Source organism: Xenopus tropicalis, chromosome 8, assembly GCF_000004195.4.
Source record: "Xenopus tropicalis strain Nigerian chromosome 8, UCB_Xtro_10.0, whole genome shotgun sequence".
NCBI classification, from domain to species: domain Eukaryota; kingdom Metazoa; phylum Chordata; class Amphibia; order Anura; family Pipidae; genus Xenopus; species Xenopus tropicalis.
This window is the reverse complement of record NC_030684.2, coordinates 126,278,678-126,411,579: the sequence shown is the minus strand read 5'-3', so window position 1 is coordinate 126,411,579 and position 132,902 is coordinate 126,278,678. Positions and strand designations below refer to the sequence as shown.

The following is a 132,902-nucleotide window of genomic DNA, read 5'->3' as shown; positions in this document are numbered from 1 at the left end:
TGAAAATGTTATCATTTCCCTATATGCCGAGCTGCTACTGGAAATTATATTTCTGCAATATTTATGGGATTGAGTGCTGCCAATCAACCCTTCATTTGATTGCATTCATTGGGGGCAGCACATAGATGTGCACCAAATATTAATTCTAATGCAAGGATCATGGCCTCTATCAACTTTTCAAATGGGTGGAAAGACTCTATGCATGAGTCCTAATGCAATTTTGCACCTCTTTTCAAACTATCAATTGTGCCCCTGGCAATGGTCAGTGTTATATCCATAGTAAATTCTGTTCATCCCAACTTGTGTTCATGATAACAAACTTAGCACTGCCATTCATTCTCTAGGAGGTATAAAGATGATCAATACATTGGTGTATAATTGTGATCTGCTAAAAGCTCCAAGTTGAATCAGTGGCATCCATTTGAAAGTCCTCTTCAGAATGTTAATTAATTACTCAGTAATTAAACCAGTTAAAGAAGATATTCTTAACCAAACCCCTTCCTTTGGCACAAAGTCAGTATCAGTCCTTTTGGTATATCATGATATGCACTTCCCATTGTGCTTTAAGGGGCCCCTTAAGGGGACACTGTGTGAATTTCATAAGTATCCCCCTGCCGAATGTGTCCATCCACTCTGTCACACCCAGACTTTGGGGTTTTTGTATAAATTCCTGTTTGCTTACATACACATAATTATCAGTGATAAAAGTCCCATCTATTAACCATTACATCATCCTGCATAATATAATAATAAAATAACCCAACCCTTGGAGACAATGGAAATTAGAGATCATATTAGTTATGAAATTCAATCAAACCTGTTGTTTCCTACCTCATATTAGGTGGAACTCAAAGAGAATGAGGTATAATGCCAAGGTGCACAAATATTTAGTTTCTAAGTGTGCCATAGCTCTTCAGAGCAGATGGGGAATTACAGAGCATATTACTGATCCTTTCATTTTAATAGAATTATGCATGTATGAAATGCATATTAAATTGGTTTAAAGCACCAAGTGCCAACACATTACAAGTTTAAAGAATTTTTTCCTTCCCAGCCAATGGCACTTATCAGAATTAGTACTGCAGGTAACATTTGTTGTTTATGTAGAACCTTGGAATTGAGGGGACAGAAAATAGTATACCATATGCAAGCAGAAAAAGTTCTGCAACTGTTGTGCTTACTTTCATAGCAGTTGTGAGGTCTCCTTTTACTCCCTTACCCTCTTCAAAAGCTTCTTCAGTAACTGGGGATACAGGCAAAGCAGTAGAGCAAGGCAAGGGTACCACCTAAAATGTGCAGCCTGAGATATGCAAACACTGTACAAGGAATGATGAAAGGGGGCCCTACTGGAAAGCGCACTATAATGCAGAAGTGCTTGGCATGGCAAGTTCTCTCTTTACTCAGAGCGGAGTGCACTTTAGTCAACTGCCATAAAGTGGAGCTGTTGTGTAAAAGACTGGCATTGGTTCTACTCAAATGCCATAGTGGTCAGGTTCTGCCATTGTAAACCATTTGTTTTGTGTAATTTAAGGGCTGCATAGTGTAGCATCAGCAGGCCCGGATTTGTGGAGAGGCCACAAAGGCCCGGGCCTAGGGAGGCAGAAGTTTAGGGGCGGCATGCCGCCCCGCCGCAAGAACATTTTTTAATTTTGCTCCCATACGGAGCAGTCGGGACCTCTCCCCACTGCTCCGTATGGGAGTTAAAAAGCGCTTTGCGCATGCGCAGTGGGGGCGTGTTCGCGCATGCGCACCGGGGTGCGCGTTCGCGCATGCGCATGGGGGACTCCCACAGGGGGCGGCCTCGGGGCGCACCGGAGAGAAATCCGGCCCTGAGCATCAGGCTAATTGCTTTGCAGGCTATCTTAAAAATGGTAATGAGGATTACAGATGAGTCAACACTGCTGTCCTTCATTCCTTGGAACTGTTAAACCAAGAGAACCAATCCACAGGTAACAGTCATAAACATTTTACCACTGACTTGATTTAGTGTAATTTCGGCATCAGGACCATTTAAAGGCTCAGTGCCGTCCTGAGGCGGCGAGGTCCATGCCGCATGGGAGAGCCACGTCACTAGTAAATAAAGTTCAATAAAGCTTTATCAAGACCCACAGCAAGGGTGATAGCACACAGGAATAGTAAGCACCCACAATAAATCTGCTATACCGTGGGCAACTAATCTCCCCTTTTAGTAAACTGGTGACAATACACAATTTTCACAAAGAATTACCCTTTTGGTAAATAAGCCCTATAGTATCAAGGCAAACCCAGCATTCATTGTAAAAGAGTTGCTCTGGGACACATATCAGGGGCATGGGGAGCATGCTCAGTATGGGCTAAAGCTTCTGCTGCTAGGTGTATCAACTAATGTATCCTTTTCTATTTCCTATACAGCTCTATTTAAACAATTAATGCCGCATTTGTAGCTGTAAAAACAATCCTAATATGTTTATTATATTCTAATTGTTTTAAGTGGTCTTAAGGCATTGAATTGCAGACTTTTCCATATCATGACCCCTTTTAACATCCACAAACCAATCATGATTCTCCTTAGCTCATTACTACATTCAAATATATCTGTATCAGCCAACCTTAGTTGACTTTCAAGCTGGTCTTCCAGGAGTATCTACCCCCTCCCTAAATTTCCTCTTATATTAAAACATGCAGTATCTATATCAGCCATTTAGCCATATCTCCCAGAAAATCTAGGACTAAAATGAGTTCTCACCCCAAATCTTGCCCTAAGTGACCTTGATACTAAGCTTCCAGGAGTGTCTTGGAGAACAGACAATCTTTCTCCTTAAATATCAACTAAATTGTTCTTTATACTGGGTCTCCCTGTAATTGCTTATATTATTCCAAGTATTAGTGATAATAGTTCTGGTCATACAAATACAGCCTTGGGTCCATAAGGATGTGTTGGAATACCAGATCTGTACCATAAGCACCCAGCTTGATGTAAGGTATGACTAGGTATGACTAGGAAGGTGGACTGCTATGATCTCATGGGGAACATGAATATGTTTTGTACAATAAAGTACAAAGTTAAGCTGCAAAAGTTATTTGTTTATTTCTGTGCTTATAGTTGGTGGGGAGACATATTGCATTTGTTTTATTCAGGTCACCATTATCTAATTGAAACATATATGGAAAATAAGTTGCTGTCGATGAACTGATTCTGTCACAGCCTCTAATTTGCTATCCCTGTGACATCATGGAGGTAGCGGTATAATAGCCAAAAGGGTGACAGAAAGGGTAGCAATGAGGTAGCTGTAACAGTCACACAGAGAGGGTTAAAGTGATGGGGGAGTGTAGGTTTCCTTGCACTCACATCTTGTATCTACTCAGCATGTTATTGTTACAATGAAAAACTTGCTGCCCCCAAGCGCTGAAAGAAAAATGCTTACTTTTATTCCTGTCCAGCTGTGAAAACTGTTACATCATATCAATAATTTGTATCATCCCTATATTTCTTCTTCCCCATCGTCACACAGCTGAATGGCACGGGGCAACTAGAACCCCAAAGAGCAAAAATTGTTTAGAGAAATGTAATCCCATTCTTATGTTGCTTTTATACATAGTTCTAATTGCGAACAAGTAAAATGGGCAGTTAAAAATTTACTTAAAGGCAGGCCAAGTTGGCTGTGTGCCCTAGGCAACATGGCCAGCCACCTCGCCCCTGCCCCCCGTGTATGTGTAAAATAGTGTGCAGACTATTGGGAGGCAGAAGAGGTACCTGCTCATCAACCCCCCCTTCTGTCTTTAGTTCCTGCCCTGGATTTACTACAAGAGCATTAGTGGGCACGGATGTGGCATGGCTTGCAGGTGTCATCCAATTCATCTCACAGGGATTCCGTTGGGTTAAGTTTAGGGCTACAGTATGTGCAGGCCATTTAAATTCTTTCTGTCTCAGAAACCCATTCTATATTAAGCTTGCTTTTGCATATGACATTATTGTTCTGAAATAGGAAAGAAAGGGAAACTGTTGACACAAAGTAAGAAGGATGGAATTGTCAAGAATGTTTTGTAGCCTGTAGTTTTGCTTTCAATGAGCCCAAGCCCAAACCATGGAAAACAGCCCTGAACTAGTATTGCTCCTCCACCAAACATTACTGTTGGCATGACACATTCAGACAGGTAGGTTTCTACTGGCATCTACAAAACCAGACTGCCGGATGGTGAAATGCCATTTATCACTCCAGAGAACACATTTCTACTGCTTCAGTGTCTAATGGCAGTGACCTTTACACCATTCCAGCTGATACTTGGCATTGCTCATAGTGATGTCACGGTTTTTTGCCTCTCCATAAAAAACTGAAGCGCCTAAAAATAGTTTTTGTGCTAAGGACACACTTTTGGCTAAAAATATTTTTAGGATACTTTTGCTATACATTGTGTATTTTAGTGGTATATGAGGCTGTGAGCAGCGAGGTGGAGTTCAGTCATGGTCTCTGATATCTGATATTGCACATAAAACAATTTCGGTATCTGGTGCAGAGGTTGCATCTACCTTCTGTCAGCTTCCATTAAATATGCCTTATGTCTACAGGGATATACTTACCAAGTGGATGCATCCATGCACTAAGCAAAAGAAAAGAACCTTTATTTACCATATCTGAGCTATAACCATAGCAAGCAATAGGATGTTTGCTTTTAAAAAGGTGACCAGGAAATGTGCTGTTTGGCTGCTATGGGTTATTGCTCCTGGGCAAACGTAAGACCTTTTGTTACATAACCCCCTAAAACTCCAGACATATGTAAGCCCTTTTTGGCTGTAATACAAAAGAGTTCAGCTAGGATGGATTAGGATGGCACATTCAGGGTCAGACTGGGCCTCTGGGACACCGGGAAAAATCCTGGTGGGCCCCTTGCCGGCGCTCCCCCTGCCCCCCGACTTTTCCTCCCCTGATGCGTTAAATTTACGTGCTCAGGGGAGAAAGTCGAGTGGGGGGCCCTGCGAGGGGGGTTAGGGGGGCCCCTGCGGGGGGGGGGGGATGTGGGCACCTGCAGGGGACCTACTGTCAGCTTCCATTAAACATGCCTTATGTCTACAGGGATATACTTAGCTATAGAACCATTATTTACCATATCTGAGCTATAACCATAGCAAGCAATAGAATGTTTGCTTTTAAAAAGGTGACCAGGAAATGCTATGTGCTGTTTGGCTGCTATGGGTTATTCCTCCTGGGCAAACGTAAGACCTTTTGTTACATAACCCCCTAAAAAAGTCCAGCTAGGATGGATTAGAGCATAGGGCACATTCGACTCTCATTCTTAGGATGGGCCTTGGCAGAGTATTATGGAGGGTGTTGTTAAACTACACCTCCCACTACCAGATGTAATAAAGTAAAAGTAAAATACGGACACAAGACACTCTTTGCAATGAAACCGAAAAACAATTTAATTTGTCCAAGACAAATGATCCGCAGGGATAGATATAGCAATACTCACACATACAGATGTAAAGCAAAAGATGGTTCAAATGATGGTAAAGGCAAAGCAGTGATGCACCACTGTGGAGAGTTTGATGGGGAGTAAAGGAAGCCCTTAGGGTTTCTACCTCTACTGGTCGGGATCCCATACAACAGACGTGGATCAGGAAGAGTCAAATCTAAGCCTAATACCCCTGTCATTACTGCAGCCCCTTTACTAACGCAGCAGAGCCTTTTAGCAGAAAACTCCCAGCTATCTCTCCTAGTGTGAGCAAAGAAGCTGCTCTTGCTAACGACTTCTGATCTCACTCACTTCCCTAGAAAGTGCTATAATAAGAACTGACCTGCTCTAAATAAATCCTCATTCATGGGGTCTCTGCTCTCTGACTTCTCTAGAGATGAATAGCTTCTCTAGAGTAAAGGCTTTACTGGAGACTTGTTGATCCCAGGCTCAGTGGAACATCCATCTGGTTCAACAGATGCAGGCCAAAGAGAAAGTGGAATGGAAATTAGATACATGGACATCTGCCTAGTAACTAGAAACAAGGAAGTATAAGGTTTAAAGCCATAGGGGCAAATTAACCCTATGGATACCTACACATATGTGCCCATTCCAGCATTCATCAAAATACTTGAACACAAGGTGCTTTTCAACTACTAACCGAGAAAAGTACACTGTACTGTGTTAGCATGCAGTTACTTAGTATCAACACTGTACATTCTAAGCTCCATGGCACAGAATGGTTTAAAGATTCCCTACCCTTTCATTTGTTTATCTTCCATTTGTATTTATCTAACGAATATAGGCAGGAAGAGTGGCTTGTCATCACTGGGGCAGAGCTGTGACAAGGAGAACTCTATATGGGCAAAGACACATGGAGCTACTTAGTAGCAGCTACTTGTCACAGCTACTGAATGTCAGAAAATACCCTGCCATAGACAATACTGAGAATTTGCCTCTTCTAAAACACACAGAGACATTTTTCAGTAAATGATCAGCATTATCTATTTTTGTAGCCACGACAGGCTGGCCATAAATGAGACAACACTGGCTGCTAACCTTGTCACTGCTGACTAGGTTGGAAGCTTATTGGCTCATTTATAAGGCCACATTAATGGCTTTTCTGACCAATCAGGACTTAAATATTTATTGGGATGTTTTGAAAATTCCATCAGACAAGGGCCTCTGTTTTCCTGTCAGCTCTGTATGAGGCCTCTATGTGATCTGATTGTTAGCTTTTGGCCACAATATTAATCTGCCTGATTTGACCCACCCCCATTGGGCAAAGAGCCACTTGTTTGTGGAAACAATAGCTTAAAAAGCCGATGTATATATGTATTTTTGGTTATTTGTTCAGGAATTTCTCCCATCATTATAAAACCTACTCATAAGGTTAAAAAGAGTGTTCCAGGCAAGTTCAACTCTGTTTTTACTAAGCGTTTGTCTCCATTTGATGTATTTTCCCTAGAAGCCCTTTGAAATGGAAGAGCAGACTGTCAGCCAAGAGTACCTTACTAGTGCAAACATTCTAGAACATTTACAAGGTCCATGAGGATCTAAATGATGTTGCTAATTAATTTCCTATTTCCTCTGGCTACTCACATGCTTGTGGCGCATTCCAAGGGCCGCGTGTTCATTAGCTCAGGTAGTACATTACTGCTTCTTGCCAAGAGCTGAGATCATACTTTGGTTTATTCTCCTTTTCTTTTTTTATACTTCAAAAAAGTCAAAATAAACAAACAAGAAGAATGTTAAATACACAGCAGGCACATATTTAAAAGCAGAAAAAAAAATCTGTTGCCATGACAGAACAAAACCTAACAAAACATTTGCATGGAATAAAACATGGCATGTGATGGTGCATCAAAGAGGTAAAATGGAGATTAGGAGGAGTGCATTAATTTGTGGAAAGGTGATATGCCTGATGATTCAACCAGTTTCCCATTAAATGGTATATTCTGTACAACTGGAATTTTTTTGGTCCTTGGGGCAAAGTAGTTTTACAGGTCAGAATAACAGTAGATTGTAAATTCTCATACTGTTGGACTTTCCCTGCTGATGTGTTACACTTAGGGACACATTCATCAAAGTACGAGTTCGAATCCCAAAAAGGGAACAATTCGGATTGGGTACGATCATTTCTGATGATCACAAATATCACGAAAATGCTTACAAAAAATATTGTATTAGTCACAATAATATCGTATTGGTCCGATCCGAAAGTCACAAAATTTTCATATCCAAACGATCGTAAACGCCGGGAAAACCTTTCTGACTTTGATCCTTCTGTGTATGATTTTGGAAGCCTCCCATAGGACTCAATGGCACTCTGCAGCTCTAACCCGGCCCAAGGAAAGTCTCCCATAGGGCTCAATGGCACTCTGCAGCTCCAACCCGGCCCAAGGAAAGTCTCCCATAGGGCTCAATGGCACTCTGCAGCTCCAACCCGTCCCAAGGAAAGTCTCCCATAGGGCTCAATGGCACTCTGCAGCTCCAACCCGGCCCAAGGAAAGTCTCCCATAGGGCTCAATGGCACTCTGCAGCTCCAACCCGGCCCAAGGAAAGTCTCCCATAGGCCTCAATGGCACTCTGCAGCTCCAACCCGGCCCAAGGAAAGTCTCCCATAGGGCTCAATGGCACTCTGCAGCTCCAACCCGGCCCAAGGAAAGTCTCCCATAGGGCTCAATGGCACTCTGCAGCTCCAACCCGGCCCAAGGAAAGTCTCCCATAGGGCTCAATGGCACTCTGCAGCTCCAACCCGGCCCAAGGAAAGTCTCCCATAGGGCTCAATGGCACTCTGCAGCTCCAACCCGGCCCAAGGAAAGTCTCCCATAGGGCTCAATGGCACTCTGCAGCTCCAACCCGGCCCAAGGAAAGTCTCCCATAGGGCTCAATGGCACTCTGCAGCTCCAACCCGGCCCAAGGAAAGTCTCCCATAGGGCTCAATGGCACTCTGCAGCTCCAACCTGGCCCAAGGAAAGTCTCCCATAGGCTCAATGGCACTCTGCAGCTCCAACCCGGCCCAAGGAAAGTCTCCCATAGGACTCAATGGCACTCTGCAGCTCCAACCCGGCCCAAGGAAAGTCTCCCATAGGGCTCAATGGCACTCTGCAGCTCCAACCCGGCCCAAGGAAAGTCTCCCATAGGGCTCAATGGCACTCTGCAGCTCCAACCCGGCCCAAGGAAAGTCTCCCATAGGGCTCAATGGCACTCTGCAGCTCCAACCCGGCCCAAGGAAAGTCTCCCATAGGGCTCAATGGCACTCTGCAGCTCCAACCCGGCCCAAGGAAAGTCTCCCATAGGGCTCAATGGCACTCTGCAGCTCCAACCCGGCCCAAGGAAAGTCTCCCATAGGGCTCAATGGCACTCTGCAGCTCTCCCATAGGACTCAATGGCACTCTGCAGCTCCAACCCGGCCCAAGGAAAGTCTCCCATAGGGCTCAATGGCACTCTGCAGCTCCAACCCGGCCCAAGGAAAGTCTCCCATAGGGCTCAATGGCACTCTGCAGCTCCAACCCGGCCCAAGGAAAGTCTCCCATAGGGCTCAATGGCACTCTGCAGCTCCAACCCGGCCCAAGGAAAGTCTCCCATAGGGCTCAATGGCACTCTGCAGCTCCAACCCGGCCCAAGGAAAGTCTCCCATAGGGCTCAATGGCACTCTGCAGCTCCAACCCGGCCCAAGGAAAGTCTCCCATAGGGCTCAATGGCACTCTGCAGCTCCAACCCGGCCCAAGGAAAGTCTCCCATAGGGCTCAATGGCACTCTGCAGCTCCAACCCGGCCCAAGGAAAGTCTCCCATAGGGCTCAATGGCACTCTGCAGCTCCAACCCGGCCCAAGGAAAGTCTCCCATAGGGCTCAATGGCACTCTGCAGCTCCAACCCGGCCCAAGGAAAGTCTCCCATAGGGCTCAATGGCACTCTGCAGCTCCAACCCGGCCCAAGGAAAGTCTCCCATAGGGCTCAATGGCACTCTGCAGCTCCAACCCGGCCCAAGGAAAGTCTCCCATAGGGCTCAATGGCAATCTGCAGCTCCAACCCGGCCCAAGGAAAGTCTCCCATAGGGCTCAATGGCACTCTGCAGCTCTAACCCGGCCCAAGGAAAGTCTCCCATAGGGCTCAATGGCACTCTGCAGCTCCAACCCGGCCCAAGGAAAGTCTCCCATAGGGCTCAATGGCACTCTGCAGCTCTAACCCGGCCCAAGCAAAGTCTCCCATAGGGCTCAATGGCACTCTGCAGCTCCAACCCGGCCCACGGAAAGTCTCCCATAGGGCTCAATGGCACTCTGCAGCTCCAACCCGGCCCAAGGAAAGTCTCCCATAGGGCTCAATGGCACTCTGCAGCTCCAACCCGGCCCAAGGAAAGTCTCCCATAGGGCTCAATGGCACTCTGCAGCTCCAACCCGGCCCAAGGAAAGTCTCCCATAGGGCTCAATGGCACTCTGCAGCTCCAACCCGGCCCAAGGAAAGTCTCCCATAGGGCTCAATGGCACTCTGCAGCTCCAACCTGGCCCAAGGAAAGTCTCCCATAGGGCTCAATGGCACTCTGCAGCTCCAACCCGGCCCAAGGAAAGTCTCCCATAGGGCTCAATGGCACTCTGCAGCTCCAACCCGGCCCAAGGAAAGTCTCCCATAGGGCTCAATGGCACTCTGCAGCTCCAACCCGGCCCAAGGAAAGTCTCCCATAGGGCTCAATGGCACTCTGCAGCTCCAACCCGGCCCAAGCAAAGTCTCCCATAGGGCTCAATGGCACTCTGCAGCTCCAACCCGGCCCAAGGAAAGTCTCCCATAGGGCTCAATGGCACTCTGCAGCTCTAACCCGGCCCAAGGAAAGTCTCCCATAGGGCTCAATGGCACTCTGCAGCTCCAACCCGGCCCAAGGAAAGTCTCCCATAGGGCTCAATGGCACTCTGCAGCTCTAACCCGGCCCAAGCAAAGTCTCCCATAGGGCTCAATGGCACTCTGCAGCTCCAACCCGGCCCACGGAAAGTCTCCCATAGGGCTCAATGGCACTCTGCAGCTCCAACCCGGCCCAAGGAAAGTCTCCCATAGGGCTCAATGGCACTCTGCAGCTCCAACCTGGCCCAAGGAAAGTCTCCCATAGGGCTCAATGGCACTCTGCAGCTCCAACCCGGCCCAAGGAAAGTCTCCCATAGGGCTCAATGGCACTCTGCAGCTCCAACCCGGCCCAAGGAAAGTCTCCCATAGGGCTCAATGGCACTCTGCAGCTCCAACCTGGCCCAAGGAAAGTCACGATACCGAAGCTTGAATGAATCCGAAAGTTTGGTTTCGGCGCAACAATACGATTTTGCCGCACAAATTTTGTACGAATGTACGAAAAATACGCACAGTCCCAACAAATACAAATTTTTTGTATTTCCTACCTGTTGTACTTCAATAAATAGGCCCCATAGATTTTTCAGAATTTTATACAATGAAAATAAAGTACAATCTTATTCTTAGAAATTGTTAAACCGCCTCAGAGGTTTATAACACAACCCCTGTTTTTCATTGAATTGGCAAAATACTTTTTCAAAAAATATTTTGAAAGCAAAAGTATCCCCAGTTTCCAAGTTTATATTCACATTTTGCCAGTGTTGGGGAGGCAGGGCCCATTGAAACGCCTGATCAAAGGTCCCACCACTAAGGCCTCATCCTGCCCCCCCCCCCCCAGCTTAGGGCCCACAGTCAAGTTTTGCAAAATGTATTCCAGCCCCATAGTGCCTCATGGGGCTGCCTGCAAGTGTGCTCAGGCTGGTGGGGCCAAAAGGTCTGGGACCCATCAGGGTTTCCCCTGGTACACCAGTGGGCCAGTCCAGCACTGCATTATCTATATATTTCAGAAAAACCCATTGTTAAAGGTTGTTCTTATTTATCTGCATATTATTGCTTAATCAGGAGTGGAACTTGCTATTCTCTTCCCAGCAACTAAAGGGTGCATAAATCATCCAAAAAACAACTATAGAGGTTGTTTTCGATGCACTAGAAGGTTAAATTGTAGCTTGTGATTGGCGAAATGTTTCACCAGGCATGGATTCGCAGATTTTTTTGCAAAAAAAATAATTGTCGCGTGTGTCAAAAAATATTACCAACTACGTAAAAAAACATGACACGTGTGACGTGCGACAAATTTTTTTTTGAAGTGCAACATTTTCATTATTTCGGTAATTTTTCGTTGTTTCACAAATCTTATAAAAAACTTTTTCAGCAAACTGAAACGAGACAGATTCAGTCATCACTAATAAAGTGATAAAAGTATAAAAGGAAGAAGCATGTGTGTCCGGGGTCTTACTGCGCTCTTCGTCTTATACTGGATTATGACACAGAAGTTAGGAACCAATAGCATGCAGAAGGTGGGACTCCTGTGAGCCTGGCCCACCACTTTTGAAGTGCGGCTACAGGCCCTAAGGGTGGGGTAGGGTTGGCCAGTGTGAAAAACATGGCAGCTTGATCCTGGATTTTGCACCTTGCCCCCTGCCTCATTGCTCTTAAATGAGACCTTGTATATCTTAGAATTAATTTATAGTACTATATTAATTAACTATATATATATATATAAAGCAAAGCCATCTGAGGTTTTAGTAGATTTAATGAGATCTACCATATTCTGATTGCATGTAAATATGTTGTCCTCTTGAGGAGATAAATTCTGTTTGGATTCTGGCACCCTAGGTACGGATCCTTAAGAATCTATATGGTGAATACGGTCCTGCTCGCCCATACTGTAAAATATCTCTTATGGAGGCACAATATGTAATGCGAAACTTGGAATTTATTGTTAATCAAAACTTATTTTAATATGATACAATAAAATACATTTCATTAGATTTAACCATTTATAAAACTAAAACCTCTGGTGAAAAAAAAATCTATATGTATATTTAGACCCAAGCACAAGAGTGATCCCCTTTCAATCCTGGGTGGATTCGTTTGGTTGTGCCACATGGCTCATTACACTGCTGTACTACAACCATTAATATGGGTATGGTCATGTGATAACATGGGTGTGGTTTCAAGTGAGTGCGGTTTCAAAAAGGGGAGTGGTCAAAACTGGCTTCCATTATCGGCCCTCCACCACGTAGGTCGGAAAAATTCCGGCCCTCGGTACAACAGAAGTTGGACAGCACTGTTCTAGAATGTTTGCACTAGTAAGGTACTCTTGGCTGACACTCTGCTCTTCCATTTCAAAGGGCTTCTAGGGAAAATACATCAAATGGAGACAAACGCTTAGTAAAAACAGAGTTGAACTTGCCTGGAACACTCTTTTTAACCTTATGAGTAGGTTTTATAATGATGGGGGGGGGGGGAAATGCTTGAACAAATAACCAAATGTACATATATACATTGGCTTTTTAAGCTATTGTTTCCACAAACAAGTGGCTCTTTGCCCAATGGGGGTGGGTCAAATCAGGCAGATTAATATTGTGGCCAAAAACTAATAATCAGATCACATAGAGGCCTCATACAGAGCTGATGGGAAAACGGGAAAGAGCTGAGGCCCTTGTCTGATGGAATTTTCAAAACATCCCAATAAATATTTAAGTCCTGATTGGTCAAAAAGGCCATTAATGTTGCCTTATAAATGAGCCAATAAGCTTCCAACCTAGTCAGCAGTGACAAGGTTAGCAGCCAGTGTTGTCTCATTTATGGCCAGCATTATAGAGTTCTCCTTGTCACAGCTCTGCCCCAGTGATGACAAGCCACTCTTCCTGCCTACATTCGTTAGATAAATACAAATGGAAGATAAACAAATTAGATTTTTAACCTTATGAGCAGGTTTTATAATGATGGGGGGGAATCTTTAAACCATTCTGTGCCATGGAGCTTAGAATGTACAGTGTTGATACTAAATACCAGCATGCTAGCACAGTACAGTCTACTTTTCTCGGTTACTAGTTGAAATATAAGCACCTTGCGTTCAAGTATTTTGATGAATGCTGGAATGGGCACATATGTGTAGGTATCCATAGGGTTAATTTGCCCCTATGGCTTAAACCCTATATTTCCTTGTTTCTAGTTACTAGGCAGATGTCCATGTATCTATTTTCCATTCCACTTTCTCTTTGGCCTGCGTCTGTTGAACCAGATGGATGTTCCACTGAGCCTGGGATCAACAAGTCTCCAGTAAAGCCTTTACTCTAGAGAAGCTATGAATATCTCTAGAGAAGTCAGAGAGCAGAGACCCCATGAATGAGGATTTATTTAGAGCAGGTCAGTTCTTATTATAGCACTTTCTAGGGAAGTGAGTGAGATCAGAAGTCGTTAGCAAGAGCAGCTTCTTTGCTCACACTAGGAGAGATAGCTGGGAGTTTTCTGCTAAAAGGCTCTGCTGCGTTAGTAAAGGGGCTGCAGTAATGACAGGGGTATTAGGCTTAGATTTGACTCTCCCTGATCCACGTCTGTTGTATGGGATCCCGACCAGTAGAGATAGAAACCCTAAGGGCTTCCTTTACTCCCCGTGCTACTCTCCACAGTGGTGCATCACTGATTTGCCTTTACCATCATTTGAACCATCTTTTGCTTTACATCTGTATGTGTGAGTATTGCTATATCTATCCCTGCGGATCATTTGTCTTGGACAAATTAAATTGTTTTTCAGATTCATTGCAAAGAGCGTCTGGCATCCTTATTTTACTTTTACATTTACTTTATTACATCTGGCAGTGGGAGGTGTAGTTCAACAACACCCTCCATAATACTCTTCCACATAGCCAAGGCCCATCCTTGAAAGAGAGTCGAATATGCCCAGGGTCGGACTGGGGGGTGAAGGTGCCCACATCCCCCCCCCCCGCAGGGGCCCCCCTAACCCCCATCGCAGGGCCCCCCACTCGACGTCCTCCCCTGAGCACGTAAATTTAACGCATCAGGGGAGGAACAGTCGGGCAGGGGGAGCACCGGCAAGGGGCCCACCAGGATTTTTCCCGGTGTCCCAGCGGCCCAGTCCGACCCTGAATGTGCCCATGCTCTAATCCATCCTAGCTGAACTCTTTTGTATTACAGCCAAAAAAAGCTTACATATGTCTGGAGTTTTAGGGGGTTATGTAACAAAAGGTCTTACGTTTGCCCAGGAGCAATAACCCATAGCAGCCAAACAGCACATTTCCTGGTCACCTTTTTAAAAGCAAACATCCTATTGCTTGCTATGGTTATAGCTCAGATATGGTAAATAATGGTTCTTTTCTTTTGCTTAGTGCGTGGATGCATCCACTTGCTAAGTATATCCCTGTAGACATAAGGCATATTTAATGGAAGCTGACAGAAGGTAGATGCAACCTCTGCACCAGATACCGAAATTGTTTTATGTGCAATATCAGATATCAGAGACCATGACTGAACTCCACCTCGCTGCTCACAGCCTCATATACCACTAAAATACACAATGTATAGCAAAAGTATCCTAAAAATATTTTTAGCCAAAAGTGTGTCCTTAGCACAAAAACTATTTTTAGGCGCTTCAGTTTTTTATGGAGAGGCAAAAAACCGTGACATCACTATGAGCAATGCCAAGTATCAGCTGGAATGGTGTAAAGGTCACTGCCATTAGACACTGAAGCAGTAGAAATGTGTTCTCTGGAGTGATAAATGGCATTTCACCATCCGGCAGTCTGGTTTTGTAGATGCCAGTAGAAACCTACCTGTCTGAATGTGTCATGCCAACAGTAATGTTTGGTGGAGGAGCAATACTAGTTCAGGGCTGTTTTCCATGGTTTGGGCTTGGGCTCATTGAAAGCAAAACTACAGGCTACAAAACATTCTTGACAATTCCATCCTTCTTACTTTGTGTCAACAGTTTCCCTTTCTTTCCTATTTCAGAACAATAATGTCATATGCAAAAAGCAAGCTTAATATAGAATGGGTTTCTGAGACAGAAAGAATTTAAATGGCCTGCACATACTGTAGCCCTAAACTTAACCCAACGGAATCCCTGTGAGATGAATTGGATGACACCTGCAAGCCATGCCACATCCGTGCCCACTAATGCTCTTGTAGTAAATCCAGGGCAGGAACTAAAGACAGAAGGGGGGGTTGATGAGCAGGTACCTCTTCTGCCTCCCAATAGTCTGCACACTATTTCACACATACACGGGGGGCAGGGGCGAGGTGGCTGGCCATGTTGCCTAGGGCACACAGCCAACTTGGCCTGCCTTTAAGTAAATTTTTAACTGCCCATTTTACTTGTTCGCAATTAGAACTATGTATAAAAGCAACATAAGAATGGGATTACATTTCTCTAAACAATTTTTGCTCTTTGGGGTTCTAGTTGCCCCGTGCCATCCAGCTGTGTGACGATGGGGAAGAAGAAATATAGGGATGATACAAATTATTGATATGATGTAACAGTTTTCACAGCTGGACAGGAATAAAAGTAAGCATTTTTCTTTCAGCGCTTGGGGGCAGCAAGTTTTTCATTGTAACAATAACATGCTGAGTAGATACAAGATGTGAGTGCAAGGAAACCTACACTCCCCCATCACTTTAACCCTCTCTGTGTGACTGTTACAGCTACCTCATTGCTACCCTTTCTGTCACCCTTTTGGCTATTATACCGCTACCTCCATGATGTCACAGGGATAGCAAATTAGAGGCTGTGACAGAATCAGTTCATCGACAGCAACTTATTTTCCATATATGTTTCAATTAGATAATGGTGACCTGAATAAAACAAATGCAATATGTCTCCCCACCAACTATAAGCACAGAAATAAACAAATAACTTTTGCAGCTTAACTTTGTACTTTATTGTACAAAACATATTCATGTTCCCCATGAGATCATAGCAGTCCACCTTCCTAGTCATACCTAGTCATACCTTACATCAAGCTGGGTGCTTATGGTACAGATCTGGTATTCCAACACATCCTTATGGACCCAAGGCTGTATTTGTATGACCAGAACTATTATCACTAATACTTGGAATAATATAAGCAATTACAGGGAGACCCAGTATAAAGAACAATTTAGTTGATATTTAAGGAGAAAGATTGTCTGTTCTCCAAGACACTCCTGGAAGCTTAGTATCAAGGTCACTTAGGGCAAGATTTGGGGTGAGAACTCATTTTAGTCCTAGATTTTCTGGGAGATATGGCTAAATGGCTGATATAGATACTGCATGTTTTAATATAAGAGGAAATTTAGGGAGGGGGTAGATACTCCTGGAAGACCAGCTTGAAAGTCAACTAAGGTTGGCTGATACAGATATATTTGAATGTAGTAATGAGCTAAGGAGAATCATGATTGGTTTGTGGATGTTAAAAGGGGTCATGATATGGAAAAGTCTGCAATTCAATGCCTTAAGACCACTTAAAACAATTAGAATATAATAAACATATTAGGATTGTTTTTACAGCTACAAATGCGGCATTAATTGTTTAAATAGAGCTGTATAGGAAATAGAAAAGGATACATTAGTTGATACACCTAGCAGCAGAAGCTTTAGCCCATACTGAGCATGCTCCCCATGCCCCTGATATGTGTCCCAGAGCAACTCTTTTACAATGAATGCTGGGTTTGCCTTGATACTATAGGGCTTATTTACCAAAAGGGTAATTCTTTGTGAAAATTGTGTATTGTCACCAGTTTACTAAAAGGGGAGATTAGTTGCCCACGGTATAGCAGATTTATTGTGGGTGCTTACTATTCCTGTGTGCTATCACCCTTGCTGTGGGTCTTGATAAAGCTCTATTGAACTTTATTAACTAGTGACGTGGCTCTCCCATGCGGCATGGACCTCGCCGCCTCAGGACGGCACTGAGCCTTTAAATGGTCCTGATGCCGAAATTACACTAAATCACTTGATTTCGGTGGTAAAATGTTTATGACTGTTACCTGTGGATTGGTTCTCTTGGTTTAACAGTTCCAAGGAATGAAGGACAGCAGTGTTGACTCATCTGTAATCCTCATTACCATTTTTAAGATAGCCTGCAAAGCAATTAGCCTGATGCTACACTATGCAGCCCTTAAATTACACAAAACAAATGGTTTACAATGGCAGAACCTGACCACTATGGCATTTGAGTAGAACCAATGCCAGTCTTTTACACAACAGCTTCACTTTATGGCAGTTGACTAAAGTGCACTCCGCTCTGAGTAAAGAGAGAACTTGCCATGCCAAGCACTTCTGCATTATAGTGCGCTTTCCAGTAGGGCCCCCTTTCATCATTCCTTGTACAGTGTTTGCATATCTCAGGCTGCACATTTTAGGTGGTACCCTTGCCTTGCTCTACTGCTTTGCCTGTATCCCCAGTTACTGAAGAAGCTTTTGAAGAGGGTAAGGGAGTAAAAGGAGACCTCACAACTGCTATGAAAGTAAGCACAACAGTTGCAGAACTTTTTCTGCTTGCATATGGTATACTATTTTCTGTCCCCTCAATTCCAAGGTTCTACATAAACAACAAATGTTACCTGCAGTACTAATTCTGATAAGTGCCATTGGCTGGGAAGGAAAAAATTCTTTAAACTTGTAATGTGTTGGCACTTGGTGCTTTAAACCAATTTAATATGCATTTCATACATGCATAATTCTATTAAAATGAAAGGATCAGTAATATGCTCTGTAATTCCCCATCTGCTCTGAAGAGCTATGGCACACTTAGAAACTAAATATTTGTGCACCTTGGCATTATACCTCATTCTCTTTGAGTTCCACCTAATATGAGGTAGGAAACAACAGGTTTGATTGAATTTCATAACTAATATGATCTCTAATTTCCATTGTCTACACGGTTTGGGTTATTTAATTAGTATATTATGCAGGATGATGTAATGGTTAATAGATGGGACTTTTATCACTGATAATTATGTGTATGTAAGCAAACAGGAATTTATACAAAAACCCCAAAGTCTGGGTGTGACAGAGTGGATGGACACATTCGGCAGGGGGATACTTATGAAATTCACACAGTGTCCCCTTAAGGGGCCCCTTAAAGCACAATGGGAAGTGCATATCATGATATACCAAAAGGACTGATACTGACTTTGTGCCAAAGGAAGGGGTTTGGTTAAGAATATCTTCTTTAACTGGTTTAATTACTGAGTAATTAATTAACATTCTGAAGAGGACTTTCAAATGGATGCCACTGATTCAACTTGGAGCTTTTAGCAGATCACAATTATACACCAATGTATTGATCATCTTTATACCTCCTAGAGAATGAATGGCAGTGCTAAGTTTGTTATCATGAACACAAGTTGGGATGAACAGAATTTACTATGGATATAACACTGACCATTGCCAGGGGCACAATTGATAGTTTGAAAAGAGGTGCAAAATTGCATTAGGACTCATGCATAGAGTCTTTCCACCCATTTGAAAAGTTGATAGAGGCCATGATCCTTGCATTAGAATTAATATTTGGTGCACATCTATGTGCTGCCCCCAATGAATGCAATCAAATGAAGGGTTGATTGGCAGCACTCAATCCCATAAATATTGCAGAAATATAATTTCCAGTAGCAGCTCGGCATATAGGGAAATGATAACATTTTCAAAGGTTTCAATCCCTGAACTTTTTAAATTCTTCTATAACTTTATTAAATTTGTCCCTAGTCAAAAACTCCCTGACCTGTAATGAGCCACACCACTCCCACCCCTCTGTAGTTCTCTCTTATTAGGCATTTGTGCTCCCCCAGGTTCATCCTGGGAACTCTTTGCCTAGAAACAGAATTTTGAAAGTCAACATTGCAGCCCACAAAGCCACACCACATGTAGCACGTGCTCCCAGCCTCCTATGTAGATCCCTCAATAGTCTCAATAGTCTGGAGTTAGACTTGCTCGTTTTTTGGCACTCATTTTCTTTTATACATTCCGGTGGGTCTCCCACTCATAAGAATAAATACTCTAATGAAAAAAAAGTTGTTTTGCTGATCAGAACCTTGAAATACTTCAACCTTGGAATTTTAGAGAAAAGTAATTGCTGTGTTTTTGTTGTTGCTGCCATGCCATGCTTAGTTGGAAATATGGTTGATGAGATCCACCATATTGCCTGATATTTTATTCTGATAGATGAAAGTCTTTATAAAAATTAGACTAGGAAGCCACTCTGTTGTTTATCTAAATTAATTTGCTCTCCTTGGACAGACACAGAACATTCAGTCTGTAAATGATAGGTAGTGGTGCATTTATGGAGTATTCATCAACTGATACAACCTGACCCCTTCCAGGTATAAGGTCCTGTTAGGGGAGGAGTCAGAATATCAGCGCAGAAGGCCATCATAATCTGACTGCTGGTACTATCGGCAATGTTCTCCATCTTAATTTCTTGATCAGTGCTCAAAAGCAATTGGAAAATGCCATAGAAGATGTGCAACAACATATGCTAACATTCCTGAAACAAAATTTGAGAAGCTTTTGGCCATTCTTCCTGTGTGTCTTCAACCCATGACATAGCCTCATAGGTCATGCCCAAACTCATCTATAACCCGCCTACATAGTAGTAAACCTTTAGCCCTTTTGAATTCTACAGTCTGGCCTTCCACTGGGATAGCTGGCGGGTATGTAAATAAGCAACGAGGTATTAGCAACCATAGATCTTCCTGGACTGTCACAATATCCCATGATCCTCATTGTGACACTAAACCCTAAAGCCTCAGCTCATGCATTCATACTAGAATGCTGATATCTGCTCTCTTTTTAACAAGGACCTAACCTTTTGCCCTTAACTATTAGAAAATGTATTTCTTGTTTTAAAACTTTATCTCAGCTGAATTTCTATGCTTTTAACCTCAAAATAAAATTTCACTACAAAAAAAGGACATAACTTTACCAGAAACCAGTGTTGGACTTGGGGTACCTGGGGCCCACCAGAGAATCTCACCACAGGGACCCCACCAAACACATAAGCCCACCAGCTGCTGCAGCTGTCGCCAACACCCATTATAGCTCTTACTGCCTCCCCCTGCCCAAATGAAAAGCTATGGTCCATATGGTGTCATTTCAGTTGTACAATCCTTTATATAGAAAACCACCATGGCTTTACCTTTATTGCTGGTTAAGCTGTGATATAGCAAAAAGTGAGAATTTGTGCTCACCGCTAAATTATATACCATTAGGCAGAGGTGCTATGAGACTTTGACCACAAAATTTATACTGACAAGAGGTCCTCTCTACTCACCCATTATCAATATCTATAGGGCATTTCGTGCATTAAGCTACTAAAAAATGCCCTTCCCTTTAAACAGTGTTTGTCCATATATTGCAATGGCCCAACATGTACTAACTGAAGTGACACATTAATTAGTCTGTACCTCTTTGGCTTTCAGCCATTTCTCCTACCTTCTCCTACCCCTGCCCCTTGATTCCACCGTCTCTTTTCAGTTACCCTTTTCCCTTGCACAACAGGAGTATCTGCCATCTCCAATACTCTCTGGCAGTACTATGGGACTATAAAAAGGCAAGAACACCAAAAACATAAGTTTTAAAAGATTTATTTAAAAAATAGGTATTATTTTTATTTATTCTGGATTTATGTGTAAGCTTTAGTCTACATGAAACCTAATTACTTGTTGGTCCAGAGGAAGGCAAAAACCCCATCTAAGGCCGTAGCCAATTTGCCTAAGGGGGAAAAATTCCTTCCTGACTCCCAAATGGGCAATCGGACAAGTCCCTGGATCAACTTGTACTAAGGGTTTATGAGAGCGTGCATGTAATGGGTTTAGAGAGGAGATGTCATTGGCTGTTCAAGATTTGAAGTGTGTGAGGGGGAACTGAAGGAGATGACTTCAACAGTATCGAGTAGAGTGTGTGTGTGTTTGTGTGTGTATGTGTGTATGTTTGTGTGTGTGTGTGTATGTTTGTGTTTGTGTGTTTGTGTGTGTATGTTTGTGTGTATGTGAGTGTGTGTATGTTTGTGTGTGTGTATGTTTATGTGTGTGTATGTTTGTGTGTGTGTTTGTGTGTGAGTGTGTATGTTTGTGTGTATGTGTGTGTGTGTGTATTTTTGTGTGTGTGTGTGTGTATGTTTGTGTATGTGTGTGTATGTGTGTGTGTGTGTGTTTGTGTGTGTGTGTATGTTTGTGTGTTTGTATGTGTGTGTGTGTGTGTGTTTGTGTGTGTGTGTGTATGTTTGTGTGTATGTATGTGTGTGTGTGTGTGTTTGTGTGTGTATGTTTGTGTGTGTATGTGTGTGTGTTTGTGTGTGTATGTGTGTGTGTGTTTGTGTGTGTATGTTTGTGTGTGTGTGTATGTTTGTGTGTATGTGAGTGTGTGTATGTTTGTGTGTGTGTATGTTTATGTGTGTGTATGTTTGTGTGTGTGTTTGTGTGTGAGTGTGTATGTTTGTGTGTATGTGTGTGTGTGTGTATTTTTGTGTGTGTGTGTGTGTATGTTTGTGTATGTGTGTGTATGTGTGTGTGTGTGTGTTTGTGTGTGTGTGTATGTTTGTGTGTTTGTATGTGTGTGTGTGTGTGTGTTTGTGTGTGTGTGTGTATGTTTGTGTGTATGTATGTGTGTGTGTGTGTGTTTGTGTGTGTATGTTTGTGTGTGTATGTGTGTGTGTTTGTGTGTGTATGTGTGTGTGTGTTTGTGTGTGTATGTTTGTGTGTGTGTATGTGTGTGTGTGTATGCGTATGTTTGTGTGTGTGTGTTTGTGTGTGTGTGTGTATGTATGTTTGTGTGTGTGTATGTGTGTGTGTGTATGTGTATGTTTGTGTGTGTGTATGTTTGTGTGTGTGAGTGTGTATGTTTGTGTATGTTTGTTTGTGTGTGTGTGTTTGTGTGTTTGTGTGTGTATGTTTGTGTGTGTTTGTGTGTATGTTTTTGCGTGTGTGTGTGTATGTTTGTGTGTGTGTTTGTGTGTGTGTATGTTTGTGTGGGTGTGTGTATATTTGTGTGGGTGTTTTTGTGTGTGTGTTTGTGTGTGAATGTTTGTGTGTGTGTGTGTGTGTTTGTGTGTGTATGTTTGTGTGGGTGTGTGTTTGTGTGTGTGTATGTTTGTCTGGGTGTGTTTGTGTGTGTGGGTGTTTGTGTGTGTGTTTGTGTGTGTGAATGTTTGTGTATGTTTGTGTGGGTGTGTGGGTGTTTGTGTGTGTGAATGTTTGTGTGTGTTTGTGTGTGTGTGTATGTTTGTGTGGGTGTGTTTGTGTGTGTGTGGGTGTGTTTGTGTGTGTGTGTGTGTGTGTGTGGGTGTGTGTGTGTGTGTGTGTGTGCAGAATGTGGTCTCAAGGCAAGAAGATATTGTAAAAGAAAACACAGAAGGTATGTGGTGCATTGTGGGTGTTGGGTGTGATTTGAAAATTCATGTGAGTGCATGGAGGGCTTAGAACATGAGAAGATAAATAGAAGAGAAGTGGCACGGTATCAGTGAGTTAAAATGAATGAAGATAAGAAAGCACCACTGAGGAAGTGGTGGATAGTTTAAGGGCTCTGGTACACGGGGAGATTAGTCGCCCGCGGCAAAACTCCCTGCTCGCGGGCGAGCAGGGAGTCAACATTTTCTCTGCCGGTGCACAAATGCCAATTTGTTTAGCTACCACCCAAAGGCAGATGGTGGCATTGCGCCACTTTCTTTTTCATGACCAGTGCATTCTATTTATAACAAGAGCACCAGCCTGGGGAAATAGTCCCCTAACATGTATGCACCACCAGTGAATAAGGCTTTGTCATGATTCTTACATATACAATGATATGTTACATATTGATTTTATTTTGTTTCCCAAACAGAACCAGTGGTAAGTACAGCTCCACCCAAGGTCTCTACTCTAAGGGCTCTGGCACACGGGGGAGATTAGTCGCCCGCGATTTAACTCCCTGTTCGCGGGCGACTAATCTCCCCGAGTTGCCTACCCCTGCCATCCCATCGGCGAACATGTAAGTCGCCAGCGGGATGGCAGAAGCGGCGGCGCGATTTCGCGCAAATCGCCGAAAAAGACTCGGGAGTCTTTTTCGGCGATTCCCTGAAATTGCCCCGCCGTGTCTGCCATCCCGCCGGCGACTTACATGTTCGCCGGTGGGATGGCAGGGGTAGGCAACTCGGGGAGATTAGTCGCCCGCGAACAGGGAGTTAATCGCGGGCGACTAATCTCCCCCGTGTGCCAGAGCCCTTAGAGTAGAGACCTTGGGTGGAGCTGTACTTACCACTGGTTCTGTTTGGGAAACAAAATAAAATCAATATGTAACATATCATTGTATATGTAAGAATCATGACAAAGCCTTATTCACTGGTGGTGCATACATGTTAGGGGGCTATTTCCCCAGGCTGGTGCTCTTGTTATAAATAGAATGCACTGGTCATGAAAAAGAAAGTGGCGCAATGCCACCATCTGCTTTTGGGTGGTAGCTAAACAAATTGGCATTTGTGCACCGGCAGAGAAAATGTTGACCTCAGGCTCTGTAAGACCAGTGCATAGGGGTATGTAATGGAGGTGGTACCTTTCCTTACAGATGTTCCTTTCCTGTTGGATCTTATTTAGGACACTCATCCTGGGCGTTTGATGTTATTTGCCACAGGATCAAAAGCAGGGAAAACCCCCCAGGGCCATTTGTTGAGCCACTTTCTGTTCTTGTGATATCTCATGAGCGCAGATGTCACAGACGCGCAGTAGATGTTTCATGGCCCTGTGAGTTGCTGCCTTCAATTGCTTCATGGCCCTGTGAGCTGCTTCCTTCAATCCTGTATAGATAAACAAAATCACAGTAAGAAAACAACTGAAAATGAATCCCAGGGACAGCCTTTAATCCAACAAGTCTAAGATACTGACCCCATTTCTATAAATATAATGGATTCTCTCACCTTTCTTGGGCCGCCAGTTGTGCAGAGCCCAGAGATATTCTGTGATTTCAGCCCTGATGGTCCTTGTAGGGGGCAGTTTAGTAATGAAGGGGTGCTGCAGGAGTTTGTCAGCACTCCATCTTTCTGAAGGTTCCTTCTTGAGACACAACTCCAGAAAGGATACAAACTTTTGTGACCTGGAAAACGTAAGATATTTTAGCAAAAAATACTGATGTATCTATTTGATAATATAGGGATGAAGAATCATCAGCAATGAATGGATTGACTTTAATATGTGGTGTTTACCTACAAATGTGGTATTGCTTTGTTTGGTGAACCCTGTTTAATTTAATTTAGCCATGAGCTTTGTAGCCAGTTGGTACCCAAAGTTTGGGGATCCCAGGAGAATAGGGGGCCCAGTGGGTTTCCATGAGAAACAAATCATTGTCCCAAAGGTTTGGATTGATGGGGAGCCAAGATATATAGGGGACCCAGTGGGATTCCTGTTGTACAGTTTATAGGTGGGAAGCGGATCATTATTACCAGGGAGGTGTCACCAAGTAACTCCTAGCTACAGCTTAGAATCTACATATATCATATCTATCTATCTATCTATCTATCTATCTATCTATCTATCTATCTATCTATCTATCTTTTTACACAGAACTGCAGTATTAGCATAGCTCAGTGACATGAGCTGGGAAGGACTCACCAGGTGTTTGATTTAAGCTGCGGAGAGTTGTTGTTAATAATCAGGTCCGACACGTAATTTTGATTGGCATATGCTAAAAGTTAAAAACATATACATCAGACTTTTGGGAAGAAAAAATGCCTTGGTTGCAATGTACAGAGACCAAAAATTATTTTGATTCACTTACGTGTTGCTCCCTCGGCCATCTCAATCGCAGTAATCCCTAGTGACCAGATGTCACACTGTAAAAAAGACACCAACCGACACCATTAGAAGAAGAGATTTGGGTTAGTGGGTGATTCAGTTACTTGTTACCTGGGTGCTTCTTCCATCAGTGCTTGCACACAATCATTGGAAAACACAGAAACAATTAGAACTCAGGCACTTAGTACTGATGGAATAAAGGGCCCTGATGGCTTCATGTTTCACCCTCCTGTAACCTAAAATTGCCTTTACTGTCCCATTAACATTGCACACAATCAATGGAAAACATTGAAAGGTAAATACTCCTTGTTGTTTCAAATATTACAATAGTACAACATACTTTGGCGTCATATTCCACCTTCCTGCCCTTCCACCTTATGGCCTCGGGTGCCATCCAGTGTGCGGTCCCTTCACCCTCCTTGCACTTTCCTGTCTTGGGGTCCAGGTCCCAGCAGAGTCCGAAATCGACTGAAATGACAGATTATACATATAAATGGAAAATTAATTTCAATAAGGTAAAAACCTGTATTATTAAACCCTCTGACTCCATATTAATAGAAGCTTCCTGATATCCATGCGTCTTACAACTGTAAGTTTTACTTACTGAGCTTCACTTTCCCTTCTTTGGTAAGCATGATGTTGGGGCTTTTGATGTCCCTGTGTACAGCCCGGTGCCGGTGAATGTTGCTGAGAGCCTGGGGAGATTGAGATGATTTTTATAATATAACAGATATAAGGCTAAATATTCCCAACTAAGAGGAAGTAACCATTTTAGCATTATGATAATCTACAAACACATCAATAAATATATATATATATATATAAATATCTGTAAAGCAAAATAATAGAAGAGTCCTTAAGGGGTTAATCTCGGTTTACCTGTAATACCTCCCTGCAGACATAGCCAATCCAGGTCTCTTTGAGGGACTGGCCTTTGGTGTTCTTAATTAAGTTATACAGGGTGCCTCCCCTGCAGTACTCAAGGACAATCTGCAATAGAAGAAAATGATTTCAGGCCATGTATTATATCAATTCCATTGATATCCAATCTCTTAGGCACGAGGGATGAATGTGATAAAAAAAATGTCTTACTTCCAGCTTCTCTGAGGTAGTATCTGATAGAGGAGCCTGATAATAGGCTCCATAAAAAGAGGCGACGTTTTTGTGGCCGCTAAATCGTCTGAGAAAGTTTACTTCCCTGCAGACAGATTCTTCATCCTGGATGGGAATAATAGAAAACCTCAGCTCACATTGGCAACCACACAAATAGGAATGATATAGAGAATGGAACTAGAAAGATACCGTACCAGACTGATGTTGCCAATCTTCACTGCAACCTTACCTAGCCGATGGTGACGACCCTGTAGCACAGACAGAAAGGTTTAACTCACGTTCACTATTAGCTGAAAATAACAAGACTCATTCTGGGAACAAACTGACAGAACTACTGGGTTATTATGGAATGTAACCATGTGCATAGCAGGGATAGTGGTAGCACTGTCAGCTTTCTCTCTAGGAATTTAATTGGTACCTTACCATATACACATCTCCGGTGCCTCCCTCTCCAAGAAGCTTCTCCATGGTCAGCCGACCATCAGGAGGCTGGGAAATAAAATAGAATAAAATTTTATTTACAACATAATGTTCAGTGTATTACCTACAGGAGGGGCAGATAGGAAGTAGAGGAACTTTTAGGGGAGAAATGGCATGAAAAGCACATGAAAGACAGAGGCAATTGGCAGGTGGGATGTGCAAATAACTGGGTGGGGCATAACCAAACCAACCCCAGATTCCATACTTTAGCGGCCCCTAAAGGGGCTGTGGGTTATTTTCTTTACCGTCTTTTTTACTCACATTATAAATTTCGGAGAGGGATCCGCATTCGGCTGCTCGCTAAGGAAAAAGAGAAAGATTCAACTACTTTAAAGAGACATTATAAGGTCCAAAACTTGCTCATGTGAAACATGCCCTTCCCACAAAGTTTCTACTCAGTAAGAAATAAGATCATCAGTAAGTAACGGATGGAAAAAGTGGTGTAATTAGAAGATACTGGGCCCCTTAGCAAAATCAGTTTAGGGCCCCCTAAACTTTGGGAATGAGATATTATTCATGAAACAAGTTCCCCCCATACATCCTGGGCCCCCAGCACTCTCAGGGTCTCCTTCCTCTATAGTTACACCCCTGGATAGGAAGGAACTGTCTGAATAAAGTGTCTGATTCTGGGTTACATTGCCCCATGTAGAACTAGAGATTTATTCAGGCTCTTTATTCAGAGCCCCATATGGACAATACATTGCTCTGCGTGTCTCTAAATGGATTATCATTCTATACTTTGAATAAAAATCCATAATTCAAATGAAATTCATAACAGGCCCCTTACCTTCCTCCGGGGGGCGCAGAATGGCATGGCGCCCCAGTATTTTTGCTCTTAAAAGAGCAGTTTGCTTTATAAAAAAAGCAGATATCAGCTGATTTCAATGGAAGATGTTATTTCCAAAGGAATGCTGAAAAAATCAGGAAAATCACTGAATATCGCAACAAATCGCTTCGAAGTCACTTTGAAAATGCTTCGTCGCACGGAATTTCACTTTATGGGGAGACATAAATGTAGAAGAGATTGTAAGTTCACAGGGTTTAGCTGCCTCTGTTATACATATCAGGATACACAACATTATATTCACAATATTCCTCTCCCATTTTACCAAAAAACACCTAAACCAATGTTTATTCTGAGTGATATTGTCATTGAAAATTCTGAAATCTGATTTCTTTATAATGTGGCATTATCTCAGGTTAGCATAAATCATGCTGTTGGCTTTTGCAACAGTAATTTCTTTAAAGCTAATTTTTCTCTTTAAATTAACTTGGCATGAAACGGGGTGCAGCAATTCCCTGTATTTGGCACCATTCTTCCTTCCTTCTATTAGAACATGATGCCCAGTCCCTGGGAATCACAGCACTCACAGCACAGTGATATTACCACCATGCAACTCCATAGTCCATGGGATGGAGATTTGATGGTGATAATGGGAGTTGTAGTTCAGCAACAACTTGGGGGAGCACATGTTAGGGAATCTATGGAGAATGCTGGGAGTATTTGAACCCTTAGGTGAGGACAAAAACTGGCACAGGCACCTGACCTGTTATGCTACAATTCCTCGGATTCAATGTAACGCACTCCTGTCATGCACAGCATTATATATAGATATAAGGAATGGCTGATGGTGGCAGATGCAGCTCAGTAACCACTGGAAAATCAATTCCATTTTGTAGTGACCGCCTACTTGTGTCTTTTAGTTTAGAAGGCAGTGGAAAGGCTCTCTGGGCATGCTGGGAGCTGTAGTTTTGTGTAAGACACATTCATCCATGGGTTTAGGCACAGTTGAAGCAGGGAAGGCATTTCTTTCCCAGGATGCTGTTTTGCCTGAGCAACTCCCAGCATACATAAATTACCTTTGGGTACTAGTACAGTACAGGTATGGGACCCCTTATCCGGAAACCCATTATCCAGAAAGCTCCGAATTATGGAAAGCCCGTCTCTATTTTAATCAAATAAATCACATTTCCTTTTTCTCTGTAATAATAAAACAGTACCTTGTACTTTATCCCAAGTAAGATATAATTAATCCTTATTGGAGCCAAAACAAGCCTATTGGGTTTAATTACTGTTTAAATAATTTTTTAGCAGACTTAAGGTAGAAGATCCGAATTACAGAAAGACCCCTTATCCAAAAAAACTCAGGTCCAGAGCATTCTGGATAATGGGTCCCATTCCTGTATATGCCAGCAGTAATTGGAGGGACCCTCCTGTTGGAGATCATGGCTACATAACATACAGCTTTCAGATGTTACTAGACACCATCACCCCCACAATCCCTTGCACCAATCCAGGCAATGACATCATTACTAGCAATAATGACTGTCTAAAAGGACATACCAATACATGGGCGAGGGGGGTATCAATCTGCACAAAAGGGGAGTAGCAATAATGGCAGCTCTCAGTGCAGATGGGATCCAATAAAAAGGAAGGGAGGATTAAATGTATTGTTTTGGATTTCAAGAAAGAGAACAGCAGTTGGATTTGAATGATGGGGCACTTTAATGTATCACCGTTATGAGTGTCTGTATGCTCCACTCACCCCTATAGGAAAGATTAATATGCCTGTATTGGATGCATCCAATCACATTCTACTTTCATATTCCAACTGTGATTGGCTGCAAGATCAGCCCACATAGAAATGGTGCTAAGGTGAGTGTGACTCTAGCAATCAGATGACAAGGGCCAGGCTACAGGTCTGACAGGGGATTGTGGGATTTGTTGGTCAATAACAGCTACACGATTGCAGGATACAGGTCTGACAGGGGATTGTGGGATTTGTTGGTCAGTAACAGCTACACGATTGCAGGATACAGGTCTGACAGGGGATTGTGGGATTTGTTGGTCAGTAACAGCTACACGATTGCAGGATACAGGTCTGACAGGGGATTGTGGGATTTGTAGGTCAGTAACAGCTACACGATTGCAGGATACAGGTCTGACAGGGGATTGTGGGATTTGTTGGTCAGTAACATCTACACGATTGCAGGATGCAGGTCTGACAGGGGATTGTGGGATTTGTAGGTCAGTAACAGCTACACGATTGCAGGATACAGGTCTGACAGGGGATTGTGGGATTTGTTGGTCAGTAACAGCTACACAATTGCAAGATGCAGGTCTGACAGGGGATTGTGGGATTTGTTGGTCAGTAACAGCTACACGATTGCAGGATGCAGGTCTGACAGGGGATTGTGGGATTTGTAGGTCAGTAACAATTAAATGATAAACTGATAAGCCATAGGTAATTGGGAGGGGAGAAAAATATCACCAATGTGTTGCCATTAGCAACCAACCTGATCTTAGCTTTTGATTTCTAACGTCTAACTGTTCAAATCTGATTGCTGATTGATTGTTCTGGGCAATATCACCAGTGATATTTATCTCCAAGCTTAGTAAGCATGCCCCTAATGGCTGGCAAGGGATGCTGGGAGTCGGGGCAAGCAATGGCTGCCTGTCATTAATCGTCAACAGCCTCAGGCAGTGCCAGGGCCCCATTAATGGCTGGAAACTGGCAGTTTTATTTACAAAGTGAGATACAGTGAGAGAAATATGGATATTTAAAGCATTGGAAGAGGAACCTGAACACCAAGTGGCCAACTGTCACCCAAATGTTTTCAGAGTGACCGTTGGTGAATGGGAAAATGAGAGATTTCAGACTTTTTTTTTTTTAATACACAGCAAAATATATACAAATGTGAGTATTTATATTATAAATCCAATAGGAAACTGAATTCAATAGGAATCTGAATCCCAAATGTTATTTCATTCATTTCTTGCATTTATCCTGAGAGGTCTATAGTCCTCCTGCTCTCCCACTGCCCCAACTCTCTCAATACCAATGCAATACCAAAGCTAATATCCCATGTGCTACCTAGTGACACACTTAAATAGTGTTTTTAGCCATTTCTGTCATTATTTTCCTTAAAATATGCCCCCAGCGTGTGGCGCGCTCCACTTACCTCTGATCCCAGAAATGAAAGTGACCGTTAAATTTGCAGCTAATCACAAGATTTCTTATTCCAACTGTGATTGGTTGCAAGGTTGCCACACATGTAAACACTGCCCTAGCAACCAGATGACAGTTGAAAAAGTCAAGTCCAAAGACAAAGATTATTGGAATATTACTGTCTACCTGATCTTCAGCCTGTGGTCTCTCCCAGATAGCTACCAACCGTCACACATCAGACTTATGGCAGTGTCACCATGACAGTTGGTATATGCTGCACTCACCAGGGTGTAAATATAAAGGCAGCAGACCCTGCAGGGGGCACAGTAAGGCCTTCATTATAGAGCAATTTCAATATATCTTGGTAGAATAGATCAACTTTAGTGGCCCCAAACTGAATTTGCTGTGGGCCCAGTTACCTCTACCACTGGCACTCACCTCTGATACCAGAAATAAAAATGACAAATGCATATGATGGTGGCTGGGAAAATTGAAGCAGAGACTGGTCCCTTAACTTTTAAATTAGGTTTTTTTAGGCTGCCTGGTCGCTAACAGTTACCCTCAATGTCAATGTTATTATGGAAGGCTATTGTATAACTGGGCAATTGTATAAAGTCACCTGCCTAAATTTACTATAGCAGAAGATAACAGGACCAAAGACATTTGATTTATTTATTTATTTGATTTATTTTTAAATTAAAGATTGTTTAAATGGCACACAAGACTCCATGATTTAATAAATATCCTTATTTTCTTGTACTACAACAAATTTTTTCAAAGACCATGGAGGCCGATTCACTAAAGTGCGATAAAACGTGCGCTATTTATAGCGTGCGGTAAAAATTTTATCACATCTTAATTTTTGGGCGTGCGGTGAATTTTTGCGTGGCGAATTTTTTCATGCGTTTTGCCATTGGCAGATTGTTTTGCGAAACGCATGAAAAAATTCGCCGCGGAAAAATTCGCTGCACGTCCAAAAATTCGCTGCGAATCCATGCCTGCCGAAACATTTCATCACTTGTAGCCGCATATAAATAGTCGTGCGAATGAACGCACACCATGTTAGCCATACACGCCAATACTTGCGGAAAATTACTGTATTAAAAATGACCATTTCCCTGCAAACTGGCGGCTGCGTCACTCTAGGGGAAACACATACTTGAATAAATAACACTGCAAAGTCCATATTTTATTGCCAAAAGCTCAATTACTGTACTTTTCTATAATTACTATAGCTATTATTATACCTAGTAATGTATTTTGTGCGACTAAATATTTACCACTACAGTACTGTATATTTTGGCGACTAAAGATTTACCGCTATAGTACTGTATATTATGGCGACTAAATATTTACCGCTATAGTACTGTATATTTTGGCGACTAAATATTTACCGCTATAGTACTGTATATTTTGGCGACTAAATATTTACCGCTATAGTACTGTATATTAGTAGCGAAATTCTATACATGCCAAGACTTTAGTAAAATTTAGTAAAAAGACACATACTTGAATAAATAACACTGTAAGTCCATATTTTATTGCAAAAAACTCATTTACTGTACTTTTCTATAATTTTTCGTCTGCCTGTAGTAGGTGTTAATTTTCGCATAGACCAATGCGATATTTAGCGCTCCTAAGTGTTTGTGAATCATGCGATCGTATTTTTTTCAGCGCGGAAATTAACGCATGCGGTAAAACTAGCGCATGCGGTCGCGCAAAAAATAACGCATGCGATATGGCAACTTAACGCACGCGATAATACTATGGTGAATTGCACGCTAATTATCGCGTCTATTTTAACGCAAAAAAGCGTGCGATAAATTTTATCTCACTTTAGTGAATCAGGCCGCATGTTCTTTATTTGATCTTCCTCTGAGCATTCTCGGGTTCTCACATGTGCAGATACTGGTTGGGTTTGGTAGGGCTCATCCCAAGTAAGCAGGAGATGCTGCAAGGTATGAATGGGATGGGCATACTGGTTTGAACAGATTGGTGACTGATGGCCACTTTGATTGGTGACTGATGCCACTACAGTGAAACAGACAGTAGTTTGGGTGTTGCAGAATAGGTATTAAGGTGCATGGACAGGCAAGAGGATGGGCGACAGATGCAGCTCTGCTCAGTGATATTGATGGCGGGTACAATGGGCGTGCTTCCATCAGATCTGCATGCAGGGCACTGAGGAAAGTGTGGGTTGCATATAAACCCGCTGCCCTGTGCTTCCCTTCCCGAGGAGCAGATTCAAGATGTTGTACCTGCCAAAAACAAGAGAAAAGGTCTTTCACATTCTTGGAAAATGGTGACGGACATGCTAAGGTAAATGGAAGCACCTACTATATTGTAATTCAGAGGCAGCTGATGCTGGAATTCTGATGGGAGTTTCTGGTGATGACTCCCCAGTTAGTTTGGATGTTTTATCCTACCCGGTGCAGACCATCAGTGTGGAGTAACAATGTATAATAAAATCCCAGAGAAATTGTAATACATTCAGCGGCAGCCAACCAGGTCAATTTATTTAGAAATTGAATATTCCTCAATTTGGAATTTTTCCTAGAAAAGTTGTGACACTATAATCATTATACATAAAAATATGAAAGTATTATATTAAATAATAATTACATCATTATTATTAATATAATTAAATAATTATTATTGTGGGCAACTCAACTTTGCTTCCATTAATGGAAAGCCCATAAATGCAAGCAATGGCGAGCTCTTATGCATGGAGTTCTAATGGGTCAGATCCAATGTGACAGAAGATTTTCTTCTATTAAATGAAAGACTGATCAGTGCCTGTAAATGATGTGTAGTAGTTTGAGATTAAATAAGGCATAATGCTAGTGACCTTTATGTGATGCCTGATGAGAGTTAAAGCGGCGATTTTCTATCCTAAAGGGTGGTACTGCCACAATGCACACAGCAGGCTTGCTTCTTTGGAGTGCTAAGTACAGGAGACAGGGAGCACTCTTCTTTGGAATCCCTGTCAAAACTGCTCTTAAACAGGTTGTGTCCTGCAGAATCAGAACCTGGGGAGCCATTTACAGAGTCAATGCTTCTCTTTTGCTTAGTGTCAGATATGCTGCAAAAGTAAGGGCTAGGGTACCAGAGGGAAACAAATGCTGCTAAACAGAAGGGAATGTTGGATAATAGGATAGTTACATATATTTTTTCTTTAAAATATCAGGGGTGTGGGAATTAACACTTTTTTTCTTGCATGACTTCAGTCCTAAAGCAGTCTAATAGGAGTCTTCAATATTCTAGCTTCCATTACACTTCCAGGTAACATCAGAGCAGTGTGGCATTAGTTATTGTTGAATAGCAGCTTCCCACTCACAGCAATGGTAAGGGCTGCAAGACACTATGGCAGCACCATTATTCCCATGTACCACTATCCTACTTGGTTGGCCTCTTGCAGGGTGATGGGTTCTGGGTGCTGTCGGGTCATTCAGGGAACAAACACGTGCAACATTCATTTATTCTACAATGTGATTTAGAAAGCATTATTATTATGCTGTATTATTATTTACATTGTTTCCTTACTGGCCTTAGCACTAGTGATTTTACTCTTTAATGGTTCCACAGAAAGAAACATGTTGCTCTACTGAAAAGCTTGATAATATGTTCCAGTAACATCAGTAGTTACCAAACCGTGGGCAGGTGCTCCTCACAGTACAGCCTAAAGGCTTGTCAGGGAGAGATCTGGGGGCTAATCAATTACTTTTTACCCCAGGCCAGCACTTTGTAAAAATAATCTGGCCTGAGGTACATCCCATCTCAGAGCCTCACCACCACTTTGTTTAATTTTACCAGGTTCCCAGAGATGCCATATAGCAAAGCTAGTACTGGACGGAGGCAAGGCATACATGGGGAAAATACTGTACACTGCAGCACAAGGGATTCATTTGGAAGATTAAATACAATGTTGCTGTGCACTGAGATGGTAAGTACCATGGCCTTTTACAGAAGAGGAGTGCTGGCCAGGTGTACAAATAGGGTTGCCACCTTTCTGCCAGAGTCTAACCAGCTGATGATATAGGAGAGTGGTGTTTGCGGCTGGGCAAATGAAATCACAAGCTGGGGTTAGGATCCAATTGGGGAGTTGGCTATGATGCAACAGGGTTGAGCTATTACATGAATGGTCCAAATATTTGTGAAGAGGCAAGGCTGAAGGGCCATGAGCAGGTTGGGAGGGAAGTGGGAAGGCAGAATTGGGGAGGATCAGAGGGGGGCTGGAGGCAGCATAAGGTAAATTTGTAATACCAGACCCAACCCTGGCTGATATTTTCCCGGCCACTGGCCAGGTGGCAACCATAAGAACACATAAGAGACTGTATTTCCATTGGGGTTGCCTAACATACTGGTACATGAATTTCACTTTTATTGTCCTTTAACAGATGTGATGCACAAAAATGTTTTGTTGAGTACAGTGAGTGACATAACCCTTAGGTGACAGCTGAGGGGTAACTTTACCTTGGATCACTGGATGGCACAACAGAATGCCCATATATAAAGTCTAAAACAGAAAGGCACACACATTATGTGCATTATCAGAGCTGTCAACCCCCCCTATTTTTTCGGGAGTTACCTGATATTGGCTTCTCTCCCCAGTTTTTTTTTTTTTTTCATTTCCCCGATGTGCATGTCAAATTGTGGGCACGCATGCGCAGTACTTAAACGGTGGCGTCATCAGAAGCAGTTGCACGTGCATTTCCACTTTCATTGAGCTCCTACTCCCCTCACACATTCTGCTTCACTCATACTCAATGAAACGGGCGCTATTTCAACTACATTTACAGTATATTAAAGAACCTTCTGTAGCTTTAAAGCTGTCACAGATTTAATTTATAGGTTTTGAAAACATTTGCATTGAATGTGGCAATTCTGGGTGCACCGAGCACTTCCTGTTCCTCATTGTAGAATCCCCTGTGTAGAATAAAGATAAATGCAATGCATATAATAAGCACAAGTAATACAAGTAATGATAGTTGTATTACTAGTGCTTATTCTAGGCAAAAAGGGAAGAATGCAATGATTTATTCTTCTAGGGGTATTTCATCTTTGCCAGAAACAAATGTATACCCCCCCCCAAGTCCCTATTAAAAAATATAAAATAGCTGCATCATTTTGTATTTGGCTAATATTTTGAGTTACACACAACCTTCACATAAGTATAAGTGCCCCTTGAATGCCCTCTCTTTCCTCAATGAAATGTAAGCAGGTGCTTTTTGTACTGTATTTTAGCATATTCCTGATTTATTTTGCAACATTACAACTGTATAGTGTATCCATTAATCACCTGTTAACTGTGTATGAGGATCAAAGGTCCTGCTAACCCCAAAAGGCCCCTTAAAATCTGTCCTGGCTCTGACACCTTGGCCTTGAAAGATTTTTTTTCCAGCAGCGGCTGGCTCTTGTCTGGCCGCTTTTGTATAGGCGTCTCGTCTGGCCCTTTGGCTGCTTTTACTGGCTTGCTACTCGGCTTTCCTGTGGGTTTAGGGAGCGGGTCAGGCTTCTGCAGGCGGAATATGCTCTGGCTGAACCTGGGCTTGGGATCATTAATTTCTTCTCTTTCATGTTTCTCTGGGAATTAAGCCCTGCGCTGGATCCATGCGACAGGACTTATGCCCCTCTGGCTGCCGTAACTTCAGTCTGCGTTTCGGGGAAGACAAACCCTGGGAGTTGCCCCATTGTTAACCCTGAGGTGAAAAATCATATTAGGCGAATTCTCATAAGTAGAACAACTTTATATAAAGCAGTGAGCCTCGCCCACGCCTCTCAAGCTTGGTCCACAACTCCCTTTTTAGGAAAAGGTGTATAATCCTGCTGGATTATGCCACAGAATACAGGCTACAGGTTAAAGGCACAGTAACAATTACAATATATGTTGCCACACTGTGCCATTTGCTAACAGCATCACTAAATATGTAAGGAAAAGTCTCCATTGTTTTGTTGGTTGGGTATAGTTTTGCATCAGGGTAAAAGGGACAGTTGTTCCCCATAGAATTATAAATGAATTTCAGTAAAAGTGCTTATTTTGTAATCATTGCTAATTAGTTTTAGCATCTACATCAGGAAAGTCCAGCCAGAATCCTTCTAGATACAACTTCCAATTCCCTTGGCAATTAAAAGGTATCAGAGACCCGGGAAGCTGGAGGGCTCCAGGTTGGAAACTAATGATTTACATAGTTCTTGCTGCACTTAGAGCTCTTTGTTGGTTGAATGCTATGGGTTACTTTGAAGCAACAAGTGAAGGGCACAAACCTAGCAACACATAAAAGTATTACTGTTGTCATCTTGCTCTCCTGCTGCCATGTTGTGCTACTATATCTGCCTTCCTACGAACCACATTTTCTCTGTAGGGTCCCACTACTGTATGTGGACTCTGGGTAGGTATCCTTCTGTGCATCCCTGTAAGGGCAGTGGCACACAGGGAGATTAGTCGCCCCAGATTAATTTCAGATACTGTAGGTAACTAACTAACTAACTAGTCACAGTGCGACTAATCTCCCCGTGTGTCACGGCCCTTAGAGATGTATTGGGCTACTTGGTAAACAAGGTATATCATACATTAATTGTCTGTGTGTGCCAGATGCATCAATTAAATATGCTCTATATGGAACATACTGAGGATAAAAGGGATTTTTTTATACTTGTACTGTACCTATTCCAGAGTTTCGGGTAAGTGCTAGGGCAAGTAACAAGTGCTAGCCAACTGAACTAAATTGCCTTACAGTAAGCATTTGCACCAAGATTTCTGCATGCACGTTCACAGTGCAAAATGCTTTTAATTAGTAGGGGTGCTACAGGCACCTACAAGGCCCTACTTACACCTCATGAATAATATGCAAGTTGCACCTACTAGCAATTTTCTAGGCACAACTCTCAGGGTCAATACACCCCATACGTTTGTATGTATCGACGTAACAACGCACTTTCATTTACATGTATTACTTTCCAATCTGAGATCATGTAAGCAGCTGCAGAATCCCTGCCAAGGATTCCATTGTCACAGTGCAGCCAGATGATTCACATGATTTATGTTTAAGGTATCTCTCTGTACAGCTTAAAAGAATAACTATGAAGCTGGCCATGCCATTGGAGGGTTTAGTTTGTGGCCCCGTTTGGTATGTCAAAACCCCGATAATGTCATACCCCTAACCCCACCTCCTGGATTAGTATTTTTGGCAGCTGCCAATAATTATACTTTTTTTTTAATATTTTTCTTCCAGAAATACAAGTTGATCTCCCCGTGTGCCAGAGCCCTAAATGCTGACAGTTGAGAGAGATTCCCACTGAATAATCTTTTGTTAAACTGCTTAAAATGAATGTAATTGAATACCATTGCCCAGTCTTTGGGCCCTTGGTGGAGGCTTGGGTTACAGTGAGACTTGGGGTCAAGACTTACTATGGCTGAATGGCTGTACACCAGTACTTTCCTATATCTGTAACTGATGAGCTAAGGCTGGCTCTGACCAAAGTCTGGACCCCCAACCAAGGGGGCCAATCATTGTCACAAAGTACAGCTTTTAGGATTGAAATGACAGTGAAGAAATACCATCCTGCAAGTGAGAAAAAAAAGCTAGCAGAAGCAGATACTCTTGGGCAAATAAGAATTACCCTTGGGACTTCTTCTTCCTAAAGGCTGAAACGTCTGGGACATTTTCATTTGTAAATGAGTATATGGTTTCTGATAGCAGTTTTTCTCGCTTGTGGGGTGGTATGCATTGATTGTTGCATAACAACTGAATATTTTCCTAAATGATAACTGTATATAAATGATTTGTTGTTTCTCTTTTGGGGAGGTGGTGTGCACTTTAGCACCTGGTATCCCTTACCATAAGCAGACATAGCCTTGTTGTAAGTACCCCCACTGATTATTTGTAACACCCCATATCACTGACAGCCACTTCCATTTCATTTAAACAGGGAATGCATCTCTCCATGGTTGGGCAATGTAATTTACCAGCAAAATCATCTTCATCATTAATTCACATAAATGTTCAGTTGAAAGCGGTGTCAACCATGCGCAAATAATCATGGGTATCCATCCACATACAGGTAAACAGATCCCAAGTTTATTAGCATTGTGTGGTTGATGCCCGCTGTTATCATGTGTTGAGGTCTTACCTCCAATAAATATTTTTAAAATATAAAACATTAGATGTCATCAACATTAGATAGCATGACCTGTATAAAAACACCTGTTTGTTCTTTTATAAAGTCATGGGACTCCTTAGCAACTTCTAAAACCCTTTTATTTCAGTTACTTTTTAGTTTACAAAGGTACATTATTTTATATATATATATATATATTGCATTTCTTATCTGGAAAACTGTTTTTCAAAAACCAGCAATCATTCTCTTCTAGGCTGGATTCAAAATACGATTCACATTGCTGCCTGATTCACAGTTTGTGTGGAATAATAAATACATAAATAGAATGTAATTGAACAAGTCCAGTATAAATTGATGCCAATCATGAAACATTTCCCTTTTATTTGCTTTAAAAGCAAGATTTCATATACAGGTATGGCATCCCTTATCTGGAAACCCATTATCCAGAAAGTTCCGAATTACGGAAAGGCCATCTCCCATAGACTCCATTATAAGCAAATAATTCTAATTTTTAAAAATGATTTCCTTTTTCTCTGTAATAATAAAACAGTACCTGTACTTGATCCCAACTAAGATATAATTACCCCTTATTGGGGGCAGAACAGCCCTATTGGGTTTATTTAATGGTTAAATGATTCCCTTTTCTCTGTAATAATAAAACAGTACCTTGTACTTGATCCCAACTAAGATATAATTACCCCTTATTGGGGGCAGAACAGCCCTATTGGGTTTATTTAATGGTTAAATGATTCCCTTTTCTCTGTAATAATAAAACAGTACCTGTACTTGATCCCAACTATGATATAATTACCCCTTATTGGGGGCAGAACAGCCCTATTGGGTTTATTTAATGGTTAAATGATTCCCTTTTCTCTGTAATAATAAAACAGTACCTGTACTTGATCCCAACTAAGATATAATTAATTCTTATTGGAGGCAAAACAAGCCTATTGGGTTTATTCAATATTTGAATGATTTTTAGAGATTACGGAAAGATCCCTTATGCGGAAAACCCCAGGTCCCGAGCATTCTGGATAACAGGTCCCATACCTGTATATGTTCAATGTGTAAAAAGGGGGCATAGGGCTATGAATATTACAGAACACTCTATTAAACCACAGCAATCAGCATGTTTGTGTTATAGGTTCTACCAACAATTGGCAAAGACTAGAAATGCTCTTTACTCACCCATATCAATATATTTAGAACATTAAGACATTTTGTGTATACAGCTATCCAATAATGGGCCTTATATATTAACTCCTCAGAAATTTAAACATGATTACAGAGAGTCTGTGCAATGTGAGCCTTTGAGACTATGGTGACATCTAATGGTCTGACAAGGACATACTAAGCAGTTATATGAATTCAATCTCTGTCGGGGATGATGGGGATATAAAACCTGTGCTTTCTACTGCTATTTACAGAAACTAGCAAAGCCACCAAAACGTAACAGTCTTGGGCATTACTGGTACCTATGCAGAAATACAAATCCATGTCCTTCATTGTGCTTATTTTTGAGAACATTGGAGCTTTGTAAAAAGGTAGGTAGCAAGACATATGGGGGAATATAAAAAAAAAAAAAGCAATAACAATAAATTGTAAACAAATTTTCCTTTACTTTTCTTGCTTACCTGCTACACTACAACACTACAGGGCTGACTAATTAACTTTCAAGGACGAGTTTTGTGTGCTATTGTCTGCAGATTTTAGGTGATGAGATTTTTATTTTTGACCTGTGCTTGAGGAAAAAACTGTGGTTGCGGCACTATAGTACTATTGCAAAAAGAATTGTAATTGTTTGCTGTAAATCTCAACTAAGCAATGTCGTCTGATAGACAAGCACAATAGGAATGGGATGATGCCAAATGTTTAAATAAAAGGGATGAGGAGAGAAGGAAATTTAAAGAGAGAAAAGGAGAAGGTGGGGAGACAAATCAAAGTGTAGAAATAGCACAGGATGATGTATGTATAGAGGGGGTTGCAAGTAAATGATAGTTGGTTAGGATATGTAGCACCCAGTACCTACCTAAGAGTAAAAGTATGTCTAATTCATTAGTTGTGCAGTTGCTGTTGTGAAGGCAGGTTCTAAAGTTAGAAATGTGGAAGGGATAAGTAAGTAAGGAAGGTAAGTACAGAGAGAAGGACAAATTATTTGGGTGTGTTGAGGCTTCAGGTTTCGTAGCAGTTCAGCCAAACCTTATAGCATCTCTAATATCTAAACCAGTGTTGTTCAACTTATTACATGTAGTGAGCCAATTCATTCTCATAAGACTGTCTGAGGGAAAATTATAATAAAATGAGGACGTCATACTGGGGGCCATAAAAATAATTTGCAGGGCCACATCTGGCCCACAGGCCTCCAACTGGACAGCCCTGATCTAAACCAAATAATATATAACTATGTACACCTAATCTTAAAATACGATAACTATCTAGTGCTAATTGGAGTAGAATAACCACAAATTGAAACCCTGGACACTAGGGGGCTGATTTACTTACCCACGAACGGGTCGAAATTAGTCCGATTGCGTTTTTTTCGTAATGATCGGTATTTTGCGATTTTTTCGTATGTTTTGCGATTTTTTCGGATTCTTTACGAATTTTTCGTTAACAATACGATTTTTGCGTAAAAACACGAGTTTTTCGTATCCATTACGAAAGTTGCGTAAAAAGTTGCGCATTTTTCGTAGCGTTAAAACTTACGCGGAAAGTTGCGCATTTTTCGTAGCGTTAAAACTTACGCGAAACTTTGCACCTTTTAAGTTTTAACGCTACGAAAAATGTAAAGAATCCGAAAAAATCGCAAAACATACGAAAAAGTCGCAAAATGTTCATTTTCAAGTCGGAACTTTTCCAATTCAGGTCGGATTCGTGGGTTAGTAAATCAGCCCCTAAGGCTTTAGTCTATTTAATATGTTTCTGTGGTTGCTCTCCCAAGGCTTATCTCCTGGTGCACACAGCAAATGCCTTCTCTTCTCTCTATGATTGCCACCCTTCTTATTGCTAAAGGCATTGGTTCCTCTCCTCTATCATCCCCTTGCCAAGTAATATATATAAACCCCAGTGGGCCGCCTCTCCTGGCTTTTGCAGCATTCTGAAAAGAAGAGACAAGAATATGATCTGCCTTTGCCCACGTAACAAGGGCAAAGACTGAAACTGAAAGTATGCTGTGTGCAAACTTCTAGATTCTTTTAAGGTGGGCCTACTGAGATGCCCTTTGAAAAGAAAATGGATTACAATAACCTGTATATGAAACAATGGCAGGGATATTAAAATAGAATTAGTAGAGTAGATTAGAGATGGATGGATTTTGGCAATGGTGACCGCTGTAGATGTCGAGTTTTAGAGAGGTTACACAGAAGAGTGACTTATAGTCATGATATTGCAGACAATGCATTTTTGCAAAAAACATTTATTTAAATCTGAAATCCAAAATAGCCAGCATCCATTATATATGTGTGTTTGTGTGAGGTTTGTAAAGAGTGAGTCACACAATGTGTGTAACCTCGTCTGCACTGGCGCTCTTAAAATCTAAAATTCCAAATAAATTACTTTGAGATGTTTACTTCATGTTCCTCCGGTGGGAATTTACAGCTGCTTTATCGTACTTTGGTTAATGTATGTCATTCCTGCTGAGATGCTGACAATACTTTGGGCACAGCTACCCTTAATCGCAAGTACATCACAGAAAAGCGGAGATAAAAATGAGCTTTCATTATTTATAAACCTACTTTATGTTTAGGCATTTTTCTACCCTTATTTGATTAGTTCAACCCTGAGTCGTTACAATATTTCACTTAATGTTGCCTTACCATTTCAAATGAGTACAGTTTGTATTATAGAGGTTCTTATTCAACTGATCCAGCAACAATATTTCATCTTAATGCGAACAATGAGACTCCCATTAATCTATTTTATGTGCAGAAACAGTTGTCCAACAGAGATCCACAACATCTGATAAATGATCACATCCCAAGATCATTAAGGTTGACCTACAGGACGTTTTTTTTCTTTTGCTAATCGCAGCCATGTCTTTTGGACACACTCTTGCAAGTTTGTCAGAGAGGGTGGCATTTTTTTCCAGTGAAAATGTTTCCTTGCATTCAGTAAAGTCTCTAATTCAACCACTTTTCTATCATTGTATCATGCATAGTATTGGGGGACACATTTTCGGACCCCAGCCCAACACTTTGGCTATGGAATGAATTAGAGACCTCAGTCATCATGAATAAGGGATAACTATATGGCATTTGTGAACAATGCTCAGCACTGTTCAAGGCATGACTTTCTCTTCTGCTTATACCTGCCCACTTTTTCTTCATGAAAAACCATCTGGTACTCAGCTGTGTGTTATAGTAAGGTTCCACAACTAACCATAAATGCAGAAAATTTTGCAACTGTTAATAGCAGAATTTAAAACATATATAGTTAAGGAAAGTAATGAGCCAAGGACAAACAGTTATATTTGTGAGGTTGAGAAGTTTTATTGGAGGGCTATAGGTTGCACATCCCTAATATGAATATGAAAAAACAAATACACAATGGCATTCATACCTCAGTCAAAGACCCAGAACTATTTCCCTGTCTGTACTGTTCTAAAACCAGCCCCAGGTGCAATTTTTACAAGACATATTGATACTGACCAATTTATCTCTAATATCTGTTATCTCTTAATCTTGTTCCTGTGTATAAACCATTATCCATACTTTGCTTCATCTCCTATTTTCTTGCTCCATTTCCCTTTTTGTTCTACTAGTGGTGTAGCGAGCACGTGGCATTCAGTTTCATTCAGTTCGGTTTAGCCTGCAAATATGGGCCCTTGCCTGTACACCAGGGGTCCCCAATCTTTCTTACTCATGAGTTACAGTCAAATGTAAAAAGACTTTGGGAGCAACACAAGCATCATAAAAGTTCATGGAGGTGCCAAATAAGATAAGGCTATTAGGCAGCCTGTATGCACACTATCAGATTACAGGAGGCTTTATTTGGTAGGAAATCTTATTTTTATTCAACCAAAACTTGCAACCAAGTCAGGAATTCAAAAATAACTACCTGCTTTGGGGGCACTAAAAGCAACACACAAGGGGTTGGTGAGCAACATGTTTCCCCCGAGCCACTGGTTGGGGTTCACAGCTTGTACACCATGCCATACATAATATAATTAAAAAATAATAAAATTTCTATTGATGGTCCCAGTAGTATTCTACATATTCATTAATAAATTCTATATACAGTAAACTCCCAGCTGTCTTTCTCATACACTGATATTTTTGTAATAAGATAACAAATATTTCCCCCCATTCCCTAATAAATCCAGCAGTCTGTAAGAAGGGGTGTAACAAATAGAGAATCAGCTCCTAAGACTGCCGAAGGCCCACAGACTTGTAAAGGGCCAAAGGGACTAATGAATATTTTACTTTGGGGCCCAGTTACTTGTACTTACTCCACCATCTGTTATGTAGAACACTAAGAAAGCTTTTGTTAACTCTAATAAAAAGTGGCCATGTTTGAGGTTTTTCCACTTTGTTGTTTTGGTAACCAATAAACACTTCTCTAAAAAGTATGAAAGAGACACATATTTATCTACATGTGTGGTCCTTCTTAGCAAAATATGTGTACAAGCTAAAGGGCAAAGTGAAACCATGGCCAGCTAAAATTATTCCATCACTCTGAAATGTTGCATTATCAGTGAGATATACTACTATTCCAGCCTACACGTGCATTATGTATTGAGAAATACCTTGATGGAAATTCTTACCAGCTCTAAGCGATGAATCATTTCTTCTAACAGTGTTTGAAATGATTTTGCCCTGCATTGTTTCCTTGTATTCCATTGGACCATTTATTTACCCTAAGCAAATTTGCACTGCTGAGAATATTATATTATAATATATTATAACTAAATTGCTTTCATTGTCTGTAGTTGAAGGGTTGAATGGGGATTATCTGGAGGGTACTTTGATGTATACAACTATAAACGGTAAATAAATTAGTAGTACTAGTACAGGTATGGGATCCCTTATCCAGAAATCCATTCTCCAGAACACTCCGAATTACAGAAAGCCCGTCTCCCATAGACTCCATTATAATCAAATAATTCAGAATTTTAAAACTGATTTCCTTTTTCTCTGTAGTAATAAAACAGTAACTTGTAATTGATCCCAACTAAGATATAATTACCCCTTATTGGGGGCAGAACAGCCCTATTGGGTTTATTTCATGGTTAAATGATTCCCTTTTCTCTGTAATAATAAAACAGTACCTGTACTTGATCCCAACTAAGATATAATTACCCCTTATTGGGGCAGAACAGCCCTATTGGGTTTATTTCATGGTTAAATGATTCCTTTTTCTCTGTAATAATAAAACAGTAACTTGTAATTGATCCCAACTAAGATATAATTAATCCCGATTGGATGCAAAACAATCCTATTGTATTTAATTAATGTTTTATTGATTTTTTAGTAAACAAGTTATGGAGATCCAAATTACAGAAAGACCCCTTATCTGGAAAACCCTTGGTCCCGAGCATTCTGGATAATGGGTCCTATACCTGTAGTAGTAGTAGGGGAGTAAAATGAGAGCAGTCTTTGGGCGTGTGCAAAAAGAGCTTCAGTCAAAAGGCCATTTTTGGACAGCCCTAATTTATATGATTAATAGACCTTGTAGTCTGTTTTGCTTCAGATAATACTACAAATAAAGCTGGAAACCCAAAACCAAATTGATCCCAAGATGTGCAAAAATCAGTAGACTCACCAGTAGAAACTTTGGGTTTGAGTGCCAAAACCCTAAATCTGCAGCACAAGGGACTGGATTAAACCTTACACACAAAGAAGGGCAGACACACAATGAATCCAACATCAACAGGTTCATTTAAAATACTTCATCTATCTTTATTAAGTGTTTACATGTCCATAAAAGCCTAACACGTTTCATGCTGCTAAGCATTTAATCATAGGCTGGCCCAAGCTAAAAGAAGCTGAAGCGTCCCATCTTACTGCAGAACAAGCCTATGCTTCCCTCCATGCCCATACAGAACAAACCTTTTCCCTTAATGGCAAATCAAACAAATTCCAACCTATTTCCTAGTTGGGTAAAGTAAAAAGATCCAGGATCATATTAAATATTTAGCAAATGTAATACAATTCAGTACATTAGAATATGAAAACAATATATGTTTTCAGTTTCTTTAATTGATCTTATCACTGAGGCTCATTACACACCGTTTCCCAGAAGCCTTTGCTGCTGCAGTACACTGTAATTATGAGGCAGAGCAGGAATGTTTGAAAGCAGAGACTTGACATTGTACTCGTTGCTGTTTCCTATCATTACTGTCATCAACATCATTAGCGTTGCTTTTTTGCTTTGTATCATAATTACAGGAACATCTCTTTCTCAAACAGATAAGGAGTTGATCTGCTGGAATTCAGAGTCCCTGACAACATGACAAGAAACATTTTATATCCGTTCTTTACAAAGCAGAAATTCAGTTTGTCCTACATTCTTTTGCAGGTAATAAATCATAAAAGAGAAGGCTAGTGCACAGACCTCTCATGCGAAGTGCTGAATTCCAATTGTCAGAGACCTCTGTGCATGTAACTGTGGGCTTCATTTATAAAGCCTTGTGTTAATTGGCAGATGACTATAATGCTTTTCTTTTGGCCTTCTAGTCATTAAAACTCTACCTGAAACGAGTAATGTATTCCTGTACTGATAGGTACTATTTATTCTGGATTCCCCGTGCAGATTAGACCTGGCTCTGGCCTCAGCTTACTGTAAGTTATGCCTTGGGTAATATATTGCAATGGATGTCCTTTAAAGGAGATATATTGTGTCAATATCAATCTTGTGCCAATGAATTGTATTCATCTAAATATAGGAGGAATGTGGTTTTAAAAGTGGTGTTTCAAGCTGATTAATTGAAACTTTCTCCAAAAATCCCACAGCCTCCTTTCCTAGGGGGTCGGGTGGCACTCAGTATACTGCACTGTAGGATAGGAACCAATCAACAGCTAGGCTGACCTGACGGGGAACTACAGCCTGTCTTTGGTTGTGTGACTGCAGGGTTGTAATTGGCTACTCCTCTCCTACTGTGCTTCTGGCAGAGACCATTAGGACACACCCACCCATCATTTGAAACACAGACAGGGACTTGAGAGCATAGGCGGAGGGTGACTTTTTCGTTTGGGGAGGCTAAAGATGGCCCATACACAGACTGACCTACAGCTAATGTGACACTTAGTGGATTCGCTGCTGGCATAAAAAGTTAACCTCCCAACTACCTCTTGCCGTTCCCACTGACTCCCAGGGATACTGTACAAAAGTGCGGGGGGGGGGGCTTTTTTTTTACCCTAAAATGTTTAGTATGTAAAAGTATTCATACGTGCACTTCTGTGAGGGGATCTGCAAACATTTGTGTTTGTGATCAGTTAGCTTCAAGGGCTAGTTCGCATTCGAATTCACTTTTATTTTTAATGGTTTTTCAGTTATTTAGCTTTTTGTTCAGCAGCTCTCCATTTGGTATTTCAGCAGCTATCTGGTTGCTAGGGTCTTATTTACCCTAGCAACCAGGTAGTGGTTTAAACAAGAGATGGGAATATGAATAGTTAAGGGGCCTACTTGGAAAAATAAGTAATACAAAATTATAACTTAAAAGTGAACCTCCCCTTTAGATGTGTTTATGTTAGTTTTATAGCAAGAAAGGCAGTGGGTACTGACTCCCCATTATATACAGTGAGACGCAGTCCGTATTTACAAACCCAGCACATTATATACAGTGAGAAGCAGTGGGTACTGATGGCAGATATTCAGGCCCTGGCACTATAACACTGGCACGGATACACAACATTGCCCCACTGTAACTTACTAAAAATGAACAAAACAATGACGAAAAAAAAAAAAATAGTAAATGCAAAAAACAACAACAAATATACAAACACACAATGAGCTTTTTCAGAGGGAAAGAGTTAACTTACCCTCCATGTGTTAGGGTAGGGGATAGATTATAAATTATTATAGATGTCAGGTCAGGCAAAAAACAATTTAATGTCAGCTAGTGATTCTTTAGAACTGTATAGTACCTGGGTATAGTACCTGTGGGATGAAAACTGCAGCAAAAGTTGAGAGTTGGTTCTTGGGTAAAGTTACAGCTGCAGATTCTTCTTTTCAGTCTTCTTTTTTGCACTGTTTCCAGTTTGCAAAATACATGCCACACCATGGGGTGCCCAAACATGTTCTAGGTACCAGTATGCTCCCAGGTACAGTAGTTCGGCATGAGCAAGTTCCCTCTCAGTATGGGTGCACTTTTGTATGCCATCATTGGAGGCACCTAGAAAAAAAGATTCCAATGCTTGCGTATTATCTTAGCTACATGGAAACTCTCATTAGTGTAGCCTGTTTGTGTGATACTCTGTTTGTTGTGCATACACAGTCTCCTGTCCCAAAAACTCTAGGTTTTTCAGCTTCCAGAAGGGAGGAAGGGTAACCCTACCACTAAAATCTGTAACTATATCATGAGCTACGGGGAGCCCAAAAGCTGGTCCCCTAAACATTGGCCTTCGAAGTAAGGAACCTAGACTCTGCTCTAAGGGTCCGTTCTGTTTTTTGCTGCTTATCAGCTCGCAGTACCGGGCACAGGGGGTAATGTCATAACAGATATTTCATTAGAACTTCATTATAAATAAATTGCAGAACAAATCACACAGCAAAATTTCCGGCCTTCTACAAATTGATAACGGCTGATAAAAGGGCTATGTGACAAGAACATTTTGCTGCGTGATCAGTGGTCTGTCCTTTCTTAAGACAATATTTGGGAATGGGGAACTGATTGCTGTGAGTTTCCAGTGTTATATGGGCACTGAGGTACCTGAGTATCCAGTGTTATATGGGCACTGAGGAACCCGAGTATCCAGTGTTATATGGGCACTGAGGAACCTGAGTATCCAGTGTTATATGGGCACTGAGGAACCCGAGTATCCGGTGTTATATGGGCACTGAGGAACCCGAGTATCCGGTGTTATATGGGCACTGAGGAACCCGAGTATCCGGTGTTATATGGGCACTGAGGAACCCGAGTATCCGGTGTTATATGGGCACTGAGGAACCCGAGTATCCGGTGTTATATGGGCACTGAGGAACCCGAGTATCCGGTGTTATATGGGCACTGAGGAACCCGAGTATCCGGTGTTATATGGGCACTGAGGAACCCGAGTATCCGGTGTTATATGGGCACTGAGGAACCCGAGTATCCGGTGTTATATGGGCACTGAGGTACCCGAGTATCCGGTGTTATATGGGCACTGAGGAACCTGAGTATCCGGTGTTATATGGGCACTGAGGTACCCGAGTATCCAGTGTTATATGGGCACTGAGGAACCCGAGTATCCGGTGTTATATGGACACTGAGGAACCTAAGTATCCGGTGTTATATGGGCACTGAGGAACCCGAGTATCCGGTGTTATATGGGCACTAAGGAACCTAAGTATCCGGTGTTATATGGGCACTGAGGAACCCGAGTATCCGGTGTTATATGGGCACTAAAGGACCTTCAGCCTTAGGGAACTGGATATGATGAGCCGACTACCATCTCTTTAGCTGTGTATTCACAAATGCCTTTTGTTTGGTTGTTACATTTCCCACCACTGTCTGTAATCTATCCCCCAGCCAGTTCTCTATCCAACTACAAATATTATGTTCCTGATTTGAAATGTATTCCTATATCTTATCCCTTATTACTTTTTCATGCAGTGCTTAAATGATTGGACCCATTGTCTAAGATTCATGATGCATGGGGGCTTCTTAATGTGTGGGGCTATTAACTGTATTATAAGGGATAATGTACCCCCTACTGTAAATGATAAGGATATTAGCAGTCACTGAGGGGTTCTGTGACCATATAAAGGCACAAGGCTGCAGGCTGAGTTATATAGGGAACTCCGAGTATCACTCGTGTATTATAAGGGATAATGTACCCCCTACTGTAAATGATAAGGATATTAGCAGTCACTGAGGGGTTCTGTGACCATATAAAGGCACAAGGCTGCAGGCTGAGTTATATAGGGAACTCTGAGTATCACTCATGTATTATAAGGGATAATGTACCCCCTTGAGCATAGAGTACCATGCAAGTATTAAAAAGGATACTGTAATGTACCCCCAACTGTAAGTCATAAGGATACTAGAAGGGAGTTGCAAGCTGACTTGCAATATTTTCTTATTTTATAACTGTGGGACATTATTTCTAAGCACATTTGTTTCAGTGGGTGGGTACATGTTGAATGCATGTTGGTCGATGTATAGTAGCGGTGGCGGGGGGTCCTTTCTTGCCTTATAGTTCTATACATTCAGTTCCCATAAAAACAAAAAATAGCAGCACCCCTGATAAGGAGCAATTTGATAATCTGACAGATGATATCACAGGACACACATTGCCCAAGGGCTGAACCAAGTGACAAACCGCAACTATTGCATCAACAAGGAATTATTTGATACTTGTTACAGGGCTGCTCTTCTCTGCAACCAATGTATGTTATTATTAAAAGAGACAGTGATGCCATAAAAGGGGATCTCATGTACTTCTGAGCACTTTATATAAATATCCTAATTTGTACTGTTTGAAAAATACTGCAAGCTACTGAAACTACACAATGAGAATTATGCATTTGGATGCCTTTCCAACATTGAACAGTTATACTTCTTAATGAGACATGAGATTCAGCAGCGCTATATGAGAGATTCATTAAATACAGGGCATGATCTAGTCTAGCCACTTCCCATACAGCTCTCTCAAACCCTGCAAAGTTACAACTGTACAGAAAGGTGGAGGGAAGAAGTCGCTTCAGTCTAGTCCCACTTATAAAGGTCAACTGCGTATGCACAAAAAAATGTAATAAAAGGCACTAGGATTGCCCAGGAGCAGTAACACATAGCAACTAATAAGATGTTGGCTTTTAAACAGGTGCCCAGTAAATCTTGATTGGTTGCTATGGGTTACTACTCCTGGGCAAACTTAAGGTCCCCATACACGGGCCGATAGTAGCTGCCGATATCAGTCCCTTAGACCAACTCGGCAGCTAATCGGCCTGTGTATGGGCACTCCCGACGGGCCTGCCCGACCGATATCTGGCCTCAAATCGGCCAGCTCTTGATCAGGCAGGTTAGAAAATCTAGTCGGATTGGGGAACGCATCGGGCAATATTGCCCACTGTAGGTGCCTTTAGTGCCTTTTATTACATAACTCCATTAGGTTCATGACACATAGTAGATAGACATCCTAATAGCCTAACTAATGCTTATTGGAAATTAGGTCCAGTCAGCAGTTGACTGCTTTAATGCGCAATATAGTAAGTTAAATGGGGGCCATAAATGGAACCTGCAGAGCAGAGACAACTTCTATGGCTTTCTCAGTAAGCACTATCATTAAGTATATGGGCTTTCCCCCTAGGCACACATTTTTACAGTGAACAATGGCTGTAAAGTTCCATAATAGCCAGCCAATTTTGTATCCATATTTTAAAAGCAAATAAGATCACAATCAAGACATTATGGATCTGTAAGCCCCACAAAGAAAGGCTGGTACCCTGCAGGTTGTGGTTAGGATTTTTGGATGTGGGTTGGATTGCAGGTCTTGTCCATATTTCTTATATAATCTTATATATATTATCTTTATTTTTTAACTTTTATTTTTCTATCCCTGCCCACTTCTGATAATGGTGGTCAGCTGGTCGTGGATTGGGTTGCAAGTAAGGCAGTTGCAGGTCATTCCAGGTAGTGGGTCAAAGCAAGCAGCAGTCGTAGGCCTGGGTCTTAAAAATATGAGTGCATGCAAACTGCCCTGTTTATTAATAGATAGACCTCTACTGAGCTTCTAAGCTTCCCTCACTATTAGTATATAATCATGGAGCTTTTAGCTTTTCCTTTGCTGCATGATTTGCATTGCATGGGATCTTTCGTACCTGTAAAGGTATTGTCAACAAATGATCATTGTAGAAACTGAAGCATTAGTTTGTGGCAGTCCCTACTCTTCATCCTTCATGGTGACTTATGTAGAGCAGTGATCCCCAACCAGTGGCTCAGAAGCAAAATGTTGCTCTTCAACCCCTTTGATGTTGCTCCCCGTGGCCTCAGAGTAGGTGCCCATTTTTAAATCTTTGGCTTGGATCCACAGGTTTACTCCAAGCATGCATGGGGCAAATAGCCAATCACAATCATCACAATCCTTAATTGGTATAGGAGATGTGCTTTTTTCCCATATAAACGATCAGTGCACCAGAGGCCCCCCCTTTAGATTAGAGGAAAGGAGCTTCCATTTGAAGCAGCGTAGGGGGTTCCTCACGGTGAGGGCAGTGAGGTTGGGGAATGTGTGATGGCAGATTCTGTTAATGCCTATAAGAGGGGCCTGGATGAGTTCTTTAACAAGCATAGTATCCAAGGCTATTGTGATACTAATATCTACAGTTAGTATTAGTGGTTGTATATTGTATATAGTGTATGTATGTGAGTGGATAGGTCAGTATGGGTCTGTATGTGAGTGGATAGGTCAGTGTGGGTCTGTATGTGAGTGGATAGATAGGTCAGTATGGGTCTGTATGTGAGTGGATAGATAGGTCAGTATGGGTCTGTATGTGAGTGGATAGATAGGTCAGTGTGGGTCTGTATGTGAGTGGATAGATAGTTCAGTATGGGTCTGTATGTGAGTGGATAGATAGGTCAGTGTGGGTCTGTATGTGAGTGGATAGATAGTTCAGTATGGGTCTGTATGTGAGTGGATAGATAGGTCAGTATGGGTCTGTATGTGAGTGGATAGATAGGTCAGTGTGGGTCTGTATGTGAGTGGATAGATAGGTCAGTGTGGGTCTGTATGTGAGTAGATAGATAGGTCAGTGTGGGTCTGTATGTGAGTGGATAGATAGGTCAGTATGGGTTTGTATGTGAGTGGATAGATAGGTCAGTGTGGGTCTGTATGTGAGTAGATAGATAGGTCAGTATGGGTTTGTATGTGAGTGGATAGATAGGTCAGTGTGGGTCTGTATGTGAGTGGATAGATAGGTCAGTATGGGTTTGTATGTGAGTGGATAGATAGGTCAGTGTGGGTCTGTATGTGAGTGGATAGATAGGTCAGTGTGGGTCTGTATGTGAGTAGATAGATAGGTCAGTGTGGGTCTGTATGTGAGTGGATAGATAGGTCAGTATGGGTTTGTATGTGTGTTGGGTTTTCTTGGAAGGGTTGAACTTGATTGACTCTGGTCTTTTTTCAACCCTATGTAACTATATGTAATCTAGATAAATACAACTAAAATTTCATATAAATTTCTGTATCTTCCTTCTACATCAGTGATCCCCAACCAGTGGCGCGGGGGCAACATGTTGCTCCCCAACCCCTTGGATGTTGCTCTCAGTGCCCCCAAACCAGGGAGTTATTTTTTAATTCCTGACTTGGGGGCAAGTTTTGGTTGAATAAAAACAAGATTTCCTACCAAATAAAGCCCCTGTAAGCTGATAGTGTGCATAGAGGCTGCCTAATAGCCAATCACAACCCTTATTTGGCACCTCCATGAATTTTTATGGTGCTTGTGTTGCTCTTCAAGTCTTTTTACATTTGACTGTGGCTCATGAATAAGAAAGGTTGGGGACCCCTGTTCTACAGAATAATGAATGTAACATTAGGTAACCCTATATGAACGTGTTTCAACAAGAATTTAGCTGATATATCCTGACTCATCATAGCCAATCTATGATTAGTGGCTGCAGTTCTTATCTGTTATCTCTGTTATGGCTTTTGTGCAATATTTGCTGCTACAACCGCAGGTTCCTGTTTGAGGGGAACACAAGACCCCCCCCCACACAAACCAGTATAAAGCTGCAGGTTGGCTGCACAATGGGCTGTTGGAAAGTTCTCCTGCTCCCCAGGATCTTCCTCTCACTGTGCAGGTAGAGCGGCTCTTTTCTCTCCTCAGCTTATGCTCCTCATCTTATTCTATAGAATTCTCATGCACACTCACTCTTACATAGGCTTTTATTTGCCTTTGTTTATCTACTACAATGTATTATACCTGCCTGCATGACACATTCATGCCGAGATGTAGTTTGTGAATTGCACATTATTTAGCCTCAAGACTGCAATGACTTTACACATATTTTATTACTGTATGTATTACTATTTCCAGGTTAAGCCTTATTAGATAAACCACCAAGTAACATGCTGAGTTATTGCCCATCACTTGTGTATATGGTGTTGTTAGTCGATTAAGAGTAAAGCAAAGATTTTTATGGGGAAAAAAATCCTCATGACTTTAGAAACGCACATCCCTATAATTTGGGGCAGGTAACCCTTTCCCAACACTATCTACTGCCAGTACAACCTCTTCTGGGAGAGAATTCTCAGCATCACTTTATCACTGTAAATAAACTTCAACAATGGGAGATAAAAAAGAGAATTCATTAGAATTACTTTTCTGGAACTAAAGGCCAATGTATTGGTGTCGCCTTTTATGTCGTTTCTTTCAGTTTTGCCTTTAGTGCATCAGGGAGACCATGGGACCCTCCAGCATCTGCCTTGTGGCTCTGCTTTCCCTACTGATCCCGGCTCACTCGGCCCCTGATCCCACCCTGGACACTCACTGGCAGCTGTGGGTTAAAACTCACCAGAAGAGCTATAAGGATGGGGTAAGGGCTTGTATAAATGCTCTGATAATATGGGAAAGGTTTTGCTTACTAATAGTATTGGGTGTAATACATTTGACCTTCTTTGAACCAGGTTTCCCTGTGGCTGATAAAATGTAACCGTGTTGAGAGTTGGTGTAACCATTAGGGTGAAGGTACACTGAGGTACTTAATAGCAGCTACTTGTCTCAGTTACTAAACCCCGCCATAATACTGAGAATTGCCTCTGCTAAAACACACGTAGAAACAATTATCAGAAAATGATAAGCATTGTCTATTTAAGTAGTCGTGACAAGTAGCTGCTACTAGTAGCTCTGTGTGTCTTCACCTTTATGGCTTGCAATTTAACAAGGTGATATCTAGATGCAACTACAGATTTTTTTTTTAGGAGCAATGATCATTGCAACCAGGTGGTGGTAAGAATACTAGACTGGAACATAATAATATTTACTATCATATTGACACAAGTACAAAGATTAGCAATGGAAATGAATCTAACACTTCAGCTGAGAAGAAATTGAATTTGCTGGTCACTGTGCTGAAACCTAAGTAGCCAAACAGCAGTAGGAATTTCAAATTGGAATGAGGTGGAATAGAAAGACAATAAATAGATAAAAAATAAATAGGTAAAGATGAAATGTAATGACATATGTAACAGTTGTCTTAGATCAGTTTTCATTCAGACTCCTCATTGAGGTCCCCATTAGTGCATAACAAGGTTACAGGCACATAAAAACACTGTTTTATCAGCAATTCAGCCTTAGTTTAAGAATATCTATGCCAGAATATGTGTTCACCCCAAATTGCTCCCTAATTGATCCACAAACTGGGCTTCAAGACTTTAATCTAGAAAAAACAAAACATTCTCCCTAAATCTCTCCATAATTAGCTTTTAAGATGGAACCCCAGCAACAGCCTCTGCTCCCACAGTTTGGGAATCACTAAAGAGCCGACATGGCAGACCAGTGTTAGTAGATGAGATCAAGACCTGAACTTTTGGATATCCAGTATTGCTTGTAGTAGCAGGCTGTTTATGTTTGTGAGTCCTAATGTACTTAAATAGCATCTTGCAATTCCCAGGAAGAGGAACGTGCAAGACGGACCATCTGGGAGGAGTCACTGAAATTTATCACCGCCCATAACTTGGAATATTCCTTGGGACTCCACACTTATGAGGTTGGGATGAACCATCTGGGAGATATGGTAAGAACTTGGACCTTCTATGCAGTTTCCCTGGTGTTTAGTAGTGCGCAGTAACATATGTATGTATGTATATCTTTATTTATAAAGTGCTACTTATGTACGCAGCGCTGTACAGTAGAATTCATTAATACAAACAGGGGATTATTAAGATAATAATAGATAAATACAAAGTATAACAATAAATACAAGATAAATACAGTTGCAATAAGTTGAGTCAAAGACACAAGAGGAAGGAGGTCCCTGCCCCGTAGAGCTTACAATCTATATGGGAGGGTAACTTACAGACACAAATAGGCAAATATAAGTGCTGTAGGTCACAGTGGGTGACACTACAATATAAGTGCCAGTTCCCAGATCAGGTGCTGGGTGAGTGCTCCAAAAGGGAGTCTTTAAGTTTAGATTTAAAAAGACTGAGGGAGGATTCTCTCCGGAGGAAATCAGGGAGGGCATTCCCAATGTAAGGGGCAGCAAGGCAGAAAGGGTTAAGGTGGGAAACAGCAGTAGTAGTGGGGGGCACAACCAAACGGTTGCTCTGCGAGGAACGAAGGAGTCGGCCAGGAACGTACAGAGACACAAGGGAAGAGATGTAGTGAGGGGCAGAGGAATGGAGGGATTTGAAGGTTAAGAGAAGGAGTTTGTAAGAAATTCTTTGTTTGATAGGAAGCCACGATAAGGCCTTTAGCAGGGGAAGGGCCTGAACTCTCCTGGATGAGAGGAGGAGAATTCTGGCAGCAGTGTTTAATATAGACTGTAGGGGGGAAAGATGGGAGTAAGGGAGGCCGGTTAGTAGCAGACTGATCTTTGTGGACTAATGGTGATGATGCACAACAATATAATAACCCTAGAACACTGAAACATTTTCACATATATACACAGTAATATGAAGGTGGGGGTGTGGCAGTAAATAGAATCTACTAGGCCCTTATTCCTCATACCTTGTAGAGGTTGGGTTAGCACCCAACCAGGGACCTTTGAACAAAAGATTTATTAGACATAGATATAACAATTACATTATTCTATCTTAAGTTCTAACCACTGAATAATACATTTAGAGAAAATCGGAAATTAATATAAAACGGGCAGGGTCTGGGTTGGATTTAGGGTGTGCCTGGTTTAACTGGGCATGGCCTGTACAGATCAGAGACCTAACATTTCTTGATGTATTGTGAATTTGTTCTAAATAATCTCTTCTAATGATAACATAAAAAATACTCATTTTTATATTTATTGTATTGATATCCTGCTTATGATTTATTATATCATGACACATAGCTGTATTGTTATTATGTGCCAGACAGGTGAGGAGGTGGCTGCAACAATGACAGGTTACACCGGCTCAGACCATTCATTGGCCAGCATGACTGAGGCACCAAAAGAGATAAACGAAGCTCAGCCACCGGCATCAATAGACTGGAGAACCAAAGGCTGTGTCACCCCCGTGAAAAATCAGGTATGTTTGTGTGGGTATATTTATTATATTACTTATACACAGCTATGCTTCTACTTGATGGATGGTAGAGAAATAACATCCCATGTAGCACACAGTAAATAGTATGAGCCTCTGTATACACACAGAGAAATGCTATAGTTGAAGGCTACCAGATCATGTGACAAGTATGGGGCACTTGTACAGAATCCAGTTACAGAGGCTCCTATTTAACCCAAATGCAATCAGTTTGCAGTCAGTGCGGCCCAGTAACTTGCATTGATTAGATGTGCCCCTGAGTCCTCAAAACTTCTAATCAGAGGTGCTCCAGGCTGGCTGCCTTATGTTGCCCCCTTGCAACTGTATCTGGTAACCTTGCCATTGCTGCCAACTGGCAATTCCAATGCTCTGCAATAAAAAGGTATTTTGGGGAGGTTTCCCCCCACAGGAAATTTCACAAGGCGACAAAATGCCCATGTACAATTACCCTTAGAAAGTGGTCAACATCTTCCCTTTCTTTTCTGAACCCTGACAGGGATCGTGCAAATGTGACTACGCTTTTGCTGCCGTGGGGGCCATGGAATGCCAATGGAAGATAAAAACGGGCTCACTGTTGACATTCAGCCCCCAAGAACTGGTGGATTGTTCCTACACTGAAGGAAACAATGGGTGTAACAACGGATTTCTATGGTCTTCCTTCACATACATGAAGAAATATGGTTTAATGCAGGAACCTGCCTACCCATATGAAGGAAAGGTAATACTGAAATACTGAATAACAATCATACAGAACATTATTTAAACCTGGCTAACACTGCATATACTGGTCCATCAGCCAACTGTAACAGCACTGGCCTGCCCTAAAGCATTCTTACATTTTGCTGATGTTATCAAGTTTAAATTGAAGGAAAAAAACATTAGGGAAGGGTACATATCTCTTTATTCCAGTAGGAACTGCTCCTAAGGAAGCAAACGAATGATGATAGTGTAACCCATGCATCTCATGTATGACATAACTATTTTGTTGCAAGTGAAAATAAAAAAGTAATATTATAATCAGTATTTTTTGGGCACATATACAGTATACCTGAATGGAAAGTATTTCTTTTGGTGTGCTGAAAGGTGTTTCATTGGCTGAATACCTGCCCAATGGCTGACCAATCACTAACTTGGTATGGGTACAGCCAGATGCCCATACTTATCTTCAGCTTAAAGCAGCCATGGGTACATAAGTAAATTACCAGAAGGGTAACTTACCATCATATTATTTCAGAAATCCAGCTGAGGTGGCTTTGCAGAGGGCTCCATTTGGTGAGCTCTGCTCCTTCACAAAGAGATAGGTGTTCGCCTAAAAATGGAATTATACTGAGTGTAAATTGCAGTCAATGAATCTATATACCATTCTCTGGTTTATAAATGGTGTAGATAAAGCCCAATTCAAATCTGCTCTTCTCCAGGAAGGAAAGTGCACAAAGATGAAGCCAAGTAATACTGGAGTAGTAAAGCAATTTTACAGAATACCTTCTGGAAATGGAAATGCTCTCATGAAAGGTGTAGGAACAGTTGGACCCGTGTCTGCTTGGATAGATGCCAGTCAGCAAGGGTTCCGTATGTACAAGTCAGGTGGGTACCACAGCTATGAAAGAGCTATGTGATGTGTCGGTGCCATATATAGAAATGAACACGTGCCAGCAAGTCACACAGCATACCAAGAAATATTCTCTTTCGTTAATTCCAGGTGTTTATTATGATCCACATTGCACCAACAATACAAACCATGTTGTACTTATCGTTGGATATGGTACAGCAAAGGGCACTAACTATTGGCTGATAAAAAACAGGTAAGATATACGGGAATCTCAAAATTAAGCTGTGTAGGCCCTGCAAAAATCTCAGTTTTTTCTTTCATCTAATAAAGAAGGATTTCATTGGCTGGGACATACTGTTCTGCATGTTAGATGTTTTGAGGCAGATAACAATGTCTCCTGCACTGTATAGACAGTACCAGGCACATACACCTTACAGTAACTGGTGAAGTGCATAATCACGCCCCTCTAGTGCTTATTCAGCATTCCGCTTAGAGGAATGGCTTTGCTGTGCACCTTTGAGTCCTATTCTGCTCTTTAACTTACACTTCTAAATTGGCATTTTGCATTGAAATGACAGTTCTGAAGTAGAAATGGTCATAAGCAACCAGTAGCCAGTCAGAGCATAGAACACATATAGGACTAGAGCAAAATGTAACCAATCATTTAGGCACATAATCATAGGAATTCCTGCTACTGACATTTTTCCACCCTGCTTTTGCCCATGTCCCTTCTCAGTCCAGACATTGCCTTGACCAAACTTGTAAAAGCTTTTAAAAACCCACACCTTCCCCACCCATGCTGATTATGGCAAAATGGGATGGGCTCTCCAAGGGTTTCTCAATAGAGGTTTTGCCCACAACTCACCTCTTAAGGTAGTATGTCAACCTAAATCCTCCCAAACTCCTGGTAACCCCATGTGCCCTATGAGTTTCACACCAACCAGTGCATCAGTTAGATCAGAGAATCAAAGAGTGGACTAAACTCTTTGATTCTACAGGACTAAACTAACTTATGGCCAGTAATACCTGTCCAAATACTACATAAGCCTAGCTGAGTCTTACTCAGGACACATGGTGGGGCACCATAAGGCACAGGTCACAAAGGAGACTTAATGATCCAGCATTACCCTGTGTCACGTACCCAGTGGTCAGTATAGATGAGTGCACAAAATGAGAGGTGGAAGAGAGAAATACACAAAAACATGAGTTAGTCCCTGTGTTCTGGGGAGCTTACATGGTAAACTGGTAACAACAGGGACTGGTGCTCCATTGCTGCAGCCATAGGGCCCTATGGAGTATCACAGTACTGCAGCAGGGAATAGTACCAACTAACTGACCCCCATTGTTTCCTTATTGATATCTCTGTGCCTGTATAGCTCTCTATCTGCCATTTCTCTCACATTCATGTGTAGGATTCTATTAAGACAATTTATGTTTCCTTTTTAAAAAATGTCTTTTTTTCAGTTGGGGAAAAGGCTATGGACACAAGGGATACATAAAAATGACTCGAAATTATGACAAAGATTGTGGCATTACCCAGTACGCTTACTATCCAACTGTGTGAGGCCTGGGCCTGTCAGACTGGATGCGCCAATGGCATTTTATCTGCGAGCTAATATTTCTGCTAATTCTTATATGCCTGAATTTATTTCTGCTTAATGGAAAAGGAATGTATAAATCACTTGGGGTACCAAATGTACGGCACTCTCCTGATGCCCCAAGCTGGTGCTTTTATTAGGTGGAAACTGCACTGGCTCAGGGTTCTTCTCAGCCAGCACCATGGAGCGATTGGCTTCCTAGTTCTGTTCGTGTTGTAGGGCATGTACAATAGAGTCTTTTTCACTCTACTGTGCGTACTTTGCTCTAAGCATTGAACAAGGAAGAAGCAGGAGGAAGATGATCGCTCCATGGTGCTCTCTCAGAAGAACTCAGGACCAGAGCAGTTTTCTGCTAACAGGAGCACTGGCCTGGGGTATCAGGTAAGTGCTTACAATTACCTGGGGGTGTCTGTGTACTTAAGACATACATGGTTACATAGCAGCTGAGGTTGACAAAAAACCCATCATTTTTATCAACCTATGTTCATATATAGCGCATATATACATATAGACACGTAAAAAAAGGAGAAAGGCTAATGTAATGTGAAGTTCTGCTGTTCTAAATAAAATTGCAAGCAACGCAAAACATTGCACATTCTCTGCTTCATCCGTTATTAAAATGCTTGAACTCTAAAAAACAGGCAGTTTGGTTCAAAAACATTTGATCAAAAATTGCGGAGCTACCATACCTGTGTGATGGGGAGGTGCTGGTACTGAGATAGTCTAAAGTGGTTAAAACAGAAGATTTTTTTCCCCCCAAAGCCAGGCTTGGGATAATCCCAATCAGCAATAAGCCGTTAATGAATTATACAATGGCTATCCCATGCCTAGGTGCCAAGGGAGTCTTATATTGGGGGTTGAGGGGTTATGCTCACTCATGGGTAGGTTCAGGAAAAATAACATTTACTAATGTTTTTTTATGTCACAGATGGCAAAAATATAGTGTGTACCTTGCAGTGAGTATCCTGGCTTGCTACATATGAGTATGTGTATGACGTGGGATTGGATGAAGCACATACTGAGTATGGACACATGTGTATGAATGTGCTGTCAATATGGCTGCCTGCACTGGGAGTTATCTTCCACTGGGAATTCATAGCACTCAATGGGGGGCTATTCTTGAAAAAAAAAAAAAAACTAATATTTCCCATAGCTTGAGTGCAGGCTGTGTGAGCAAACACCACCAGTAGGGTGACATTCATGTCATAGGTGCATTCATTGTTGTTGTGTTTACATTGTTTGTGTTAAATTTTTCATTTGCAAAGAAAACAACAAAAGGCAAATTAACTGGGAAATTAGGCGCCACCAAATGGATCATATCTCTCACCTTGGGCCCTTTCAAGAGGACTAAGGGGTCCAAAAGTGCCTACCTGCCTCCCCTTTCCCAAGGTATGAAGGCAGCCAAGGCTATATTCTTCTGATCAGAAACCTCTGGTGCTTCTGCAAAGCAGGAAAGCAGTGCACAAACTGCAACACATGGGTACATTGCACACTTACTAGGTCATACATCAGGGGTTGGCAAACTTTTAGGCTCAGGGGCCACATTGACTTTTAAAATTTGACAGATGGGCCGGGCCAGCGCTTACATGCAGTTTAGACGCCAAGTCTCGCGTGATGAGACTTGCGGAGTCGGGACAAAGCCAGACACACCAAAGCCTCAGCGGGCCGGCCTGTGGGCCGTAGTTTGTCCACCCCTGTCATACATGAACCCTAGATTATATTAGGGAAATTACTTTATACTGGCTGATTTTTTAAAGCACTGCACCCAAAACTAGTATACAAGCACTGGAAGGCAAAAAAAAAACCCGCAAACAAGTTTACCCCTGAAAACTATATATAATGGGAATGTACACATTCAAAGCTTGCATAATACATCCTAAATATGGATGCTTGATATTTTATGCCCAATATGCCCTGGATTAATCAAGAATGTGAAATGTAGAGACCTAAACATTGAAACAGTGCATATAGTGCATGTTTTTATGACTGTCACAAAAGTGAATTTAAAAAACTACAGTATATTTATGCCACCCACAATGAAATAATACATACAAATGTTCCTGGGTGTCACTTTATTTACCATCAAATTACCTGCATTTTATGTGTGGTAGCCACAAAAAGTAAGTTTATCCCAGGAAACCACATATGTATGCAAAGCACACATTCTGATGAATCCAAAATGGACATACACCCCAAACTACCAAACTGCAATGCTATACTAAAATTAGAAGTTTTAATGAATCTTTTGCTATTGCCTTAAAGGTTACAATTTACAGTATCTAATCTACATGTCATAAACTACTAACATCCTATACCTTCACAGGATTTATCCTACCTCCCAAAAGCTCCTTAGAATCCACCCAATATAGATCAGGTATGTCCTAAGTGTTTCACCCCAGTAGCAGATTATATCCACATGGTATGGAACCGCCCATCTCTACATATATCTTGGCAGCAGGTACTCCCAGCCGTGCAAACAAATGGATCCCTTAAAGGGATACTGTCATGATTTTTATAAATTACACTGTTACATAGCAAATAATTCACTCTACCATTTAAAATTTTATTCTTGAACCAACAAATGTATTTTTAGCTGTAATATTGGTGTGTAGGTGCCATCTCAGTGCATTGTGCCTGAGTCTGAGCTTTCAGCCAGCGCTACACATTAGAACTGCTTTCAGCTAACCTATTCTTTCTCCTACTCCCATGTAACTGGAGGAGTCCCAAGCCGGACTTAGATTTCTTACTATTGAGTGCTATTCTGATACCTACTGGGGGCTGCTATCTTGCTCCCTTCCCATTGTTCTGCTGATCGGCTGCTGGGAGGGGGGATATAACTCCAACTTGCAGCGCAGCAGTAAAGTGTGCCTGAGTCTGAGCTTTCAGAAGGAGCCAGTGCTACACATTAGAACCGCTTTCAGCTAACCTATTGTTTCTCCTACTCCCATGTAACTGGAGGAGTCCCAAGCCGGACTTGGATTTCTTACTATTGAGTGCTATTCTGATACCTACTGGGAGCTGCTATCTTGCTCCCTTCCCATTGTTCTGCTGATCAGCTGCTGGAGAAGCTCTTTTAACTGATAGGTTTTGAAAACAACATGTTTTCCCATGACATTATTGCTTTAATAACCCTCCTAAATTGGGTATAAGAGATAACTACGAGGAGAGCTTATTGCATGCTTCTCTCAATTCTTTTTATGTACACAAAGAAAAGCTATAGCCCTTCAATGGAAAGCTAATGTCGGCTCAGTGATACTCTTATGGTTAGTGATACCACATACATAGTGATACCAATGTACAAACGTACCTATATGAGGCGATAAGTTCCACAAAGTGTGGGGGGACTGGCTTGAACTAGAAAAAGCTGGCTAAATACAGTATGTAATCCTAAAGTGGTAACCTGCTCTGTTAAATACCATAGCCTTGCACTCATATCTCCCCCCCCCCTTTACTTTGTCATCCATAATCGCTACTGTGATCATCTTAGCGATCATTTGTATCAGGAAAAGACCACTGTAATATAAAGGCGCAAGACAAGCTTATTGTTATACTTTCTTGTATAACAAAATGTACGCCAGGGGTCTTCTGTATTGTTTGATTCCCAATACTAATAGGGTCATGTGGCATTGGGAGACCCCAACATGAAAGTAGTGCATCTGATAGTAGATCAGTCAGTTATAAAAGTGGTGCTAACCTCAAATATTAGCAGAAAATACTGCTGAATGGGACTTACTTCTCAGCAACTCTTTATAAAGGTTTGATGGGATTGATTAAATGAAAAGTTGGTGTTCTAATGACTCCATTTTTCTACAGCTCCCTCAGGCCATGGGGCAGTTACAGCTGTACTAGCAGCCGGAGGGTAGAAGCCAATTGCCTCTGGTCCAGCAAACCTTGCTAAGTTCTACTGTTAGGCTCGGGGCACGAGGAGCGTATTCTCCTCCAGCATTTTCAGCTATTAAAGAAGTGCCAAGAGTCTGTCTTTAGATTCAATGGACAGATAGATTTGAGCATTCTTGTGATGAAAGTATAGACCTGTAAGCCTAACACCTAAAGTGAAAAAACATCTGAAGAGAAATGAATATTCTGAAAACATAATTCTCTCTATTTTTAGATCCCAGGTAAGGCCTCACCATGAGTATGCAGTGCAGTTCTGGGCCTCAGTCCATCTTGGGACCCCCTTCTACCATGATGTCCCTTACTGTGGAATCTCCTGTGATGGTGGTTTTGGGTCTGAGGACCAACTTTGAGGAAGAGGACTGGCCCCATTTAAGGTGTGTGCACATACTATTGGTTGTATATGGTTACTTGGTCTGCAGTTATTGTTCTTATTTGTGCATTATGTATAATATTATTAAAGGAAGATTAAAGATCACTTTCCAGGGCCATATTGGTAGAGAAAGAATCAGGGAGAGCACATTGTACAGAGGCCAAGGTGGGGCAAGTTGCGCCTCTTTTTTTTTATTCTTGTGATATAATAGCCCTGCGGCACTGTAACTGGTAATTGCTGTCAAACATTGTTTTCCCCATTGGGGCCCTACTCTACATATTAGCAATGTTCTCTTCACAGAGAGCCCAGGGGAAAGGTGAGCTGATAACGGGTTTAAAAGAAGCAAATGGTTTCCCCAAATCCAGTAGTTGCAAATGGCAATAGATCTCCATATATGAAAGTACTTCTTTAAACCAAAATTTGCCGGCTATCTGGACCTGTCATAATCAAACTGTTGTTCTTATCTCTCATTTCCTTTTGTTCAATATTTGCTACTACAACCACAGGTTCCTGTTTGAGGGGAACACAAGACCCCCCCCCACACAAACCAGTATAAAGCTGCAGGTTGGCTGCACAATGGGCTGTTGGAAAGTTCTCCTGCTCCCCAGGATCTTCCTCTCACTGTGCAGGTAGAGCGGCTCTTTTCTCTCCTCAGCTTATGCTCCTCATCTTATTCTATAGAATTCTCATGCACACTCACTCTTACATAGGCTTTTATTTGTGTTTTTAATGAATAACTACTGTATTTTCTGGCTTAGTATTTCCTTTCTGTATTTAGTGCATCAGGAGACCATGGGACCATCCAGCATCTGCCTTGTGGCTCTGCTTTCCCTACTGATCCCGGCTCACTCGGCCCCTGATCCCACCCTGGACACTCACTGGCAGCTGTGGGTTAAAACTCACCAGAAGAGCTATAAGGATGGGGTAAGGGCTTGTATTATTGCTCTGATAATATGGGAATGGGTTTGCTCACTGATAGGGTATTCAGTGCTGCAGGTTACAGTGGGTGCCACTGCTATATAAGTGCCAGTTCAGGGGCTATGTTAGTGTTCCAAGAGGGAGTCTTTGAGTTTTAGAGTCCTATTCAAGTGATAACTTTTATTTGCAGACATAAACTTGTTTTTTAAGGTTTACCACTGAGGACAAACATTTGGTCCCACTTAGCTCATAACAGGGTTACATCAGATAAAAACATCAGTAATGCAGTCATATGTCTTAGAATATCTGTGACAGACCCCAACTGTTCCCTTCAAAATATTTGCCTGTTTGATCCACAGACTCGTTCTTCCACGAACCTAGGAAAGGAAATATACATTCTCCCCAAATTTCTTCCATATTAGCTTTCAGTTTGGAAATCTCCAGTACCAGCCTCTGCTCCCACAGTTTGGGAAACACTATCTTTGGTTCTATATATTTATAGAGAAAGATGTCCCAAATCAATGTGAGTAGACGAGATCAAGACAACCTGATTTTTGGGATGTCCTACATTTTTATATTTTGTAACTTGTAGTCGGCAGATCAAAATCTAACTGCTGAGTGGTTGCTATGAGCAACTGTACTTGTGCAGTTTAGCACCTATATTTGTAACTGAGTCCTTATATCCTAAAATAGTGCCTTACAATTCCCAGGAAGAGGAACGTGCAAGACGGACCATCTGGGAGGAGACACTGAAATTTATCACAGTCCATAACTTGGAATATTCCTTGGGGCTCCACACTTATGAGGTTGGGATGAACCATCTGGGAGATATGGTAAGAACTCCAACCTTCTATGCAAGGTTTGTGGTCAATAAATCAATGCAAAAATATTTGCAGATGGAGATGTCTGGTAAGAAGGCACAGTATATATATATATATTTCAGAGTTTGGGGGGAGTGAAAATAAAACCCGGCTGAACTTGTTATGATCCACAGTACATCTAATAGGCCTAGAGCAGAGAAAGGGTGAAAAGAATGGGAAGAATTTCATAAAAACCCATAAGAATGCACCGTAAATTTTAAACTCCCACAGCCCAGGGAGATTAAAACTCAGCAGAGCTCAATATCCAAATGATCAGCCACTTAATGTGATGTAAACACATAACATGTATTTCATATGATTTAACTCTTTTACTGCCAAGCACGTACCTCATACGTGCTGGCAGTAAAAGGGCTTAAACGCCAACGACGTGTCTCATACGTCGTTGGCGTTTAAGCGCTGCTGTCTGCAGCGGCGGCATGTGCGAGATAAATGCGGCAAATTGCAAAATTTTTAGGCGATTTTCTGAAATGTCATAAAAACCAATAACTTTAGGAAAGCTCTGAAGATTGGTACATTGGTGTAGAAAGGACTCTTTACCCATGTTGGATTTGTCAGAATGTGTCCTTTCCAAAAATATATGGTTTTGTGGGGGTCACTGTATAGTTAGGGGAAGTTTTGGCACATAATACACTGACAGGGGGCTCTGTGTGCAAAAGCTGAGCTGGCAGGCGAGAAATCCTTATGCGCTATTTTCATTTTGGGTTCAGTACATACCGCAGACTTTGGTATATCTATGCATATTGGGCATCAAACTGTTCAGTAGACCTCCGGTGTTCCTTTTTGGGGTGATTTGTCTTTATCTGATCTTTATCAAGAAATTGTGAGAGATAAATGCGGCAAATTGCAACATTTTTATGCGATTTTCGAAATGTCATATAAATCTGCAAACTTAGGAAAGCTTTACAGCTTGGTACTTTGTAGCAATAAGAAATATTTACCCATTATAGATTCGGGGGGATGTGTACTTTCCAAAAATATATGGCTTTCTGGGGTGAATGTACTTTTTTTGTAGCATTATCCCACATAAAGGATGGAAATGTGTTGATTTTGCAGGAGCTGAAATGATAGATCATATGGGGGTATGTTCCCATTGGGGCCCCTACATGCCACATACTTAGGTAAACCTATACATATTGGGCATCAAACTGTTCAGTGGACCCCAGGCGTTCATATTCAGGGTGTTTTATCTTGGTACCTAATGCAATGTGGGAGATAAGATGCTTCAAAGTGGAAGCTTTGAGGGGATTTTTGGAAATGTCATCAAAATTGCTAACTTTAGAAAAGCTGTGCGGCTTGGTACTTTGGAGTAGAAAGACATGGGTACCCATTTTAGATTCGGGGAATGTGTACTTTTCAAAAATATATGACTTTCTGGGGTAAGCGTACTTTTTTGTAGCTTTATCTCACATATAATGATGTAAATGTGTTGATTTTGCAGGAGCTGAAATGACAGAAATGACAGTATATATGGGGGTATGTTCCCATTGGGGCCCCTACATGCCACATACTTCGGTAAACCTATACATATTGGGCATCAAACTGTTCAATGGACCCCTGGCGTTCATATTCAGGGTGTTTTATCTTGGTACCTAATGCTATGTGGGAGATAAGATGCTTCAAAGTGGAAGCTTTGAGGGGATTTTTGGAAATGTCATCAAAATTGCTAACTTTAGAAAAGCTGTGCGGCTTGGTACTTTGGAGTAGAAAGACACGGGTACCCATTTTAGATTCGGGGGAATGTGTACTTTCCAAAAATATATGACTTTCTGGGGTGAGCATACTTTTTACTAGCTTTATCCCACATATAATGATGTCATTGTGTTGATTTTGCAGAAGCTGAAATGACAGAAATGGGGTATGTTCACATTGGGGCCCCTACATGCCACATACTTAGGTAAACCTATACATATTGGGCATCAAACTGTTCAGTGGACCCCAGGCATTCATATTTAGGGTGTTTTATTTGGTTACTTTATGACCTGTAGGAGATAAGATACTATAGACTGGAAGCTTTGAAGCGATTTTTTAAAAAAAATCACAGATTTTGATAAAAACCAATAACTTTAGGAAAGCATTGCGACTTGATAGTTTGGAGTAGACAGACAGTTGTGCCTATTCTGTATTCCCCAGAATCTGTTCTTTCCAAAAATGTACAATTTTCTGGGATAAACCTTCTGTTAGTGGAATTTTGGCCTTGAAATCCAAAGTATGCAGTTTTTTTTAGAGCAGTGCTTTGGGAATTTGGTAGTGTACTGCTGGGAGTTTTTGACCTATACAAGTGAGCAATCTCCATAAAACTATATATATTTGGTATTGGCACGTTCAGGAGACATGGGACTTTCCAAATCAGTTGTATATTCGTGCATAAAATAATTTTTGTTTCTAGTATGTGTGATTATATTATGGAAAATTTGATTTTTTTTTGCATTTTTAGACATTTAGAAGCCTATATCTTGTTGCAGAATTGGAATTACACAAAAATTCTACCATATTTTAAAAGCTTAGGTTGTTCTGAAAAAAACGATATATTGTTTTCCTTGGTAAACTAAAAGTCCCCCCGAGGAAAGGCCCCTAAAGTGAAACAGTGCAAAATGTTCAAAAACTGTCTGGCAATACAAGTTCCGCTTTGACCAAAATGGCTGGCAGTAAAAGGGTTAAAAAATAAGCAGTGATAATGGGCCACATCTGAACCACCATAAAACATTCTACAACACTGGAAAAAGGAGGTACAATCCAATAGATACACAATAATAGAGTTATACTCATTTTATTGATATACCGCTCATTATACCACTCATTATTTATTATATCATGACGCAGAATGGGTATATATTACAGATGTTTGTATCCCTGTGTAACCTAGCTGTATTGTTACTATGTGCCAGACAGGTGAGGAGGTGGCTGCAACAATGACAGGTTACACCGACTCAGGGGATTCATTGGACAATGTGGTCCACGTACCCAAAGAGATACTAGAGGCTCTGCCGCCGGCATCAAAAGACTGGAGAACCAAAGGCTGTGTCACCCCTGTGAGAAGCCAGGTATGTGTGTGTATATATATATATATAAATGCTATTTAGAAAATGGGGTAACACCCAACTCAGTATTACCTTTAGATGGGTCAGACACATCACAACTCCCTGCAGCTTCGGGTAGAACACAGAACTCTTTCTTTCAGGAGGGCCCTTAACATATTGGTGGGGAAATGGTTAAAACTTGGCCTCATGATAACATAATATAACTTATTGTATTTTTAACACCCAAAGGTAGTGGTCATGTATAGGTGAACTTGTCCTCAGCAGTGCTAAATGGACGCTCACATTGGCGCATTATACTCCTGTCCCTTAGCCTAACTGGTTCTGTATGTTGGCGGGCGACGCCAAGGGGTACTAACCTTCCCAGTCTTTTGTCTCAGCCTCTGTCAATCTATCTATCTATCTATCTATCTATCTGACTGTCTGTCTATCTGTCTGTCTGTCTGTCTGTCTATCTATCATCTATCTATCTATCTATCTGTCTGTCTGTCTGTCTGTCTGTCTGTCTATCATCTATCTATCTATCTATCTGTCTGTCTGTCTGTCTGTCTATCATCTATCTATCTATCAACAATATCTGGAAACCCCATCATCGAGGAGGCTCCAATTACCGTAAGCCCATCTCCCATACACTCCATTTTAACCAAATAAATCAAATCCTTACTGGAGGCAAAACAACCCTATTGGGTTTATTTAATGTTTAAATAATTTTTTAGTAGACTTAAGGTATGGAGATCCAATTTATGGATAGATCCCTTATCCAAAAAATTTTTTGGATAAATTTCACCAGAACTCATAGCAGACACCTTAGACAAGATATATAGAAATAACAGTAATAATAACTATATAATACTGATACATTAATATAGGAACTGTACTATCTCCTAAATAAAAAGCTGTCAGAGTAAGGGGGCGAGTTTATCACAGTGTGCTACCCCAGAGTTAGGTCTCTAGTGTTACCCCAATAGTGAAGGGGAAGGATTTACCCTATTATATGTAGCAGAGACTATAAAGTACAATGTTTCAGGGTGGCAATAGCAACCTATACCTTAGTGCATTGTAAGATGATACTAAATGGGAATTTACATAGAAATGGTGACACCAGATATTTTGTTATCTTCCATTCTTTTATGACTTCAGTAATGCCTTTCAGCTCTATTATTAACCCTAACAGGGATCATGCGGATCTTGTTATGCCTTTGGTGCCGTGGGGGCCCTGGAATGCCAATGGAAAAGGAAAACGGGCAGACTGGTCACATTCAGCCCCCAGGAACTGGTGGATTGTTCATACACTGTAGGAAACAATGGCTGCAAAGGGGGAGGTTCCAATGCCTCCTTCACATACATGAAGAAATATGGCGTTATGGAGGAATCTGCTTACCCATATACAGGAAAGGTAATACTGTAGAAGATGATCTACAACTGTCCACCCCACACTGACATCATTTCCATCATTTAATGACCAAACTTTGTGATTACTAATCACTAATGCCATTTGGATGATAACACTATGGTGAATCACACACCAAAAAAAACAAAACAAAGGGCAAATAAAGGACCCACTGTAGAAACACTCACCAAGTGGAACAGATGGTCCAGGTGCTTACGGAAAGACCACGTTAAATGTGATGTATATGGGGTCCTAGATGGAAAGAATGTTGGGAAAATGCACAGAGGTGTTTTACTAGCTGAATGCGTGCTCTTTGGTTGGCCAACCCCCAGCCAATATAGGGGGCAACCAGAGGTCCATTCTTGCCATGGGATTCAATTAGGCTTAAATACAGGCCTTTTTTTAATGGCACCAGGGCAAGTTACTTAATTGAGTCCTGTAGTGTTCATTTAAGGGGCCCAGCAGGGCGGTGCCTTTGCAGTGCTCTTTGGTGAGCTCCACTCCTCCGCAAAGCAATCGTTTCTGGTTTTCATTGGGCTACACTGAGTGTCTAATTGCAGGCAGTGCATCCATTTACTGCTCTCTGGTTCATAGATGGTGCAGATAAATACTGATCAGAGTCTGTTCGTCTTCCCATTCCCCACCAGGAGGCACAGTGTAAAAAGGAGAAGCCAAGTAATGTTGGAGTAGTAAAGCAGTTCTACAGACTCCCTACTGGCAATGAAGTTCTTCTAAAGAAAGCTGTGGGAACCGTAGGACCTGTGTATGTTGCCATAGATTCCAGTCGTCAAGGGTTCCGTATGTACAAGTCAGGTAGGTACTAGAACTAGAACCTGTGTAATACTGTGCTGACTCTGTATAATAACTGTGTGACATTGCCCCAAGTGTGTTTGTGGGTGCATTAGGGAAGTTTCATTGGAGGTTCCAGTGGGGCAGGGACAGAAATAAAAGTACAAACAGTCTCTGGAAAGTGTAATGTGTCGGTGCCATATATATAAATGTACTCGTGCCAGCAAGTTACACAGCATACCAAGAAAGTCCTGTTCTCTTTTATATTCTTCTGACTTCCAGGTGTTTATTACGATCCATACTGCTCCACCACATCATTGAGCCATGTTGTACTCATAGTTGGATATAGTAAAGAAAATGGCCAGTACTATTGGTTGGTTAAGAACAGGTATGTATATGGGAAGCTATAGGGCGATGCATTAACCCCCACTGGGGAAAAGTCCCGGTGTCCCGGCAGACCAGGCCAACACTGTAGCCCCTTTAAGCACTTTAACTTACACTTACAACACTAATCCTACACGGGCCAGTAATAACCAGTGTCCATAAGCCTATATTACCCCAATTGTGTCTTACTCTGTGGGGCACCATAAGGCCAAGGTCACGCAGGTGGCAATTACCTAGCAGGGTTCTAGTTCTATGGGACTGGTTGCTGCATTGCTTTAGCCATGGGCAGATATAGCATCACAGTACTGCGGCAGGGAATGGTACCAACTAACTGACAATTCTCTCACGTTCATTTGTACGACTCCAATTAATAGTTTGTTTCCTTTTCAGTTGGGGAGAATATTTTGGAGACAAGGGATACATTAAAATGGCTCGAAAGCGTAATAACCACTGCGGCATTGCCACGAGAGCTGCTTATCCAGTGGTGTGAGGCCTGGGCCTGCCTTAATAACATGGGATTTTATCTGCAAGCAAATACTTCTGTTATTTTTTTCATGTCTGAATTTGTTTTTTTTCTGTTTTTACAAGAGCTGTGTGCTCACACATCATTAAATAGCAGCAGAAGTTAAAAAAAGACACAATTTTATCAGTTTCAAGCTTTTGTCCAAGAAACCCTTAAGTACCTGCTAGTAAATCTATATAGTTCATGTATACATATGGACAGAATACGGGGGAGCCCATGAAGGCTAATGTACAGTCCGGCTCTTATAAAAACAATACATTTTATATGGCACTTTCCCTGCTCCATACTTTATCAGTGATTAAAGTTCTGGATTTTTGAAAAACAGGCCATTTTATTCACAAACTTATGATCATAAAATCATGGCCTGACATTAGTACCCACACAAAACCCATTTGTTGATCCAATATTCATGCACCATAATTTGTCATTATTTTAGGAAAGAAGATTATTTTCTATACTAAACTATTCAAAATGTTTAAGTACATTCCATCACTCTGGGAATTTGGGATATGAAGATTTATTCATGTGCCAGGAGAGTCTATCACAAACAGGTTCCTAAGCAAAGGATTACACAATATTCAATAACATTTAATAGTTCCCTGACATGGGCAGATATGTTGGGCTAAAACTTCAGGTACCAAGCATAAATTGGGCATCCGTAGTTGGATAGCCTTTGGTGAGAATGTTGCCTGGAGGTCAGCTGCATCTAGTTGGGTAGCCACGCAATACCCCCAGATTGGTCAGGTTTCAGACCCCGATTCCCCAAACATGTGGGCAGCTGGGTGGTACCCTGCCTGGGACAAACCTATTCATTATTTAGTTTAGATCCACCCACAACCTATAAACCAACTTCTGAAATTACGTTATCCAAATTGTGCCAGTCATAAACCTTTATCTACATAATAACATATACCTTTAATTCGTATTGATGGACAGGGGCTATCCAAAAGGAGATCTTTTAGCATCCTATGTTATTAAATATAAAAATAATATGTAATAATAATTCCAGGGGCAAGTTAGGCTGCAGACATGTCTGTTGATGTGCTGTGTCACCCCAGTCTTAAGGGCCTCCACGGGGAATACTCAGTGCTGCAATCCCCCCTCCACGTACCTTGAACTTCTCCCTTGCAGCCTTAGGCAGGGTGGTTGGGGGAAGCGCCCATATTTTCTTTAACTTTATTCAGAGAAAAACTAAAAGTTCATGATTCAAACAGCAACTGCAAATTCTCTGGAAACCCAAATGGAAACACTTATCGCTCGCTTCTCTGATTATCGCCCTTGCAGATAAAGCACAATATCTAAACATCTAAACTGTACTTGGGAAGTAAAACACATCTCAGGGTCTCTAGCAAGCAGCTTGCGTTTCTCATTTGTTCCGGTCCAGAGATTCTATACCTACCAAGGGGCCTTTTCCTCATGTATTGGGCTATGGGGTCCGTGGTCTGGAGTTAAACCACCCTTGGGTGCAACCCCCATCCCTTCATTCTTCTTTTGTGTACATTTACACATTTCTACATAATTGTGACTCAACTAGGGATACACCAAATCCAGGATTTGGCCTTTTTGAAGGTGAAGGTATTGTTGGGCCGCAAGTATCGACTTACCTACTTTCCTATAAAACCTCCACTATTGTTGCATTCTGTATTTTCATTTTACCTTATGACTATGAAGATTTTCATTCATCCAGGTCATGGTATATCTAGTATAAATAAATCTAAAGCAACTGGAATTGTTAGGTAATCATTGAAGACGTTTCACTACTCATCCGAGCAGCTTCTTCAGTTCAACTGACTGGTATGGGAAGTCCTCAGCATATGTACTCTTCCACTAACCCACTCACAATATATATATTGTTAACTGAAGAAGCTGTTAGGATTAGTAGTGAAACGTCTTCAATGATTAGCCCTCTACTTAATGTCATCCATAAGCAAGCATATTTTAGACTGTAAGCTCTTTTGGGCTGGGCTGTTTTTGCCTCATGGATTTATTAGTTGTTTTTTGTATGTAATGTGTTTAATCTATACATCATTCTTTGTATAGAGTTGTAGAATATGTTGGTACTTTATGAATACTTGTTTAATAATAATAATAATAATAATAATATCTATTTTAGTTTTAGAACACATGGCGTGCAGAGTATGGGCCAGCATGTTCCAAAAGGAAAATGGAAGTTGGAAGAAGAAGGGCCCTGTGAGGAACCTGAAAGGTTAAACATATGGCTGAATGTTAGGGGGGTATAAGGTATGTGGCACAGGACTGAGGGCCTTGTAAAGCAACACTGCAAGAAGTGTACTTTTTAGAAGCTTAGTTAATTTATTTTTATATCAGGGTTTCTAAAGGAGAAATATCCAGTACCAAGCAGTAGCCAAGAAAAGCACTAGATGAATTAGAGATCATGGGCAACTTGTAAGCCAACATAGCAACAGAACATTTACAGGGCTAGGCTAAGCTTTATACCATTACAGCATTAGAACTATCACAGGGCTAGGCTAAGCTTTATGCCATTACAGCATTAGAACTATCACAGGGCTAGGCTAAGCTTTATGCCATTACAGCATTAGAACTATCAGAGGGCTAGGCTAAGCTTTATGCCATTACAGCATTAGAACTATCACAGGGCTAGGCTAAGCTTTATGCCATTACAGCATTAGAACTATCACAGGGCTAGGCTAAGCTTTATGCCATTACAGCATTAGAACTATCACAGGGCTAGGCTAAGCTTTATGCCATTACAACATTAGAACTATCACAGGGCTAGGCTAAGCTTTATGCCATTACAGCATTAGAACTATCACAGGGCTAGGCCAATCTGAGTCCAATAAAAAATTTCAAAGGAATGGCCCAATCTATAGAGAATTGTATCCTTAGAACTATCACAGAGCTAGATCAATCCATAGCCAATCAAGGCAGTAAGACAAATACAGGGCTAAACCAACCTGTATCCACATAGCATTAGAATTTTCTAAGGCCTCGACTGACCAGAAACAAACCATTACTAATGTAATTGCGCTAGTGTTAACCACATGCAACGTTAGAACTTTTACAGGACCTGACCAGCCTGTGATTAGTAATAGCCAAGGTCCCTCTTACTTTATAACACTAATTAACTCAGGGAAATCTATTCCTTCACAGAAGCCTCTATTCAATGCGTTAGAATTATTTTGCACTAGTTAATATTTATTTTTCCTGTTAAAAGTGAGAATGCTGAAGCCATATAGCAAGTTCCCTTTCCTCGTGCCATCGCAGTTATCTCACTTAAGGCTACTTTTGACAACCATAAGCAGAACTGCTGTCTTCCTATGAAATAGGCTGATCAATACCAGCAGCCACTAGCCTTCGCTCTCTTAGGGGGTTATGTAATAAAAGGCCCAAGTGCAGTAACCCATAGCAAACAATCAGCAAGTAAAATGCACTGGTCACCCGTTTAAAAGCAAAGATGTTATTGGTTGCTAAGGGCTACTGCTACTGGGAAAACTTAGTGCATATTATTACATATGGGGGATTTTTCTCATTCTTTACACAATGGTGGAGACCCTAATTAATTGAGGTTGAAGTTGAGTACTTTTGCAAATTTTTAAAAGTGCCATTCCATAAATCAACAAGATTGCAAGGTGCAAAATGCCACTAACAGTAGAAGATTTATCAATACAGGTATGGGATCTGTTATCCAGAATGCTTGGGACCTGGTGTTTTCCAGATAAGGGTCCATAATTTGGATCTCCATACTTAAAGTCAACTGAAAAAGCATTGGGTAATTATATCTTAGTTGGGATCAAGTACAGGTACTGTTTTATTATTACAGAGAAAAGGGAATCATTTAACCATTAAATAAACCCAATAGGGCTGTTCTGCCCCCAATAAGGGGTAATTATATCTTAGTTGGGATCAAGTACAGGTACTGTTTTATTATTACAGAGAAAAGGGAAATCATTTTTAAAAATTAGAATTATTTGAATATAATGGAGTCTATGTGAGATTGCCTTTCTGTAATTCAGAACTTTCTGGATAACAAGTTTCCGGATAATGGATCCCATACCTGTCGAGATTGCCCTCCCATGTTTATATATATATATATATTTTTTTTTTTTCATTATATTTTTTGTGAACTTGAATAGATGCTATGTTAATGTTTTTATTCAATAGGAATTGGTCTTGAAGATTTCAAAATTTATTTGGTCCCCCATTTTACTGAAGGGGACCTATAGCCCAGACATACTCTGTACGATAACAGCCCTTTATCAAATGAAACATAAAACCCAAATTCTTTTCTTTTATTAACACATCCATACCTCTATAAAGGTATTTAAAAATCTCAGCTATCAGTCATATATTGCCTGACCCTCCCCTATGCCTTCCTAGATATCACTACACTCCTCTCATTTCCCCTCCTTCCTCACCTTCTATAATTGTGTAGCATGGGTATGGGCATTAGTTCCCCCTTAAATACGCTAGTGCTCTCTTAAAGATGTCTCTACTACAAATGAGCAAACCTCAAAACATCACTAAAGTAATCAGGTTTTGTGACATTTTTGATCTACTTACACTTTACTGCATCTTATCTCCCACATGTTCTGCTGCACCAGGATAAAACATGAGAAATGAGATTACTGTCTTCTGAAATGTTTGATACCCAATATGCATAGGATTACTATGTAGCATGTAGATAAGACCGAGGTTTTTCCTTAGCAGTTATCCAATGAATTAAGGATCTTAGGGCAAAAAAATTGTGCATATGTGCTTATACCTGTCAAATGTTGTGCTGTGTGTGCAAAAGCCCCCAAAATATATAATTTATAGCTCAATGTGTTTAGTCTCCATGGGAAAATATCTGCCAGAGCCTGGATAACCAGCAGTTTGACAGATATATGCATCCTGCCCAAGTGCCAAAACCACAGCTATTTCTCAGTCATACAGTTGTGGTTTTCAACTGACCAGTAACATTTATATATTTGTGTTTAAATAGCTCTACTGGTATGTGTAGCACTGTACAATACATATACATTTATAGATGGGGAACAATCCAATAACAAAATTAAAACAAGTCCAAATATACAATTATATTCAAGATAAAGGTCTAGGAAAGGTAAGGTAACGACTTTTCTTCCTGAGAATGTTGAGGAAGGCCCAGCTCCCACCAACAATCCTCACCACCTTTCATAGAGGAACCATTGAGAGCATCCTGTGCAGCTGCATCACTGTCTGGTTTGGAAACTGTGCCATATCAGATCGTAAGTCTCTTCAGCGGATAGTGAGGACAGCTGAGAAGATCATTGGGGTCTCTCTCCCCTCTATCGATGATATATACACCATGCGCTGCATCCGCAAAGCCACCAGCATTGTGGCTGATCGGTCACACCCCTCACACTCATTCTTCACCCTTCTGCCATCTGGAAAAAGATACCGAAGCATTAGGGCAATCACATCCAGACTGTGTAATAGTTTTTATCCACAAGCCATCCGCCTTCTCAACTCAATGGACCGGTCACACATAAAAATCACTCAGACAAACAGAATAACATCAGGTCTGAACTGACAAACACTGAACTGCTCTTTGCAATCTGCAACTATTTGCACAATATTTTTAATTTATTTATGTGGTTATTTTTTTATATCTTATGTTGTGTTGCATGTATGTAGCATCTTGGCCCTGGAGGAACGCTGTTTCGTCCTACTGTGTACTGTACTGTATATGGTTGAAATGACAATAAAAACCTACTTGACTTGACCTACTTGACTTGACTTGACTTGAAGAGATGCCAGGGAGAAGGCCCTTGCCCCATATAGTCACAGGAGCAAGGTACATGTAATTACTTTGGAACTACTGAATAGTCTGATGATATATTATATTTCTATATTCCCCCTCTGTACAGTGTAACCCTGAGATACCAACATGGAATACTTTTCTTAATGTTCTTCTGCAAGTTGACATTTCTGCGCACATGCATTCTCAAGGAGTCTAAATTACTTCATAACAAAAAAGCAAAATAACACAGAGATGGAGATGCAGATAATGAGAAGCAAATGTGGCTGCTCTATCTTAATAAAGGCAGTTCCCCACCATGAACCTGGAGACATTTCTTTTGGTGAAAATTCATTCTTGGCAAAAAAATTCATTCTTCTCTAAAGAAACGTCCAATGTGACTTTCCTCCAGTGCTCGGAGTTTCCAACCCAACTGAGGATTTATTTGCAGTCTGTATCTTCTGATACCTTACAGGAGGCGTCTGTACCAACAAAGTTAATGTCATTGAAAGTTTAGGTCATTGAATGTTTTTGACTAATAATAATATACCCTTTTTCAAAACAGCTTTTGCTTCTGAAGACACAAGTGGTTAAAGGGGGTATCTACCCAAAACAAATGCCAAAGGAAAGAACATTCCATTTACGAAATCTTCCAATAAATGTAAGCATTTTAATACTTATACAAAAGCTCAGAAATCTTTCTCCACATTTTCTCAAGTGATTAGAGATGTAACAGGATTCTCAGTGGGGCTTATCATTGTCCCATCCAGCTGATATAATATTACATGACTATTTCCAGGAGCATTTAGGCCAAACTATAGGGGCAGGCCAAGGCTGTTGATGATAGATGATGATTTACTTGGTTAGAAACCCATATTTGCCAGGTGTCCCTATGTTTCAGTGACAGTCCTTGGTTTTGACTCTTTGTCCCTATTAAAGCCCAGACAGGTTACTGTCCCCAGAAAACAGCTGAAGCAGAATATGAACGTGCATGAATATAAAGGCGTACATACAGTTGGTTCAATCAGATGTTTGTGACAATAGGCTGCAAGTCACTAAATGTTTCCACATACAAATGCGTTTCCTTAAAATTGAGCAGATATTTCTCACACCATGCCTAAGTGAGATAAAAGCCAGGAGTTCTCTTTTGTCGCCTATGGTCATGTCAGCTTTTGTGCAAATATTTGCAATATTTGTTGCAACCACATGTTCCCTGTTTGAGGGGAACACAAGTCCCCCCACCCCCACACAAACCAGTATAAAGCTGCAGGTTGGCTGCACAATGGGCTGTTGGAAAGTTCTCCTGCTCCCCAGGATCTTCCTCTCACTGTGCAGGTAGAGCGGCTCTTTTCTCTCCTCAGCTTATGCTCCTCATCTTATTCTATAGAATTCTCATGCACACTCACTCTTACATAGGCTTTTATTTGTGTTTGTAATGAATAACTACTGTATTTTCTGGCTTAGTATTTCCTTTCTGTATTTAGTGCATCAGGGAGACCATGGGACCATCCGGCATCTGCCTTGTGGCTCTGCTTTCCCTACTGATCCCGGCTCACTCAGCCCCTGATCCCACCCTGGACACTCACTGGCAGCTGTGGGTTAAAACTCACCAGAAGACCTATAAAGATGTGGTAAGGGCTTGTATGATTGCTATGACAATCTGTATAGTTTATCAAGGATAGAACATATTCTAACAAATCCAAAACGGGTACATGTTTCTTTCTACTCCAAACTACCAGCTGCAATGTTTTCCTAAAATTCAAGTTTTTATAAAATGTCCGACTTTTTTTGAAAAATCACATCCAAGCTTCCAGGTTACAGCATCTTACTTAATTAGGCATCAAGATAAAAAATCCTAAATATGAATGTGAGGGGTCTGCTGAACAGTCTGATGTTAAATCTGGCATTTAGGGGCCCCCAGATGAAGATACCCCATATGCTCTGTCATTACTGCAAAATCAACACTTTTACTGCATTTTATGTGGGGTGAAGCCACGAAGAAGTGCATTTACCCCAGAGAGTCATTATTTTTTAGAAAGTATGTGGTATTTAGGGGCCCCAGAATGAAAATAGTGTATATAAATTTGCATATAAACAAAGCCCCCGCCTGTGTACTGTATTTGAGTCTTAGACTAAGACCCCAGAAAGCCATACATTTTTGGAAAGTATACATTCTGACGAATCCAAAATGGGTAAAGACGTCTTTGTACTCCAAACTATTTAACTGCAAACTACTAAAAAATAACTGGGAGACCAACAATAAAGTAGACAATCTCCCTAATTTGGAACAGTTGGGTCCAAGCCAAATAACTAGTCCCAATTTGATGGGATGGTATAGTTAATCCTAATGTTTGTTATTTAATTTCTTAGCTTCTACCTGGTACAGTAAGGATCTTTTTAGTGAAGGATAACTTAACCCACAATTTTAGTATATGAGATAAAGAACAACCTGATCTTTGGGATATCCTACACTACATGTTTCTACTGTTTCAATGAGATATCTGATTATTTTATTGACCTGGAGCAAATTTTGCACAAATTACCATTCCCATAACCCAATACGTTACGTATGCAGTATATAATGATAACAGCCCTATTACAATTCCCAGGAAGAGGAACGTGCCAGACGGACCATCTGGGAGGAGACACTGAAATTTATTACAGTCCATAACTTGGAATATTCCTTGGGACTCCACACTTATGAGGTTGGGATGAACCATCTGGGAGATATGGTAAGAACTCCAACCTTCTATGAAACGTTTCCCTGGTGTAGCACTGTGACATAAACCTGACTGATATTTGTGACCTATTGGTAAATCTGAACCAATATCTCAAACAATCAAAGAACTGATGGAGATTGCCCGTTAGAATTCACAGCATATATAATAAGCCCATGGTTTGGGGAAGGTGCATAAAACATTTCTTTAGAGCACTGGAAGACTGAAATAATACCCAGCAGGCCAGCAATCTAACAAAATACAAACGATCAGCCATTAATGTAATGTAATATCCTCCCCTAACACATGGGCTGTGACATAATATATGAGTATAATATATAAATGCTGAGAAATTATAATGTTATATTGCAAATGATTTAAACAATACACAGTAATTATAAGTAAGCAATCATTATGTACTACATCTTGTATATATTATACACAGGTGTATCCCTGTGTAACCTCGCTGTATTGTTACTATGTGCCAGACAGGTGAGGAGGTGGCTGCAACAATGACAGGTTACACCAGCTCAGACCATTCATTGGCCAACATGACTGAGGTACCCAAAGAGATACTAGAAGCTCAGACTCCAGCATCAATAGATTGGAGAACCCAAGGCTGTGTCACCCCTGTGAGAGATCAGGTATGTGTGTGTGTGTAAATATATATATATTTTAATATTATATTGAGAGCCTAAGATTGTGAAACCAAAGTGAGATACTACGTACTGTATGTCTGAGTATATTTTACTATACTATTCTAGTAAGACACACAGTTTACACATAGAATTGGATAGTAGAAAAGTAATCAGTGGAATTACACACAAGGCAAACCATAATTTAAGGCTACCACAACATGTGACAAGTGGCCGTACCAGTGGGCGGGGGGGGGGGGGCAATGGGACAGATACCTTATGTATGTTGCCACCTTCCATTTATCAACTTGAAAAATTGTATCTAGAATTGTACTAATCATGGCCAATAAATATGTCATGGATGGTGGGAATGGCACTTTGTGTTATCTGCCATAGGAAGACATTAATGGGGTTATGTAATAAAAGTCACAAAGTTCTAAGTTTGTCCAGGAGCAGTAACCCATAGCAATCAATCAGCAGGAATTATTTACTAGTCACCCTTTTAAACACAAACATCTTATTGATTGCTATTGGTTACTGCTCTACAATAACATATAGGGGTAAGGCTAACAGAGCTGCATAGAGGGTAAGGCACAAGTGGACTTGCCAAAACCTTCATACAGTAGTAGATAAGTCATTATAATGTCCTGGCAGAACAAGTTTAGAAGAGCAGGTTACCCCATCACATCTGTGGTATTGAGCACCAGGAAATGTATCTTTCCAGCCCGGCATGAATATCTCTCAATTGGAAGTAAGGGGGGTATTTACTTTATTGTATTTAAGCAGAGTTGTGCTATAAAGTGCAATTTCTCTTTCCGGTTCCCCCTCTGCCCCATTGATCTTGCAACTGAAGGTACCAGGTACCTATGTATAAGTTCTAGTGCTACTTCCAGTCTTTGCAACAATGGTGCACAGTTTCACAGGTTGGCTTTCCGTTCAGTCTCTGGCATGATGGTTCCCAAGACCTTAATAATATTGTCTTCTTTATACTCACCTTAATATATCTCACCCACTTACTGGCCAATCTTGATCTCATGTGGAAGACAGGAATAACAACCCCTTACAGACAGGCTACTGGAATCCTTATGGGTAGGAGCCTAGGGATTGCTGGCTGGAATACTTGCACTGACAGGGGTTATAATGTACTAGGCTGTTAGAATATGCCCCTTAATAGAACTACATAATGTTGCATTGCCCATTGATATAGTAAAGTGTAAAAAGAAATGAAAGGAAACCATTAATAGTGGGGATAATAAGAGATATTTTGTTACCTCCTAACAACTTTTGCAGAGAGTTTAATCACATTCATCTCTATTATGAACCCTAACAGGGAACATGCGGATCTTGTTATGCCTTTGGTACCGTGGGGGCCCTGGAATGCCAATGGAAAAAGAAAACAGGCTCACTGGTCACATTCAGCCCCCAGGAACTGGTGGATTGTTCCTACACTGAAGGAAACAATGGCTGTAAAGGGGGAAATTTCATGGCTTCCTTCAGATACATGAAAAAATATGGCGTTATGGAGGAATCTGCTTACCCATATACAGCAAAGGTAATAACTTTATGGTGTGAAAATACATCCTAACTATAAACCTCTTAGACTTGTGAAAAAAATGAACACAGCCTAACTGCTACTAGAATGACATGGCTGGCTAGTATCCAATTACAACTTAATGAGTTAAAAGAGAATTAAGCCCTAAAAACCAATATGACTAGTAGTGCTAGGTTTTACATGCTAATGGTAATGGTAATGGTAATGATTCAGCCATTCAAAATTGTGGACAGGCGTTCCCCATCTTGGATTCTGTTAAAGTGTCAGTGGCACAGCACATGCTCAGTGGGCTCTGAGCAGCTGCTGAGAAGCTAAACTTAGGGGTTATCACAAATCATCAAGCAGAAAATGAGGTTGGTCAACAGAAGCTGATGATACAGGGCAGATTATTAATTACTAATCAGCCTTTATTAGAGCCTGTGCAGGAATCAGCAGAAAAGAAGATGGGGAGCTATTAGGGGCATCTTTGGGGGCACAGATCTTCCCTGCTAAAGGCCTGTGGTGCCTTGGGCTGGTACAGAGCCCCAAAACATAATGGGCAGCATTTCTAGAATACTTCTTTGTTTTAATTTTAGTTCTTCTTTAATGGAGCTTGATTCGGAATTGACAATCAATTAAATTAAATAATAAATAATTCTGACACTTTGGGGCGACAATGGAAACTGCTGCTTTTTTAACCTTTTTCTAGTTGCTGTAACAAATGATTTTTCCTTTTGTGGCTCTTCTATCACTCCTATAACACATAAATGTACATTGTATGGAAGGATATTTAGGGGCAAATTTATCAAAATGTCAACTCACCACAGAAAAACTCATCCACTTTCTATTCATTCCTATAGTGTAAAAGTGTACCTATCAATGGGTGAACATTTGATAAATAGGCTTCTGAAAATCCCATAGGAATGAATAGAAAGTGGATCAGTTTTTCTAGCGTAAGATCTAATCTCACATTATAATAAATCTGCCCCATAGACATTGCAAGATGAAGACATGTTGTTTCCCTGACTGTTTCCCTATGTATAATATAAGCCAACATCATTGGGCCCATTTATTCATGGAGCTCTGTGCTCACTTTTCTAATTGGTGGGAACCTACAGTTTTACTTTATGTCAGGGGTTTACCCAACATACTTAGCTACAGTAGCCCCTTACTACACCTGTCAAAGCTTAAACCATATGTTTAATATGCAGTAAATTGGGACCTAAATGGAAGGTATTATTGGGGGTATAATGGGGGGGTGTATCATTAGCTAAATGCCTGTGCTTGGCGAGTCAAACCACAGATGATACAGGGTCCAACTGAAACTCTATTATTACCATGGGAATTTAAGCTAGCATGGATGCAGACCCTCTAGTGTAAGGTTACCAGGCCTTTTTAGGGGCACCTTTAATTAATGCATGTTGCAGGGCTGCATTGCAGGGCTGCATTGATTGCATTTAAATGAAATTGCAATTAGTGCCACCCTACTAGGCGGATTTTTCTACACGCGTCCCTGAATAATTTGCGAGGGATCTGGTAACCCTACACTAGTGGCAACAGGAGGGCAAGTTACTTTTGTCATTTTTTGTTTAGTGTTTGTTGAAGGGATCCAGGTATGAGGTGGCTCTGCAGTGCAATGTGGCCTTTGGTAAGATTTGCTCTTCAACAAAGAGCCCTAAAAATTGGGTTGAGTCTATTTACAGGTAAAGGAGAATCTTCTGTCTGGCTGAGTATATTCTCAGTAAAGTGTTATGTGTTGGTTCCCTGTCTGTATTTATATACACAGTGCCAGTAGGATACAATAAGACAGCACACCAATACATTGTGCTCATTTTCACATTGTGGTGAATTACTGCTCTTTTTCTTGACAGGTGTTTATTATGATCCATATTGCACCACCAAAGTAGACCATGCTGTGCTTGTGGTTGGGTACGGTACGGATAATGGCAAGGACTATTGGCTGGTTAAGAACAGGTAAGATATATGGGAAGCTAAAGGACTATGTAGATTTCAGTGAAGGTTAGGAAAAGTAAGACCCCTGCATAAATTTTACCTATTATTTCATCCAATCAAGAAGGCTGTTGTTGGTGAGGCTGTAGATGTGGCTCAGACTAAAGGTCCCATACACGGGCTGATTCTAGCTGCCAATATCGGTCCCTTAGACCGATTCGGCAGCTAATCGGCCCGTGTATGGGGACTACCGAGGGACCTGCCCGACTGATATCTGGCCTGAAATCGGGCAGATATTGATTGCACAGGTTAAAAATCTAGTCGGATTGGGGACCGCATCGGCTCATTGGACCGACTTTGTCTATATCCGCCGTAATAATTTGATCGTTTGGCCCCAGGGCCAAACGATCGAATTAGCCTGGATTCTCCCGATATCGCCCACCCATAGGTGGGGATATCGGGAGAAGATCCGCTCGCATGGCGACATCGCCAAGTGAGCGGATCTTAAGGTGTATGGGGACCTTAACTTTTGCATGATAATCTTCTAATGTGCCAGTCACTGAATAGGACTTTAATTGGGCTGTACAGACTAAAAGCTTTTACTGATAAGTGGCGGAACTGGCAGTCGGCCTGTACCACATACTAACACCATCTTTTAACAGTAAAACCCCAGGGTATTTGTATGAAGGAATCTAATGTGGCGGCTGGTTTTATAGTGCATCACAGCTGACAGGGCTAATGTATTATACAGGTCTGGCCTGTAAAAATGGTACTGGTATGGGATCCATTATCCGGAAACCCAATAACCAGAAAGCTCCGAATTACGGAAAGCCCAACTCCCATAGACTTTATTTTAATACAATAATTCAGATTTTTAAAATTGATTTCCTTTTTCTCTGTAAATAAAACCAAACTAAGATATAATTAATCCTCGCTGGATGCAAAATAATCCTATTGGGTTTAATTCTAGTTTTGTTGATTTTTTAGTAGACTTAAGGTATGAAGATCCAAATTACGGAAAGACCCCTTATCCGGAATACCCTTGGTCCTGAGCATTCTGGATAATGGGTCCTATACCTGTACTCGATAGTTAGTACCGAGAAACAAAGGTAACATTCAAGGCTGCCATTATTTGGCCAATATCCCTACTTCCTACAAGCCACCACTTACAGGAGCATTAGCCTTCTAGTTGCAGGGTCACTTAACTTTAGAAAATCTTTGAGCAGATAATTAACAGAGTCTCCTACAGGTAAGCGACAGTACTAGGCACATATATATGACACTTACTACTGAGACTTTCCATCTGTGGGTAGTAGGATCTATTCATGGTTCTTTCTATAAGTTATATTTAATGAAGTGAAAGAATAAAAAGAAAAGAAAGGTCAAATCACTGGGGGTGCCAACATTTAGGCACCCCCAGTGATAGTATTCACCTGCTCCTTAAGGTACAATGTCAGCCGCTCTTACTCACATTCATTCATTCACATACATAGACGATACATTAAGAAATGAGAAAATATCTGCTCTCCCTGCCTCCAATCACTTCTACTGGATCAGTTCTTCAAATGCAACCAACCATCTCCTTTCCCCCGTCTTCTCTCTTCTCTTCCTTTCTCCTTATCCCTCTCGCTTTCCCATTTGTTGTATATTCATTTAGCCAATAAGACAACTTAAAAAAAACCCATAATCTGCAATATTAAGGCAATTTATGTTTCCTTTTAAGAAATGAGAATCCTTTTGCCTTTCTTCCAGCTGGGGAGTCGGCTATGGGGACAAGGGATACATTAAAATGGCTCGAAATCGTGGCAACAACTGTGCCATTGCCTCGCATGCCGTCTATCCAACTGTGTGAGGCCTGGGCCTGTCAGATGAGATGGGCCAATGGGATTTTATCTGCAAGCAAATATTTTCATTCTTTTATGTCTGAATTAGTTTTATATATCCCATTTGTATTACACAAACTGATGCATGTATAACATACATGTAATAAATACACATTTTTATCAGTTTTAATCTTTTTGTCTAAATAAATTCTCCTTAAAAGTAACACCAAAAAGTGAAAGTGTGACAATAACAATAAAATTGTAACCACACAAGGCAATAGACTTTTGGCTGCCGGGGTCAATGACCCCCATTTTAGAGCAGGAAAGTCAGAAGGAGAATTCAAAACATGTAAAAAAAACTATAAAAAAAAGACTAGTTGATGAGAATTGGCCATTCAATAATTCCAAAATGGATGCAGTGTAATTTGTGGCAAGCCCTGTACCAGTGGTAAATAGGAGGCCAATGTGCCCCATCATTACGGAGCTCAAGAAAACCAGTATTTACAGTGTGGCCAAAAATGTGCAATTGGGCACGGCCCAGAAACAAAATGTGGTTTTCTTATTTCTAAATTTGCCTTGCCATCTAGAGTATGCTAGTACAGGTAAAGGACCTGTTATCCAGAATGCTCGGGACCTGAGGTTTTCTGGATAAGGAATCTTTTTGTAATTTGGGTCTCCATAAACTTTACTGAAACCCAATAGGATTGTTTTATCTCCAATAAGGATTGGAGTATTGGAGAAGTTCCTTCCTAGGTTCTTACAATTGCCAGCTGGCCGGTATTTGAGTGGCCTAGCCAGTAAATCACCAGCTGCACATTTACCAGCAATGTACTTACCAGGCCACCCTCTGCTCTGCCTGTAACCCTGCCCATTTCCCCACCCCTTACATCAATGCCAGCCCCACAATGACATCATGACCCGCCCCCAACCCAAGTCTAGTATTATTCACAGACCCTATTTCATACTGACTATGAGGCCAGTAGACTTTAGCTGTATAGTAATTATATGGCACTATAGAAAAGTCATTGCAGAATCTAAGTCAGGGGTGGCCAAGATGTCGATCACGGTCCACCAGTCGATCCCCCGAGGATTTCTGGTGGACTGAGATGATGCCGGGGATGCGGAAGTGCTGTGTGAATGCGTACGTACGCGACGCAGCATACGTACGCATTCACGCCGCACTTCCGCATCCCCGGTCATTGGTTGATTTCCGACGCAAAAGTCTGGCCACCCCTGATCTCAGTAGAGCACATCCAATCTACTGTCTGGCACAGGAGGGTTCCATTCCCTGCTCACTTCTCCATACAAACCACAAAGTGCATTTGTTTGAGGAGCTGGTACAGTCAGAATGTAATGGTGCCACCAACCAAACATTGAAATAGTCGAATTATTTTGAAACACAAGCAATGTGACATGGCCATTGCAAAAACAGGCTATCACTGCCATCTAGTGGTGAAAACTGAATACTATAACCCAATATGGCCACTTTTCTTTCCATTTCAGAACCCATGTTTCTGTATAGGAAACCCATACATACTGTAATGCTCAAAAGATATGACAGATTAAAGGGCAGAATTTGTATATCAGTTCCAGAGCATTTTGTTCCCGGCCAGCCATTAAAAGAAAATTTTAAAAGGTGGCAACCATAATTTCAGGCTAAAATATTAACTAAGTACTAATTTTATCTGTACGTGTTTCTCGTATTGCGTACTATCTATTTAGCAGTCATGGAAGTAAGCTTTTATGTAATGTTCTATAAAGGGGGTGCCATGGGAATCCATGAAAACTTTTCCACCAATATTTTGGTGGCAAAGACACAAATCTACTATATATTATATTACCAATGGAACTTTAGATTAGATAATTAGATTGCGATTGCACAAAAATCCCTGTGAGTAATGAGACTCCCTCTTATCTGTAAGACAAAGCAGTGAGTAAATGGAGGGGATTGTGCACTGGTAATGTCATTATCTGCCTCACGAGGATCAAACATGGAGGAGCCCTGATTAGCTTAAGAAATAAGAAAATCACATTGTTTTCATGATTCATGATTAAAACAACAATCACAAAGGTATGTTCAGCATGAGCCCTCAGAACAAAAATCGAGAAACGCATTGAAGTCAATAGCCAACTTTTTGTTCTTAAGGTGCCCATACACCTTCAGATCCGCTCACTTGGCAATGTCGCCATGCGAGCAGATCTTCTCCCGATATCCCCCACCTACGGGTGGGCGATATCGGGAGAATCCAGGCTAATTCAATCGTTTGGCCCTGGCCCTGGGACTAGATTTTTTAACCTGCCTGATCGAGATGTACCCGATTTCAGGTCAGATATCGGTCGGGCAGTCCCGTTGGTAGTGCCCATACATGGGCCGAGGCCAATTAGCTGCTGAACCGGTCTAAGGGACCAATATTTTAGTAGACTTAAGGTATGGAGATCCAAATTACAGAAAGACCCCTTATCCAGAATACCCTTGGTCCCGAGCATTCTGGATAATGGGTCCCATACCTGTATAATAAAGTCAGAGCTAAAGCTGTGAATTACTTTCAGGTACCAGACTGATTGTCTTCACTGCTGCTTGCCACCCTGAGACCAGTAGGTATACATGGCATTTGTTGTCCAAGGTTTTCTCCCTCTGCTGTCATGTTGGTATGAGCCAAATATTTAGTAAAAATGTGCCTCTCAGAGTGATGTGACATTGTAAAAACACAGTTGCTGCACCACCTGATTGGAAACATTGGGAGGTTGAAACTAAAATAGCAACACAATAAAGAGAAAATGCTGTAGAAAGGGACAGTGAATGTTTATATAGATGTCTCTCCATACACAGTGTATAGGACATTGCTCAGTGAAACTGATTGATGACAATAACGCTATTGGCACATCTATGGAATACTGAAATGTTTATACTGATTTTCTTTTTAACTTTTAATGATAAATTATTTCTCATTATTTGCTAACCAAATCATTCACATCTACCTTCAGGTTGATAATGTATCAAGATGGCTGCATTTGGTGAACCCACATGAAGCTGCTGTTGGGTGTCTATATGTTGAGAGGTGCATGGAGTCCTTTTGGGAAACTGGAGCTTCAGCCGCTAGCAAAGCAATGACTAAACCATTTACATCCATATTTCATCCAGGTCAGTGATCGTGCCAATTCATGGACCAACTTAGAGGAGAGGGACAGGGCGCCTGGTCTTTATTACTGGGAGACTTTATTGATGTTACAGCACCTCCCTACACCCTATTCCTGTGCATATTGGGCATCAAACTGTTCCATAGACCCCTGGCATTCATATTTAGGTGCCACATGGGAAATAAGATACTGGCGATTGGCCAATCTTTGAGCATCCTGCTGGGTTTTCCAAATTGGGAAAACTGGCCAAGCAGTTTTGACCCAGACAGCCCTACAGAAAACCAGTCTGTCTGGGTCGAAACCAGGTGGCAACTAGTGGTGAGTGAAATTTTTCGCCAGGCGTCGTTTCGCCATTGGTTGTTATTTTTGCTCAAAAATTCGATCCATACAATCACAGACTTTGGTAAATCTTTGCATACTGGGCATGAAACTGTTCAGTAAATGGAAATAGCAAAATGATTTTGCTTTAAAGTGGGTGAACCGAGAAGGGGCTTGTATTTTGTCATACCGCACTATACGCTTCCAGCGAGGGCTGAGCTGAGGGGCAGGTTCCCAATTTAATTGTTTTATAGAAGGGGAATCAATCAACCTCCCTTATACCCATTACACAACCCTGCCCTCCTCTTTTACCTTCACTGTCCCATCCCCACCTCTCTACTTTACATTCCTATCAGTACCTGCAGTCTATACTCCCCAGGTTTGCAGTGTCCCCCAGCATGGGCGTCCACAGAAGGTGGCAAGAGGGGGCACTTGCCCCCCCCTGGAAAAGTAGCAAAAAAAACAAAAAAAAACCTTACTCCGTTTCTGTCCCCTCAAGCCCGTTTTGCTGTGCTCCGATTGGATCTTTCTTCTTGTGGATTCTCCCATCAGAGCACAGCTTCCTTGACAGACAGTAAAATTGACCAATCAGAGCACAGATGCACACAGGGATCGGGAGATTTTGCAAACTGGAAACAGAAATGAAGACTGAAAAGAAGAATCTGCAGCTGTAACTTTACCTAAGAACCAACTCTCAACTTTTGCTGCAGTTTTCATCCCACAGGTACTATACACAGGTACTATACACAGGCACTATACACAGGTACTATACACAGGCACTATACACAGGTACTATACACGGGTACTATACCTAGGTACTATACACAGGTACTATACCCAGGCACTATACAGTTCTAAAGAATCACTAGCTGACATTAAATTGTATATAATGGGGAGTCAGTACCCACTGCCTTTCTTGCTATAAAACTAACATAAACACATCTAAAGGGGTGGTTCACTTTTAAGTTAACCTTTAGTATGTTATAAAATGGCCTATTCCTAGCAACTTTGCAATTGGTCTTCCTAATTAATTTTTTTGAATAATTTGCCTTTCTCTTCTGCCTCTATCCAGATTTCAAATGGGGGCCAAAAAATATTGCTCTGTGAGGCTACAATTTTATTATTATTATAATTTTGTATTACTTATTTTTCCAAGTAGGCCCCTTAACTATTCATATTCCCATCTCTTGTTTAAACCACTACCTGGTTGCTAGGGTAAATAAGACCCTAGCAACCAGATAGCTGCTGAAATATCAAATGGAGAGCTGCTGAAAAAAAAGCTAAATAACTGAAAAACCATTAAAAATAAAAGTGAATTCGAATGCGAACTACCCCTTGAAGCTAACTGATCACAAACACAAATGTTTGCAGATCCCCTAACAGAAGTGCGCGTATGAATACTTTTACATACTAAACATTTTATGGTAAAAAAAAAAAAGCACCCCCCCGCACTTTTGTACAGTATCCCTGGGAGTCAGTGGGAACGGCAAGAGGTAGTTGGGAGGTTAACTTTTTATGCCAGCAGCGAACCACTAAGTGTCACATTAGCTGTAGGTCAGTCTGTGTATGGGCCATCTTTAGCCTCCCCTAGTATCATCCTGCAAAAAAAAATATATATATATATTTATATATATTATATATATATATTTGTCTGTTGCAGGATGATGCTAGCTTACTTGCCCCCCCTTGGAAAATTTTCTGCGGACACCCATGTCCCCCAGTGCTATAAGCTGCTTAGATTTTAGAATTCCGACTCCAAAAGGAAAATTCACATATATCACTCATACACGAATGCTTTCTGCAACAGATATGTCAATAAACCCACTAAAACTCACTATGAAACCAGTTTCTTACTGCTGCCTTTTTTAGTTTTAAACACATTTTTTAATACCATTTTTAATACCACATGCAACACTGAGATCTCATGCAACGCCCATCCACATCAAAGCCTCTAACTTTTAAAGTTTGAAGCCAAAGAAAGGAAATCCTAGCAAAAATGTAATTGATTAAATTCTCCCCCTTGATAGACCAGTGGAAATATAGACCTGAAATTAGCGGTAATGCCCAAGCCTAGCAGATACAGCTAGTGAGAAATGATCAGATATTGAGACAGATATTGCAAGTTATGCAGCCATTATTTGCACACCACCATGTGTGGATTCAATTAGTCCCAATTCCCAACTTTCAGGGGTGATATCACTTACCAGATCACTCTCTTGTATTTTCTCTTTAACCTCTCCAATATCCTTCCTTCACTTACACAGCTTGGACTGTATCCCTTCTATTGTTAAGGCTAATACTGTATATACTCGAGTATAAGCCGACCCGAATATAAGCCGAGGTACCTAATTTTACGTAAGAAAACTGGAAAAGCCTATTGACTCGAGTATAAGCCTAGGGTTATTCAAGCATTAAATCAATTTCAGAGCATGATTATTGAGACTGACGCGCGGGAGCCAATTTGATATATTTACACTCATATATATATATATACACAATCAGGGGAATCTTAAATAGTCACATTCAGTATGTATACACTTATGGAGAAGGGACACTGGTGCTAGATACAGGGGATGGTCGTTATAATTAATACTATTGTAGGGTTAATTTTTCAGCAGCAGCCTATGAGCTGCAATAGTGCCTGATCAGAAAGGTCTGGATAACTGGCCTCTCAGATCAATGGCATGGCACCCACCCAATGAGCAGCAAATCTTGATGGTGCTAATTGCTCAGTATAGCATTGTCTTTTAGGGCTCTGGCACATGGGAATATTAGTGGCTGTACTAATAGGATGAGGGAAAAGCAAGGGGTGCAGAGCTGGTGTGCCCCACACTAATCCCCGCATGCCCAAGCACTGACCTGATTAAGGGTTGGCAAGAGGCTCAGGCTCATGGTCCCCCCACTTCCAGCCTCCTCTTCATCATCATCCGGATCCAGCAGAAGCTCCCCACCAGGGCCGCGGCTTAGCCCACATCCGAGCGCCAGGTTAAACATCTCTATTCCAGTGTCGGCCAAAGGCAGAGAGGCACAAGACACGGCCGCAGGCAGCGCAGAGCCCCGATCCTCCAGCACTAGGACCCACACTATCATCTCCGCTCGGGGGTAGCGATCCAATCGCACGGCTGGCTCCAGGCTTTCCTGTAGCTGCAGCCCGGCCTGGCGGGGAGAGGGCCCGGCGGGGCAAGAGCCAGACCAGGGTCCGCGGCGGGAGAAAGGAGCCCAGCGCAGGTAACAGAGCAGGTGGCCCCGGGTCTCTGCTCCCCTCCCATCCCGCGGTGATCCTCCAGCACTAGGACCCACACTATCACCTCCGCCGAGTACACGGGGGGATGCAGCTGCATCGTGGGTGCCGCACTGAGCTACTGTATTCAGCGATAGCAAGGTGAGGTGGATGCTGGAGGGAAAACTAGACGCTCAGGTGTAAGTATTGAAATGCTGCAAATCTAGGCAGGATAGATGGCATGATAATTAAATGTGCGGCTGCGGCGTGCTTTCGATGCCAGTATTCACTCGAGTATAAGCCGAGCATGAGTTTTTAAGCACATTTTTCGTGCTGAAAAACTCGGCTTATACTCGAGTATATACGGTAAATCCAAACTGCACTAATTAAGGCTCCTCTCCCAGTTTCTGCAAAAAGTAGGATCTTTTTTACAACCCAACCTCAAGCCCCCCTATAAATCCCCTTTTTGTGTTATAACACTAGAATTCCCCTTGATAAAGGCTGGGTTAGGGTGATTCTCACATTGTCCAAAGGTATGTGCTTTCTGATGACTTAATACTGTAGCTGGGAGGTATGTATCATGTACATTATTGTATCATTACATCAATGTTAATTTAATTTTATTATGTTGGGTTGAAAACCCCACAGACTGTTCTTCGACTTTGGCTTATTCTTCCGCTTCTTCTTCTTAGCGCCCCTCATTTTCTAAACACTACTCCTCCTACAGTTTTAGGGGTACAACACCCAAACTCCCCACACTTCTTCGCCCTATAGCGGAGCAGGTTGCTTGTGCTTTTCTAAGTGATCCCGCCCCCTCGTCTTTTTGTGGCGCCGCTCCGAACCCCCCAATTTTCCCATTGACTTTGACAGGGAAGATTTTCAAACTGCTGCCACACTTACAGCTTTGAAGCTAAACCCCCCAAACTTGAATCACATAGTCTTGGGCTCAGCCTGAATGAAAATATGATGATTATTGGATGCCCAAAAGTGGGTGGAGCTGTGAACCGCCAATCAGATTTTACCTATTGATTTGGCGGAAATTCAACCTGCTGCCAGTCTCACAGTAATAACGTCGGGGTCCCCAAACTTTTTACACTTGGTCACTAGGGGACTGAAGTTGTGAAAAGTGGGCGGAGCCACCAACAGCCAATCAAATTTCACCTATTGATTTTTATTGGTTTGATGCCAGATTTTCCAAACTTTGCACAGTCAGTCACTGGGTGACTACGCATTCAGGTTTTTTTTTTTTTTTAAAAACCCACAAAGTGGGAGGGGCCAACAGCAGCCAATCAAATTGTACCCATTGACTTTTATGGGGAAATTGAAACTGCTGCCAAACTTACAGCTTTGAGGCTACACTCCCCAAACTTGAATCACACCATCATGGGGTCAGCCTGAATGAAAATATGATGATTGTTGGATGCCTAAAGTGGGCGGAGATGTGAACAGCGAATCAGATTTTACCTATTAACTTGGCAGAAATCCAACCTGCTGCCATTCTGACAGTATTAACACCGGGGTCCCCAAACTTTTCACAGTTGGTCACTAGGGGACTGTAATTTTAGTTTTGAAAAGTGGGCGGAGCCACCAACAGCCAATCAGAGTTTACCTATTGACTTTCAATGGGGAAATCCAACCTGCTGCCATTCTCACAGAACTAACACCGGGGTCCCCAAACTTTTCACAGTTGGTCACTAGGGGACTGCAATTTTAGTTTTGAAAAGTGGGCGGAGCCACCAACAACCAATCAGATTTCACCTATTGATTTTTATTGGTTTGTTGCCAGGGTCCCCAAACTTTTCACAGTTGGTCACTAGAGGACTACAGTTTTAGTTTTGAAAAAGTGGGCGGGGCCACCAACAGCCAATCAGATTTCACCTATTGAATTTTATTGGTTTGATGCGTCACTGCGTGACTTTGTACTCAAGGTTAGAAAAAGTGGGCGGGGCCGCTAAAAGCCAATCACATTTCTTTCATTGTTTTCAGTGGGAAAATTTTAACTGCTGCCATTCTCACGTGTTTAATGTCAGGGTCCCCAAACTTTGCACAGTTTGTCACTAGGTGACTATGTTCCAAGTTTAGAAAAGTGGGTGGGGCCAACAACAACCAATTAGATTTCACCTATAGACTTCATATGTTTAAATTTAAACTGCGGCCATTCTTTAAATATTAATACTAAGGTCTCCAAACTTTGCAGAGCTAGTCATCTGGCAACTGCAGTTCAGAGTTAGAAAAAGTGGGTGGAGCCAACAACAGCCAATCAGACTTTGGTTTATATTTAAAATGTTGCTTTGCTCACACTATTTATGTCAGGGTTCCCAAACAAGTGGGAGGAGCCACCAACAGCCAATCCATTTCCACCCATTAGATTTCCTTGGTTTATATTTAAACTGATGCCATTATTTAAATATTAATTCCAGGGTTGTTAAAGTTTCCAGAGTTAGTCACTGGGTATTTGCCAATCAAAGTTAGAAAAAAGTGGGCAGAGCCACCAACAGCCAATAACATTTCACCTATTTACTTTCAGTGGTGAAGTGTAAAATGCTGTCAGCCTCACAATGAGTCCCCAAAATTTGCAAAGTTGGTCACTGGGGGACTGCAGTTCAAAAATAGGAAAAGTAGGTTGGGCCACTAACAGCCAATCAGATTTCATCCATTGAATTTTATTGGTTTAAATTTAAAATGCTGTCATTCTCAAACTATTTATGCCAGGGTGCTCACTGTCACTGGGTGACTTCGACTCAAGGTTAGAAAAAGTGGGCGGAACCACCAATCACAATTCACCTATTGACTTTTATTGGTGTAATTGCTGCTGTTCTTTAACTATTAATCCTAGGGCCCCTAAACTTTGCTAAGTTAGTCACTGGGTAACTGCAGTTCCAGGTTAGAAAACGGGGGTGGAGCCATCAGATGTCATTGACATTCAGTGGGGAAATTTAAGTTGCTGCCATGCAGACACTATTAAAACCAGGGTCCCCAAACTTTGCACAGTGGTTTTTACTGTATAACTGTGGTCCATGGTTAGAGAAAGTGGGCAGAGCCCATTCAGTGACTTCATGTTTTTCAACCCAACATGAAGTTTGTTCTCAAACTTCCCTTTCTAGTTTGAGACTGAAATGTATTTTGCTGTATGTATTTGAATCTTCAGTAAATGGTTTCTATTGATCATACTTCCTCTTGTTTAATTATTGGAAGGGTGTGCAGAATTCACAATATAGTAGTTATTGGTTATTAGTACACCCCATTATTGGGGGGGTGATTATTTCCTGCACTCCAAAGGCTACTCCCTACTATGTCTTTTACAGACACCCGTTCCCCTACTATGTCTTTTACAGACAATGGTTCCCCTACTATGTCTTTTACAGACAATGGTTCCCCTACTATGTCTTTTACAGACAATGGTTCCCCTACTATGTCTTTTACAGACACCCGTTCCCCTACTATCTCTTTTACAGACATCGGTTCCCCTACTATGTCTTTTATAGACATTGGTTCCTTGACTTCTGAGAAAGCAGATACCTCAGCCTACACTCAGAGGTTATAGTTCTTTTCTAAGAAGGAAATTGGTTTACAGCTACATTCTGACACATGTATAGAATAAAGAGAATTACGTGGGGTTTGAGGTTGGGGGTCAGGCTGTTGGCAATTTTTAATTTACCAGAACCTTATTATAGAACAAGACCCTGAGACAAGGCTCTCAGCATAACTGATGCTTTATTCATTATTCAGAGTCTTTTGGAAGCTTTCAGCAACACAGAACAGTAACTGAAATGTGTCACAACAGCTTCAAGTGAGACCCTGAAAGCCTCAGCCTTTTATATATGATGGCATACCTTATCTCAAAAGTATATAAAACCCCTTTTGCAACTTTCTGTGGGCTCTGTGGTTATAGCTGTGCAAACAGCAAAGTGCATGTAGGGGCTTAGCTAGTCAGCACTATCATGTCTGGCCCTTGTGATTTTATAAGATGGTATATTTGACTTTTATATTCTACTTTATACCTTGCATATATATTATATTTATATACCTTTATCTCCTACCTCACCTGCCTTGGGTTGTCTTTATAGGGGACACTGGGGGATTTTATGTGCCCCTTTATACAGAACTTACCTATCATAAGTGAGCGTCTCCAAGGCCCATTTTTTGTAAAAAAGATTTTGCAGAAACTGGGAGAGGAGCCTTAATTAGTGCAGTTTGGATTTATTAGCCTTAACAATAGAAGGGATACAGTCCAAGCTGTGTAAGTGAAGGAAGGATATTGGAGAGGTTAAACAGAAAATACAAGAGAGTGATCTGGTAAGTGATATCACTGAGTTAAATGATAAGTTAAAAGTGTCTGTAGATAAACACAGGTCATAATTATTAAGTTGGAGACGCTGGAGACAATTTGGCTAAAGAGACATTTACGCTGGGATACAAGCCCGAGTGAGAGCGTTTTGTGTCTATCTGACACTTAATCATAGGTTTCGTAACAGATAGACATGAAACGTGTCAGGCTTTAAGAGATGAGTGTATAATAAAAAATTTTCTTTTTTAACTTTTCAAATAACATGTCTTTTGGATTTCCAGGGTGCCCTCCTTTTTTCTTTTTTTGTTTCTGCACCTGGGAAATGAAGAACATGGCTAACCCTATGTGATATATAAAAAATAAATATAAAAAAAATCTGTTTGTTGTTTTAAAGAATGAATTTCAGTGCAGGATTCTGCTGTAGGAGCTCTTTTTGGATTCACCCAAATGTGTACTTTGCAAAAATATATGGCATTCTGGGGTAAACATATTTTTGTTGTGGCTTAAAAATGAAGTAAATGTGTTGATTTATCAGTAGCTGAAGTGACCTCCAGGACAATTGTAGGCACTAACATTATTTTGGGGTCTCTACATTCCAGATAGTTTAGTAATCCTATGCACAATGGGCATCAAACTCTTCAGGCCATTCATATTTAGGATGTTTTATCTCGGTACCTAATGACACAAGTGAGAAAAGATGCTGCAAATTGCAAGTTTATGGCAAATTTCAGATTTATTATCAAAACTGCTCACTTCAGTTGTTAGACTGGATACTTTGGAGTAGAAAGACATGGGTAGCCATTTTGGATTTGGCTGAATGTGTACTTTCCAAAGATATATGATTTTCTGGGATAAACATATTTATTATTTTGGGTAATAAACAGTTCAGCAGAACCCTATCAATCATATTTAGGGTGTTTGTATTGGCACTTAATGATAATTGTGATTCGATGTTGGAATGTTAACATTTTGAGTTGGTTTATTAAAATTTTCAAATTTTTTGTAAAAAAGTGTTAAAAACCTTTGCAGTTTGATAGTTTGGAGAACAAAGACTTAAGGTGGCCATACACGAGGCGATTTCGCTCGTTGTGCGATGAACGATTATATCGACAAACGATCGTATGGCGATCGAGTTCCCATACGATATGCCATCCACGGGCAACGATAATTCGGGAAAGATTTTGTCGCATCATTATCGTAAAATACCTACGATCGTACATCTACGTACGATCGATGTCATTGACTTCCGCTGCTGGCAATCGTGACATGCGCAGAGAACAATCGTTGAAAGACAAATGTCTGACACTCACACCAACTGGCAGATTTTATCGTTAAACGACCAAAATTTTTAAACCTGGCCGATCGATTTTGGGGACGATAATGTCGGCTTGTTTAGTGGGCCGACGATCGTTCGTACACCACCAACTATACGATAACTTAACGATAGCATCGGATCGTTCGGGAATCGGTCGTTTGTAAGTAAAAAATCGGTCCGTGTATGGCCACCTTTACCCATTTTATATCTGCCAGAATGTGTAGTTTAAACACATATATGGTTTCCTGGAGTAAACGTACTGTTAGTGGATATTTTGGCTTTAAAATCTAAAGTATGACAATTTATGTGGTAGTGCTTTGAAAATTTAATGGGGAACTGCTGGGAGTTTTTGATCGATAGAAGTCTGAATTCTCCATAAACATATGTGGTATTAGCTATTCCGGAGTTATGTGACTTTCCAATCCAGTTTTTCATGCATAAAATATTTTCAGATATATTATAAAAAATATAAAATATAGTATTACAGAATTCTTTACAGCTCTAAATCTTGTTCCAAAAGTTTTCCAGTACAAAGAGTTAAATCTTGTGGCATGAGCAGTATGAACAGGCAGCTTGTTTTCTCACAGTTACTATACATCCTACCCAAGTGCTAAAACCACACCTGTTGCTACTGCAGCTTTCAGCTGAACAGGGATATCGCTCTGTATATGTTGCAAGTATACGCAGCACAGGACATTCAAATCATATATTAAATACAGAAAGTGCTAAATATTAAGAGCCAGTTGGAAGAAGGTCCCTGCCCTGTAGAGTCATGGGGAGATAGAGCCAAAGTAGTATATATACTGTATATATATATATATATATATATATATATATATATATATATATATATATATATATATATATATATATATATACATATATATATATACATACACTATATTATCATTTTAACCATATTCTCACTCAGTCCCATCCTCACCATTTCAGTTGCCATCCCTATTAAAAAGGAGTGAGACCCATACTCCTGTGGCCCTCTACCCAACCAGCTAGTTAGCTTTCCTTACTGAGCCCCACATCATTATACCTGTTTTGGCCCACAAACTACCCCACTCCAGGTCCCAAAGGGGCTTAAAGGAGAAGGAAAGTCTTTGGCTTCTGATCATCTGAACGGTTGAAGTATGGGGAGACTTAAGGGCACTATTGAGACAACTGAAGGTATGCCTGCAGCTTGAGAGTAACTCTTTATTAGCCTTTCCTTCTACTTTAAAACAAATATTTCCTAATTTCATATTGAGAAAAACAATCCTCTATAATGAGAGAATGGAGAATATCTTCTCCTTCATCTCACTCTTAACATAGGCCCAAACACAGTTGGAAAGGACACATAAGTGTGTAGGGACCCATAGGGTTAATATGCCCCAATGGCTTTAAGCCTACCATTTCCTATATCATCCTGTTACTGGGCAGAGACCCATGTATCTAGTGTGCCATTAGCATATGTGCCTTATTGGTTAACAGGGAGACCACTCCCTTGGCACTCTAATATAGTAAAGGGGTGGGTCTTCCCCTTTGGATGTATCTGTTGACTCAGGTGGAAGTTCATTGAGCCTGGGATCAACAGGGCCCCAGTAAAGTGAGTTCCCTAGAGGCTGCATCTAGCTCTAGTGAAGTTGGGGAACAGGGACCCCGTGAATGAAGAGTAGTAAGTATCAGGATAATTTGTAAGAAAACTTTCTAGGAAAGTGAGATAGTTAGATAGAGCAGTTTTCTGGCTCCAACCAGGAGAGATTAGCTGGAAATACACTTCCCTAAAGGCACTGTTGCCTTAGAGCAGGACACGGTTAAGACACAGGTATCAGGTCAGTTCCTACCCCTGATTCATAGTTGGCTGTGAGGGATCCTTGGCTGCTAAGGGACACCCCGAGGACACAGATATTGTCTGGGCTACTCTCCGCAGGGAGGCCATGCTGGTTGGTGGTCCTTACCTTCTCCATCCTTGGCTGAGGTGGGCTAAACCGATGGACACCATATTTTTCAACCTTTTGTGCAATTACCTGATATCTCCTCTGTGTGAGTATTGCTATAACCCTGTGGATCATTGTCTTGGACAATAAACAAGTTAAGTTCTGATTTATCACAAAGAACCTTCTGGTGCCCATTGTTTCATTTGCTTGCAGTTGTAGTTGCACTACACCCCAAGGATATTTCCACGTAGCGAAAGCCCATCTGGTGTGTAGAGTCCTATGTACCCCATGCTCTAAAGCCATTCTAGCTGGTGTTGCCTGTTTTCACAGCTAAATAGGGGTTACAGGTGCTTTGACTTGTTGCCTTTGGAAAAACTGGTCAACATACAAGGTCTTCTCTTTTGATTCCCCAATCCTTTATCAGCTAACATACTCTGTGCTGAATGTACATTCATTAAAAATGTTCAAATTGCAAGTGAAAACAGTAGCAAAGATCAGCTCTCCTCCAGCTGAGACTGATTCCCACAATGCTTTGCGTGCTTATTCTCCTTGCTCATGGGACTTTTAATCACAAAACTAAAGCCTTAAGTAAGAGAAGTGAATAGTAAGAAATATAAAGGAAAGGCTTTCACTAGTGACTTCATTTAAATATAATATTACAATAATTGACATTCTTTAATTAATACATACAGATATGGGATGTTATCTGGAGATCTGTTATCCAGAAAGCTCAGAGTTCTAGGAAGGCCATCTCCCATAAACTCCAATTTTATATAATCATTTACATTTTTAAAAATTATTGATCACACTTTTTCTCTGTAATAATAAAAACATTGATCCCAACTAAGATATAATTACCCCTTATTGGGGGCAGAACAGTCCTATTGGGTTTATATCATGGTTAAATGATTCCCTTTTCTCTGTAATAATAAAACAGTACCTGTACTTGATCCCAACTAAGATATAATTACCCCTTATTGGGGGCAGAACAGCCCTATTGGGTTTATTTCATGGTTAAATGATTCCCTTTTCTCTGTAATAATAAAACAGTACCTGTACTTGATCCCAACTAAGATATAATTACCCCTTATTGGGGGCAGAACAGCCCTATTGGGTTTATTTAATGGTTAAATTATTCCCTTTTCTCTGTAATAATAAAACAGTACCTGTACTTGATCCCAACTAAGATATAATTACCCCTTATTGGGGGCAGAACAGCCCTATTGGGTTTATTTAATGGTTAAATGATTCCCTTTTCTCTGTAATAATAAAACAGTACCTGTACTTGATCCCAACTAAGAACATATTAATCCTTATTGAAGGCAAAACAATCCTATTGGGTTTAATTAATGTGTACCGTATATACTCGAGTATAAGCCGAGTTTTTCAGCACTAAAAATGTGCTGAGCTCTGTAGGGATCCTGAGCCTCACAAGAACAACAACAAAAATTGAGGCAAAGCCACCACCATGCCCCTATTCAGGTCCATTGTGTGTGCAGGCTGAACACAAAGCAGTTCTAGTACACTTGACTTTACCTAGGCTTATGTGGGCCACTCTGAGGTAACAAAGCCATATAAATAGGGGGTACAGCCCTTGGATCAACATGAGAGCACAATGAATAGGGCACAGGGAACTTGTTGTTTGATTAGGAAATCCACAGTTGCACAAAGCAGTAAAAACAAAAAATCTAAATAAAAATTACTTATTTACCTTTCTGATCTATCAGATCAATTATGAGAGTTGGAGAAGCCTGGGCAAACCCCCAGTAATATGGACCCCTTCTTACATGGAAACCTGACACACAGGTGGGAAGTGGTCTGTTTACAATGACCTTGTATCTCTGCTTAACCCTTCCACTGCCACAGATCTTAGAATCTGAATAAAGGAAAGTGCCACATAGAGTGTACATGCTAGCAGCTCAAGCATCTCCAGCCTGGGCATTGGAGCCACTTCTTTATTCCCCTTACCCTAGGCCACCAGCAAAAGGGAAAATGCCTGACCTCCTGGCCCACTATTTCCCCATGTGATGCAGACAAGCCAGGTATGCACGGATGCACGGGAGGGAGGCAGGCAGGGAGGGTGCACGCAACGAGTGCGTTACATCTGCACATCCATCTGCACAACAAGCCAGAATAAGTAAGTGGTACAATAACTTGTTATTTACAAAAATTTGTATTAAGTCCAGCATCAAGAATTATTTTGCCCTTGTAACTACTATTGTAGTACTGTGGTGGGACTTGTACACTGGGGTCCAAGTACTTGATAATTAGTATGGTTGATAATTAGTATGGCAGCTTCGTTATCCTTCCCAAACTTGCTTTTGTCTACTGGTGTAGCATTTTTCTTTCTCTAAAGTTATCTATTATTTATTTATCTGTTATTTATTGGATTTTTGAAACTGGGCAGTAGCGGCTGCATTTCCCACCCTAGGCTTATACTCGAGTCAATAAGTTTTTCCAGTTTTCTTAGGTAAAATTAGGTACCTCAGCTTATATTCGGATTGGCTTATACTCGAGTGATTTTTTAGTAGATTAAAGGTATGGAGATCCAACTTACAGAAAGATCTCTTATCCAGAAAACCCCATGCCGGCACATTCTTTTATAACTGACAGGTCATTTATCCAGAAAGGAGATGCGTTAGACATGTAATAAGTATAAGAAAGGTCTCTATACACATTTGGTGTAATGACCTCTTCTGCTATAGGGAGTAACAAGTGACAAGAGGACTACATGTACGAGTGTATTTATTTAAAATTTTCTAACCAAAAATGTTATTAGTGGCCACAGTTCTAGTTTCTCACGTTTGTTAAGACTTTTGTACAGATATTTGCTGCTACAACCACAGGTTCCTGTTTGAGGGGAACGCAAGACCCCACCCCCCCACACAAACCAGTATAAAGCTGCAGGTTGGCTGCACAATGGGCTGTTGGAAAGTTCTCCTGCTCCCCAGGATCTTCCTCTCACTGTGCAGGTAGAGCGGCTCTTTTCTCTCCTCAGCTTATGCTCCTCATCTTATTCTATAGAATTCTCATGCACACTCACTCTTACATAGGCTTTTATTTGTGTTTTTAATGAATAACTACTGTATTTTCTGGCTTAGTATTTCCTTTCTGTATTTAGTGCATCAGGGAGACCATGGGACCATCCAGCATCTGCCTTGTGGCTCTGCTTTCCCTACTGATCCCGGCTCACTCGGCCCCTGATCCCACCCTGGACACTCACTGGCAGCTGTGGGTTAAAACTCACCAGAAGAGCTATAAGGATGCGGTAAGGACTTGAAGCAGCATTGGGGGTTCTCATGGTGAGGGCAGTGAGGTTGGGGAATGCCCTTCCTAGTGATGTTGTAATGGCAGATTCTGTTAATGCCTATAAGAGGGGCCTGGCTGAGTTCTTGAACGAGCAGAATATCCAAGGCTATTGTGATACTAATATCTACAGTTAGTATTGATATTGGTACATATGGTTTATGGGTCAGTATGGGTCTGTATGTGAGTGGATAGATAGGTCAGTGTGGGTCTGTATGTGAGTGGATAGATAGGTCAGTGTGGGTCTGTATGTGAGTGGATAGATAGGTCAGTGTGGGTCTGTATGTGAGTGGATAGATAGGTCAGTGTGGGTCTGTATGTGAGTGGATAGATAGGTCAGTGTGGGTCTGTATGTGAGTGGATAGATAGGTCAGTGTGGGTCTGTATGTGAGTGGATAGATAGGTCAGTGTGGGTCTGTATGTGAGTGGATAGATAGGTCAGTGTGGGTCTGTATGTGAGTGGATAGATAGGTCAGTGTGGGTCTGTATGTGAGTGGATAGATAGGTCAGTGTGGGTCTGTATGTGAGTGGATAGATAGGTCAGTGTGGGTCTGTATGTGAGTGGATAGATAGGTCAGTATGGGTCTGTATGTGAGTGGATAGATAGGTCAGTGTGGGTCTGTATGTGAGTGGATAGATAGGTCAGTATGGGTCTGTATGTGAGTGGATAGATAGGTCAGTATGGGTCTGTATGTGAGTGGATAGATAGGTCAGTGTGGGTCTGTATGTGAGTGGATAGATAGGTCAGTGTGGGTCTGTATGTGAGTGGATAGATGGGTCAGTGTGGGTCTGTATGTGAGTGGATAGATAGGTCAGTGTGGGTCTGTATGTGAGTGGATAGATAGGTCAGTATGGGTCTGTATGTGAGTGGATTGATAGGTCAGTATGGGTCTGTATGTGAGTGTATAGATAGGTCAGTGTGGGTCTGTATGTGAGTGGATAGATAGGTCAGTATGGGTCTGTATGTGAGTGGATAGATAGGTCAGTATGGGTCTGTATGTGAGTGGATAGATAGGTCAGTATGGGTCTGTATGTGAGTGGATGGATAGGTCAGTATGGGTCTGTATGTGAGTGGATAGATAGGTCAGTATGGGTCTGTATGTGAGTGGATAGATAGGTCAGTGTGGGTCTGTATGTGAGTGGATAGATAGGTCAGTATGGGTCTGTATGTGAGTGGATAGATAGGTCAGTGTGGGTCTGTATGTGAGTGGATAGATAGGTCAGTGTGGGTCTGTATGTGAGTGGATAGATAGGTCAGTGTGGGTCTGTATGTGAGTGGATAGATGGGTCAGTATGGGTCTGTATGTGAGTGTATGTTTTGTTATTAAGTTTATTCATTATGCCTGAATATATTAGGATATCCCAGAGTGGAATTTCTCAGTTAGAACATAAGACGAATGTATGATTAGTCTCTACAAGATGATGCTACTTGGGGGTAACACAATAGGAGGTGCAAACTTTGCACTGGTTTTGGTAACCTGTAGCAACCTGTCAGTGGGTAGTATTTACTGGCTGCTGGTAAAAATGTGATAACTGGTTGGCAACTTACCCTAGAGCAAACGTTGCACAACTTACCATTCCCATAACCCAGTATGTTACGTATGCAGTATATAATGATAACAGCCTATTACAATTCCCAGGAAGAGGAACGTGCCAGACGGACCATCTGGGAGGAGACACTGAAATTTATCACAGTCCATAACTTGGAATATTCCTTGGGACTCCACACTTATGAGGTTGGGATGAACCATCTGGGAGATATGGTAAGTTTCCTTGGTGTAAAAATTCCCAGCAGCACAGTAACATAAACATGACTGATATTTGTGGCCTATTGGTAAATCTATGTCTGTATCTACAATAATCGGAGGCTGGGTGAGTGGGATAAAACCAACCTGTGCTTGGGATAATGCACAGTGCATCTAATAACCCGAGAGCTTGGGGAGACTGAAATAAAACAGGCCTAGAAGAGAGAAGCCTTGTAGAGTTTATGCTGAGGCACATCTATTAGCCACAAAACAAATGATTAGTAGGGATGCACCAAACCCACTTTTTTGGGTTCGGCTGAACCCCCAAACCCACCCAGGAGGATTCGGTCGAATCCCGAACTGAATCCGAATCCTAATTAGCATATGCTGATTAGGTTAAAAAAAATGTTTTCACTGCCCATTTAACCCTTTCTGAATTACAATTAGCCTATGCTAATTTATGGTAATTAGGATCTGGATTCGGATCGGCCGGGACCACAGATCCGATCAAAACCCCTAAAAAAACGCCAGGATTCAGCCGAATCCCGAATCAAATCCGGGATTCGGTGCATCCCTAATAATTAGTCACTTAATGCAGTGCTGTCCAACATCTGTCGTACTGAGGACTGGCATTTTTGTGGCCTACATAATGGAGGAAGCCAGTTTTGGCCACTTCCCTTTTTTTAAACCAAACCAACTTCAAACCACACCCACTTTAAACCACACCCATGTTATCACAAGAGCTTTCAAGACCATACCCACATTAATGGTGGTAGCGCAGCAAAAACCCAAATGGTTGGTGCTCACTGCAGGGATATCACCCTTTATATGTGAAAGATGTTTATTATGTCATATTAAGACACACCCTTAAATCCATATGCCTCCTCCTCCCCTGTGGATAGCACAGCAACCCCCAGCACACAGGGTAGGCAGAGTATGATACACACAGGCAGCATAGATCAAGCAGAGTATGACACACACAGGCAGCATAGATCAAGCAGAGTATGACACACACAGGCAGCATAGATCAAGCAGAGTATGGCACACACAGGCAGCATAGATCAAGCAGAGTATGACACACACAGGCAGCATAGATCAAGCAGAGTATGACACACACAGGCAGCATAGATCAAGCAGAGTATGGCACACACAGTGTGGTACTAACACCTAATTTTTTGTAAAAATTATTTTTAAATGCAAACTAAGCGCTGCAAACTTTCTTTCTCTTTGTGTATAAATAATGGCTTTTTATCGTTTCTAGCAGCTGGTCAACTCCAGAATGTGGGTTAGACCGAGCACTGGCACAATAGTGTTTCTAGCAGCTGGTCAACTCCAGATTGTGGGTTAGACCGAGCGCTGGCGATTTCTTTCTGTGTTTTGTGTACAAATTGTAGCCAAATTTTGCTTCTAGCTGCTATGTAGCCTTTAAACCAATGAATCACTTCCATGTGTGTGCTAATGAGCTGGGGCTTAAAAGCTCCCTGCTTTTCCACTAGAGCCTTTGAGCTAAAGGTAGGTGCAATAGGTCTTACTACTCAGTCACATTGTTTGCTGGGGGACTTAATTGCATCACAGACTCAAAGTCATTAGACAGTGTAGGACTCACGTACAATGAGGGGCCTTGACGTGGCACGTGAGCTTACATATTTTGGCCAAAGTGTGGTACTAAATTTTTAAAGGCAAACTAAGCGCTGGCAAACTTTCTTTCTCTTTATGGCACACACAGGCAGCATAGGGCAGGCAGAGTATGGCACACATAGGCAGCATAGGGCAGGCAGAGTATGGCACACACAGGCAGCATAGGGCAGGCAGAGTATGGCACACACAGGCAGCATAGGGCAGGCAGAGTGTGGCACACACAGGCAGCATAGATCAAGCAGAGTATGGCACACACAGGCAGCATAGGGCAGGCAGAGTATGGCACACACAGGCAGCATAGGGCAGGCAGAGTATGGCAAACACAGGCAGCATAGGGCAGGCAGAGTATGGCACACACAGGCAGCATAGGGCAGGCAGAGTATGGTACAAACAGGAAGCATAGGGCAGGCAGAGTATGGCACACACAGGCAGCATAGGGCAGGCAGAGTATGGCACACACAGGCAGGGTAGGGCAGGCAGAGTATGGCACACACAGGCAGCATAGGGCAGGCAGAGTATGGCACACACAGGCAGGGTAGGGCAGGCAGAGTATGGCACACACAGGCAGGGTAGGGCAGGCAGAGTATGGCACACACAGGCAGGATAGGGCAGGCAGAGTATGGCACACACAGGCAGGGTAGGGCAGGCAGAGTATGGCACACACAGGCAGCATAGGGCAGGCAGAGTATGGCACACACAGGCAGGGTAGGGCAGGCAGAGTATGGCACACACAGGCAGGGTAGGGCAGGCAGAGTATGGCACACACAGGCAGGGTAGGGCAGGCAGAGTATGGCACACACAGGCAGCATAGGGCAGGCAGAGTATGGCACACACAGGCAGGATAGGGCAGGCAGAGTATGGCACACACAGGCAGCATAGGGCAGGCAGAGTATGGCACACACAGGCAGCATAGGGCAGGCAGAGTATGGCACACACAGGCAGCATAGGGCAGGCAGAGTGTGGCACACACAGGCAGCATAGATCAAGCAGAGTATGGCACACACAGGCAGCATAGGGCAGGCAGAGTATGGCACACACAGGCAGCATAGGGCAGGCAGAGTGTGGCACACACAGGCAGCATAGATCAAGCAGAGTATGGCACACACAGGCAGCATAGGGCAGGCAGAGTATGGCACACACAGGCAGCATAGGGCAGGCAGAGTATGGCAAACACAGGCAGCATAGGGCAGGCAGAGTATGCACACACAGGCAGCATAGGGCAGGCAGAGTATGGTACACACAGGAAGCATAGGGCAGGCAGAGTATGGCACACACAGGCAGGATAGGGCAGGCAGAGTATGGCACACACAGGCAGGGTAGGGCAGGCAGAGTATGGCACACACAGGCAGGGTAGGGCAGGCAGAGTATGGCACACACAGGCAGGGTAGGGCAGGCAGAGTATGGCACACACAGGCAGGGTAGGGCAGGCAGAGTATGGCACACACAGGCAGGATAGGGCAGGCAGAGTATGGCACACACAGGCAGCATAGGGCAGGCAGAGTATGGCACACACAGGCAGTATAGGGCAGGCAGAGTATGGAACACACAGGCAGCATAGATCAAGCAGAGTATGGCACACACAGGCAGCATAGGGCAGGCAGAGTATGGCACACACAGGCAGCATAGGGCAGGCAGAGTATGGCATACACAGGCAGCATAGGGCAGGCAGAGTGTGGCACACACAGGCAGCATAGATCAAGCAGAGTATGGCACACACAGGCAGCATAGGGCAGGCAGAGTATGGCACACACAGGCAGCATAGGGCAGGCAGAGTATGGCAAACACAGGCAGCATAGGGCAGGCAGAGTATGGCACACACAGGCAGCATAGGGCAGGCAGAGTATGGTACACGCAGGAAGCATAGGGCAGGCAGAGTATGGCACACACAGGCAGCATAGGGCAGGCAGAGTATGACACACACAGGCAGGGTAGGGCAGGCAGAGTATGGCACACACAGGCAGCACAGGGCAGGCAGAGTATGGCACACACAGGCAGGGTAGGGCAGGCAGAGTATGGCACACACAGGCAGGGTAGGGCAGGCAGAGTATGGCACACACAGGCAGGGTAGGGCAGGCAGAGTATGGCACACACAGGCAGGATAGGGCAGGCATAGTATGGCACACACAGGCAGCATAGGGAAGGCAGAGTATGGCACACACAGGCAGCATAGGGCAGGCAGAGTATGGAACACACAGGCAGCATAGGGCAGCCAGAGTATGGCACACACAGGCAGCATAGGGTAGGCAGAGTATGGCACACACAGGCAGCATAGGGCAGGCAGAGTTTGGCACACACAGGCAGCATAGGGCAGGCAGAGTATGGCACACACAGGCAGCATAGGGAAGGCAGAGTATGGCACACACGGGCAGCATAGGGCAGGCACAGTAGGCACACACAGTACATACAGTGACACAATGCCAGCACTCTACTCCAACATTCTGTCTGAGGTGTGAACAGGTGAACAATGTGGGCACTTACAGTCTGAGCCTGAATTGTAAACAATGCAGGGACTAAAGGGTGTGACCAATACAGGGCATTGCAGGTATGAATAATAAATTGGATAACAGCCTGAATTTGAGGTGCGAACAGTGCAGGGGGTCAGTTAATCTCAGTACTGATACCATTTAAAGCTTACACAAAGGTAAGCAGTCACAGCAGCCAGACATATGGCCATTAACATAAGCTGAATTTCACAAAAATTTGACTGTTAAGGCATAATAGGGGTCATGTAGTAAAAGGGCTCTAAGACATTAACCCATAGCAACCAATCAGCAGGTACAATCTTGCTATGGGTTAGTGCTCCTTGAAAAACTTAGTGCTTTTTATTATATATGGGGGAATGTATGCAATAAACACAATGGTACTGAACAGATTTATTTACATGCATAATGGTATGTTCTAAATTGTATATAAAATAATATTTGATTAAAAATAAGCAATCATTATGTAGCACATTTAAAATATAAGAAAACTATAACAATATAAAATATCACATGTATAATATAAGCAGGTAAAGTATATATTACAGATGTGTGTATCCCTGTGTAACCTAGCTGTATTGTTATTATGTGCCAGACAGGTGAGGAGGTGGCTGCAACAATGACAGGTTACACCGGCTCAGGGGATTCATTGGCCAACATGTCCCACGTACCGAAAGAGATACTAGAGGCTCAGCCTCCGGCATCAATAGACTGGAGAACCAAAGGCTGTGTCACCCCTGTGAAAAATCAGGTATGTGTATACAAGTACGGGACCTGTTATCCAGAATGCTCGGGACCTGGGGTTTTTCGGATAAGGGATCTTTCCGTAATTTGGATCTCCACAATTTAAGTCTGCTAAAAATCATTTAAATAATTAATAAACCCAATAGACTTGTTTTGCCTCCAATAAGAGATATTAGGGTTGAGTCACTAAAGTGCGTTAAAACGAGCGCTATTTATAGCATGCGTTAAAAATTTTATTGCGTCTTATTTTTTGTGACAACGCACAATTCACTAAAAGGACTCGCGTCAACATTAAGACGCAATGCTGTTTGTGTTATTTAACGCGCGAAGACCATTTCCGTGTGGTAATTGACCCAACGAGCGCTAATTAACGCAGCGCGCACAAATTGTCGCCTTGTGCGAAAAAACACACGCCATGTTGGCCATACACACCATTACGTTCGTAAAACTACTGTTCTGAAAATGCCCATTTCCCTGCAAACTGGCGGCTGCATCACTCTGGGGCCAACACAGACTTGAATAAATCCCACTGCAAAGTCCATATTGTGTTGCCAAAAGCTCATTAACTGTACTTTTCTATAATTACCGCCTGCCCCAAGTAGGTGTTCATTTTTGCACAGACTAATGTGATATTTAGCGCGTTTAACGCTTCATATATATTTGTGAATCATGCATTAATAGTATTTCAATTCGCTAATTAACGCATTGTGTTAAAATGTGCGCTATTTTACACACGTGATATGTGACTTAAAGTAGAAGGAAAGGCTAAGTCACTTGGGGGTGCCAAAATATTAGGCACCCCCAAGTGACTTAGATCGCTTACCTTGTACCCTGGGCTGGTGCCCCTGTATGGAGAGAACAGCACCAGCCCGGGGTAGCTGCAGCGCTTCCTACTTCCTATTCACTTGCGCGCGCATGCGCAGTAGAGTGAATAGTGGAACTTAAACAAGAAAGTCGGCTTTTCACTCTACTGCGCATGCGCCAGCCCACGGATTTCGCCGGCAGAAGAAAAAGGAAGGAGGAAGCGCTTCCTACAGGTGCCCCGGGCTGGTGCTGTTTTCTCCTAACAGGGGCACCAGCCCAGGGTACAAGGTAAGCGATCTAAGTCACTTGGGGGTGCCTAACATTTTGGCACCCCCAAGTGACTTAGCCTTTCCTTCTCCTTTAACGCATGCAAATTGCGCATTTTTTTCACATCAATTTTAATGCAAAAAAGCATGCGATAACGCTTATCGACCTTTAGTGAATCAACCCTATTATGTTATCTGCCATACTTTATCAGTAGTAGCAACCTTTCAACTCTATTATTAACCCTAACAGGGAACATGCGGATCTTGCTATGCTTTTAGTGCCGTGGGGGCCCTGGAATGCCAATGGAAAAAGAAAAAGGGCAGACTGGTCTCATTCAGCCCCCAGGAACTGGTGGATTGTTCCAACAACAATGGCTGTAACGGGGGAGGCATCGGTTTGGCCTTTACATACATGAAGAAATATGGCGTTATGGAGGAATCCGCTTACCCATATACAGGAAAGGTAATAACTATTCTGTGGGAAGATACTGAATAGCAATCTCACTAAGCTACAACTGTTAAAGTCTGTTATTTTCTTTTGTTCCCTGCCAGAAAGGACCATGCAGAAAGAAGCAGCCAGGCAATATTGGAGTAGTAAAGGCAATCCACGATCTGGAAAAGGGCAATGAAAATATTCTTATGAATACTGTGGGAACAATTGGACCCGTGTCTGTTGCCATTAGCGCTTGCAGTAAAAAATTCCATCTGTTCAAGTCAGGTGGGTACCAGAGCCTGTGTAATACTGCGTTGCCTCTGTATAATAGGATTGCCCACCCTTTAGAATTTCAACATTGTTATTTACAACTCCCAGTACCAGTAAACAGTCAAAAGCCTTGCAATTGATAGTATTTATTAGGGCCTCTATAAATTGTCAGTCCCCTATTCTGCTGGTGTATTGGGGCAGATATATTTGCATTACAATTAAATCATTCCTATCAATTCCTTTCTTAGTGGAACAAACAATCTAATTGCCCTACTTCAGGCAGCCATTCTATGTAAAGTGGTTCATGTTAGTGTTACCGAGGGTTCATCATTTCTTTATACAGTGCTAGTTTGATACCAAGCACAACATTAGTCATTTCCAGCCTTTTCCCTTTGACAGGTGTCTATTACAATTCAGACTGCTTCCCCGGCAATGTAGACCATGCTGTGCTTGTGGTTGGATACGGTACAGAAAATGGCAAGGACTATTGGCTGGTTAAGAACAGGTAAGCTATATGGGAACCTAAAGGCATGTGGAGTTTCAGGGGTGCATTAAGAAACGGGTTCTATGGTTAGATGGCATTTTATATAAGCGGGTAGCTTGGGGGAGCACTCAAAGGTTAAGTAAAATACAGGCAAGCACAATGGACATGCGACTAATCTGGTCAAGAGAGGGGGATTGATTGCATATCCCTGGTCCCCTGTTTCACTAGTAATTTAGTATCTATGCAACTACATATGCTTTCAAATATAGTTTTTTAGTTACAAACATAAAGTTGCCAAGCCACCATACCACGTCAGCCCCATACGGCCGTCCTACACATTTACCTGGCACCTCCCTACATGGTAGCATTTCTTGGGAAAAGTGTCTCCTGACCTGGGCATTGGTCTTAGTCACAGGCTTAATCCTCCTCTTATAAGAGAGAGACAAAAAGATAAAAGCACAGGCAATATCGCCCATACCAACACCCATTGTTAAAGGCATAAGATCACCATCACCAAGGGATGGGCGTGGGGGTGCTACAACCACGTGGGAGCTTGGCTGTTCTTCCTGTAGGATAACTCTGCTAAATCTGCCAAAATAGACAAAAAGGAGGGTTATGGAAGCCTCTAAGGCAAGTACAATGGGAGGGCAACTGATCTGGAACTCTGGTCTAACTGACGAGCCACTGCTTGCTAATTTCTCTCTATGTGTATATATATATATAGCGCTCTCTAGCTCCTAAGCCTCACTATCATTCTTCTGCAAGATGCTACTGAAATCATTTATGTTTCCTTTGAAGAAATGAGAATCCTTTTGACTTTCTTCCAGCTGGGGAGTAAGCTATGGGGACAAGGGATACATTAAAATGGCTCGAAATCGTGGCAACAACTGTGACATTGCCTCCCATGCCGTCTATCCAACTGTGTGAGGCCTGGGCCTGTCAGATGAGATGGGCCAATGGGATTTTATCTGCAAGCAAATATTTCTGCTAATTCTTTTATGCCAGAATACTCTGTCTTTCTATAATGTTCTTTTGTGCTCCTAAGCCTCACTATCATTCTTCTGCAAGATGCTACTGAAATCATTTATGTTTCCTTTGAAGAAATGAGAATCCTTTTGACTTTCTTCCAGCTGGGGAGTAAGCTATGGGGACAAGGGATACATTAAAATGGCTCGAAATCGTGGCAACAACTGTGACATTGCCTCCCATGCCGTCTATCCAACTGTGTGAGGCCTGGGCCTGTCAGATGAGATGGGCCAATGGGATTTTATCTGCAAGCAAATATTTCTGCTAATTCTTTTATGCCAGAATACTCTGTCTTTCTATAATGTTCTTTTGTGCTTCCTGAATTGCCATTTGATTATTTCTGCTTAAAGAGACAGTGGCCTACAAAGGGCATAGCTAGCTGTGAATGAAAACTGTATTACTCAGCCATGCCTAGGTGCCAGTGGAGTACAGGGGATGTGTATGTGCCACTATTGCAGGGTCCAAGGAAACCAATATGTATTACAGTGCTTTATGTTACAGGTAACCAAAAATTTGCACTTGTACCTCACTCAGTGGATTCAAGCGGGCTTCTAATGGCACCCCTGGGGGCACACTATATACCTGTGATTGTTACAGGACAAGTCACCCACATCATTTTCTGTATTACAGCAATAGTTCATCTTAAAGTTAACTTTGGTGTAGACAGTAGTATTGTTAAAAAAAAAAAAAAAAAAGTACCATTTTATGTGTTTTTAAATGAATTACATTCTCTGTTCTGCAGCTCCCAGTCTTATGGGGTCTGTGCACCTATAGAAACCAATCAGCAGGCAGCATATATATATATATGCAATCTAGTTGCTAAAGCCGAATTAACCCAACAACCAGGCAGCAGCTGGCAAGCCAGAAGGCAATAGAATGGTAGAGGGGCCCAATAACAAAAAAAAAAAAAAAAAGATTGTGTATACTGAAGCCTTGTTGTAGTTACCTTCATTTGTGTTTTTGGTTGAAGCATCAATTAAAAAGTTGCTTAAAATTGGTGCATCTATAATATCATTTTAGGATGAACTGCCCCTTTAAGAGGAATGGCACAGGGTGTGATTGTGGGCATTTGATGCCTGACTGTTTAATACTACACAGTTAAAATCTGTATATATCAATGCGCAACATTTTTGCATAAACAAAGGAAATGAAAAATTCTGCATTAATAAAAGTTTATGTCAATAGTATTCCAGTTATTATTTAATAATAAGCACTGTTTTTATTGGATACTAGTAAAACAGAAGGTGAGCCCCATAGGAAAGCCACAGCAGCTACAAATCAATAGCAAGGTTTGGCCCATGGGAAACAGTGGAACAAATCTAGAGGCAGCGGCCGCTACAAATCTTCCTATATTGCATGTTCGGCTAATGGCAAATGTACAAATGCTTGGGCCTTGTGTATAACGTGAAACTCAGTGAATGCACAAACACTTCTGTAACCTCTATTTCAGCTCAATAGCTGCCTTCCCGGACTAGTACCAGTAGAACATGGGTTACACTGTACTCTCTCACCCAGAATGGGCCTTCGCTAAGTGGAAGAGGAAGGTGAGGGTGTTGTGCAACTACACCTCTCTTGCTGCAATGCAGAAAAATAAAAACAGAGGGCGCCAGAGGTTCTTGCAAACAACAAAATAATAAGTGTTTATTGAACCCCCACAGGGTTACTCACAATACAGTTTCTCAGGGGCCAGTGGTACAGGCAACACCACATACAGAGGTTGATTCACTAAAGTGCGTTAAAATGAGCGCTATTTATAGCATGCGTTAAAAATGTTATCACTTTTTATTTTTTGCAACTTAAAGCACGATTCACTAAAAGGACAAGCGTCATAATATAGACACAATGTTCTTTATTTAACTCGCAATGAGCATTTTTCTTGCATTAATTCCCGCCGCGTGCGTTATTTCCTGCTGCGCGCTTCATATGTGTTTGTGAATCATGCGTTAGTATTATATCTATGCAAGAATTAACGCAATGCGAGGTAAATAACGCATGCAATAGTGCGTTTTTTTGCCCATGCGATAGTGCGTTTTTTTGCCCATGCGATATGCGTTTTAACGCATGCAAAATGACTTTGATGAATCGGTACTTATTTATCGCATGCTTTTTAATGCAAAAAAGCATGCGATAAGCGTTATCGCACTTTAGTGAATCAACCCCACAGAGTGTAATACAGACTGACACCCTGTTCCTCAGGTGGAAGCAAAGAGGAAGGTGCCACTCCTTTCAACACTATATCAAAGTGAGGCAGGAAGTGGTCACCATACCTGCTAGCCAATTGCATCCATATGTTATGAACTCACATTCCCTTCTGCCCAGCAACTAAGGGAACTGAACCTGTAGGGATTTAAAGCAATAGGGGCCACTATGGGTCCTTACACTTCCATAGCCGGGATGGAGACTTCTATGAAACTACTACTGAAACTCACAGCATCCCCAGCAAACCCACTGTCATTTCCAGCATGACTATGAAGATTTTCATTCATCCAGGTCATGGTATATCTAGTATAAAAAAATCTAAAGCAACTGGACTTGTTTGGTAATCATTGAAGACGTTTCACTACTCATCCGAGCAGCTTCTTCAGTTCAACGGACTGGTATGGGAACATACAATGCTGTTCTCTGTACCCCGGCAGTTTCAGAACTCTTCACATGGACTACAAAATGGAGTCTGATCTCCCACAATGCACAGCACTGGGTCCCATGCTAGTGGTATATATAGTAAAAGGCCAGCAGAGGGAGCTCACCACAAAAGAGTAAATAAATATAAAAATGTGGTGAAAGCTTACGCTGGAGATATGACAGTGACTGAGTGAATGCGTATGTGTGTGTTAGTGACCGCATGTGTGTGTGTGCTTGAGTGAGTGTATGAGCGTGAGTGATTGTGAATGTATGAGAAAGTATGAGTGAATAAGTGTGTGTGAGAATGTGTGTGAGTGTGAGCAAGTGCAAGTATGAGTGTAGTGTGTGTGAGTATGTGTTACCGAGTGAGTGTGTGTATGAGTGAGTGTGAGTGAGCACTTGTTATAGCGATTCTGTAACTTCTTTCAGTGGAACAGTCAGTTACACAATTACAATAAACCCAAAGCCCCAATAAACAGAACCAATTGCATGGGGGGAGGGGGGATGGCATTTTGCCAGGAATAACAATAAGGAATCACTGGTCATTTTAAGAGACAAGCCAAATTTATGTTTTTGTTTGTTTTGTTTTTTTATTAATGAAATTTGTCTCTTTTTGCACAGAGAGTAAAACTGCAGTCTCTGCGCTAGTCACGACCCCCTTTGCCTTTTCTAATGAGCACGAGTATAGCGCAGGGGGTGTCTCTCTTTTATCTGTCACTTTGTGTTTTGTTTGCATTCGTGTTTTGGTGTGGTTGATGGTTTCTGTTCTGTTTCACATTTGGTTGCACATTTTGTTTTAGATTTTCATGATTTTCCATTAATTTCCATGTTTGATATATGTTATGCCATTTTTTGTGTTGTTTTACGTTATTCACGGTTTACATTATGGTTTATGTTATGTTTTGTTATATAATTGCTTTTCCTTCTTTACTGCTTTCTTTACTGTTATGTATGTATGTACACACGACTATCTTTATCTGCGCTACTTATGTAGCCAAGGCTGTTGAGTACAACAACAAATTAATACAGTAAATAGGGGGGTCATTACCATAATATTCCCAAAAATTGTTAATGCCATATATTTTGTTTAGGTCTGGAACTGAGGTGGTCCTTCTAAAAAGGTTTTCCTTACTGCGTATGAGGAAATGCTCATGCCTCTTATCCATGGAGACTGCGTGACTGGTGTCGCTGGTGTTTTTGATTCGGACAGAAATGTCACCAAAGGTAGGTCTAATGACATTAATAGAAGTGTATTTTCCCTTGCAGCGAAGCTCATTATTAATGGAATGCAATTTTTTGAAAAACATATTCATCATTACCACCTGTCAGAAGGCAGATAATCATCACTTTCTAGCATTGCAGGTAATCGTTTCATAATTTTGTAGGACACATGGTTTATGCCAGGCTTGTGCCATGGCATGAGAGTGAATTGTATCCGTGAATAATGCAGCTGTTTAAATCAAAGAAGAGCAGTGTATTAACAATAAGATAGGTGTGTTATTGGACATGTATGCCTTGCCTCGCAAAAAACTATGCGTTAAGTGTTAACGACCTTTAGTGAATCCGCCCCATAGACATTTACGGGCTAAAGAACTGACCTGTAAGTTACAGGTAAAAGGGTGTAGCGATACATGCCCAAAGAAGGCCACAAATAGGGCCTTACACTGGGAACTGGAACCATTATTGCTGTCTAACACACATGTAATGATAAATTGCAGGGCACTCTTGGCTTGGCTTTATTGGATTTTAGTGGTTTGAATCATTATGCATTCTTCTTGATTACATTTTGTATGTAGGCAATTGGATTACACTTACTCTTCTTGCTGTTACCTGTAGCTCAATAGGCTGAATTCTCTTTGCATATGAAAGATACAGGGAACTGGGATTTAGAGCTGTGCCTCCACCTAATGGGCCCTAGAGCACACCAACTAGGAAATAATCATACACAGATTTGCAGCAAATAAACTTTATATAAACGATAAAATAAGCAAAACCTACTAATTGCAACAGTTTAAACCCTGCATTGCAGAATCCATGTGGTACATCAACCCCTGGCACAGCCTCTCAAGGTGCCACAGTTCCACTCTCCACTCCGGATGCACAAAGGCAGATTTACTCAGTTCAGTCCCATCCCCAAGAGCTCTTTAGTTCCCAGGCAGTGCTACCTGCCCCTTTGGATAAGGCAGTTGCTCCCATATAGTAGGCACTCGAGAAACACCTTTCCTCACACAGGGGACACACACTGGAGCCTTTCAATACCTCTCCCTCAGATGGATCACTCACCAAAGACTCACACGGAGATAAAGGCATCCAACAGCAGCATAGCAGATTTCTCTGGAGCTCGAAATGCTAAGCAGAGCACCCCTCAGCTGTTTACACTCTCACTGCTATCAGCACCGGATCTGTCTTCTGGCCAGTGGGGAGATGTCCCCATTGCTCCGTATGGGAGCCAAATTTAAAAATGTAGTTGCGGCAGGGTGGCATGCCGCCCCTAAATTTGTGCCGCCCTAGGCCTCGCTGCTCTCCGAATCAGTCTCTCTCTCTGGCTGGCACTGCAGTAGGGATCCCTTTATAACCGGCTGGCCCCATCCCTGGTTTTGGCTCCAAAACCAGGCACTCCCTGGATCCTTCTTTTCTCCCAGAAGTGTTCTCTGATCCCCCACAGCAAGTAAGAGACAGAGTTGCTACCCAGCCAGTAAAATACAAGTTAAACCCAAGGTCAGTATTACACATTTACTGTGAATATACTTGTCAGTAAATTTTTAATACCTTTTTGTTCCACCTCAGTTCCTTCTCAGCTTGCCCCTCCCACATCATTGGCCTTCTTCTACACTGTATATAAGAGGTGGAAATCTTTTAGGTGAGACACAAAATATCTACTTCTAATATATAATTTAAGTGCAAGGGGTCGCTACACACAAACACCCCTGCCCAAGTCATGCTAATTATTGAAGCAGCCCCCCATCCCCCACCCTGCAGAATCTCTGGATTTAATGGTGGATTTGGAGAGCTCAAATCTCTGCAAGTGATGGATAGAACAAAATTACCAGAGTGATAGAGCATGCCTAGAGGTGCTACCATGCCAATTTAGGGTGTTATTTTATTACAAAGCTTGCACTCCAAAGTCCCAGGAGCCCAAAAATCTAAAGGTATGCTGAGGAAGGTGTAGAGTGTTTTCACTGAAAGTTTGGAGCTGCTAGGGGGGGTTAAGTGATTCAGGGGTCATATTTCGATACTGACAGGTTCCATTCAGGCAGGTAGAGCTAACCTCTGGTAATAATCAATTTTTAATACCCATATTTATCTATAACCTAAAGGGCCAGGAACAAGAAAATTCCAGTCTGACAGAGCACCTCTAGAGGGGATATCATGCCAATTTGGGGGCTCGTCGAGCTGGAAACACTGTTCAAATTATGCACCCCAAAATGGGTACTTTTACAAACACTGATGTTGGGAAAGAAAGTTTAAACTGACCTGGGGCACTAAGGTTAAAAAGCAAGGATTCATGAATAAAACAGTCTTATCAATTTAAATATAATAAATAAATACAAGAATGAATAATAAAAGGCACATTTATTAAAACAAGTTTTTATCTCCTGGTCCAGAGGGAGAGGAAACCAGAACCCTGCCATTTTATGCTGGGTAATTATTTTACAACAACTTAGTCTGACTGGGTGCATACACAATATAACACCGGTAGGAAGGCAGAGGGGCAGAAACTGGAAGACAAAAAAGAGAAATAGACACCGGCTGTGTCCCCTAACCCCCCTTGCAGGGCCCCCCCTAACCCCCCTTGCAGGGTCCCCCACCCGACATCCTCCCCCGAGCTTAACGCGTCAGGGGAGAAACGGTCGGACAGTGGGAGCGCCGGCAAGGGTCAGGTCTGGGCTGCTGGGGCCCACTAGAGCCAGGGCTCACCAGGATTTTTTTGTCCCGGCGGCCCAGTCCGACCCTGTGTATGTCCTCTTCTTATTGTTTGGGATGTGCATGGCTCGTCGCTTCTACAAAGAGAATGGAGGAGACAGACGGAGTTGGGAAGGAGGGATTGCAGGGAGAGGCATAATAGACTTCCTGTTGGTGGTCACTTTCAATATCCAACTCTGGGTCCTCAGGGTCACTTTCAGCTTCCAAAGATGGTGTGCATGCCCAGCCTGCTCATTTTCCCACCCATTCCCCGGCCACATCCACCTTTCCCCCGCCCCGCCCTGCCCATTTCCCCACCCATTCCCTGGCCACATCCACCTTTCCCCCGCCCAGCCTGCCCACTTTCCCACTCATTCCCTGGCCACATCCACCTTTCCCTCCCCCAGCCTGCCCATTTCCCCACTCATTCCCTGGCCACATCCACCTTTCCCCCACCCAGCCTGCCCATTTTCCCACCCATTCCCTGGCCACATCCACCTTTCCCCCACCCAGCCTGCCCATTTCCCCACTCATTCCCTGGCCACATCCACCTTTCCCCCGCCCAGCCTGCCCATTTCCCAACTCATTCCCTGGCCACATCCACCTTTCCCCCGCCCAGCCTGCCCATTTCCCCACCCATTCCCTGGCCACATCCACCTTTCCCCCGACCAGCCTGCCCATTTCCCCACTCATTCCCTGGCCACATCCACCTTTCCCCCGCCCAGCCTGCCCATTTCCCCACCCATTCCCTGGCCACATCCACCTTTCCCCCGACCAGCCTGCCCATTTCCCCACTCATTCCCTGGCCACATCCACCTTTCCCCCGCCCAGCCTGCCCATTTTCCCACCCATTCCCTGGCCACATCCACCTTTCCCCTGCCCAGCCTGTCCATTTTCCCACCCATTCTCTGGCCACATTCACCTTTCCCCCGCCCAGCCTGCCCATTTTCCCACCCATTCCCTGGCCACATCCACCTTTCCCCCGCCCAGCCTGCCCATTTCCCCACCCATTCCCTGGCCACATCCACCTTTCCCCCGACCAGCCTGCCCATTTCCCCACTCATTCCCTGGCCACATCCACCTTTCCCCCGCCCAGCCTGTCCATTTTCCCACCCATTCCCTGGCCACATCCACCTTTCCCCCTCCCAGCCTGCCCATTTCCCCACCCCTTATATCAATGCCAGCCCCACAATGACATCATGACCCGCCCCAAACCCGTCTGGTATTATTCACAGAAAAGGGCAACACTAGTTCATACTGACTATATGAGGCCAGTAGACTTTAGCTGTATAGTAATTATATGGCACTATAGAAAAGTCATTGCAGAATCTCAGTAGAGCACATCCAATCTACTGTCTGGCACAGGAGGGTTCCATTCCCTGCTCACTTCTCCATACAAACCACAAAGTGCATTTGTTTGAGGAGATCACTGGTACAGTCAGAATGTAATGATGCCACCAACCAAACATTGAAATAGTTGAATTATTTTGAAACGCAAGCAATGTGACGTGGCCATTACAAAAACAGGCTATCACTGCCATCTAGTGGTGAAAACTGCATATTATAACCCAATATGGCCACTTTTCTTTTCATATCAGAACCCATGTTTCTGTATAGGAAACCCACACATAATGCTCAAAAAGACGTGACAGATTAAAGAGCAGAATAAATATGTATTTTATTCCCAGAGCATTTTGTCACTGCTCCCAGCCAGCCAGTAAAAAATTTTTTAAAAGGTGGCAACCATAATTTCAGGCTGAAATATTAACATTAAAGTTGGGAATACTAGGGCCAAAAACACCTTCTGACTCTAATCTTGTTGGACATGTAGCGCATCAGCACTAAGTACTCATTTTATCTGTACGTGTTTCTGGTATTGGGTACTTTATATTTAGCAGTCATGTAAGTAAGCTTTTGTGTAATGTTCTATAAAGGGGTGCCATGGGAATCTATGGAAACTTTTCCATGGGGGCAAGTAATACTTCCACCAATATTTTGGTGGCAAAGACACAAATCTACTATATATTATATTACCAATGGAACTTTAGATTAGATAATTAGATTGCGATTGCACAAAAATCCCTGTGAGTAATGAGACTCCTTATCTGTAAGACAAAGCAGTGAGTAAATGGAGGGGATTGTGCACTGGTAATGTCATTATCTGCCTCACGAGGATCAAACAGAGAAGCCCTGATTAGCTCAAGAAATAAGAAAATCACATTGTTTTCATGATTAAAACAACAATCACAAAGGTATGTTCAGCATGAGCCCTCAGGAGACAGATCAACCAGGTCGGAGCAAACAAAAATCGAGAAACGCATTGAAGTCAATAGCCAACTTTTTGTTCTTACTCCAAAGCACTGGAGTGGGTGGTTTTTTTTTTTTGCAGCAACTTTTTTGTCTTGGCAGCATTTTTTCTTGGCGACTTTTTTGTCTCTGTAAATTTTTAGGGGGGCAGATCCATGCCTGGTGAAAAAATGTGCTCCTCGCTATAAGCTGCCTGTGAGAGTGCTGTGAAGCTGCAGAGTGAGGTGCTACAGGCAGAGCAGCTGAGAGTGTTTAGCCTCAGGCAGCGAATCAGTAGCCCTTAAATCCTGGACTGGGCAGTCTCAAAGGTCTCTGAGAGATGTGGAGAGATGTCTCTGAACTTGACATACAGAAGTCTATGTGCCTGTACACACACATTGGTCTGTGCCACTGCTTCCACTGTGTTATTACTAAACTGTTATTGCTGTTGAAACTATTTTTGTTGTTTTGACCTGTTCATGCTGTCGTGTTGGTATGTGCCAAATATTTAGTATAAAGGTGCCTCGCAGAGTCTGAGTGATGTGACATTGTAACTGTTTCACACAGTTGCCGCACCACCTGACTGGAAATCTGGTGGGAATCTCAGTTCAGCATCCATGGAATACTGAAATGTTAATACAAGTATTGGACCCCTTATCCGGCATCCCAATATCCGGCATGCTCCAAAAACCGGCACTCTGGGGGGGCCCGCTCCAAAATCCGGCATCTGGTCTCTCAAAAAAAAAAGATCCGGCAATCCGCTCCAAAATCCGGACATTTAATCCTTTAATGAGTTAAGCCATCGCATGTTCAGTAACCTTTTAACATGCGAACAAGCAGAGAACTTTTACCGATGTTAAAGTCCCCCAGTTTCTTGTGGTATGCGCTGACTTCCGGTTCCCCTCTGCCGGAGCTGCAGGTCAAGGGTTACAGCCTCCTACTCGCTCGCCTGTAAGATGCTTTTAATTTACTGTTTGTTGACTGACTGGTCTCTGCTTCTCCCCCCTGATAATTTAAGTGTGTGAGCCAGCCTTACACAACATAGCTGAGTACCGGTACCTTTTCAATCAAGCTAAGGGCTTGCAGGGATGGAGGCATGTAGGTGCAAATGACCCTGGTTATGCACTGAAAACTGAAACACCCCCACTTACCATGTTTAATTGTTGCCTCACATTGATCCCAATTCCTCAGCCTGACAAATATATTTTTCCCTGTTGTTAAACATACCCATTTATATTGGTGCAGAAATTGCAGCAGTACCATCCATGACTGTTAATTATTCTTATGTCAAAATGTTTAGTTTCTCAATGTGTTTTTGGTGGCACTGAAAAATTTAGGATGTTCTGAAACTACTCTGCAATCACTATGCCCCAACCCCTGGCCATTTGCAATAGGAGTGTTGCAGAAGGGGCTATACATTATACAAATAAAAGCTGTTGTTGTCAAAATACTGTGTTTTTTTCCAAACTTTTAAACAAACTGGTAAAAGTGCTCCGAATTACGGAAAAACCCCTTATCCGGAATAGACCAGGTCCCGATCATTCCGGATAAGGGATCCTATACCTGTAATGATTTTCTTTTTAACTTTTAATGATAAATTATTTCTCATTATTTGTTAACCAGATCATTCAGATCTACCTTCAGGTTGATAATGTATCAAGATGGCTGCATTTTGTGAACCAACATGAAGCTGCTGTAGGGTGTCTATATAATGTCGAGAGGTGCATGGAGTCCTTCAGCCGCTAGCAAAGCAATGACTAAACCATTCACATTCATATTTCATCCAGGTCAGTGATCGTGCCAATTCATGGACCAACTTATAGGAGAGGGACAGGGCGTCTGGTCTTTATTACTGGGAGACTTTATTGATGTTACAGCACCTCCCTACACCCTATTCCTGTGCTTATTGGGCATCAAACTGTTCAATAGACCCCTGGCATTCATATGTAGGTGTCACATGGGAAATAAGATACTGGCGATTGGCCAATCTTTGAGTGTCTTGCTGGCTTTTCCAAATTGGGAAAACTGGCCAAGCAGATTTGACCCAGACAGCCCTACTGGAAACCAGTCTGTCTGGGTCAAAACCAGGTGGCAACTAGTGATGAGCGAAATTTTTCACCAGGCATGGTTTTGCCATTGGCAGTTCTTTTTTGCAAAAAAAAATCAGTTTTTTTGCTCAAAAATTTGCAGCGAAAAAAAATTGCGTGTCAAAAAAGACGCACTCGTCTTTTTTTTCAGTTTCACTATTTTTTCGCCGAAGTGAAACAGAACAGATTTGCTCATCACTAATGGCAACCCTAGGGAGAGCAGTGACCTGTCCATAATACAGATGTCAGAAATGAAACTATTGAAAGCTTTATACTGAGAAATTGAAAATGACTTTATAGAACAGTTATCTATAAGTATTTATCTCAGCTCACTCTTCCAGTGTCTCTTACAATGGAGCATCATCTTCTCCCCAACCTATTTCTATTGGGGATTCTTAAGGCTCTGTCCTGGGCCCCTTATTACTTTCTCTCTACACTTCCACCATTGACAAACTAATCAGCTCATATGGTTTCCGCTACCACCTCTATGCTGACAATACTTACAGCTTGCCAGCCAAGAAAATGCATAAACATTGCTTTCATTTTGGGATCCACACAATCACAGACTTTGGTAAATCTCTGCACAAAACTGTTCAGTAAATGGAAATGGCAAAATGGCTTTGCTTTAAAGTGGGTGAAACCAGGAGGGGCTTGTATTGGTCACACCGCACTATACGCAGCATAGTATCCCTCCATTTTTTTTGCTCCAATTCAAGCACTGCGTGCTTTATAAATACATGTTAATAATAATAATAATAATAATTAGGGATGCACCGAATCCCGGATTTGGTTTGGGATTCGCCAAATCCCGTTTTTTTTTTAAGGATTCAGTTTAGGTTGAATCCGTGGTCCCGGCCGAACCGTATCTGAATCCTAATCAGCATAAATTAGCATTTGGAAAGGGTCACGCCTGGCGATTTTTAACCCCTTCCGATCCTAATTACCACGTTAATTAGGATTTGGATTCGGTTTGGGATTCGCCCGAATCCTTCAGAGTGGGTTCGGCCAAACCCAAAAAGTGGGTTTGGTGCATCCCTAATAATAATAATTGTATCTAAAGCTATGGCAATATCCAAGTACAACACTGTAGATCACTTACAAACCGACTATCCAAATACCTGTTCTCTTCATAATAAAATACAATTATTACACTCCAGAACATACTCGTGAATGTGATCCTTTAACAAACTTTCAGATAATTTGTCCTCTGCAGATTCCGGACCTACAGGCCCATAATTACCATGATTTGTAAATATTGGTATTACATGAGCTTTCCTCCAATCCACTGTCACCATAACAGATGAAAGTGAGGCTGAGAAAATCAGAAAAGGATCTCTGAGAGTCATCTTGCTCAATACATGCCGGTTCAGGGCTATCCTCTGAATATCATCACTCAAAATGCCCAATCTGTTCTACTGGGCAAGTTGTGTATCAGCCACAATGCCCTTCTATTCTCTGTGTCCCCATAAACAAATGTAGGGGACCCAAGAATGTCCCCTGCTGCTCTGGAACAGATAGTAACAGTGTAATATCCTGTTATACTGCACCCCAAGGATGTCAGGCCTGTTCCACCAAGGAGATGTAGTTGTGTTAGTATTTCCCCAAGGCCCTAATGTTGGGACCATGGTCCTATCCCTGAGAAGGTTCCAGTGGAGTGAATGCATTAAACTGGGGTGTATACCTCCTGTCTGCCTTTCTGCACATCATATTTATTGACCCATCCAGTGTACCTTTTTTCTGTCCAACAAACCTTCAATTCATGGTTAATAATTGCTGGCACGTCCAGAACACCATTCCTCCAGAAACTTCCAGCGAGGGCTGAGCTGAGGGGCAGGTTCCCAATTTAATTGTTTTATAGAAGGGGAATCAATCAACCTCCCTTATACCCATTACACAACCCTGCCCTCCTCTTTTACCTTCACTGTCCCATCCCCACCTCTCTACTTTACATTCCTATCAGTACCTGCAGTCTATACTCCCCAGGTTTGCAGTGTCCCCCAGTGCTATAAGCTGCTTAGATTTTAGAATTCCGACTCCAAAAGGAACATTCACATATATCACTCATACACGAATGCTTTCTGCAACAGATATGTTTATATGTCATCAATAAACCCACTGAAACTCATTGTGAAACCAGTTTCATGCTGCTGCCTTTTTTTAGTTTTTTTTTTTTAATACCTACCCACCACATGCAACACTTAGATCTCATGCAACACCCACCCACATCAAAGCCTCTAACTTTTAAAGTTTGAAACCGAAGAAAGGAAATCCTGGTGAAAATGTAATTGATTTACTTCTCCCCCTTGATAGACCAATGGAAATATAGACCTGAAATTACCGGTAATGCCCAAGCCTAGCAGATACAGCTAGTGAGAAATTATCAGATATTGAGACAGATATTGCAAGTTATGCAGCCATTATTTGCAGACCACCATGTGTGGATTCAATTAGTCCCAAAGTTAAAAAAAATATGTTTTTTTTTATTACAATCCATTACGCGTTTCATGCTTACCCAGCACTTAATCATAGGCTCCCAATGATGCTTACCCAGCCTATGATTAAGCATTAAACGCGTTAGGCTATATACAAGGGGTATAAGTGGTTTTTTAACTTTAGTATTGCTGCAGATTTATATGTAATGGTTATTTTCCTTTTTGGCCACTAGAGGATATTTTGCACTGATGTATGTCATGGATTCACAGTAAATATAATATATATTTAATTATTTTCCTATGGACTGGCCTTTATTAGTCTTCATAAAACCTTATTAACCTACTACATTTTCAAAGCAACACCATAAACCAGCATTCTTTAGGCTGCAAGGTAAAATGCCTCTACAAAAATCTACAAATTCCACTTTACTGCATCTTATTTCCCACATAAGCACAAAATAAACTATCCTAGATATGCCTACCAACAGTTTAACTGGGGCTACCCAATAATGATGTATCTAGAGACCTATAAATAATGTACACAAATTTATGTGGCATTTACTTCTTTTACTGCAAAATCAACACACTACCTGCATTATGTGTGTATTTAAGCCCTATAATATAAGTTGACCACAGGAAAACATAATTAAAAAAAAAAATACTGTACATATTGACATCCAGTAGAAGTTAGCATATCTTTCAAATAGTTCAAACTACAAATCTAAATTGAGGTTATCATTATCCAAGAAACTGTTGAAATTTAACCTGTTTCCCACAATCCATACAAGATACAAAATAAAAACATCACAATTATAAATGCCAGGAGTCTGCTATACAGTTTGATACCCAATATGCATAGTATTACTATACTATCACATGCAGCAAAATAAATGTCAGTCTCAAATAGAATGTCTGGAACGCTACTGGGTTCTTTTTCACTGTTCCTTTTCTTTTCCCCACGCCTGGTCTCCCTTCTCCGGCCACCTCTATAAAAGGACTCGGAGCAGCGTCAGATGTCTTAGATGTACTAGCCCTATCACTCTCACTCGGGCTAGTATCTCAGTGTAAATGTCTCCTATAGCCAAATTGTCTCCAGTTATACTGTATACCCTATCTTCTTCGGTTCCCCTACAATGTCTTTTACAGAGAATAGTTCCCCTACTATATCTTTTACAGACATTGGTTCCCCTACTATTTCTTTTACAGACATTGGTTCCCCTACTATTTCTTTTACAGACATTGGTTCCCCTACTATGTCTTTTACAGATAATGGTTCCCCTACTATGTCTTTTACAGACATTGGTTCCCCTACTATTTCTTTTACAGACATTGGTTCCCCTACTATTTCTTTTACAGACATTGGTTCCCCTACTATTTCTTTTACAGACATTGGTTCCCCTACTATGTCTTTTACAGATAATGGTTCCCCTACTATGTCTTTTACAGACATTGGTTCCCCTACTATGTCTTTTTACAGACATTGGTTCCCCTACTATGTCTTTTTACAGACAATGGTTCCCCTACTATGTATTTTACAGATAATGGTTCCCCTACTATGTCTTTTACAGACATTGGTTCCCCTACTATGTCTTTTTACAGACATTGGTTCCCCTACTATGTCTTTTACAGATAATGGTTCCTCTACTATGTCTTTTTACAGACAATGGTTCCCCTACTATGTCTTTTACAGACATTGATTCCCCTTCTATGTCTTTTACAGATAATGGTTCCCCTACTATGTCTTTTACAGACATTGGTTCCCCTACTATGTCTTTTTACAGACAATGGTTCCCCTACTATGTCTTTTACAGATAATGGTTCCTCTACTATGTCTTTTACAGACAATGGTTCCCCTACTATGTCTTTTACAGACAATGGTTCCCCTACTATGTCTTTTACAGACAATGGTTCCCCTACTATGTCTTTTACAGACAATGGTTCCCCTACTATGTATTTTACAGAGAATGGTTCCCCTACTATGTCTTTTACAGACAATGGTTCCCCTACTATGTCTTTTTACAGACATCGGTTCCCCTACTATCTCTTTTACAGACATCGGTTCCCCTACTATGTCTTTTACAGACAATGGTTCCCCTACTATGTCTTTTACAGACAATGGTTCCCCTACTATGTCTTTTACAGACAATGGTTCCCCTACTATGTATTTTACAGATAATGGTTCCCCTACTATGTCTTTTACAGACAATGGTTCCCCTACTATGTCTTTTTACAGACATCGGTTCCCCTACTATGTCTTTTTACAGACATCGGTTCCCCTACTATCTCTTTTACAGACAATAGTTCCCCTACTATGTCTTTTACAGATAATGGTTCCCCTACTATGTCTTTTATAGACATCGGTTCCCCTACTATGTCTTTTATAGACAATGGTTCCCCTACTTTGGTTCCTTGACATTGGTTCCTTGACTTCTGAGAAAGCAGATACCTCAGTCTGCACTCAGAGGTTATAGTTCTTTTCAAAGAAGGAAATTGGTTTACAGCTACATTCTGACACATGTATAGAATAAAGAGAATTCTGTGTGGTTTGAGGTTGGGGGTCAGGCTGTTGGTAATTTTTAATTTACCAGAACCTTATTATAGAACAAGACCCTGAGACAAGGCTCTCAGCATAACTGATGCTTTATTCATTATTCAAAGACAGAGTCTTGTGGAAGCTTTCAGCAACACAGAACAGTAACTGAAATGTGTCACAACAGCTTCAAGTGAGACCCTGAAAGTCTTAGCCTTTTATAGATAATAGCATACCTTATCTCAAAAGTACAAGTATATAAAACCCCTTTTGCAACTTTCTGTGGGCTCTGTGGTTACAGCTGTGCAAACAGCAATGTGCACGTAGGGGCTTAGCTAGTCAGCACTATCATGTCTGGCCCTTGTGATTTTATAAGATGGTATATTAGACTTATATTTTATACTTTACATATATAGCATATTTGTATACTTTGATCTCCTACCTCACCTGCCTTGGGTTGTCTCACCGGGGATTTTATGTGTCCCTTGTGAGATGTGGGGCATCTAATGGGGTAAAATATAACTCAATAGTTTGGAGAAAGACATAGATACCCATTTTGTATTCTGCAGAACAATATTAGTCATGATCTATGTATGGACAAAGTACATTTTGGGGCCCCTAAATACCCATTGGGCTACAAACTGGTTAGTAGAGGCCTGGCATTCATACTTGGATGTTTTATCTTGGTACCTAATAGGTAACTTTAAAAAAACTTTGTCACTTGGTAGTTTGGCATAGCAAAGTTTGCATAGCAAATAATTTCCTCTGCCATTTAAACTTTTATTCTTGAACCAACAAATGTATTTGTAGCTGTAATATTGGTGTGTAGGCGCCATCTCAGTGCATTGTGCCTGAGTCTGAGCTTTCAGCCAGCGCTACACATTAGAACTGCTTTCAGCTAACCTATTGTTTCTCCTACTCCCATGTAACTGGAGGAGTCCCAAGCCGGACTTGGATTTCTTACTATTGAGTGCTATTCTGATACCTACTGGGAGCTGCTATCTTGCTCCCTTCCCATTGTTCTGCTGATCGGCTGCTGGGAGGGGGGGGGGATATCACTCCTACTTGCAGCTCAGCAGTAAAGTGTGACATTTATCAGAGCACAAGTCAAATAACTGAGGGCACCTGAGAAATGAAGAATATAAAAAAAAATCTGTTTGCTGTTTTGAAGAACGGATTTCAGTATAGGATTCTGATGGAGGAGCTCTTTTTGGATTTTTGGATTCCCCCTAATGTGTAATTTCCAAAAATATATGACATTCTGGGGTAAATATATTTTTTGTGGCTTTACCCCACATAAAATGAAGTAAATGTAGGCACTTATATAATTTTGGGGAATCTACATGCCAGTTTAGTAATCCTATGCACAATGGGTATCAAACTCTTCAGTGGACCCCTGCAATTCATATTAAGGATGTTTTATCTCGGTAACAGCCAATCCAATATCAAATAAGGTGAGAAAAAAAATCAAAAACCACAACAGCAGCTGAATAGAGTATGAGTAAGTTCCCTTCAGGCAGGAAACACGTCAGGTAATATGTCCTAATAAAATCTGTGATTTTTAATTTTATTCAGCTGCTGTGATTTTTGAATTTTCGATTTTTGATTTTTTCTCACCTTATTTGATATTGGATTGGCTGTTGCCCATGACCTGGACTGAGGTTTGAGATGTGAAATCACTTTTTTGTAAAGAGGCAGCTTACTAGCTTGCTTCCCCTTATTTGTTTTGTCTCGATACCTAATGACTCAAGTGAGAAAGTTTTGTGGTGAATTTCAGATGAATTATCAAAACTGCTCACTTCAGTTGTTGGACTGGGTACTTTGGAGTAGAAAGACGTGGGTACCCATTTTGGATTTGGCTGAATGTGTACTTTCCAAAGTCATATATTTTTCTGGGATAAATATATTTATTATTCTGGGTAATAAACTATTCAGCAGAACCATATCAATCATATTTAGGGTGTTTGTATTGGCATTTAATGATAATTGTGAGATACGAAGTTGCAAAGCGAAAGTTTTAAGGTGATTTTTTTCAAATTTTCTCATTTTTTGTAAAAAAAAAGTGTTAAAAAACTTGATAGTTTGGAGATCAAAGACTTACAGATTTTATATTTGGCAGAATGTGTACTTTAAACATATATATGGTTTCCTGGGTAGAGCATTTTTTGCCTGTAGTAGTTTGTTGTAGGAGAGGGTCAGGGAGAGTGAACATGCTCTTTCTCTGCTTGAGTCAGCTCTACCTTGGCTTGTCTCGCTTGGGCTTTGGCCGTATTGCGGGCTTGTACAATTGCCTGTACCACTAAATTTGGGGAGGCAGTGTTGACATTAATGGCCCAGAATTCCTCATAAGCCTCTGCATTTTAGCCTCTGGGTTTTTAGGCTGATGCCACACATGGCGTTTTTACACTGCGTTTTTTCTCAGCCTAAAAACGCCACACAAGCCACACAGCCCCTGACTATGGCATTTTTCAGCCTAGTACTGGTGATGTAAGCAAATCCTGTTTCCATGGTGCTAATAGTGCGAAATAGCAAAAAACGCTGTGTATTTCCGCTAGGTCTGGAAGCTGCCTTTGTGTATACATAGGAATAGCTTGCTTTGCAAATACTGGCGTATTTCGGCCTACGCTTGAAAAATCCGTGCTAAGGCGTTTTCTAGCGTATTTCCGCATTGTGTGGTTTGCTTCGAGTCTTTTCAAGCTATTTCTATGGATGATGATATCGGGCGTTTTTCAGCCGCCGAGAGAATTAGAAAAAACGCAGCGGAAACGCCACATGTGGCATCAGCCTTAAGCCATAGAGGGCTCAAGCGCAGGTCCTATGTGTTGATGGGGGGGGTCATCTAAGTGTTATTTGCAAACTAAAGTGGTCAGAGATGGCTTGTGGGAGATAC

At 41.7% G+C, this 132,902-nt stretch overlaps 3 protein-coding genes across 7 annotated transcripts; all 3 read left to right on the top strand.

The window, feature by feature from the left end:
- The first annotated feature begins 29,190 nt into the window (after positions 1-29,190).
- LOC100124852 lies at positions 29,191-60,757 on the top strand. The gene is made up of 9 exons (XM_031891185.1): positions 29,191-29,275; positions 34,383-34,512; positions 54,196-54,354; positions 55,432-55,554; positions 56,849-57,004; positions 57,516-57,737; positions 58,438-58,603; positions 58,719-58,821; positions 60,033-60,757. The coding sequence occupies exons 3-9, from the start codon at positions 54,223-54,225 to the stop codon at positions 60,130-60,132; spliced, it is 1,002 nt and encodes a 333-aa protein (XP_031747045.1). The 5' UTR covers positions 29,191-29,275; positions 34,383-34,512; positions 54,196-54,222; the 3' UTR covers positions 60,133-60,757.
- Positions 60,758-64,951: 4,194 nt separating this feature from the next.
- On the top strand, positions 64,952-86,939 carry LOC105945585 (cathepsin S). Of its 5 annotated transcripts, XM_031891183.1 has the most exons (9): positions 64,952-65,062; positions 65,212-65,357; positions 66,062-66,184; positions 69,118-69,273; positions 70,442-70,663; positions 71,305-71,470; positions 71,729-71,834; positions 74,467-74,594; positions 78,659-79,519. In XM_031891183.1, exons 2-8 carry the CDS (start codon positions 65,226-65,228, stop codon positions 74,591-74,593), a joined length of 1,032 nt encoding a protein of 343 aa, XP_031747043.1. In that variant the 5' UTR covers positions 64,952-65,062; positions 65,212-65,225; the 3' UTR covers position 74,594; positions 78,659-79,519. The 5 variants fall into 5 exon arrangements, with proteins under 5 accessions (XP_031747043.1, XP_031747040.1, XP_031747044.1 ...); XM_031891180.1 differs by having other exon boundaries at positions 64,967-65,357; XM_031891181.1 differs by lacking the exons at positions 74,467-74,594; positions 78,659-79,519 and adding an exon at positions 72,221-72,466 and having other exon boundaries at positions 64,968-65,357.
- A 16,859-nt stretch (positions 86,940-103,798) lies between these two features.
- Positions 103,799-114,053, top strand: LOC116406662 (cathepsin S-like). The gene is made up of 7 exons (XM_031891187.1): positions 103,799-103,928; positions 104,078-104,224; positions 105,903-106,025; positions 112,190-112,402; positions 112,492-112,657; positions 113,042-113,147; positions 113,954-114,053. The coding sequence occupies exons 2-7, from the start codon at positions 104,093-104,095 to the stop codon at positions 114,051-114,053; spliced, it is 840 nt and encodes a 279-aa protein (XP_031747047.1). The 5' UTR covers positions 103,799-103,928; positions 104,078-104,092.
- The last annotated feature ends 18,849 nt before the right edge of the window (positions 114,054-132,902 follow it).

Bases quoted from the DNA above. Each gene is read 5' to 3' on its own strand.
- LOC100124852 (XM_031891185.1), top strand. From the start codon at position 54,223: ATGGGACCCTCCAGCATCTGCCTTGTGGCTCTGCTTTCCCTACTGATC. The intron at 55,555-56,848 runs GTAAGAACTTGG...ATTATGTGCCAG, and splicing joins TGAACCATCTGGGAGATATG to ACAGGTGAGGAGGTGGCTGC. The intron at 58,604-58,718 runs GTGGGTACCACA...CGTTAATTCCAG, and splicing joins GTTCCGTATGTACAAGTCAG to GTGTTTATTATGATCCACAT.
- LOC116406662 (XM_031891187.1), top strand. From the start codon at position 104,093: ATGGGACCATCCAGCATCTGCCTTGTGGCTCTGCTTTCCCTACTGATC. The intron at 112,403-112,491 runs GTAATAACTATT...GTTCCCTGCCAG, and splicing joins CTTACCCATATACAGGAAAG to AAAGGACCATGCAGAAAGAA. The intron at 113,148-113,953 runs GTAAGCTATATG...ACTTTCTTCCAG, and splicing joins TATTGGCTGGTTAAGAACAG to CTGGGGAGTAAGCTATGGGG.
- LOC105945585 (XM_031891180.1), top strand. From the start codon at position 65,163: ATGAATAACTACTGTATTTTCTGGCTTAGTATTTCCTTTCTGTATTTA. The intron at 69,274-70,441 runs GTATGTGTGTGT...TAACCCTAACAG, and splicing joins TCACCCCTGTGAGAAGCCAG to GGATCATGCGGATCTTGTTA. The intron at 71,835-74,466 runs GTATGTATATGG...TATCTATTTTAG, and splicing joins TATTGGTTGGTTAAGAACAG to TTTTAGAACACATGGCGTGC.